The 112,941-nt window shown below is 40.6% G+C and overlaps 1 protein-coding gene across 9 annotated transcripts; it reads right to left on the bottom strand.

Annotated features, from left to right (window-relative positions):
* Positions 1-23,028: 23,028 nt before the first annotated feature.
* SLC38A1 (solute carrier family 38 member 1) lies at positions 23,029-91,984 on the bottom strand. Of its 9 annotated transcripts, none has more exons than XM_008521764.2 (17): positions 91,432-91,984; positions 79,639-79,752; positions 76,401-76,618; positions 63,492-63,567; positions 63,080-63,195; positions 44,429-44,502; positions 42,894-42,986; positions 42,482-42,563; positions 41,156-41,238; positions 39,675-39,733; positions 39,439-39,552; positions 35,832-35,911; positions 33,925-34,025; positions 31,865-31,983; positions 31,165-31,306; positions 30,969-31,066; positions 23,029-29,013 (listed from the first exon to the last, which is right to left on the bottom strand). In XM_008521764.2, the coding sequence occupies exons 3-17, from the start codon at positions 76,520-76,522 to the stop codon at positions 28,912-28,914; spliced, it is 1,461 nt and encodes a 486-aa protein (XP_008519986.1). In that variant the 5' UTR covers positions 76,523-76,618; positions 79,639-79,752; positions 91,432-91,984; the 3' UTR covers positions 23,029-28,911. The 9 variants fall into 9 exon arrangements, with proteins under 9 accessions (XP_008519986.1, XP_070475556.1, XP_008519984.1 ...); XM_070619455.1 differs by having other exon boundaries at positions 76,401-76,535; positions 91,432-91,930; XM_008521762.2 differs by having other exon boundaries at positions 91,121-91,880.
* Positions 91,985-112,941: the final 20,957 nt, after the last annotated feature.

Consider the following 112,941-nt stretch of genomic DNA (forward strand, 5'->3'; position numbering starts at 1 on the left):
TAACACTGCTTCCCTCTGCCTCTCTACTCACCCCGGTGAGACGTGCTTTTCCCCTTTTACTTGAAACCTGTGCTCTCACAGCACTTAAATTCTTGCTTGGCAGGAAGACTGCATGCGCACGTGGCTCCTCTTCCAGAACAAATGCCAATTTCCTTGGTGGCATGGATAAGGAATTGAGAATATTTGCCCCAAAAGCAGTGCTTCGTTTATAGAAACATAAATTCTTCCTTTCTTTATCATTTATTTCTGTTTTAATTGAAACATAACAAATGAAAATAGTAAGTATTTATATAGCACAAGAGTAAACACTGAAATATGTCTGTGTTCCTAAAACCTCCCTCCACTAAAATTTTTACTAGAAATTTTCAATTTATAGATAGGTATAATTGTATACTTTTTATTTCACATAAATAAGAATATTCTAAGTATCACTTCTGCACCTTTTTTCAATTCATATATATGAACCAAGTTCCTTCTGAATACAGATGGATCTAGCTCATTCTTTTTAATGATGTTACAATATCCCATGGCAGGGGTGGGCCATAATTTATTAAACAGTCCCCTGTGGATGGACACTTACATTATTTCCAACCTTTTGCTTTTACAATAATGGAATGAACATCCATGTACATTTGTCTTTAAGGATGTATGGGAGAATATATATAAGATAAAATTATAGCAGTAGAATTGCTGGTTCAAAGTGTATGTGCATCATAAATTTTGATAGATAATGCCAAATTGAACCATAGATTTTTTAAGATAATATTTTAGAAATTGCATAGCTGACTTTCAATAAATAATTATTGAATACTGAATGACTTTTGAAGAGAGGACAATTTAAACATGTGTAGACAGAAACAAAAACTCAAAAGTATGGGAAAAAAGGCTTCCAATTGATTTGATATTTACTACAAAATAAACTTGGATTAACATGAATAAAATGTAATGCAGGAGCCAAAGTCAAAGGCCACTGATGACCCTGCCATCATAGACTGGTTGAGAAGGAGCATTAGAGCGGTTAAAATTAAGGCATTGGAAACCAGACATCCTGTGCTGAAATCCATGGTATGCTTCTTCTTAGCTGTGTGACTTTTGGCAAATTTACTTAACTTCCCTGTGCCTCAGCTTCCTCATCTTTAAAAATGGGGGAAGCAATAGTACCTACTTCGTAGGATTGCAGTGAGAATGAATGAATACATATGAAACACTTAGAGCAGGGTTGTACCCTGTAAGCGCCCAGCAACTGTTAGCCACTAGGTTAAGTGTCATTGGAATGATAGTGATAAAGGAGGAAAGATTATCAAATGAGCTGACTGGTAACATATTCACAAATTAGAGAATTGCAATGCGAGTGAGATTAAGAATAGAGAGAAAAGCATGTTTATCTGTAGTCTTCATCTAACATAGCTGGGGAATCTTTGCCTTTGTTTTCCAGGAAACACAATCGCTCTTGGCTCCACTTCAGAGGATGCACATGGCCCAGTGCAGGATGAGACCGATTTTGGCAACTGAATGGAACACTAGAGTGTTCAGTTTTAAGGCTGATTTATGAAAAGACAATGGCAATAAAGCCATTGATTAAAACATTCTAATACAACAATACAAGAAAATGATTGTTTAGAGTATTGGACATGATTTTGTTGACTCTTGAATAAGCTGCTTTGTTCCATTCATGAGAATAGTAGAATTTTGACAAACATTATACCGTGTTGTCCATTCTTGAAGAACTTAAAGTTTGCATAATTTTATATACTGTTGACTAAAACTATTATGTAGAACTATATTTGACCCACGTGTGTATACTTACATATGCTATACTATTAATATGACTTGAATTTCCCTAATAATGACAATAATTCTGTACACTTGTACAGTGCTTAAAATTCTTTTACAAATTTTTCGGTTTCTGAGGACTGGTTTCAGTTGTTTTCATCGTGTGCCCTGATTAATCTCTACTCTTAAAAAAAGTAAGAAAATAGAACATCAAACTTATTTAACATCAAGTTAAAGAAAAAAATGTATTTTTCTATTGGGGGGAAATACATAGTCAGGATGGCATGTAAAATTAATCCCTGTTGAAATGTTAATTTTATAATAACATTAGCTATAAAAGAAATCATGTGAGAGGCTGATACCATTAAAATCAGTTGATATCTGTAGGACACAAACCACATGAATTCCTTGTCAAGGAATACAGCTATTTCTAGCTTGACAACAAAATGCTATTTTTGCATTCTTTTTACCTGTAAAACTTCTCAGGAAGAGAAAAATTACTTTTCTACCAGGTCAAACCAAACCAAACCAAACCTTGTAATATAATTCTTTCATTGCACAAGCTGTAGCATTCCAGATGGTGGTGCTGTTCTCACGAAGGAGAATGTTCTATGAATGTTTTATTTTTTTTAAGAGGTAAATTATTATAATTGCTCTTTTATTTGCAAGTTAAGCTGTTAAGACAACAATACAATATGGGTACAATTTCTATTAACTTTTAAAAAACTACTGTTTTCAATTTGGGATTATCTTAATCTATAGTGATTAATCAGCAATGTACTTAGCGAAAAGATAGCGGTCTATTTATTATTTATGATGGATTGTAATGTAAAAATGTGCACCACCATTCTTCGTATTTGAAAAGCAGACTGTCCAGAGAATGGCCTTATCTTTGCAAAACACAGTGCTGCAGTTTTGGAGATATAAAAGCCTGTAGAAAAGGTGTAAAATTCAAGACAAAAACGGTTGCTAAGGTGGTTTGAATGGCAGTGCTATTCAAATTCAGACGAGCAAGCAGGCCGATAAAGCCACACGATATATTACTGCCAACAGCCTTGCTTCTACCTCAGAGAAAGTTTTGTTGTTTGTTTTTTCAGTTTGGCCTCCTTGCTGTGAAAGTCATAAAGAGAGAAAAGTACATGTTGACATATTTTTATTTTCAAAAGTCACTTCCCAAAAGATGAAAATTTCTTTCTTTCTATAAAATTTACTATATAAAATGATGCCTGGATATCTGTCTGTAGCTCCCTCAATACTTGCGGGTGCTCGAGGGAAAAATAGCACCATATAGTTACTTAAATCCGACAGACGCCGAGATGTCTCTGGTGGAAGGTGTGCAGCAGGTCTGAGAATCTGGGCAGGCGACGGTCTCCGGCGCAGAAGTTGCTTCCCTGGCAGAAGCCCGTGTCACGATGATTGAGCGAATCTCTCACCGTATGAAAATCAGTCATCCCCAGGCAGGAAATTAGATACCCCGGGCACCTTCCCTCAGTCAAGATGTCCTGAAAGTTTTGGAACTATTTTCTTTTCTTAGAGGCATAGACGGCACAGTGGACTGAGACAGGAATCCAAAAACCTGGATTCTAGAATCTCCTCAGCTACTTTTGACCTTGGGCAAGGTGCCTCACTTGTCTAAGGAGTTCCCTATGAATAATTGAAAGACTTGGATTAGCATATAGATGACCTCTAAGGACACTCCCAAATCTGTAACTATGATTCTAAATCAAAGACATTAATAGAGATGTAAATATATATTAATTTGATATATTACTATAATTTTTATATATTTTATGTATTATAATTTAATTTAGTATAATTTTATAAATTATATTCTATATTAATTTTGTGTATCATATTAATTTTATATTAATTTAAAATATTATAAGGGCCGACCTGGTGATGTATCAGTTAAGTTTACACATTCTGCTTTGGCGGCCCAGGGTTCGCTGGTTCAGGTCCCGGGTGTGGACATGGCACCACTCATCAGGCCATGCTGCCGTAGGCGTCCCACATATAAAGTAGAGGAAGATGGGCACAGATGTTACCTCAGGGCCAGTCTCCCTCAGCAGAAAGAGGAGGATTGGTGGCAGATGTAAGCTTGGGGCTAATCTTCCTTAAAATATATATTTTTGTATATTATACATTTATATATAAAATATATTAATAATATGACTACATAATTATATATATTAAATATATGCATAAGCAAAATCGATGATCTCACATAACAGGCAGGGGCATAGGGTGATTACAGGGTTGCTTAATTTAGCAGTCAGTGACACTATTAAGGATGTAGATTTTTTTTCTGTCTTTCTGCTCTGTCATCTTCACTGCCTTTTGTCCTTAGGCTTGTGTCCTCATGGTTGCAAGATGACTGCTGTAGTCCTAGAAGAAGAGGAGCCATTTCCTTCTGTGGGTCTCTTGTTACTGGCAAGGCAAAGCTTCCCTTGCAGCACCCCTACCCCACCCAGCAGACCTGCTTTCATGCATCACGAGTTTTCAGCCAGAGTTATATGCCACATGCCCATGCCTAAAGCATGACTGTGTTAGACCAATAAAATTCACCTTCTGGAGTTAGAAAGGACCCAGATATACACAGCTCAATGAAATTGGGTTCTAGTAGCAAGAAAGAATGGAAAGAAGGAATGACATTTGGGTAGGCAACCAACAGGGCCAGCCACACTGCTAAACAGTGATTGCTTGATGTCACCGTGCCCATAGGCTAGGATCAGAAATATATTGCATGGGTACTAACATCCTGTACCCATAATAAATGTCATTAATCAATAATGGTGTGACTCTTTAATGAGTCACTCATTCAACATCAGATGGTCATTTTTTTTTGTAAGTAACGAATAATACAAATAACTCCCCTGCCCAATTATGTGGGCTTAAGTTGCCAACATGATGCTCCTTTTCTCCCAAATTCTTGAGAGTGTAATTCCTACAAAGATGATATTCTTCTACATAACTACAATACATCTATCAAAATCAGGAAATTAACAATGATACGTTCTACCACCCAATTCTCAGAAACTATTCAAGTTTACCTATTGTCCCAATAATGTTCTTTATAAGATCGAATCCAAGACTGTGTGTTGCATTTAATTGTGCCCTTCAGTCTGGAACAGTATTCCTCAGTCTTTCCTTGACTTTCATGCCCTTGACGCTTTTGAAGATTACAGGCCAGTCATTTTATAGACTCTCTCTCGACTCCCAATAAATATTTGTTGAATAACATTGAATTTTTGGGGTAAAGCATGATGGAAAACATTTAGCGAGCATCAAGTAAAAAAAAAACAGGAGTAGAAAAATCATTGTGGCAAAACACTAAGGAATTACCAGCCAGTTGGAGGGAATAAATACAGTTTTCCTACTGTAAATTAGAAAACCATAACTAAGGCATGATATTATAGAAATGAAGAAGAGAATAGGGTCCCCTTTTTACTTCCCTGGCTCACTGGTTTTGTCTCCTGGGAGGCTCCAAAGGCCATCCTGGCCCGAATTCTGACCAGCGAAAAGGAACCTATTTGCTAAGATGATGTAGCAGGAACCTTGTGAGAAAGCAGTGATGTCATCTCAAAGTTTTGATTATCAAATAAGGGCTCGGTCGACATGGTTAGAATGCACAGGAGGCGTGAGGAAAGCAAACTTCAAATGTGAAGAGAAAAGAAGTTCATCTGACATGTTGCAAATAAGGTAAGAACTCTGACAACATGAAATGCTTCCCGGAGTGTTCAATCTTGCATTTTATAGAAAGGTGTCAGACAGGTTGTACATCAGGGCCCATGAGCGGGGTGAGTTACGAGAGAAAGCATAAGTGGAATTGCAGAATCTAGTAGAAGAGGCTGCGAAGGGGCAGGCTCCTGGTTAGCAACAGAGTTCTATGGGGAAAGAAGGGAATAAATATCACACTTACCTCTCAGAGGCCAAGTAAAGTTCTGCTTTGGAATACAGAATGGTTAATTCATCGAATGAGATGTGTATACAGAAGGAAAACTGTCTTTGAAGAAGAATACATTACAGGACTGGTCTTCAGCAAAGAATCAGTAAAACTCGAGTTATGGAGTTATAACTGAGCTTGTTCCCAAATTCTAAGGTACTTTGACTTTTGTAGTGAGACACTGTACCAAAGAATCATGACCATGGGCCACTGCGTCACTTTCTTTCACAGCTTCCTAATCTTCCTAGCCAGAGCTGGAAGTAAGCAAATGCGCCACAGCTCAACTTCGCATTACCCACCCAACCCTAACTGGCCCCTTCCCAGACTCCCACGCTGTTTGTGTGACAACACGTAGAATATAAACTCTAGTGGGTCATAGATCTAAATGTGAAAGCTCAAACTATAAAACTCTTAAAGGAAACTGGGAGTAAATCTTCATGACTTTGGGTTAGGCAATGATTTCCTAGACACACCATGAAAGGCACAAGTGATAAAAGAGAAGATTGATAAATTAGACTTCAAAATTAAAAATGTTTGTGCTTCAAAGGACACCATCAAAACAAAAGGACAACCCACAAAAATGGGAGAAAATGTTTGTGACATATCTAAGACACCTGTGTGTAGAATATAAAAAGAACCTTCACAGCTCATTAGTTTTAAAAAAACAACCAAATTTAAAGATGAGTAAAGGACTTGAATAGACATTTTTCCAAAGAAGAGATATGAATGGCTAATAAGCACGTTAAAAGATCTTATCATTAGTCACTAGGGAAATACGAATCAAAACCACAATGAGATATCGTTTCAAATCCACTAACATGTCTATAATAAAAAAGATAGAAAATAACAGGCATCGGTAAGGATGGGGAGAAATTGGAACCCTCATACACTGCTGATGGGATTGTAAAAGGGGCAGCAACTTTGGGAAGCAGTTTGCCAGGTCCTCAAATGATTAAACAGTTATCATAAGAGTCAGCAATTCCATTCCTAGGTGTCTACCCAAAAGAAAAGAAAACACAGTCCACACAAAAACTCGTACACGAATGTTCATAGCAACGTTATTCATAATAGTCAAAAAGTGGAAACGATGCAAATGTCCATTCAATGGAATATTGTTTGGCCATAAAAGGAATGCGGTAATGCTACATCCTGTAAGACGGATGAACCTTAAAAACATAAACTTTCATTCATGCTAAGTGGAAGAAGCCGGTCACGGAAGACTACATATTGTATGATAACTACAGGAAATGTACAGAATAAGCAAAACCATAGAGACAGAAAGTAAATTAATGGTTGCCAAGCGCTGGAGGATGGGGGAGCAGGGAGTAGGGGTGGGAATTGACTGCTAATGGTTAAAAACTGTCTTTTGGGGGTGATGAAATGTTTCAAAATTAGATTACAGTGATGATTGAGCAACTCTGAAAATATACTAAAGCCAGTGAATTGTACAGGCTAAACAGGTCAACGTTGTAGCATATAAATTATATCTTAATAAAGGTGTTTTTAAAAGCATATATATGTATGCATATATAACCCATACACAAATAACCCATAGACATATACATATATGCTATATATGTCCACACATGCACACACACATGCGCACATACATGTAGGTGAACTCTAAAGTAGCCTGGGGTTCCTGTGACGATTCCCTGGCACTACAGCGTGCAGCATGATCTTAGGGTTTTCACATTCATAACATGTTGTGGGTTCCTATGAGAAGGGAATGTAAAATATACAAGACAGTAATTTGCCTTTTCAAGTCCCTGGTTTTGGGGCAGATGCTCTCGACAGACCTGGGTTCAATATTATCCTTTCCTGGAATAAAAGTTATAAGATCAAGGAGCCCTTCTTCCATCTAGGATGACTTAGACTGGAATAAAACTTCCAAAGCCCGTTTTCATTGTTCTCATTTCCCCAGGTAAGTTTATGAGAAATGTATAATCTTTGCTTCCTGAGCACAAACTTCTTTGTATATATTAGACTTGATTTTAACCATGAATCAAATCCTGTGCAATTTATTCTGGCCTGCCTGATTTATCCATTTCTAAGAGAAGAATGTTAGAGATTTCCACTGTAATTGTGAGTTTTTGATGTCTCTTCGCATGCCCACCAGTCCTTCCCTTACTTATTAATGCTGTAATGTTAGAGACATAAGGATTTATGATTACTCTACCTCTAAGTGAATTGCTCTTTCTGTCAGTATGAAATGTTCCTCTTTATTCTTCTCTGTACATTTCATCTTGAATTCTATTTTGCTTGATAGGAATGTTGTTCTGCTTGCTTTCTATTTCTTACCATCTACCTGGAAAATACTTTTTTCAGTTTATTTGTTTCCAATGCATCTCTTACAGATATCATACAGTTGAGGTCTCTTTCTTCATTTTATTTCATTTTGTTTTAGGTCAGCCTACTGGCCTAAAAATCTACTTTTTAATAAAGGAATTTAATACATTCATATTATTATAATTACGGATTATTGTACTTATTTCTGCCATATTATTTTATTTTTACTTTTTTGAAATAGTTTCATAATTATAGAATTATTGTAAGAGTAGTACAAAAGACTCCAATATATTTTTAGCCCACATTCACCAATGGTTAATATTTTGCCACATTCTTTATCATTCTTTGTCTCTCTCTCATTCTCTCTCTCTGATCTATTATATATATAATCTCTCTCTATACACACATACATATCATATGTATGTATTGTGCATCACATAGTTATATACGCATACAATTATTTTTCTATTTCTGAACCACTTGAGAGCACACTGCAAAGATCATATCCCTTTATTCTTATATTCTTCAGTGTGAATATTCTAAGAAAAAGAAAATTATCTTACATAACCACAGTAACATCATTAAAATCAGGATACTTAATGTTGTTGTGATACCATTATCTAATTAACAATTCATATTCAAATTTTTCCCAATAATATGCCTTACAGCAATTTTTTCCCCACCCCTGTGTCCAGTCCATCATTGTGCATTATGTTTAGTTGTCGTGTTCCTTTAGTTTCCTCTAATCTGGAACACTTCTGTAGCTTTCTTTTATTTTCATAATTTTGACATTTTTGAAGATTATAAGTCGGTTATTTTCTAGAATGTACCTCAATTTGTATTTTCTGTCATATTGTTGTGTAGGTTTTGTACTTTTCATTGTTTATTTTTTCCTCTTCCTGGTCTTTTATTCAATTGTTGAAGCTTTTTGTTTGTTTTGTTTTGTTTACATTTAGTTTCTCTAGCTGCTTGGAAGTTACACAATCTACTTCTACTTTCGTAATGGTTACTCTCATATGATTAATACACCTATTAAACATATTTTTCTATCCACTGTCTAGAATGATCCAGCATTTAGCTCCACCCTGAGACAAAACAAGCTTTTGCTTACTTTCGTTTACCGGCTCCCTCTGCTTCTGCTACCACTTTCTATGCTGAGATCATCTGGGATTTTTATTTTTGATTGTTTTTCTTTAATCCATCCCTCAGTAATTATTAAGATTTAACTATAATTTATTCTGGTTTCTTTACACCCCCCCTCATTTTTTTCTATCTTATGTCTTCTTTTTGGGTTTATTTTTAATTATTTGAAAGTACAAACTTTACTAATTTTTTTGGAGATGATTCATGGTTGATAAAATTTTTGAATCCTTACATTTCCAAAAAGAGTCTTTGCTTTCACACTTGAGTTACAGTTTGGCTAGGTCAAAATTTTAGGGCCAATTTTTTCCCTCAGAACTTCGAAGATATTGTTCCAATTTATCCTTGTTTTCAGCATTATTGATGGGGTCTGATGTTAATATGATCTTTGTTCTTATGTAGGTCATCTGCTTTTTACTCTCTAGAAGCCTTTAGAATGCCCTCTTTATTCTTTTTGTTCTGAAATTTCACAAGGATGGATCCAGATATAATTCTTTTTTCATTTCTCCTGCTTGGAAACTGGTGGAGACCAATACGAACATTTTCTTTTTCTGAGAAATTTAATTTCACTAATTCCTCCATTATTTCCTCTTTTACATCCTCTCTGTTCTCTCTTCGTGGAACCCCGACTAAACGGCTATGGGAGTCTCTGAGTCAACCCTTCACATCTCTTTAACTTTTCTTTTATATTCTCTTTGTCTTATCCCACTATGTTTTCAGAGAATGCCTCAGCTTGGTATTTCAAAATGCTGTTTCTATGTGTCCCTTCTACTATTTAGCTCCCAAATTGACCTATTTATTTTGAGTATCAAATTTTTATTTTCTACAATATTCTGTTAATGTTTTAGTTATAGTTATAGTATCCTTCATCTTTCCAGAGATATTTTTATACTTATTCTAAAACCTCATGAGCTCTTTTAATTATGATCCTTCAAGACGTTTTACTTGTTGAATTTTGGCTTTTGTTTTGAGGTGTTAGTTGCAGAGTCTTAGTTGCTCGGTGATCTTTCGAAAATTTGTAAGTTTGTTCTGTCAAACACTGCCTGTGTGGGAGGGGAGAGACGCTGGGGCTTCCGGTTGGTGCCGGCGCTTCCCCTTCCCCTAGTGTGCCTTATCCAACACTAGAGGGCGCTCGTCTTGCTTTCTTGCCTGGCTTCTCCAGCCCGGAGCACAGCTTCGCTGATCTAGCCTGTTGGTTCATTCTATTCCTGTTTTGTCCTTTTCTATTATCTCTCCAGATCTTTCAGAGCCTTCCTCGGCTTGCCCACTGTCCCCTTCCTGCTGTTGGCTGTAATTTCCTGAGAGAAGGGGAGAATTATACGGTGAGGTCTTTGCTACTCAGATTTGGTTGTTGTTTTACCATGTTTTAGAAACTCGGAATTACAAATCTTGAGGGGGAAAAAAAAGCAAGTATGTTTAACCAAAAAAGTTAAAATCTCTGCCTCAGAATATATGCTGCTAACTTTGTAGCCTCAAATGCTATTTAAAGCTTGGGAAACGAAGTTAGGAAAACTGATATTTGAGTTTCCATTCTGCCACTTTTTCTAAGTGCTGTGATCTGTTTCTGAACCTCAACTGCTTGATCCGTAAGTGGGGGATAGTAAGAGTGTGTTCTTACATACTTTGTCAGTGTCACAGAGCTACTCAAAAGTCGTTATTCCTCACACTAAATAATGCCTCCTCAGACCTTGAGGGTGGGGGGAGGAGTAGGAAGTAGGAGAACAGAAGAAAAGACTGAGGTTACCAAGATGGGGGAACAGGAGATTGCCACAGCTCTTGCCCCGGACTTCTGTTTTCTAATCACGGCTCTCAATTCCTTAGAATTCCTAAAACCAATCTTTTCTGTGTGTCTAATCTAGAATCACTGCTTTCCTTATGATATAAAACCTAGCCAAAAGAATCACTGTGAAGGTTCCCATTTAACCAGAGCGGATAATTGGTTATGGGGCATATCAGGTAGGGGATGGCTATTGATACTCAGTAGATAGGATTATAAAATTATATTAACTTTTCCCTGGAACTTCAGCAAAGTAACAGTTTTATACCCATCTTGTTGTCTGTGTAAAAGAACTTGGAGTTATCTAAAATCTGAATCTGAAAATACCTTCTATAAAGAGAAGACTTTGCATTTTTTCTTCTCAATGGTGAAAAACTGGATAGAACCATAAGCGCTTCCAAGGCTCTGAAATCCACATGGGCTGGAGCCCCAGGCAGAGTGCCCACCAGGACACTTCTCCTCAGAGGATTCTTATGCTCTTCCTCTCTTCAGGGAAGACAGTTTCTCAGCCATTTCAGCCCAAGATGTGCTCCAGTTACAGGTACTCACTTTGGGGCTTAATGTTCAGCGGTCCAATGAGCATGGATAATACTGCAATGCAATGGATAGAGAGAGAGATTTCGTCCCAATGCACTTTCACAGAGGTTATAACAGACGGCCTTAGCTACGATTGGAATTCTGTGTTTTACTTCTTGGTTAAAATAATTCTTTGCCAGAATATTTTCTTCACTAGCGTGAAACCATCTAGCTGAATCAAAATGGTGCTTCTGCCTAAGGATTTCTTATGTGGGTGATCATCATTTTTCAGAGGTGAGACTGTTTGTTTCCCTCCATTCTCATTCTTCAGGGATTATTCCGTCATACAGGATTCAGCACGATTTACCCAGCACCCATTCACTCTTTTTGGGTTTATAGAAAGGATCAGTTTGGTCCGAGGTTTCTCATAGTTTAAAATGGAGGCATCTAGTGATGGTCAGGATTTGGGGAGGAAGTAGATTTAATAGGCTGGGAGAAGGGTGAGAGACTGGACACCATCTGGAGTGATTTCCAGCTACATCAGCCAGATTGTTATTGACCAGAAGCTGGCAGCTTTTCTGTGGCCTGCACTAGACGAATATAGTGAGCTCAGCCAGGTCTCAGCTGACAGGCTCTCATATTTCTAGACACTCCAGCAGTGGGTCCCAGAATGTAGATTTCATGGACAAGGATAATTAAAAATAAAGGAATTATGAAGATACATAGAAGATGAAAAATCTTAGAATAAAGGTCAACTGTTTAAATTGAATAATTTCAAATATATGAAAAGACTCACTATCATGTCCTTAATTTTCTAATTTTCTTCCTGACCGATGAAAATCAAATCCTGGGTCAGCACTGGAACACACACATAAATGTCTGAGAACCAGTGCCCCTCATCCATGGATAGTCTGTAATTTTTCAGTCTGCCAATCCACTTCACATATTTAGAGAATACCTACTATGTCAGAATACAAGAGTGAACAACAGCCGTCCATTGTAACACACTTGTGTGCCCAATTATCCAGAACACTTCCCCAATGTCTTACTTGAGTTCACTATTCTTTCAAATAAAAGAAGTATTTGCATAATTATAATCACTCAAATAGCCATTTTTGGCTACTGTTTCAATCTCCAATCTGAATGACTCTAAGGGGAGTAAAAGGGTAATGTTTAAACATCAGAGTGTTTTCATGTTTGAGGGGATGATTTTAAACTCTGCTTGCTGAAAAAGCAAGAAAGATGAAGCATAAAGAAGAGCCTGTACACCTAGGTGAGACTGTGTCTTTGGTGTTATGTATATGTAACTAAGAAGCCAGAACTCAGATAAAGGAATTGCAGTCTTAATAGCACACTCCTGGAAAGCCAAAACTGCATTTCCTTTTTGTCCAATTAAGGAAAGTTTGACTGAAGGGCAGGAAGGTTTCGCTGTTCTGTCCTTATTGCTCAACGAGCTCGTTGAACAGGCTAAACGGGAGCAGAGTGGGCATTCAGGGGCGAGGGACTGCTTCATTCCGAGGATTACTAGGCAGCTGCCAAAGACAGTTAAAAAAAATAAAAGAAAACTGCTCAAAGCCTGATGCATGAAGCACCAGATCGACGTGTTGGGGCTCGCAGTTTTAGTTACAGCAAACTAATTACCATCCGCGTAATTTCTAGTTATGGATGAGGGACTATTTGCGCAGCATCCAGTACTTTTCATATTATCTCACCTTGGAATCTGCAAATTAATAGAGGTAATATATTATTATGGATAAAGATTGAATCTGGCGATGATCTCAGACGCTGAAGGGACCAGCTGTCCCATAGCACAGGGGATTTTTTCATGCTTCTCGGGGACTTAAACTTGAACTTAAACCTCCAGTAGTGTTAATTTCTACTGGTAAGCTTTTGCCCTACTGGCCTTGCTTATATGGTTCAGAGCCCACAAATCTGATGTCACAGCATGACGCTCCCTGTCCTCTGCCGGGAGTCTCTTCTGTGGGCGCGCTCTCCTGATGAGAATCTGCCCTGCTCTGACTCTCGACTGCGTCAGTCTCTGCCAATTACCCTTGCGAAAAGAACTCCTTTAAAGCGTGTGATGCATTTGGCTTTCATACAATGGTCTAGTCACAAACTCTCTGTGACAGCTCTACCTTGAACAGCCCCGTTGGGAATCCAGAAGAGCTAAGGTTACACTTGGATTCTCTTTAACTACAATATTCTTTTGGCTTTTATACTGGCCCCAAACCTGGTATAAACAGTGTTTTTGTAATTGCTGAGTAGAGTTTTCTCACTGGTTTCTGCTGTCCACTCAAAGGAAACATGGAATATGGGCCCACAGAGAAGATCTTCATAATGATAACAGATAACCTTTACTGCGGCCTGACTATGTGACAGATACTGTGTTAAGCAGTTTACAATGGGCTGTCCCATTTATTCCTTACAACCACTCTATGGAATGGCGACTATTATTCCCATTTTACAGCTGAGGAAACTGAGACAGAAAGATTAAGGAAACCTGCCCAAAGTCACTCAGCTTGTGTGTGGTGGAGACAGGATTCCAATCAAGGTCAGTCTGAGTCCAAAGCCATGTTCCTACCTTCTTACACTTTCTCCTAGACAAGCCATTTGTCCTTCAGCCATGTGGGGTATTCTGGGAGAGGAGATCAGCCATGACACACATGCACACACACAGAGTCTAGCTTTGCTCCCAGTCAGATGTGTGGTTAGTGCTTGTAGAGTTGACTGAGGGGGAGTCTCTACCTTGCTTGGGACACTGAATCTCTTCAAAAGACAGTACTTTCTTGAAGCCTCACCTGGTGGTGGGTGGTCTTGACGCACCATTTTGTTCAGGCCAGTTCTCCACAGATTCCTGGCCCCACCACTTGATTTAAGAGGGGTGGGGAGGACTTGGGAATTTACTTTTTTAAGAGACAGCCAACTTTATGATTCAGATAGTCCACAGACTATACTTTGAAAGGCACTGAAGCCATACAAGAAGGGACTAATATCTGTAGAGGCTAATATAGTATTTCCTGAGGGAGTGAAACTTTATAAAAGTGGGGCAGACAAGCCTGAACAGAGAATCTTTGGAATCCAGCTTTGGTCTGGAGCTTGCATATTGTTTCATTCCCTCTGGATTATATAAACTACAGTCAGGAAAAGGTGGGGAGCAACAACAATACTCCACACACACACTCCCCTATAATTTTGAGACTCCTTAATATCTTCTACAAATATGGTCTGAGATGCTTATATCGCCATTAGCAAAGGCTTTCTTTAGCCATGTCTGTGAATGAACCCGTGACCTTTCTTACTTTCGTCACATCTCGACCTTAGAACTCTCCAAACTCCAAGCAGCACTGACGAGGGACCTCTCAGCTGAGCCCCACACTGCTGCCAGACTGGGGCGGGGAACTGCTAGCCTTTGTTTTTGCTTTCCCTCCACCTGCCTCTGTCTCGGCTACACTCTCCTATCCAGCTCCGTGGAGGTAGATTCCATGTGTGAGTTCTCACTTGTTTCAGTTCCTGATCTCATTTTGTCTGAGATAAGAAGGGTGTGCAAAGATTTAGATTCCTACCTCAAGCCAGCAGGATTTAATATTTAAATCACATCCCATTCATTCAACAACGTGTGAGTGCCTACTCAAAATCTGAGCACCTACTATGTGTCAGGTATTGTTCTAAGCACTTGGGATACATGAGTAAACCCAACAGAAAGATCCCTGGCCTTGTAGAGCTTATATTCCAGTAGAGAAGACAGACAACAAACGATAACGGATTAAGGCAGTAAGTGCTATGAGGAAATGAAAAGGTAGAGTAGGGGATCTGTGTGTATGTGTGCCTTTGTGTGTGGGGGTCATGGTATTACATAGATGGCCAGGATAAGCCTTTTTAAGGAAATGAGAATTGTGCAAGGATGTAAGGGATGGGAGGGAGTTAGAGGAGATTTGTGGGAAGAGTATTCCAGCCAGAGTGATAAGCTAGGGCAAAGAGACTGTGGCAGGGATGTGCCTCGCATGCTCAAAGAATAGTCAGGAAGCCAGTGTAGCTGTAATAGATTGAACAAGATGGATAATAGAAGGAGATAAAATAAGAGGTAATGACAGGGAAAGTCAAGAATAACTTCAGCTTTTTTGTCTGAGCTACTAGAGGATTGGAGTTGAGATCAGCTGAGGGAGGGAGGTCCGTGGATGGAGCATGGGGCAGGTTTAGGGAATAGGAATGAAGGTCGGAGGTTTGACCATTGTAATGAACAACATGGAGGTAGCTGGTGATCCTGACAAAAGCAATTTCAGTGGAGTAATCGGGGTAAAAGCTGATTGGAGGGGGTTCAAATGGAATAAAGGGAAGGTAATTAGATAGAGTAAATATAGACAGTTCTTTCCAGTTATCTTGATACAAATAGAAAGGCAAAAAAGTGGGTCAGCAGCTCATAAAGAATTAAGAGAGGTGGTGCTATCATTGCTGTTTTTAAATGGGAGAAATATAGACAGGACCGTAAGACTAATAAGAATGATTCAATAGAAAGACAATTGATAGTGTGGGAGAGACAAAGGAAAATTGCTGGAGCCATGTCCTTGATAGGATGAAAGGGGTCGGGATCCAGTCCAGAAGTACAGTGACTGGCTTTGTAAAGAGTTCAGGGAGCTCATCTATGGCAACAGGTGAGAAAACTGAGCACATGGGAGATGATGCTGGTTGGTGGTCAGATGAGATGGTGTGAGTCTGGGGAAGTCCTCTTCTGATGCTTCAATTTTCTCAGTGAAGTGGGAAATAAAATAATCTGTTGAGAATGAAGATGAGTATGAGGTTTTGGGGTTAAAGAAGAGATGAGAAGCTATGAAAAGGTTGTCTGAGAGAGAGGGAGAGTGAGTGAACTTGAAATGTAAGGTATGACTGCTTATAGGCATTAGGGGCCCAGTTGTGCTTCTTGGTCATAAATTTAAAGTGCAACTTGTCAGGAGTTTGTGGTTTTTGTCCAGTCATATTTAGCTACACAGGTGCAGGTACAGAGTAGGCTGAGAATTGGATTTGACTCAGGGAGAACAGAGAAGGCACTCTAAAGAGGAGTTAATTGAAGAGAACTTAATGAAGGGACAATTTTCAAAGGTGTGGGCAACATTAAGGAAACCAACGAGGGTGGTGAGGCATCCCAGGGTTAGCAACAGCAGAGAGCCGTTACCACCCCCAAGGCTGAAAGGGCAAGAGGTAAGCGTCGTTATCAGAACCCTATGAGAGGTGTGGCTGCAGGAAGGGCCTGCCAATCCAGAGCTGCGGCCTTAGAGAAATTCAGCCACCGCTGAACTGTAGCCTGACAGGAGGGGAGCAGAGGGTTAATACCCCTACCTCTCTTTCTTCTGCCGCTGCCCGCTCTCCTGCTTGTGCCTCTCATTGGCTGAACCTAACTGGTAGCTAAAGGGGAAGGGAGCCTTGGTGCAGCATCTATACAGGGCAGCAACTAGCACACAGAGTGGACAAGGATGGAGAGTGGATCTGGAGGAGCAAACAGAAGAATATCCATCTGGACCGGAGTTGAGCCTTTGCCAAATAAGTAGACTGAAGTGAGAGAGGGGCAAGTGAGTCAAGCGAATACGCAAGGGAGTAATTATAATGGTTGCTTGTGGAATTCACACGGGTTAAGAGGAAAGAGAGGACATCAAGGGCATGAGGAATAGTGAGAATACAGAGGAATCACCATCTGGTGAGAGTGGAAGATAGCTGGCATTCAGGGAACAGAAGGAGTGAAGGAAGATAGGAGGTAAAGGTAGGAGGTAGTGGTCAAAAAGTAGGACTCATGGAATTGGTATTATGGAGGAGTTGCAGTTGTTGATAATGACAAGGTCTAGATATTATGATGCAAGTGAGTGGCATCTACTATTTAGTGTTATCAGATATGACAACTACCCAGTTGTCCTGTTGCTCTGCCTGCTTGCTGCCTCAGTTGGTGGCACTGGCTTTTGCCTCAGCCCTGGTTTCCAACAGTACCCTGTTTAGTACTATGGTCCCTTCTAGAAGTGGAGACTTGCCCTGCAGTCCGGTATGGTTGACTGTGCCCCACTGTCTTTGGGGAAGTTTCCTGGCTGATGCCTATGGTTGTCCTGACCCAGGACTCACTTCTGATTGCCCATTGCAGAGTTTCACCACTAGGGGGAACCTGGCCAATTTCCCCTTGGACTCTAACTTTGACAGACGGTGGTTCGTGACTGCAGCTGGTGTGACACTCCCTCTGGGCCTCCCTCACCACCCCCCGCCCCACTTCAGAGTTAGCCTTGGCTGACTGAATGGATTCCCTCAAGAGCCAGTCCTCAAGCAGAATCGCTCTACCTCCCCACCTGTCTAGACTGCTATGAGGCCATTATGCCTTGAGTGAGAGGACTGAATTAGAACACTACTGAGAGGAGGATCTATAAATGGACAAGGTAAAAGTGGCAGATACTGGTCATTTAACAGTCTTTTCATAAGTCATACTATGTCCAACTCCAGATCTTGCATATCCAGAGTTTCTTCTCATAAATATTTGTAAAATACCTTTTTAGTTCATAGCCAAAAACTGAGCACTATGTTAACCTTTCTAGCAAAGAAAAATCATATGAGTTATATATAAAGTACATGATATAAAGCAGAAATAGCTTTCCAAACGTACTGTAATTATTTAGAGCTAGAATAATAGTAAATTTTAAAAGAAAAAAGAACGTCAGTGATAATTTGACAATGCTGGGCATGTGGTGCTCCTGTTACCTGGTGTAATAAAATAAAGAATCTGGCATCTGCCAATAATGAGAAACGGAACTGGAGCAAAATATTCAGTTTATAATAGTGACAAAAACTAGAAAATTCTTAGAAATAAATTTTTAAAGGAAAGTATAGGACCTATGTGAAGCAGACTAAAATCTTCCTGAAAGATATAAAATAAGATCTACGTAAAGTGAGAGACATTTTCATTTTGGATGTGAGGAAGACTAATATAAGAAAAATGTCTCTTCTTCCCAAATAAATGAGATTAGTTATTGCATTCCAACCTGAATCCCAAAAAGCTTAAAAAAAAAAATAACAGGCAAAATTGCTTTAGAATTAAGATAGAGGATTAAATATCTAAAAGTGACCAATAATTTCTTTAAAAGAAGGATTGAGAGGGGCTTACCTTTCCAATTATTAAAGCAATATCAAATGATTGTGCCTATGGTTGATAATACTGTGTCACTCTTGTATAATGGAAATTTCAGGGTTTTTTCCCCAATGCTCATACAGGTCTAGATGGATGTAGGGCTGGCTTTATTTTAGAATACTAGAAATGTAAATTGCAGTTTGGTGGTTACACCCATGGATTCTGAAGTCAGACTGTCTGGATTCAAATTTATTGGCTCTGCAAGCTCAGACATCTTAATATCTTGATGCCTGGTTTTGCCTTTGTCTAGTGGAATAATAACAGAACCTTTCCATGGAGTTGCTGTGAGGATTAAATGACTTAATCAAAACAACAACAAAAACTTAGGATAGTAGGCATCCTACTGTACCCATGAAGTAATTTTTCTAACTTTTTTCCCGCTTAACAATAGATCTTGGATATCCCTCCAACGTCCCTATAGATTTAACTCACTCTGTGAATAGCTGCCTAGCATTCCCTGGTCTGGATAAACCAAGGATATAGTTTTTTGCAATCTTTCGCCTATTGATAGACATATGGAGTTTTACAGTTTACCAGTACACACAATGCTACGATAAATACCCATGACTGTACAGCCTTGGAAATTGGTGTATTATATTCCTCTAGGATAAAAACCCCAGAGGTGAGATTGCTGGGCAAAAAGATCTCTCTTATTTAAACAGAAATTACCAAATTACTTTCTAAACTATTAGTAATAAGCCAACATGCACAAATAATATATATTTGTCCCTTTTTTCTGCATCCTCACCAGAACTGGATGCCGTAACACTTTTAAAGTTTTGCCAAACGATGACCAAAAAATGGAATCTTGTTTTCATTTTATTTAAAATTTCTAAACAATTAATGAAATGGATCATTTTTTCATATATTTATTGGTAGTTTCCATTTCCTTTCTTATGAAATGCCTGTTAATATTCTTTATCCATTGTTCAATAGGATTGTATGTCTTTTCCTTATCAATTTATGTAAAAGGGACAAAGGAACACTTTGTTTATTACATGTGTCGGAAAATATTAAATTTTTCCCAGTCTATCGTGTTTGTTTTTGGACTTTGTGATGTCTCGCATCCTTTTGTTTTCTGCTTTTATGTAGTCAAGTATAGCTATTTTTACTTTATAGTTTTTGGTTTTCCTGTATTTCTAGTCTTTACAAAGAAATTCTCTTTGTACTGGATAATAAAAATATCCTTTTAAATTTCATATAGTGTGTTTATTTTATTTATAATCTTCAAGGTCTTCAATCCATCTGTAGTCTATTTGTGTGTGAGGTGGGGGCAGAACTTCCCATACGGATGGATGAATAATTAAGGCAGCACCGCTTATTACACAAACCACCCTTCATCCATTTTTTCTTAAGTTCTCAAGTATATTTTGATCTGTTTCTGGGTTTTCTGTTCTATCCTTCCTATCAATTTTTCTAGTCCTGTGCTAAAACTGTCTGAATTACAGTCCTTTTATTTTTTATTTGTATTGTTTGGTTTGCAAAATGTTTTCAATTTACTTAACATGTTTTCTTTTTTCTTTCAGCTTTATTGAGGTACAATTGAGAAATAAAACTATAAGATATTTAAAGTGTACACCATGATGATTTCATATACATATACAATGTGAAAGGACTCCTCCCATTAGTTAGTTAACATATCCATCATCCCACGTATTTATCTTTTTTTTTTTTTTTTGGTGAGAACATTTAACTTCTACTCTTAGCAAATTTCACTTGTGCAATAGTGGTACAGTATTATCAACTGTAAGCACAGTCATTTTATATTGTTTTAACAGTTGATACAGATAAAGAAGAGGTTCAAAGTCTGAGCTCTGGGCACTCAAACATGAAGAGGATGAGTTAAGAGAAACAAACGGCAAAAGAAACTGAGGAAGCAACCAGAGAGGCAGGATGAAAACCAAGAGGATGTGGTATGCTGGGAGAGTGTTAAGGAAAAGGGAGAGCAGCTGGTAGGTCTGCTGACAGGGCAAGGTCTGAGGTTTGACCATTGTCATTAACAACATGGAGGTCATTGGTGACCCTGATAAAAGCAACGTCAGTGGAGTAACGGGGTAAAACCTGATTGGAGGGGATTCAAGTGGAATAAAAGGAAAGCAATTGGAGATAGTAAATATAGACAATTCTTTCTAGGAATCTTGCTACAAATGGAAAGGAAAAGAAATGGGGCAGTAGCTAATGAGTTAACAGAGGTATTGTTCTCTGTAAGTTAACATTTACAATGTACTATTTACATATTACATATGTAATTATGTTACTACACAAAGGCCTTGAGCTAGCAAATAAAATGAGACTTTTAAAAAGTGCAATTCTGTGGCTCCAGTCATTTTTCAACACTGCATGGCTCTAGATTTGCAAAGTAAACCTGGGGAAGCAGATATAGTTAACACTTTCTGCACCTATGCAAATAATCAAGCCAAACCTAACGAGACCAGCTTTTTCTCATGACCAAGAATAATCTTTGAGATTCTTATGGTCACAAAGGGGGAAGTTGTTAGGAAAATTGGAAAGACTTTGAAAGGGGCAAAAAAGACAACTGGGTATACTTTGAATGAAATACTAGATGTCCCTTCTGGGTTATCTGATGCTATACGCATTTTGCCTTTTTTTTTTTCTTGGTCTTTGAGCTATTTTATAACCCTGTAAATTGCAGAAAACTAATGGAGACATGATTATTGCCCAGAGAAGCAATAAATTCTGCTGGTGGAGCTGCAATTTATTTCCCCCACGGAGAGGGCCACTTTTGCATCTGTTAGCAGATTCACGTCAGCATTCCTGATTGCTTATATATGTGTCTGTTCCTTGAATTCTTGGAATCATTTTTTTTAACATCTTACTGTTCCTTCGTTAATAATGAGCTAAATAAAAATTTTGAGACATGACTGCCTTCTGTCAGAGTCATAGTTTTACACTTGTAAAGAAAACATTTTTACCCATATGTTGTGTTTAAAGTCTTTAATATTTTTGAGCTCTCTTTAGATGGAAGGGGTCATATAGGGATCTAGCTTTATTTCCTTCAAAAAGCTAGTCATTTTTTCACCATTTATTGAGTAACCCTTTTCCCCTATGGATTTAATGGCCACCTTTCTGGTGTTATTTGGTCCATTTAAGTGTTCTCTATTATGATCTATTTATTTATTTCCACATCAATACAAATCTAAGTTCAATGGCTTTATAAGACATTTTGATAATTTGACAGGTTATTTTCATGTTGCACTGATCCTGCCAAAGAAGAGACTGTCCTGCTGATTTGGATTAGTCTAAAATTGAAACTAATGAAAGATAGAAAATGGGTATACAAAAAATTGGCCCATTTGTTTGGGCCCATCAACCCCTTCCAGACTATCCTAACCAGGAAGAACACATTATGAATCTAGAAGGGAAGTGAACAGGTCCCCTGAGTTGCAACGTTAGTCATAGATTATTCCATAGGGGAGGTGGAGAATAACCCAGACCTAGACGATTATGTGTAAATAGGGAAGAACAGAACAGCATTAGCAGACACTCATGAAGCGATAGTGGAAGAAGCCAGAACTATCTAAAGCACTGAAGGACCGGACCTTTGGATCTAGAACAAAACCTGCTGATGTTCACAACAGGCTTTTAGATGCACACACTTTAACAACTGCTTGGGTTTGAAAGTGATAATTACTCACACTCTTTGCCCCTGGGGTTTTGCTCAATTAAGAAATAGACACAGGAGGCACCGTTAAGGATAAAAATATCAGCTTTATTGCTAATGAAGCTAGATTGGAGCACATGGCTTGGACTCCTGTGACCCAAATTTCCACCTTGAAATCCACAGGTGCAACCCATATGGCCCTGCAGAAGGGGCTGTCACCCAGGAAGCTCAGGGAGGGTCAAGACCGGACTCACACCGAGTCACAGCATGAAGTTCTAGGCTGTTTGTCACTAACCCTGTCCGCAAGAAGAATTTGGCTATCAGACTCTGGCCACCTTGCTGGGATGATCAAACTCCTAAGATCATGCGGAGGAGCCTGTGATGGATAAAGAAAAGGCCAGGCTGCAGGAGCCGTCCTCTCAATAGTTGCTGGAGAAATGAAAGTGCTGACAGAATTTCCTTTTTTATGAGTGGCTGCAACGTGGGTAGAGGAAGCCCCGAGTGCCTCCTACAACACAGCACAGAAATTGATACTCATAAAGATGACCCTGAGTTTAAAGAGAAAATAGTATGTTCAACCTACTCTGATCATGACGAATGGAGAAATATGTAATATGTTTCAGACCAGATAGATTTCTATCAGAAGTATTTTTTACAGTTTTGGCACTTAAATATAAGCTTGCACAAACACAGAGTGTTCTAGAACACTGACCAACGTGTGCAAATCTGTCTCCAACAATCCTGAATAGTGTGTACAGTACTCAAATGCCCCCCTTTTTAGTATTGCATCCCAAAAGAATGAACACAAAATTCACAAATACTGAGTTCACATTTTTAATGTTTAAAAACTATGTTAACAGAGCAGTTAGAGAACAGGACGTCTTACATTTCTTTATTTACATTACATCCTGAAAAAAAACCCATTTGATTAACTATGAATAGCAAAGTTCGGTGACTTGTGACTCAGTTAAATCACCCATCTGAAATTCATGTACAAGGTTTTTACATGAATAAAACAGTGGTATGCTATACATACTGGACTCAGATGAAATCTAAAATACACGGGACTCTAGAGGGTGGATTACGTACCAAGATTTTCAAGATTCAAGTGTTTGGGGAAAAAATTACTTAAGACAGTCCATGTTGGCGTCAACACTGAAAATAAAAGGCAGACATGCAAGATTTTCAAAATCTTAAAATAATAGTTCTTCTTTTTCCTCTCAAATATGTGCTCATAGTTAATGTTCAGGTTTTTTCCCCCTTTCAAAGATCCCAAAGTTTGGGAAATGCAGCAATTCAATTTTGAAAAAACAAAAAATTCTCCTCCCCAACTTCTGTTTTCATAAATACTGTGAGCGGTCTCAGTGTTAACAATGAAAGAGCATTCTGAAGAAACAATTCATCATTTTGGATATATCTATTTCTATATGACAATAATTTGGGTCTAAATATTCCTTATTTGTAGCTCAGAGAACTATCTTGTAAATAATGGATCTTACTACCAGAATAAGAAATCAATGCAACTATATCTCAGACATTTCTCTTTCTAAACAATTAGGATTTTTAGGTTCCAAGTTTACATTGAGAACTATGTTACCTGGGAGAGAATGTAAATTTTTCAAATTCCCAAACAAAACCACTAATATCTATGAAAACATTTATTCTCAATATGCAGATACTAGAGATTTCTATTTCAGTGTGGATAAACAACTGCAAAAATATACAGCCTCCTATTTATTTACAATATATTTACATACAAATGAAGTATTTCCTACAATAAGCCTCAGCTGCATAGATTCTTCCTTTTAAAAACACAAATTCAAGGCTGTACAGATGGGCCCGGTTCCGCAGCCCTTCCTCCAAGAAAATCTTGAAGGAGAATGTCTGAGCTTTGTGAAATTTATGTTTTTCAGGAACTTTCTCTTTTAGATTTAGTGATATTTTTCCATTATTAGTCACCCCACCCCCAATTTGTACCTAAAAGCTTTATATCATTATGAATAATTCACTGTGTGTATTTTAGAGGAAGTATTTTCTGTTAAAGGACTCTCAGATTTGCCATTCCTCAGGAAAACCATTGATTAGCATTGCTAAATGATATAGTCTGTGTTTTGGAAGTGGCTAGAAGTTTCCTGTGGACTGGAATGGAGGAATTATGTTAATGTTTACACCCTTTGTAAGCCTCAAGCCATTTACACTGATAAACTAAGGGAAACTAATAGCTTTTACTCTAAGACATAAAATTAAATTTGATCATGCCACTGACCTCCTCCTCACCCCACCTAAAGAATGTGCCGCCCAGCACCGCATTCTGATCTACTGACATGGAACTGAGCGCGACATTCTTTTCAGAGCAGTTTGGAGCTCCTTAAGCGTGCAGACCTCTCCGTAGAGAATTCCCTTTAAAAGGAGAACAGGATTGATCACCAAACAATAACCACAAACATTCTGGAGAACTGACTCCTGACACGAATTCAGCATTTCCTGTAAGGTTGCATTTACAAAGGGTGTTTTCTTTTAATTCCCCTCAAAAAACAAACAAACACAAAACCTCACTGTCATTTCTTCAGTTTTAAAAAAAAAGTAACCTCATTGTGCCTGAGCCCACAGTTCCGCCCGAGTGCAGGCAGCCTTCGTGTACAATTGTGCAGCTGCACCAGCATCTCCAGCAGAGGCGCTCCTGCTGCGAGGCCCTTTCCTCCCCTGCCCGGTTCCTGGTTCCCATTTCCTGCCTCATGGGTCCTAGGAACCATCCTCTGAGGTAGGACTAGGGGGGAAAAGGAGAGACTAATTGGCTGAGAGTGGTTCTCAAACTTGATGTGCCATGATCAGCTGGAGGACTTGTTAAAACACAGTTGGCAGGGCCCCCACTCGAGACTTTCTGATTTTACTAGGTCTGGGGTGGGGTCTGAGAACTGGCCTTCCAACAAGTTCCCAAATGCTGCTGATCTGGGGACCACACTTTGAGAACCACTGGCTTACGGGCTTGAGACCAACACTAGAAAGAAGTCAGTGCTGGGGTAACTGAGGTGTCCTCTGAGATACTGAGGAATCCCACCGCAGTCCTTTGTCTACCCCAAGCCCCATGACCATCACCCATGTGCGCCTTTCTCAGCGGGGTCTGCAAATGTCAAAGAGGAAAGTGGGTAGAGAGCTTCGTTACCCCCATCTGATGACTGGGCAGGTAAACCAAGGTTTACTAGCACTAAACCCATTCAAAGTGCTGTGTGCTGGCTTCAAGGACTGGCATATGGGAGAAGCTGTGCAGCAACCTCCTCCTCTGTAGCAGTCAGGGAAGGAGATAAACTTATAGGAGCAAAAGGTCCTGCAAATAGAAGCAGGCAGGCCAAGCCTGAGATTTCCAGAGATAAGAAAGGGTACCAGCTGAGGCACGTCCCTGGTGGTTTATAACCCACAAGAGGCCCCCTCATCTCCCCTCACCTCCTTCTACCACCAGGTTCTCTGCTGGTCCTCAACTATTTCCTCCCCTCCTTTACTGGAGACCCTGCATCAGGCTACTCTGGTCACCTTTAACTGGTGGCCGCCCTACCCCCACCATCCAGCAGGTGGTGTGTGGCTGGGTGGGCAGTCCAGATTCCACAACAGGAGTGACATATTCTTGGCAACTCTAAACAAATATCCCCCAGAAACAATGTTATATTTCATGGTTAGGTTCTTTGCCAATCTTGTTATATTATCCTATTTCAGATAAACTATAGGTTTGATCATCTTTTCTAGCTGGTCTGGGGGCCTACCCACCATGTATAACCTGGTTTCTAAAGGAAAATACATTCCAGGTTGCCAACAACCAACTGACGGAATTTTGCAATACAACCTGCTTATAAATCGGGGACAGCCTGTGCTTCACAAGGCAAGATTTCTTTCCTAGACACACTTAACTGCCCCCATTTCCAAAAAGTAACACTGAAGAAATCAGGGATTTATGGTATTCTGTGTTATAGTAACTAGAGAACAGTTCTAAATCCCAAGTCTGAACTGGCACCGTTCACTAGTGCCGAGATCCTATTTACCAAAGGAAAACGTGCTGCTCCCAGTGGCTAAGGTCGAATAGTCTTTAATCTACTAATTTAGCAGAAAAACTTCTCTAGCACTTGACTGGTTTCCCTAACATCTGTGATACATGTACTTTTGGCTACCAGTTCACTATTCTGAACAAGAATAAGAGCAGTACACTTGACAGCTAATCCCACACAGATGACGTCATTAATCAGTGATACTCAACAAATTATGGTAGGGTCTGTTGTATTCAGTCAACAATAAACTTAGATAAACATACAAAGATCTTAAAAACCCGTGGTATCACAGACATCAACAACGATGTACCTCCTCCTCTAAATATATCTCAAATAATAAAAATTCCTTGCACTGATGTATAAAATCTAGAGATCCAAAAATATCACTACACATCCCAAGAGTTAACGACAATTTTCTAAATTGACTTTGTGAGTGTAAAGTGGATTGTTATAAATTAATGAGGAAAATAGAAAGTATCATAATATAGATTGCAAAATAAATTTTCACATTTTTTTTTTAACAAACGGTCATCCCACCACCTGACTCTTTCATTACGTGGTGCTCTAGACAAGCCCCTAAGGGCCAACCAACTTGTTCTGCTCAGTTTCTCTCCCTGCTCATCTAATATAGAAGACGCTGCTGAGAAGGATGGAGATGGCAGTGGATTCTCCTAGGTTAGGTCCTCACATATAGGTAGGTATTTATCTTTAAATCCCTGAACTCCGACCTAACGTGGATGCAATTCTGGAGCATTACATTAAAAGCTATGATGATCCTACCAAGAAATGCAGGAAACAACCTTTCCTTCTCCCCCAAGAGGATCATGACAAGATGCTCCATTGTCTACCTTTTCTATGGGACATTAGTCTGTAAAGGGGAGGGGACAGTTCCGTGTGACTCCCAGTGAGTGTGGAGGTCTTTGGGGGATTTGAATGGAGGAGGAACAGAACCCAGAGCTAAGTGCCTGGAAACTCTGCCAAGAGTCTGCGGTTAGATTCTGCTTATCTCTGGATAAGAAAGCTGTGCTCGGTGAACTTACGTGTTTGAGAAATTCAACCAGGATGCAGATGAAACAGAAGGCCTGTTTCAAGAGACCAGCTCACGAAGCACACACATTTCCTACTGTGGGATACGGACAATCCAAACACAGGCGATGGCCCAGCTTAGTGGGGAGACGGTTCTGGGTTTCTTTACTGTCCCCCATTCTTTTCTAAGCTACCTGGTCCCAAACTCTCTTCTTTTTCGGTCTCTGTGTGGTTTCCTTCCACCCCCTTTAGGAGAGGGGCTGCGAGGCAGCTCTGTCCTCCCATGTGGGTCACATCAGGTGGGCAACAATGACCCATGCCTGCGTTAGGGACGAGAAGAGGAAACAGCACAGCCACCAAAGTCCCTATCTGGGGGAAGAAAGGTACACAGCGATTTCATCACAAATCCTTCTCAAAGACCATCTCTGAGGTTCCTTTTCTTTTTCTTTTTTTCCCAAGACTCTGGATGGATTTTTAATGGAGAAGAAATAGGAATGAGGCTTATTTAACGTACAAAAATCTCGTATTTGTAATAACCTAAATTTATAGATATAAAACAAGTCTTTTAAAGACTCCCTTATAGTACCCAATATAAAACAGGAATTACTTATCTTAGATCATCCTTGGTTAGATACACATTATTCTCTGTGCAAAAAGCTGGTGGACATGAGTAAAAGCTACTGAGTTCATAATTTGATAAAATGTTTTTCCCCCTTCAACAACACAGGTGTAGGCCTGAAGGCTCTCTGAATCAGAGGAACACTGTCTTAGACATTTTTGCTGTACTCTTGCTTCTCCATTTATTACAAAGGTGTCATAGGTCTCCCCTGGTAGAAGTTGATTCAGATTAGAGTAACTTTGACACAAGTTGCCAAGAGGGAAACAAAATTTCACTTGCTAGATTACCCAAATGTGTAGTTTAGCATATTTACCAAGGTAAGAATCATTGCACCCCTTTCTCAGCTGAGAGCGCTCGCCAGAGAATGTCTCTGCGTGGAGCAGGATGTAGTATGAGCGAGGCCACTGGACGGCCGAAGCTCGGCTGCCAGGTGATGAGAGCTGCCTCAAATATTGGGCATACTCTGATCCAGCAATGACACACGCCCTGTGACTCTCATATGATTATCCCTGTGTGCTATGTTAACCAAAATAGGCAACTTATTTACGAAACCATTCTTTTTTCTATAAAGCAAAATAAATATATACAATTCAAGACTCTTTTCTCTTCTAAAAAGTACAGATAGTGTGAGCTGAACATCAGTAGGAAAATTATTTCCGAATCTGGATATATAATAAATAAACATGATTGACGACCATGTGTTCAAAGTTCTAAGAGACCATGAAGTCACGAAAAACAGAGTTAGGAGAGTGAAAAAGAACTGATTGTGAAAAACATTAGGAAATATGATTGCATGAAATTTGAAAAAAAAAAATCCATAATCCTTAAATGGATCCCAAATCTGAAGGACATGAACGATTATAGAAACAGGTCTCTGTTTTCCTACCAAAGTGTTATTCCATTGTGTATCTTTTAAATTTCTGTTTGCTTCTGTAAACTTGCAAAAGAAGTGATGAGGGGTTGCTGACGTGTGGTGACTTGACTGAGCAGCAGACCGGAATCCTTCCTTTTCTCGGCTGGTCTCAGTGGCCTTCGTCACTATTCGATGAGCAGGCCCAGTCGTAGATGACCAAGGGAATGCTGACCAGGGAAAACAACACCCCCAGACCCAAGAACAGGGCAGCCTGGAGCAACAGAAAGCATGGGTTACTTCCCATCTGCACCTGGGAAAAATAGCAATGCTTTCCCCCTCCTTTTGTGTGCCCTTGTATTTGGCGTTTGTTACAACCATTGCTGAACTGTGAGAATCTTTCTAAAATGGTGTGAATTTGATTTTCCAAGGATGGGAAAATAAGCAAGCTAGACAGAACTGTCCTCCACATTCTGTTCTTTGAATCCATGGTCACCTCAGTGCGAATCTGTTCTACAGCTGACTGGGTCTCCTTACAGCTTCTTTTGAACTAAGATCACAACTGGAAAAAATAATGGGCTTCGAAAACACGGAGGTCATTTCGTTACTCTTTACCAACTAACCTAGGTTATCGCTGGCAGGCAAACGTCTGTTTGAATAAGTGGAAAAAAGATACAGAAAAGCAAAGCAGGTTTGATCACGTGAAATAGGAAATGAGTATCCGAAACTAAGTTACTTCAAGGATTGATGAAGGCCACAGGGGATAGGTTACTAAATCCAGAATCTGGAGAACACAAGATGATAAATTGCTTGGCCTGGAGAATATCCAGTGAGAGCTTTGCAGGGAGAAGGATGAAGCATCATGAGAGCCAAGGGGGCTGGGCTGGAATCTGGAGGGGGAGACAGAGCTAGGGGAAGGAGACGAGGCCAATGGTGGGGTTGAGAGGGTTGCACACGGTCTGACCCTCATGGGTCTGGTCTAACTCCCAGTGGGTTTCCACATGGACAGGAGCCCTTGTCTAATGTTCTTGGGTAGCTCCTACTACCAGCTTTATTACGGGAGCAGGGTTGGAGAGGCCCAGAGAATTCATGGGCAACAGGTCTCCACCACTTTCAGCTTTAATCGTAGTATACTTTACTGCTGTGCCAGAGTGACTGCTCTTTCCTCTCTGTCCTTATGAAATCCCCCTGCTGGTAAAAGAGAAGGATTTGAGATTTATGGCTTCAGGGATAATCCTGTTGGGGAAGTAGATGCTCTACCAGCATCAATGCAGCTGCTTCTAAAGGCACAGGGATGATCCCTCCTGCCTACATCTCTCATCCCAGTCTATTGACTCAGGTGATGTGTGCGACTGGGGTGCTTACACTATCTGGGAGGGCAGGTGAGAAGCCTTCTTCGAGGCCAAACATAATGGTGCTCCAGAAGGTACTCATGTAGCAGCCACTTCACCCCTGCTTCCCTCACTGTCTCCAAGTGCACCACCTTCAAGATGCCCTTGAACTTCACCAGACCTGGAAACAAGAATCCCAATATAGAAAGATTTCTGAATCCAGGTCTGTTGCTCCAAAGCATTTCTGTCAAATCCTAAAAAGACTCTTTAAACTAACCTGGCCATTTTTTTTGTATGTGTGAGGAAGATCGGCCCTTAGCTAACATCTGTTGCCAATTTTCCTCTGCTTTATATGTGGGACGCTACCACAGCATGGCTTGATAAGCGGCGTGTAGGTCCGTGCACAGGATCCAAACCTGGGCCATCAAAGTGGAGGATGTGAACTTAACCACTACACCACCGGGCTGGCCCTAACTCAGTCATTTTAATTAAGGCATCGCATGTTCCCTGGGCTGTAGGAAGGAGTTACATGACTAGGAATCATACACAAACAGTGGATTGCATAAAATCTTTCAGTCCTTCTCCATTTCATATTTTGCTAAAGACATGGCATCACCCTATAGAGACACAAGATGAGAAACGTCTAGTCTCCCAGCTGGCTCCCTAACTCAGAGCAAAGGCTAAGGCACGATAAGAGCAAAATCTGAAAAGATATTTTGAGGGAATGGAGAAGATGCTGGTATGATATTTTAAATCTCCCAAATGGGAAAACTACAGGACTGCTGCCTACCTTCGAGGCCACTGAAAGTAGTATTAGATGGTGGAGACAGACAATTTATCGGGTAAATTTAAATGAAAAACTAATCAGAAAAATTGGAGTGGCTGGCAGGAGACATACCCAAATTCTTTGAGTTCCTTTATCTCCATCCTGGCTTGTGATTTTTAAATAAAGAGATGAAGGAAGAATGAAAATAAGCATATTAGCAGATGTAACTCCTGCAAAACAAGAAAAAACAAAAGGTTGAGGTTGTTGTGAAATTTTAGCTTTCTAAACAGCTGTTGTAGAAGATAAGTGTTAGGTGAGAAAGCCATACCTACGACTCCAAATATATCCTTCATGGAGGGTATGAAGATCACCAACAAGTTGATAATAACCAAGAGTAGGCAGGTCACCAAGACGTGACGACATAAATTAAACTTTGTTTTCTTAGCCAGTTCAAATAAAGAGGAACGAACCTGCAAGAAAAGAAAACAAAGATTTGGTAAGGGCCGACAGCATGCCAACATTCACATTTCCCAGCAGTGTGACGGATATATTGGTGCACAGAAATTTGTGAAATGTTTTGTAAAACCTACTGGAGTTATAGATAGCTTAACAGTTTGGGAGGCCGGGGGCTTAAGAGGGAAAGTATTTTTATTTATGGCTGGTAGTTTTCTTTTGTGGGAGGGATAATTTCTGTTTTTGTTTTATCTATGATTGAGTGTTCTCTTCTGGTCCTTCCACATTCTCCTGTCATGTATGATGGAGATTCAAACATTCTATTTACATTTCTCTGTAAAGAAGAGGAACCGGTAAATTAGCATTAAGACGCATTCCATCAGGAGGCTACCCTAACTCAGTGATCCCACTTTCTTCCTGAAGAGCCTTAACCGAGTCGTGGGTTCCTTCCCCGGTGCCGTTTCAATGATGCAGGAACGTTACCCGCAGTAGGCTTTCTCTGCAACGAGCTCCTGAGGCAGAAGGAAAGGGGAGCCCTCCGCTTTTCTCAGATTGCACTGAGGCCTTTTACTCACCGTGAAAAATAACACCGGCACGGTGAGGATGACAGCAACAATGACAGCCAGCCGCACTGTCAGGATGAGAATGTCATCTTTGCTCTGGTACTTGTGAAGGAGGTCTGACTGCACATTTTCTAAAATGAGGGAAAAGTAAGAGGGTGTTAAAAAGAGACAAAAGCACATCAGTGAACGACAGTTTTTCTGAACAACAGAGAATTTGTAAACGAAGGGGCAAGGAGAGCAATGTTTTGGGTGTTGAGTGTCTGTTAAAACAATTTGTAAAGCTGAAAAGAAAAATCTCCTGTGTGAGACATGCTCCACCTGTCCATATGTAACTTTAGCTAACAGGAATTTATAGCAATCGGTCCAAGAAGCTACACACAGTGCGGATGCTTAATTTATACTAAATTAAACCTAGGAGTAAGTTGGAATTAAAAATAACATACAGCTGAAGCACAAAGCCCTTCTTACTCTAGATTTTTCCCTACTTGGTGCCACTCATCAACACCACCAAACAGCCACAGCCTTGCTGGGTGGACTGCAGGCCACTCGGAGCCTCTTTCAAACTCTTCTAACTCAACTTCCAGTGGCTGAGCAGCAGAGGCACTAACGGAAGCTTGTCACCATCAGGAAATAATTCTTCTCTTCCAGGTATGTTTCTTACCATAAAAACATTTAGCTTATGTACGACTTTGAACTTCTTCTCAACTCCGAACTTCAGAAAGTGTTATTTCCAGAGATAACCAAAGCTAGCAAGGCAGCCACGGAGCATGAAAATGCTCAGTCCTTTGACAAGAGACCACTCTCTCCCTCCCCCGCTGTCTCTCCTTTCATGGGCTTCTCATGGTGCCAGTCGAAGGTGTCTAGGTGGGAATTCCAGCTCTAGTCTATGCCATAGATTGGTCTCAGTTTTGGAAGAAGGACCTTAGGTTATAATAAAATCTCATTCATTCTAATTTCCTTGATTCAAAATTCATAACCATTTAAAAATAGCTGAGCCTTTTTCTTTAACTTAAGAGTATAAAAGGGTTTGGTATTCTCTACGAAAAAAAAAATGGATTTGCAAAGAAAAATCAGAGCTTGAACAAGATAACAGTGAGACTGTCCAACTAACATTAAGCTTTCTCTCTTCTCTCCCTCCCCTCACCCATTCCCAGCCCTGCAACTCTGCAGAAACTTAGAAACACCACTTTTATGCAAAAATTAAATGTGGTATTTATGGATTCATTAGACAACGCTATCCTCCATTGCTTGTGAAATGGTAATAAAACAATTGTATAATCATGGGTAGCCTTTCTTTCCAGGCTGAATTAATAATCTAGAAATGTATTTAAATTTTGAGACATTTGTGTTTATGAAAAGAAATGCCCCAAAGAAATATTATTTAATGGAGAAGAATGTGAAATATATGTATTTAAATTTAAATTAGGTCCCCTATTATAATGATAATAAAGGATGCTAACTAAAGCTGCAGGATAATTTGAACAGGATAGGATGAAGAAGTAGTAAAAGAAAGTCAAGCATTCATACAGGGTCAATAAAAGTTACAAATGAGCCCTTGTTCTCTTTTTCAGATTTCATTTCTTTTAACTTTCTATGTCATTCCTTCAAATCTTTGCAAGGCTCCAAGTTCCGGTGAACAATTAAGGGTTTTATTTTTAATTAACACGGAGTGTCATGAGGGTGGCACTCTGGTTTTTCTCACTTTCAACATCTGTCTCTGTCTCTCTTCTATTAATGGAATCTGACCCAATTCGCAACAGCAATTAGGAAAGCCTTCTCTGATATAGTTTGAAACTTTCCTCAGTAAAGGTGGCATGCTTATAAAACGCAATTTCTTTTAAGGACAGTGTTAGGAGAAAAAGCGCAGTACATCGTTTCAGTAAGTATTCCATTGTGCAGTCTGCATGAATATGTAAAGGGAACCCTCACCATTTGCTTTAAGTAAAAGAGACCAGCAAAAAACAATAGATTTGTTGCTTTTTTTGGCTATCATGTTAAAAGTTATTTTGACATTGAGTTTTACTAATTTATTTACAAATACCTCTATTTATGTACTGACAGAAATGACTTACCATAGAATGTCAAGTAGCCAAAAATGGCTGTCAAGAAGTACATAACGAACATGGCGAAAAAGGAGATATTTGAAACCATCTGCATCTTTTTCTGTGATCGACTAAAAACAAAGATAAAGGAATTTGAAAAGTTAAAAACCACATGACTGAATTTAAGCATCAGTGTTAATGCTGCAGAATACTAACCACTTTCTATCAGGCTAGGGCAGCTCTGACCAGCTGAAATTACCCCTGCAGTTAGGCCAGTTTAGATAACTTCTTTTGTACTGATTGGTATTGTGAGAGAGAGGTCCGCGAACTAACAATTCTTTGAGTGTTCTTCCCCATTCTTTTGAAAGAATATGGAGTTCTCATCTGAAGGGCAGAGAGTATTTCTTAATATTTGTGTTTGATATTATCTCCACACTGAGCCTTCAAATTCTGTTCTCCCAGCCCCAGAGATCAAGGGGAGAGCTGGAACGTGACCTCAGATGTTCTGTAGCTAAAGCTGCTATTGAGGTGCCAGTTTTCCCGTTGCGGAGCCCCAGGGATGCACCCACAACTCTATACGTCTGCAGAGCAATAAGCACCCAAGAGATCATGGCTGCGATGGTGAGGGGCTCTATGTCTTAGGTCAGGTGTACTCTGGGAGTTTGGATGAACATTTAAGTTTCTTTAACTTACCCAAATAACTAATCTACCAGACTTGTACCCAATAACAGACCACAAATAGTCATAACATCTGGTTGTGTCATAACAGGGAGTATAGAAAACAAGAAAAATGAGAAGTACACACGTGAGGAAATTACAGACTAACGACTGGACTATTAAATTTAAAAGATGTCAAAGATATTTAAATACCCTAAGTATAGGATCATAAAGTAGGACTGATGTACACATAGGTAGATGTAGATATTTCAAAATTTACCCAGATATCAATTAAACATGAAAGAGAAAGAATCATGAATTCAATAGTAAATGACATCAATTTTATTTGTGTTTCAAAATAGAAATAGGTAGCTTTACTGTGTATCTTTTTGGAGCTTAAGACTATGCCATAATGACTATTTTTATATAGGAAGTCTGATAACAGGAGGCTAAAAAGAGAACCCATGAGGAAATTTATAAGCAGGCCTCTAGCTTTCTCCAGAACAGCAATCAAAAACAAATCCTTAGGGGGCCAGCCCGTGGCCGAGTGGTTACGTTCGCGCACTTTGCTTCGGCGGCCCAGGGTTTCACCGGTTCAAATCCCTGGCACGGACACGGCACCGCTCATCAGGCCATGCTGAGGTGGTGTCCCACATGCCACAGCTAGAAGGACCCACAACTAGAAATACACAACTATGTACCCGGGGTCTTTGGGGAGAAAAAGGAAAAATAAAATCTTTAAGAAAAAAAAAAACCACAACAAAACAAATCCTTAAAATCATCTTAATAGTTTAGAATGAACAACAATATTCTTCTGTCTAGCTTGTGGTTTTAAAATTGATTTCTTTCTGCCTGATTTACCAGCCTTTTCCACCTAAACCAATAGACACATCAGACACAATGTATTTAGCAGTTTATAGATGAATCTGAAGATGATTATTATCTATTTGCAAAATAAGAATAAGCAACATAAAGCAGCACAAATACTTGAACTCTCTTAAGTAATATAGTATTTGAAAAACCAAATTAACCAAAGAAGCCCCTATAGTTGGCCACTTTATATCTTTATGGCCAAAATATACTGCAGGTTTCTGATTTTCCTTGCTCCTTTTTTTTCTTAAAATACAGTCCTTTCTAAAGAATGGCAGAAAGTAAATCTTGAAGCTGGGTGATGAGTCTGCAAGGGCTCATTATACTCGTCCGTTTATTTTAATACAGTACTTGCCTGTTAATGAGGGGACGTGAAATGTTAAGGTAAAGAAATTAAACAAATCGCTTACTCTTTAAGCTCACTGTAAATTGGCAGGATTGACGGGTGGCAGACAAATGCAAATGCAATAGTTGGTAAAGCATACACGGTCTATTTGAAAGAAAAAAAAGAAACATTAAGAAAAGGCATTTTTCCCATAAAAATAAAACAGCTTCAGTATTTCTGAGCTGTCTTTTTGTCTGACAGCTCTTCAGATCCCCTGGATTATTTGCTTGTTAGGAGGGCTTTGATACCTAAAAGAGGAGCAGCTTTGCTAAGAGAGCTTATCTAGCTTGAGACATGAGGCACATGGCACAGAGAGGTTTTAGATCCGGCTCATCTGCAGCGTAGTTTACATACTTCAAGCACAGCGTCACCCCATATTTTTATGGTGCTAGCCGGTTACACAGCACTTTTCCTACATTATCTCACTGAGTCCACAGCAACCCTGAGCAGTAGACAGACCATTGCTCTTCTCCAGCCTCCCTCCAACAGGTTAGGTGACATGCCCAGGATTTCCACCTCTATTTTACTGCTCTTTGCTCTATATAGAGTGCATTAAATCAGGCCTAAAAGATGGCATCTAAAAAGAAAATTACTTCCACATTCACTACTTTGGCTGTATCCTTAGAGCTTAGAGAGAGAGAGATGGAGCGATCTATTTAGTTTTCTTAGATAAGACTTTTTAAAACCCTCAAACTCAATATAACTTCTTACACAAAAAGAAGCTGGCGGAGAAGGAAGGAAAAGTAACATTTCTCATGCTTTAATTCTGCTGCAATACCGTACCAGGCACATTCTAAAAAACCCTGTAAGGACACAGGGATGGTTCAACATCCACAAATCAATCAATGTGATATACCACATTAACAAAATGAGGAACAGAAACCACATGATCATCTCCATGGACACAGAGAAAGCATTTGACAAGATCCAACATTCATTTATGATAAAAACTCTCAATAAAATGGGTATAGAAGGAAAGTACCTCAACATAATAAAGGCCATACATGACAAACCCACAGCCAACATCATCCTCAGAGGGGAGAAACTGAAAGCCATCCCTCTGAGAACAGGAACAAGACACGGTGCGCACTCTCACCACTCTTATTCAACGTAGCACTGAAGGTTTTGGTCAGAGCAATTAGGCAAGAAAAGGAAATAAAAGGAATCCAAATAGGTAATGAAGAAGTGAAACTCTTGCTGTTTGCAGATGACGTGATTTTGTATATAGAAAACCCTAAGAAAGTCCATCGGAAAACTATTAGAAATAATCAACAATTACAGCAAAGTTGCAGGGTACAAAATCAACTTACAAAAATCAGTTGCATTTCTATACTCTAATAATGAACTAACAGAAAGAGAATTCAAGAACACAATCCCATTCACAATCACAGCAAAAAAAACAAAATATATTGGAACAAATTTAACCAATGAGGTGAAAGACCTATACAATGAAAACTATAAGACATTATTGAAAGAAATCAATGATGACATAAAGAAATGGAAAGATATTCCATGCACATGGATTAGAAGAAGAAACATAGTTAAAATATTCATACTTTCCAAAGCAATCTACAGATTCAACACAATCCCAATCAAAATCCCAATGACATTCTTCATGGAAATAGAACAAAGTATCCTAAAATTCATATGGGGCACAAAAGACTCCAAATAGCTACAGCAATCCTGAGAAAAAAGAACAAAGCTGGAGGCATCACAATCCCTGACTTCAAAATATGCTACAAAGCTATAGTAATCAAAACAGCATGGTACTGACACAAAAACAGGCACACAGATCAATGGAACAAAATGAAAGCCCAGAAATAAAACCACACATCTACAGACAGCTAATCTTCAACAAAGGAGCTAAGAACATATAATGGAGAAAGGAAAGTGTCTTCAACAAATGGTGTTGGGAAAACTGGACAGACACATGTAAAAGAATGAAAGTAGACTGTTATCTTATGCCATACACAAAAATAAACTCAAAATGGATCAAAGACTTGAAGGTAAGACCTGAAACCATAAAACTTCTAGAAGAAAATATAGGCAGTACACTCTTTGACATCAGTCCTAAAAGGATCTTTTTGAATACCATGTCTATGCGGACAAGGGAAACAAAAGAAAAAATAAACAAGTGGGACTTCATCAGACTAAAGAGCTTCTACAAGATAAGGGAAACCAGGATCAAAATGAAACAACAACCCACCAACTGGGAGAAAATATTTGCAAATCATATATCCGACAAGGAGTTATAATCTCCATAATATATAATGAACTCACACAACTCAAGAACAAAAAAATAAACCCAATCAAAAAATGGGCAGAAGATATGAACAGACGTTTCTCCAAAGATATACAGAAGGCCAAAAGGCACATGAAAAGATGTTCAACATAACTAATCAATAGGGAAATGCAAATCAAAACTACACTAAGATATCACCTTACATCTGTTCAAATGGCTATAATCACTAAGACAAAAAATAACAAATGTTGGAGAGGATGTGGAGGATTCCCACTGCTGGTAGGAATGCAAACTGGTGCAGACACTATGGAAAACAGTATGTAGATTTCTCAAAAAACTAAAAATAGAAATACCATATGACCCAGCTATCTAACTCGTGGGTATCTATCCAAAGAACTTGAAATCAACAATTTAACCTGACTTATGCACTCTATGTTCACTGCAGCATTATTCACAATAGTGAAGACATGGAAGCAACCCAAGTGCCCATCGACCGATGATTGAATAAACAAGATGTGGTATATATACACAATGGAATACTACTCAGCCATAAAAAGGGAAAAAATCGTCCCATTTGCAACACCATGGATGGACTTTGAGGGTACTATGTTAAGCAAAATAAGCCAGACAGAGAAAAACAAACACCATATGATTTCACTTATATGTGGGAGATAAACAAAACATGGACAAAGAGAACAGTTTAGTGGTTACCATGGGGAAGAGGGGTAGGGAGTGGGCACAGAGGGTGCACTGACACATCTATATGGTGACTGACAAATAATGTACAACTGAAATTTCACAATGTGTAAACTATCATTACCTCAATAAAAAAACAAAACAAAAAACCCTGTAAGATACAGAAGAGAATCCTCATTTTTATACATAGGGTTGGGTAACTTGCCTGAGGATTCAAATCGAAGCCTGACCAGTTCCATAGGCCACTCTGCCCCATACTATTAAAAACATCTCAATAGTAGGAAAATTCCTTGAGTGACAATTTGTGGTGGAATCTATAATTCAACTGTGCAAGCTGGGAAAGTCTGTCTATTCTTGTCTGTCACCACGAGGGGAGAAGCAGTGGGCTACGGACGGTATTAATCTGTTTTTAAAGATCTATAAGGAAGAGAAAAGCTGAGACAATTACCCAGAAAGAGATTTTCAAAGAGAATGCTTAAGGTTGTCCTCCATGTAAACTGGGTGAGAAGGAGCAGGAACTATAATATTTGTATATTTCTCAAAGGTCTCTAAATGGACCGTGGAATTTGGAAACTATGGTACTATGTTCTTTTGAGAACAAATACATTCAAAACAATTTAATTATACCAAGTATGAAAAATATAATGCCCTTACTAAAAATGCTTTTTTATATTTAAAGGATAAGGACACCGACCTTTGAATTGAAGGTAACATATTTTGGAGTACACATGTCAGCATTTGTTGAATTAGCGCTTGTTGAATTTAGCTCTGGAACAACGCAGGGCATTTGAAATTTCTTGTAGATAACCTGGTATTAAAAAATATAGGAGAAACAATATCGACTTTATCAAATAAAGCCACATAATGAATAATTATTACAAGGCATTGTACTATGGCAAAACCAAACCAGCCACTTCAATCAGCACTTACCACTATTAGGAAAAAAACCATACAGCTCAGGGAAAATCCACTAGTATAGCCAAGATACCCTAAAAAAAAAGGTAAAAAAATTATTTCATCCATCCATCGCCTTGTTTCTTTTAATGCAGTGTTTCAAGCATAGTTTGGGGTTCCAGTAATATACAACATCCATGCCAATGTGAAGATTTATTATTTGATAGTGTTACTTGATTCAGCAAAAATGGTGACTTTAAATAAAACATTATATTATATTTTGATTCCAGTTCTCTCTGATACACTAGAGAATGCAGATTCCCAGGATCCAGGGAAAAAGAGCCTCTTAAATTTGGCCATAGCTCTCTGTTGCTGTGCTCTGATGGATTCCTATAGTAAAATCCATTTACCCTTGATCCGCTCGATGGTTCTCTATCATGCACTTGTGTGCATACTGAATATCAGCTACGATATTTCTCTTCCCAGATGAGGGGCATGCACAGAGGAGATGAAGGGACTTCTGGGGATAAACTGAGCATCTGGGGATCTTTACCTCGCTCCCCTCAGAATGCCTGGCAGACCTCCAACTACCGTAACCTCCAGCAAGGCAGAGTTAAGTGGCCTCTGGGGGGGTTGCCCCATTCTCAGCCCTGGGGGAGACGAGCCCTTCTCTACTTCAGCTGAAAAGAGCTCCGTGTAATACAGAGAGAAGCCGAAACACAATCCAGAAAATTAAGTAGTTAAAAAAAAAATCTACTTATAGACCTTACAGAACAGCTACAGAGGCTTGATATTTTTTGTACAAAACAGAACAAAAAACTATGGTTAGCAACCATTTCGGGAAGAACCTTAATCTAAATGTCTGCCTTGAATTAGCCCAGAATTAAAGGAAATGCATCTCAGGGGCTTTGGACTGGACAGCAACTAGTCAGTGTGTGAAATTCCCAGAACATCAGGCACACTTGTCTCTGGATAGAAGCACACACACTAACATCTCAAAACCAAATGGATATGACTTAGTGATTATCCACCACTTCTGAATTCTCACTTCTCTGTCCCCCTTCAATGAGGCCAATAATTGAGATTGGTTAGACTTGTAATTTAAGAGTGATTCATAATACTTTTAGGTATGAATACAAGGCAACTTTCTGTCTTGATAGTAGATTTGAAAATTCTACTTGTTTAAATACTCAGGGTATTTAAGACCTTGTATGAGGAGAATTTGATTTTCTGGGCTTTTCTGAGAATAGTCTGTAAGTTGTTCTATTGGAAATAGCACTGTCTGTTACTGCCCCAGAACCTTCCTTGTCTCCTCCACAGCTCAGCAGAGGGACTGCTTAGGAAGTTACACACTGACCAGTGTTTTTATCCCATATTAAAGTCAAGCTTGATTAATACTTGTAATTTATCATTCACTTATCTTTATCTTACAAGTAGAAGCACAAGGCAAAATTATTCCTTTTTATTAGGTTTCTGATTCATCTGGGCCCTGTGATAAAAGCAAGATCTCGCCTTACCTAAGTTCTTCAAGAGACACAGAGGGAGAATTATGCCAAAGGTAACTACCACCACCAGGACACGGCCATCCACATACCAGGCTCTGAAAGGCATTTGAACGGTTAGGTAGTATTTTCTTAGAAAGTGACTTTTTTTCTCAAATGTAAAACTTCACAATATATTTTAATTAATTTTTTCCTATTATTCATTTTTACCATTAGTTTTTACCATTATTCAGGTTTTATCCCAACACTTCAACCCAAGCACGACTCCTTTTACTATTGTCTCTCTCCCATGGGAGGGAAGAAGGGCTAGTTAGGGTTTTTCCTCCCACACTGGCTGAATGTGGCATTCCTTTGAATTATTTACGTGGTCTCAAAGCTAAATGCACACATTGCATTCTGTCAGATTACAACTTATCTTATCAATTATTTAAAGAGAGAGTTCCTTTTTGTTTTGCTTGGCTAAAATCATTGGGAAACAAGTCACCACAGGTAGGCATGGCTTTCTCCCTGATCTCTTGTATTTGACCTTGAATCCTGAGGCTAGAACACTAGGAATTCTGGCTGCTACGATTCTCCGTTGAAAGAAAACAGAGAAACTAAGACTGACAAAAATTGTTAAACAAGAGGGAGGGAAAACACAATGAGTGTGCTGAATGTAGCTGCAGCATTTTCCAGAGTTCCCTACATCTTCGGTGAGGTTGGCTCATGTAAATTTTGCCCCCAAAATGCTATGTCCTTTCTTTAAGAAAGAAGATGGGGTCTTAACTTTTTTGCATGTTCCACTTCTGTGTTAAAAATATCCCATATCTTGGGGCTGGCCCCGTGGCGGAGTGGCTAAGTTTGTGCGCTCTGCTGCAGGCGGCCCAGTGTTTCGTTGGTTCGAATCCTGGGCGCAGACATGGCACTGCTCATCAAGCCGCGCTGAGGCAGCATCCCACATGCCACAACTAGAAGGACCCACATCAAAGAATATACAACTATGTGCCGGGGGGCTTTGGGGAGAAAAAGGAAAAAATAAAATCTAAAAAAAAAAAATCCCATATCTATCTGTCTATTCCACAGACACTAGATATAGATTTCAGGCTCCTGGGAAAATGCAGTATCTACTGTTTGCAGCATGACAGATGAATCTACCTTTTAAATGCTCACACTCAAATGGTTCTCCTTGCTTCTTTCATTTATACAACAGCCCCAAAGAAATCTATTGTTGAAACAACAAAGAACAAAACAGCCTAGGGAAAAGTTTGTTTCTGTGATTTTCGTAAAACCAAAACTTTGGCTAGCCCACATTTAAATGAAAAATATTTTAGTTATTGTACCAAAAAATAGTCTGTAACTTACGAAAATGTCTCTTCCTTTCCCATTAGAAACTTTATGGCGGAGGGTAGTTCATTTTTGACTATGAAGAGGTAACTGAGCATTGCTGGAGGAAAATGAGAGCATTTTTAGAAAGAGGATACCAAGGCTCGTGTTGCAAGCTATATAAAAGGTTACCAGTCTGTTCTTAGACTAACCTTCAAAAAGACACACAGACAGCGTTAGGTACTCTCGCAGTGTACTTTGTTTTCAATAAATGACTGCTGTCTCTGTTTTACTTTCCGTGTGCCATTTTAGCAGTGAGAATGATGACTGCTTGAATGATGCTAAAACCTCCCAACACCAGAATTATGGTGGCCTCACAAATACCAGAATTAGAAAAGCAACGATGTTTGCCCACTTTAAAATCACATGGGGAAAAGCGCGTTCTTTTTACCTCCAGTGTTCTGTAGAGAGGTCGCTCCAAAGATGACAAGCTTCCCTGTGGTGCCAAAGACCTGTTCTCCCAGCTTTTCATAAACCATGCAGCCTATTTACAAGTCATATTTGAGAACACAAGAAAGAAAGGGTTCTAAAAGTTAAAAAGAGCCAAGATTTCATCATTGTATTGACTATTTCCCAAGTTATTTTGTGTCTTTCTCAAAAATCACACAAACAGCCTTCTTTGCTTTGCAAGTGTTAAGGTATTTTCATTATAAAACAACCTCTTGACATTTTAAAATGTCAGACAGGACCACCATTTCTCCTTTTTTCAGGTTGACTGCAGAAGCATTACAATGAAACTGTTAGGTCATAGGCTTATTTCTCACTACCTCAAAGAGTCTTGCTGCTGTCCTGGGGGGAAATTCCCATTCTGATCTCATTCTCAGGCCTGGTGCATACCATTAAAATAAAGACTTAATTTAAAAACCAAAATTCTCATGGTTGGGATGAAAAGTTCCTTTTGAATTAATTACCTGAAGCTAACAAAGAATTATCTTAATGATATTCCATCAGTGCCTAATATGTCCTAACTATAATAACAAGCCTAGAAACACGTAATAGTCTCAACATCAGAATTCTGCTCATCAGTAAAATTTAGTTCAAATATATGCAACTCACAAAAGAGAGCCGTAGAAAAATCTGTCAAAAGAATAATTTGGCTAAGGCAAAATTCCAAAACGTTCAACTAGCCCATCTCAATAAATACTAAAATTCTAAACCATTCATTTAAAGAAGTGTTTATATTTCTGTATGACAGTTCAGTTCACATTTTCAAAAGGTTCACAGAAAGCAGTCTGGGTCAGGCTATAATTAAACCTTTGTTTAATCTCTCACAAGACTGGTGTTTAAATTAGACAATGGTTAGATCCTCAATTTATTACAAAATGTTCCAGAGAAGTAGACTCATCTATATACAGTAATAGTTGGCCAATGTGGTTTCAGCTAACGTAAAAGTCAAAGTATTACAAACATAATCCAGTGTCCCAGAAATAGAAAATAAACACTTCAGGTGTCACACTGCCCAGAGAACTGGGAGTCTTTTCATAGCACGCTCACTCCCACATTGCCTTGAGAGTCACATTTTCTCCTCAGAACATGCACAAAAGAGAAGAAAAGCTCTGTTTGCTTTCAAAACCTTGGAGGCTATAATATAAAAACATGGGATCCTTATTCTGAATTTATGAAGACCTAAGGAAAGACTGAAGCCTTTAAAACGAAGACATCTTAAACTAGAAAAACAGGCATAATAGAGGGTTCAGTTTAAATGACAATACTATTTGTTCCTTGTTCATGACAATTTAATTTCTATGTTGCTGTATCTATTTCTCTAGGTAAATATCATTACAGGTCTTCCAGGCACTGTAGGTCAGAGTACTCCTTTTCTTTAATAATTAAGTTACTGAACAGAAAGGGTGTCACTTGTTGCCAATATTCCCATGAAAATCATTCACCCTGGTTTTAACAAAATTAGACATATTATCAGCTTACCTGTTTCCTTGGAACAGACCAACAGGAGGTTTATTGAATAGATAGACAGCAGTGTTACTGAAGTCAAAAGGACCCTAAAGGAAAGAAAACGTCTTGTAATAACCAGAAAAAGCATACGCTGACCTTACATTTTAGAAGGGCAAAGGTTTATTTATACAGTTAACATCATTTATTGCTAGTATCCAAATTTTGGAATCTATTAGTCACACCCTCTTTAAAGTCCTCAATAAAAATATTCTACCAAATAAAGAGCTGCTCATTAGAATCTGAGTAACTCTAACAGTTCAAATCCTTTACGTAATTCAAAGCCGAAACAGCTCTCTGGGATCATTTCAGTTGAGATGACTTTCAAACAAGATTATGAAGGGAGCTTTTGTAGTCTACGGTGCACTTTCTGTTACATCCCGGTGAGAAAGTGTGAGAAGGCGGTGTGGGGATCGGGGGCGGGGGGGAGGGGTGAGTGGGGAGGCTAGGGAAAGGCATGCAGTGACCCTTAGGCCAGTGACCTTGTGACTTTGGGCAACTTGCTCAATTTCTCCCATCCCTAGATTCCTCACATTTGAGACACAAGCCAAATGATGTCTACAGTTCTTTTCATCTAATCACTTTACTGCTATTTTTGAAACTATACATTGGCCCACTGAAATAATTCACGGTTTTTGCACCTGGTTTCTCTTAAAAGAGTAAGCCCCTCTTTTAACAGATGGGAAAAGTTTGACAATCAAGCATAATGAAAAGACTTTTTTGAATGACGAACTCATGTTTTTGTTTCAGTACATCTGGCTCATTATCAAACCCTACTCAAGAAAAAGCACAGTTAAAATGGTGTGGGAGATTACATAGATTATTTCTGAATCATTTGGTTAAAACAGACATAATAATTGACAATAAAGCCCGTTTGTTAGAAAAGAAAAAATTCCAGTCCCCCAGATGAAACGACTCACTTCCTGACGTAGGGAAATAGATCCCTGGAACAATACATTACTACAATTGATTCCACGTTTGAGTCATTAAGGCAATTATTTTTCTAGCAAATCCTGTTGAGAGGTACCTGGCACATCATAAAATTCTTCCCAACCCCTTTCCCCATCCTGCACACCTGTTGTACCACTGCCCTTGGATCCAGCTCAGACGTCCCCTCCTCAGGTGCCCTCCCTTCCCCAGGTGGATAGACTGCTCCTTAGTTCTCTCATGTCTTACAGCATCTCATTTCTCCTATGTGCAGTGCAGCCACCAGGAGATAAATGGGAGTAAAGAATGGTCCACTGCAGAGCAGATGGACTGCCAGAGATTGGCCAGAAAACAAAAGAGGGATAGGGGGCTGGCCCCATGGCTGAGTGGTTAAGTTCTCGCGCTCCGCTGCAGGCGGCCCAGTGTTTCGTCGGTTCGAATCCTGGGCGGGGACATGGCACTGCTCATTGAACCATGCTGAGGGAGCGTCCCACATGCCACAACTAGAAGGACCCACAACTAAGAATATACAACTATGTACTGGGGGGCTTTGGGGAGAAAAAGGAAAACAATAAAATCTTTAAAAACAAAAAAATAAGAGGGGCAGAGCTCAGCAGAGGTAAAACAAACACTGAGAGAAAGAATAGAAAACCTAACACTTTGGGTGAAGGTCAAACTGACCAGCTAGTAAAGGGGAATTTAGGTTAAGATATGATTGTAAGGAAGTGCATTCAGATATATAGTGACTTAGCTAAGATCCTTGGGTAGGAGGGTGATTAAGAGGGTAAGTCCCTTATTATCTATTCTGGTTGAGGAACACGAGAAACTGAGAGCGAGCATTTGTTAACCAACCCAGTAGTTTTGAGATATGTAATGGAACATGATTTGAGATGCTCTGCCGGAGAATAAGATACAGCACACAATTGTGGTAGGATTTTTATCTTACAAGATAAAGAGTATTTATGTCAAAGAAGCAAGCTTTGAGTTTCACTCAGAGTTCTCATGTCTTGAGGGACACGGAATACTAAGTGGCAACTTCTACATGTGCCTGTGATAGGCCATCGAGGATTTCTGTGTGGCACAGAAGAGCCTGGGCTTCCCATTTGGGGATAGGATGGATGAAATTTTAGGATTAGCCATGTCCTGTTCTGGAGTGACCAGGTGCCCTGTTGAGTCGATTCTCCTGGGACTGACCTGGGGAGGAGAGCCCCTCTCCTGCAGTTATTACCTCTGGGCCCCTGGCTAATGAGTAAGATTATGACCTTGCAGGAACTATGTGCCTACCAGGAGGGATAATTACTAACATATACATAATGATTAACCGAAGGCCCTCAGCCCAGGAGAACTGGGTACTTATTAGCAAAAGAAACATTCTAAGGAGACATCTGTTCCCTCAGCTAGTAGCCCTGGGACCGTGGTTCTTGCACAGGGTTGCCTCTTCACACATTCTACTGGGTTGAACCTCTTTGTAGGTGATGCTCAGCTGGCCTGTGGCCCTTGGCAAGCGGTAAAGGATTTCTTCATAAACTCTCCATATCACCTCTTTTTCATTTCAAGTGGGAGAAAAATGTTGATAGGAAAGATTTTAGCGAGGAGTTCACTTCTCTTCTCCCTCACACTTAACAGCGGAATGAGGTCCTCCCACAGTGATGAAACCAACCCACCTGCTCCCACGTTTAAGAGATCTAACACTGCATCCCAGAAGGAAGGACCTGTTGCAAGAGTCTGATAGTCTTTGCCTTTAACGACCCAATCTCTGAAAACTCTCTCCTCCATCCCTCCCAAAATATAGATCTTCCCTTCAAAGACTGCAAGCTAATATAAAACAAGAAGCTTTTTCTACCAGGCCACTAAGGGGCAAATTCTGTATATCAAATTCTAAGAGTGCTTTAGGCTATAACAGAACCTAGCATTAATGAGATTAAAATTTAGAAAACTATACCTCCTTGTTTAGATTCTTAGAAAGAAGCAACAAGTTGTCTAATTGGCTAAAACAGATCCTAGAATAATTTCAGAGGATCCAGTCAGAGATGTCAGAGACCCAGAAAACATGACATCTAAAATAAAAGGGCAGGAGGAATGACTCGAGAGAACGTAATGACTTAATTTGACCATTTCTTCCATTTTGAAGATTTTGCCCCTATTTGTCCAATTAGGTATTTGTACATAATTGGGGTTTCCTGGAATAAAACATAAGTAGGTATTCCTGTGCTGAGAGGAAAACAAGTGATTCATTTTTTCATTTCATCTGGATATCATGTAAGCTTTCACATTGCTAACCATTGACCAAAAGTTTTAATGTGGTTGGGGCAAAAGCGGCTTGCTGAAAAAGGCATGTTTCAATGGGAACTAAACCTCAGCAATAGGCCATTAAGTTGTCAAGGTGTTGATATTTCAAACTTATGTTCAGCCTTGCACAGAAGGGGATCTAGAACATGTAACTGGACATGGGCCCTGGGGAAGCAGTGGCAGGAGAATGAGTCTTACGAAGAAGGCGGTCAGAAACTTTTGAGAACCCTCATGTCAGCAACACTTGAAAGACATGGTACAGAGACATCCTAGGAGATTTTGTGTCCCCTGAGAAGAAAGAGGCTTCTAGACTCCTGGGTTAGAAAGAAACCGTTAGAGACTAGCTTGTCTTGCTTTTCATGCGGGACAGGAACCCTCTATGCTCCACACCGACACACAGACATCCAGGTCTGCAAAGCGTTTTCTGACAGGGGACACACATGCAGCCCACCCTGTTTCTGGAAAGTGCTAGGCACTGGAACTGAGGCTGAGCTGAAACCGCTGCTGCTGTTTCTACCCTCGGTCCTCCTTTTACCCTCTGGACCTACTTGAATCTACTTGAAATCTAAACTCTCTTCCACCTAACAGTCCATCTGATGGTACTCATTTTAAGATTGCGTTCTTTGACTTAAACATCTCCATTCTTTCAGCTGTTCACCCTGCGATGGAGTGTTCAGGCTGTTTACCCCTCAGTCATGGTCCAGTTTCTCAACCATCCCTTTTAATGGCTGAGTGCCAAGTAAAGCACAATGTTATCACATTAGTTTTGGTCCAAACAATGCAAAGCATGGTAAGATTATTAATTTGAGTTGGACACCATGCTTCTTTTAAGGCAACCTATTTTGGTATCCATTTTTATGGCAGGCATGTCACAATTTTCATTCTTATTGAGCTTCTGGTGCGAACTCCTATTAGGCTAATCTTCCTGGTTCTCTCCCCGACTCCGCCCTTATTTCCACTACATTTTATCTTTCCAGTCTTGTGACAGGTTTTTAAATTGTTGATCCTTTTTACTTATGTATCAACTACCTCATCAAACTTCACATCTTGAGTCTGCCTTCATCCAAGTCACTGGGGTTAACTTTGAATAGAACAAGACCATCTGGAAAGTGGCCCATCATCCAGCCAACTGCTCAAGCCAGAAACCTGGAAGTCATCCTTCATCTCTCATCTACTCTCTCATCCCTCATATCTAATTCATTGGCAAGTAGCCTATCATTTCTACCTCTGAAATATATCCCAAATCCAAGGCTTTTTTTCCATCTCCACTGGTACCACTCTAACCAAGCCACCACCATCTTTAATTTCTGGGCAACTGTGATAATCCTCTTCCCAGTAGCCAGGGTAATCTTTTTATTTTATTGCTTTATTATGTTTTTCTATTACTAGACATAGGACAGGCCACAATGGTTTTGTTCACAGTCATGGCCTGTCCTGGTTACCTATTTACATACCATACCAAACACAGCACATGGCAGACTCTTAGCTAAGAAGAAGTGAATTTACAAATATTAGAACCTCCTATGTAAGTCAGGTGAGCCTATGCCAGATATCTTGCTAAAATCAAGATCCACTCTGCCTAAGACAGTCCTGTGACCTACTCGGTCACTCATCTCAAAAGATGAAGTTAGTTTGGCACGACTATTTAGGAAAACTCTGTTGGCCTCCACAGAGCAATATTTTCTGCTGTAATTGCACATAAACAAGCTATTTAATCCTTTGCTCTCAAATATTGCTTGAAATCGACTTTTTACCACTTTCAAAAGCTGGGATGAAATTTGCCCATTCTCTGGCAATACTCCTGTGCGCCAAGATTTCTTAAAAATTTCTGACAGTGGTCCTAGATATATTTACTCTATTTGCTGTAAGAAAATTTTGACTCACACCTTAAACAATGAACATCTAAACATCTATTTAAAAAACATCTATTTGTCATTGTTTTGAATCATATTGACAGGACTGTAACTCTTTGTTCCTCCATAATTTACCCAAAGATTATGTAGATAATGTTATAGTAAATTTCACTTTTAAAGTACTATATGCTAATAAAATGGAAAGCTGTGACAAAAATGGAAGGAAACATTTAAGATGATGGAAATGTTCTCCACCATGAGTGCAGTGGTGATTTCACAACTATATTTGGGTAAACTTATCAAATCCTATCCTTTAAATTGGGAAATTTTACTGTATAAAAATTATACCTCCAAAAAAACACACAACCCCACAGCACTTTAAGGTAGACGAGACTCTTAAAAACCTAGCTAGATAAGAAGAAATCATATGACATACTCCCAAACCAGCATCAGAGCCCTTACAGAGGTGGAGGTGAAGCAGAAGTCACCGCTGCGCATCCAGAAATAGCTCAGATGGGGGTGTTTGGGGCTGCCACGCAGGCGAATGCTTTCAACTCTTCCAGGACCCATTCCTCCCAAAGGACAGAGAACCCTTACCAACTGTCCCCAGGATGCCTCTCCCTTGCCAAAGTTTAAAACAGCCATTCTCAAACTTTACTGTGTATATACCAATCTCCTTAGGATCTTGTTAAAGATTCTAACTGAGTAGGTTTGGAGTGGGGCCTGTGCATTTCTAACAAGCTCCCAGGTAACGCTGATGCTGCTGGTCCATGGACCACACTTGGAGTAGCTAGGATTGAAAGCTTTGAGCTCTAGCCCTGTGGTGTAGACATCTCAGTGTTTCTGTTTCTCACAACTACTGAATAGCGCCACATCTCCTGCCACACTGTCTGCACAACGTCACACACCAACGTCACAGCGTGGTGACCCGTGACAGAGACCCCACAGCTGTCCAGGTGAGACTGCAACGAAGGGAAGCATTTACAGCTGAATCATTATCATCCCTGTGGGACGCTGACCGGCTCTCAGGGTGAAAGCGAGATCCTGTCTACTTCTTTTGGTCCACTTCCTCAGGGTATTAGGGCCTTCCTTACTTCACCAGGATATATATTTTAAAGTTATTTTCAACTCCACCTCCCGCCTCCACCCATGTCTCTTTCCTTCCAAAAGGGATCTGAGACTCACGACACCATGTAATTCTTCCTCTTCTAAACCCAGTTAAAAGTATAAAACTTTTACCATCCTCATGATTAGAATAGTCCGTATAGAAACTCCCTGTGCTGGAGGAAAAGTGGTCTTTATTACCAGGCCTGCTTTTATCTGTCATCACCTCGCACCAATCCACAGCCCCTCACTCCAAAATTCAGACATATATGCTGGTTGAGGGGAAATATTTACAAGAAAAGGTAAAACTCTAGTACAAGGGAATTGGACAAACTGCAGGAAACCTTGTTTTCTGGCCGCATCTTTTCCCAGCCCTTTCTCTCCATCTCTGGTCTCTCCCTCATTCTCTTCTACCTCTTACCTTTCTCCTACTTTTCCAAACCGTCTCCGCCTTCCTGCACTTTCCTCCTGTACTTTCTCATTCATCTTCTACCTCCACTGACTCTCCCTGCTCTTCCATTCCACTCCAACTCTTCCCGAGGAGACTATCTCTATGAAGTGAGTACAGATGTAAAAGCACTGCTGAAGAGAGTACAGCGCTGGCTGGGGATGGAGGAAGAAGGTCTGGGCAGCATGGGGAACCCAAGTGAGGATGAATTTAAAGTGTTATCCATCTGTATTTTAGAGAGCTCACATTCAGGGGTTTTCCAGGCTGGTGTGACAGAGAATTAGTGGAGAAAGGAAATTCAGGATGTGAGAAAGAGAGGGGTTTAAGTGAGAGACTGTGACGCCTAAGCTGGAGAGAGAAGGAAGCACGCAGCCCAGAGTTCTCAATACATTCAAGGACAGCTACAGTGTGAGCATCTGAAGAGGAGCCTGAAAGTAGAAGAGGCGGTGGTCCGGAGCAGGATGGATGTCTGGAGGGTAACTGCAGAGGCAGGCGGTGCAGCGTGGCTCCTGGCCCTGGGAAGCCATGCCGGAGAGACGTTTAAGTGGAGAGGAAAGGGGACACAGAGGAAGAATCACGTAGTTAAGGCAAACTCAAACGGAAGGAGATGTGCCTGGAAGCGAGGAGAGAGGGGACAAGGTGTTCCGAGTTCCTAATTCATGTGAAAATTTGAAATATTTTGAAAAAGTTCAGAATTCTTTTACATACAAATACATTTCCTAGAGCTTTAATTTACTTTAATGGAGAGCAATATAATTCACAAAACACTTTATTGATCATTACTAATGATAAATTTAGAGATATTCACTACATCAAGCCCACACTAAGCACTTTTTAAAATACTTCACTTACGGGTAGTATTATTTCTATCTAGTTTACAGATGAGGAAATTGAAGTTAAGGGGTTAAGTGTTTGGTCTAAGGCCACGCAAAACTAGCATCAGAGCCCGAAACCTTGGTAGTCTGACTCCAAAGGCCTTACCCACCATGCTATATTGTCTGCCAAAGCCAAATGTCCACAGAGGAATGACAGTGTAAAAAGTAACAGCTAAGCAGAAGACAAAAATCTTAGAATGAAATACATCCAAATGTTAACAGAGCTTGGTTTAAAGTGAGACTTGGGGTGATTTCTTTATACTTTATGCATTTTCAAAATGGTCTTTATTATCTTTTACAATAATAGTATTAAAATGAATAATATAAAGAAACTTTCAAATGACACTATTATTATTCCAAACCTTTTGGAGGGGGTTGTATTTGTTTAAGCCCCAAGTTCATTAACATAGTCCCTATTTCATTTAAGGAACTCACAAAATACTTACAGAAAGGAGCAGAAACATATAATAGTTCAGTCCTAAAGTGGACTTCTTAGTCACGAAATCCTGATTAAATTTCAACGTTCTGAGGATCAGAGGACCAGCGCACGAGCATCTGGTAGCGTGTGATTATTTGTAATATTTACAAATTGAACTAGAGAATGAAAGAGATGTTTTTTAAAGGCTGGGCAGAGAACAGGTGGCGATCAGCTATTTGTACAATTCCTTCCATTTCTTCCCTTATAGTTAAACTATATTCTTTGGTGCAAAGCTTCTCTTAAACTAGCTCCACCGTTGGTTAGGTATTTTGTTTTGTCTAGAAAAAGAAATATGCATCGCTGATGACCAAATCAACTAATATCTAACATAATCCTAAAAAGAAGGAAGTATTTAAAAGAGGTATGCATATAGAAATAGAATTTATCAGTTCACTTGATGCTTTGTGAGGCTAAACAAGTTAGGGGGTCTGAGCTTAAAGGAGGAAGTTGTACCAGTAGCAGAGAAAGCCATGTGCCACCACCACTTCCTGTTTTTGCCTCTAGTCGTTTCTAGATGCCTGTGGGTTTTGCGGGCGCTCCATCTGTAACTCTTGACATGTCCTCCTTCCTTTTCTTCCACTCCACAAGGATAACTGGTTTCTCTTCTCCTCAAACCTAGATCTTCACCTTTCAGAATGATGCCCCCTTTATCATACTCAAAATATGTTAACTCCCGAGTGACAGAAAAATTCCACATAGCCATTAGATAAAGGAATGTGCTGTTCTTGGTGGGTAGTTTGGGCTTCCATTCCAGCAGGAATGATGGATTTGGGGCTTCATTCATACTTTCCTACTCTGTTTCCATGGTAACAATGCACCATTAAGGAGAGATGGGAGAGTTAAGAGGAATACACCATGGGCTTGTTCTCCCTTCCCCCGTCCCACCACCAGCGTCATCCTGGGCAAGTTTCTCAGCCTCTGTGAATCTTAGTTTCTTTATCTATAAAATGGGGATGATAAATAGGGTTGTGATAAAGATCCCATAAAACAACGTATACTTTATAACTATCTTTTTTTTTTTTTTTTAACCCTTTACAAAAGAAAAAGCCATTCTCAGATAGCAAGCCATACAAAAAGGCTGCAGGTGGCTTTGGTGTGTAGGCTAGTTTACCGACCTCTGAAAGAGATGTAGGCCATGCACGCCACGTGCCTGAGGGAAGGTGAAGCCTGTGGCCACAGAACAAAGCAAAACTTGCCCACACAAGGGCAGTTTCCAATCTACTAAACTAACTAACACTCCATGAGTAATAAAAGTTCAAGCTAACCCTGAAAATCTAAATGTCTGGACTATTCTGACCGACTGCGCTGTAACCCACAAAAGTGAAGGGAAAAGGCATTCTGTGCATCATGGAGGTGAATAATACTGTTAAAACCTCAGGCAGTAGAGTTAAAATGCCTCTTGCAGGCTAAAAAACCCACACTGCTCCAAAATGGACGTCTCGCTGTTGTCCTTAGGTAGCACAGCAGCACCGGATGCAGATCGGCACAGATAGGACTGAGAACGGAGCACATGCTCCTGCGCATGCGTGCGCAAGCACGCTACCTCTCTGGGGCCAAGAGAACTGACTTCTTGGAACCCCATATCAGCCACATCTTAGATGACTTTGATTTAAGCATAACTGCTCAACTTTTAAAAACAATGGGTGAGACTCATCTCCTACGCTTGCCAACTCTGTTTACAAAATAGGCGTTCATTTTTAGCACGACAATAACCACTCTCCTATCTCCCTATTTCTGAAAAGCTTCTTAATCCAGTGAATTTCAATAGAGTTCAATGGCACTGCCGCTGTCCTTTTTACATGTATTTCAAATGCTGGCAAGCCTGAATGTGCCATTTCTCCCCTTCCAGTATTATTATTCCCAAACAAGAGACTCTGATGCCAATTTTTGCTGCCAGCTGAAGGACAATTTTCTCTTCAGATCATTTCTAAGGAACAGTGACTATAACTCAAAGAATTTTACAAACAAGTAACTGATTGACAAGACCGAAGATGAATGTGACTATACCCGTGGATCTCCTAGGATCATCCGGAAGAGCAGGGTTTCCTTATTGACTTCCTCTTAATCACCCAATTTTTATATCACAAGATCCAATTTGGTCTTTCTTTAGGATGCAAAGAGCTGACTGCTTAGGAGTGCACAGAGAACACAACTTAACATTTAGAAGGAATAACTTGATAAATATCACACAGACCATCTTTGTTACTGCTGAGAGCAAAATTATCATCTTGGGGGTGTGATTCAAACTTTTTGGAATATATGTAAAGTAATACAGCAATGACAGTTCAAGAACATGCAGAGTATTTGCAAAAGTACACTGCAATCTCATGCCAATTTAGTAGAATTTGCTGAAGATTTAGAGACTTCAGAGAGCTATGGTGAGGGAGTTATTTAATACAAACCTCCTGATAGAAAGAGAAGCCCATATTTGTGACCCAAGAGTAATGACCAAATGCCTATAATATATGACCAGGACTTAGGGCAATGTGTTGATGGCTCTCTAGTTCTAATTCCACTTCTGTCTACCCTTTATGCAGGCTCAGTTGTAAAACATTGAATTTAAAGAGAGAAAGGACCTCGTAGTCTGATCTTAGTTTGTAGAGAATCTTATTTTTTAGATTTACCCTTATTGGCATGACAGTTTACTGGTTTGTTTGTAAACACTGTAATTATAGACAATACAATGTTGCATCTTTTTGTTGGTTGGATAATGATACATGGTTCACAAAGGTAAATATTAGGGGAGAGAGAGAGAAGAATTCACCTACAATTGAAGCAAACAGTCCAACACAAAGGGAAGGGAATTGCTATACATTCACAACGACAATTACTGTCCCTTTGGCCAATAGCAATTTAACAACAAATGCCTTTTCAGCAATGCAATACTAACCCCGAACTGTTATTTCTTAACAGTCTCTGAACTATTCTGAGTTTTCAAATGGAGGCGCCTTCCCAGGAAAGTAACCAATGAGTGGTAAGTCCCATGGTAACCTTGTGATTATCATTACATCTCTGCAGCCTACTTAAAATTTCAGGGTGAACTAAACCTTTCCGTTGATTTTTTCCCCCGATAAGTTTGCAACAATTATGAGAGCCATTGTTTTGCCCTAAAGCCCAGTTTTTAGTTTTGCAAAATCTAAATCTTACATATTCATTCATTCATTTATTCATTTCAGTGAAACTTTATTGAGAATCAGCTATATGCGAGCCATATTCCAGATTGTGTTGGAGGGAGGAAAGACGATTTGAACAAGGAAAAATTAGACATTAGTCCTGCCCTTACAGGGCTCAGAGTTCAATAGGGAAGGTAAAATATAGCCTAAATAATGGAAGAAATTCTTGCTAATAGAAAGGTAAAGATTACTCTGAAAAGGGAAGGAAGAAGATCCTCCTTTCCACCTGGGAGAATCAGAGAAACATTTCTGGAGATGGCATCTGACCTGGGCCTTACGGGACTGTCAGGATTCAGAAGCACAGAGACGGACATGGGAGTGGGGTGGCGGAAAGGCTGAGGTGACAGGCAGCCACCGTGCAGGTGGCCTCTACAGAAAAGACGGAGGTTAGCGTGGCTGACGCAGAGCCCATCTGAAGGGAGAAGAGACTGAAAATACAGTTGGAACAGGTGACACAGCACTGATTGCTCATTCTAGCTCTCATGGCCTAAATATCTACCCTGAAAATATTTTTTCTCAAGTTTTCTGTAGGTAAGAAGCAAAGGAAAACGTCTTATGGCATTGGTTTTAAGTTCTCTAAAAAAACTGTTTATTCAACTAGTTTCTTCCCCTCAAAACACAGGGTAAAAGAGATCATTTAAAGAGTATAAACTTTCCACTCCCACTCCACCCCCAGGCCCCGTGTCACTCTCCAGACGTAACCAGAGTCGACAGTTTTCTTGTATACCCTTCCCAGAGAGACTGTGCAACCGTCTGCCTCCACACTGACTTCTGCCCAATATTCAATTTGCTTTTACTTAATAATATTCCTGGGAAATTTTTCCATACCAGTACATCTAAGTCTATTTTTCTCTTTTAAATAGTAGTGTAATATTCTGTTTTATGGAACTACTATGGTTAGTTAACCAATTCCCTAATAACGGACTTGGTATTATTTGACTTTGCTATTACTTGGTTTTTAACTCTTAATAACAACAAGTTTAGTTACATCCTTGAAAGGAATGAAATTCAAGGGTTCCGGAAGGCAGTGGGAGATCTTAAATCACACATGAGGCAAAATCAAGCACAGATATGACAAATATGAAGCAGTTCAGAAGGTTTACCGGATTTGCAACAGACTTTAAGCGTATATTTTACTTGTTGTGACCAGGAACTTGACCACCCCGATCCACCATTTGGTATACTTGATACTGCAAAACTGTTTTCATTGCAACAAAGGTGATGGTTCTTAGTGGAACAGTAGTAAAATAATTCAGGAATACTGACTGATTTTACAAGATGATTTTAAAGCTAAAGTATTAACTTGCAAGTATCCATTGATGAGAATATAATTTCTCTCATGATGGACATCAATAAGGTAAGCTTGGTTTCTGAAGAAAGCATCACTGAAGGGCAGTCTAGTGCTTCAGATCAGAGGGATTTCAGAGTCAAGCAAGCGTGGATGGAACCCTGGCTCCCTTCTTTCAAAGTCCTTATTAAGCCTCAGTTACTTCATCTGTAAAATGGGGCCAATACTTACTTCACAGTGTGGCAGGTGGGGATTAAATGAGATAACATGGCATATATAGTTACCGTTCAGTAAATGTTAACCATTATTTAGTGACTACCTAATTAACACTTTAACAAACACTTATGATATAGTGTTACTATGTACCAGGCACTACTGGCACTCTCTCCATCTCTCTCTTTCGCTCACAAACACACACACACTCACTCGTTATCTTCTCATAGCAGCCCCATGGGGTTAGTACTAATTAATAAATGTCTTCTTGCATGCCACTTTTCAGAGTGTGCTTTTAGATGCATTATCTCCTTTTATTCTCACAACCACTACCCAAGTGAGAGAAAAAATGGAAAACAAGACCCAAAAAAGTCTGGAATTACAATCAACCAAAATAAAATTTAAACTATTGTTTTATACAGATTGTAGTGTTTCACAATTATTTCAGATTGTTTACAAACTCAGTGTTTATAATTAACTATGATATCTCTTTGAACTCTCAGAAGTGTCATGAATTACCTTCTTTTTCATGGTTTTAAATGTAAGGGCTACATTATTAAAACAATAATACATAATAATAATACATGCTGAGAAGTTATGGAAAAATAGAAAGCATTTATTGCTTTATCAGATTCTGTATAGTATAATAAACATCTCAGTCACCTAGCACCATGAGGAGATGATATGTTCTAAAAAGATTAATTTTCTATAAAACGGATGCCTTTAATAGAAATCTTTAGAAAATGTAACTTTCCTGTTTTGGGCTGGGATGGGGGAGATGGTAATGTGAAATCAAAATCCAAACCAAACCCATCATTCTTCCATGCTAATACTTACTTTTAATCCCTGCTTTTGCTATGACTGCGTTATGGGGAAGCTGTGTAGAAAGATTAGGCGTAGGAGTAGTAGGAAGCTACAGTGGGGGCAGATTTCTTCAGCACCCATTGCCCTTTCCTCAGATCCCTGCTTTTAGGAAAACTCAATTCAATAGGTGCATTTGGCCCTAGGCACTTGTGCCTCAGCACATCCCGGAATTGCTGCCTCAGGAGACAGCCCCATTTTGTTCCCAACAGAGAACATACACCTTCAGAAGAATTGTAAACTGAGATTCCCCACTCCTGTACCTCCCGTTCCTCAGATGGAATTATAAGGCCTCAGAATTCAGGAAAACACAAACCCTAACAGCACTCTTACAATAGGGCAGAATTCACTGACTCTAACTGAATCAGATGCATGTTAAAGAGGGATGACAGCCATTATGGTGAGGTCAAAAAAATGAGCCCCAAACTTATCCAAGAAAAAGAGATTACCCCAGCAAGTTTCCAGATGACCCCAGCGAAGAGTTCTGCACCCAGCCTCAGTGAGACACGGAGGAGCCTTCCCAGCTGCTTTTCTAAAGAAGCCTGGACAGGCTTGGACTCTCTCTCTGTGTTGGCCAATTTGAGTCTGGACCAGGGCCCTGTACCAGATGAAATATCTCGATCCTGCCAACTGCTTCTTGGCTTTGAGCAGCTGTAGGAGCAGCTGGTTTTGCAACACACAGAGTGAGCCCTTGTTTGGAGGTAGGAGAGTTCTACATTTTTGCAAAACTTACAAGTTTGGGTCTTTACCCAACTACCTTCATGAGGATTAACCTGAAGATTTAGTGTGTTGTGCTTGCTATTCGCACATCTGACAAATAACCAAAGGATCTATAATAGTTTTATCCAGAGGAAATCTACTAGCAACTATAAAAGTCAAGTTTATCCAATTCTTTGCTTCAGTCAGAAACTGAAGGGTCATGAGATAAGAGATCAATTATCCCCAAACCAGCAGAATCAAAAATCAACCAAATTCCAGGAATGGTAGATTGAATACAAGAATTTACTCCTGCTCCCTCCTGATATCCCGGTAAAGGGATTTTTTTTTCCTAAGGCATAAAACTGCTAAGATAGTAAAAGCACATGAGAGGAGATGACAATAATGAAATTTCAGAAGCTGGAAAGTAGACAGAGCTGAATCTTAAATTGGCAGTGGAGAAAGCCAAGAGCAATTTACACCACAGAATTCCCAAAAGGCCCTGGTGGCATTACTGGAAGTAGAACAATGGAAGGGATGCGCTAAAATAAAGAGGATCTGTTGAACTTCTTTCAAGAAATAGCTAGACTCCCCAGACCGGCACCTGCTCTGTAAAGGAGTGATTGCTCCTCTCCCATCCTCACAAAAGATCCATATCTGAAGATACTTTCTTTGGAAAGTATAAAATATTTCTCTGGGTGAGGGATTCAGCACAACTTATGGCGGAGGGGGTGCTGTAATGAACTCTGGGACCAGGTAAACACGTGCATGCTGAGAAACTCACCCCAGCCCTTTTCCCCACTTGGTTCCCAGAACGATGGCAGCAATGCCCAGACCCTGCAGGCAGGGGACTGGAAGATCTTCTCTGGGTGATCTGAACAGCCAAAATGAAAGTGACACTGCTGGTTCCCCAAATAATAGGCTGTCGACAGCACCTCAAGTGAAGCTATTACCAACAAGTCCCGCTCATGTGTACGAGGCTCAGGATAGCCTTGTTTCCCATCCCCACCCCCCCCCCCCATTCTTGAATATAGCAGAGGAAGAAGGACCACCTGACATCTGAGGGAAGATTCTGAAATGAAAGATGGAGTCTAAAGCAAACAAAAAAGTCAACTTGCACCACGGGGATACCATCAGCAGAATTCAGATTGTGGGAAACTCTACAGGATGAATGGCCCAGTTTCTTCAACAAATAAATTGCATGGAAAAAAAGGAGAGAGAGAAATGAGGGACCTATAGATTAAAAGAGACTTGAAACACCTATTAACTAACTGCACTATATGGACCTCATTTGAGTACTGATTTGAACAATGTAGTTGTTTTAAAAAGATGAAATAATCAGAGCAATTTAAATATTTTTTGGATATTTGATGATATTAAGGAGCTGTTGTTAATTTTTTTGTATGACATATTATGGTTATGTTTTAATAGTCCTTATATGTTGGAGAAATAGACTGAAATACTTATGGATGAAATGATATAATAACTCGGATTTGCTTCAAGACCCTATGGGTAAGGAGGATGGCTAAATAAGCATGGTCATGGGATGAAGGGAACACGGGAATCTTTTATATCGTTTTCTCTACTTTATGTTTGAAATTTTCTATAACAGAGAAGATCTATCATTGGAATCCTCAGAGAAGATAATGAAATCATAAAACAGAAACAAAATAATATAAAAAAGAAACAAAGAATTTTTAAAAGTTCCTATAAATAAAAAATAACAGACATAAAACATTAAGTAAAGAGTTGGGAAAAAATTGAGGACATATCACAGAAAGTAAACCGAAAAATTATAGAAATGAAAATAAAGAAAAGAATAAAAAATCAGAGGACTAGTCCAGAAGGTCCAAAATCTGGGTAACAGTTCCAGAAAGAGAGAAAAGAGAAAGAGGAGAAAGGAATTCATTAATACAATAATCTAAGAAAATGTCCCCAAACTGAAGACCATGAATTTCTAAAAGAAAAGGATGCACCAATTGCCTGACACAATGGATGAAAACAGGTCTACATCAAGACATATCCTTGTAAAACTGCAGAACATTGGGAACAAAAATATTTGACAAGTTTCCAGAAAAAACAAAAAAACAAAAGACAAAAACTCTGGCTATAGATAAAAGATCAGGAATCAGAAGCATGCAAGACTTGATAACAGAAAAAACTAGAAAGCAATGGAACAATACCTTCAAAATTCTCAAGGAAATTATTGCCAACAGAGTTCCATAGCTAGCCAAACTGCCAACCAAAGATGAAGGTAGAATAAAAACATTTTTCAGACATGAAGGCCTCAAAAACTTCTTCCTTTTTTCTTTTGCTGAGGAAAATTTGCCCTGAGCTAACATCTGTGCCAATCTTCCTCTATTTTGTATGTGGGTCGCCACCACAGCTTGGCTGCTGACAAGTGGTGTAGGTCTGCATTTGGGAATGGAACCTGGGCTGCTGAAGTGGAGCATACTGAACTTAACCACTAGACCCTGGGGCCAGACCCTCAAAAAATTCATTTTTATTCATCCTTTATCAGCAACAAAAGCAAAGAAATAAATCCAGAAAGAAGAAGAAGAAATGGAACACAGGAAACAAGAGACCTAGCAGAGAAGAGAGGTGAAGGGAATTCCCAGAATGGTGAGAAAAGGTTCCAAAGTAAAAGTCTCCTCTCTATGCCTCAGTTCCCTTATTGTGAAACAGGAACTAGTGATAGTACCTATCTAAGAGACTTGTAAGGATTCAGCATAAGACATTTAGGGTAGAACCTGGCACAAAGTAACCGCTACAAGAGTTGTCGTCGTCATCAACATCATCACAGAACTCAGTCTATACTATGTTAACATATAACTACTTGATATATTACAATAACTAAAAAAAAAGAAATCAATGTAAAACACATTTCTGAAGTGAATATATTTCCAAATTTGGAATGACTGAAAATAGTCACAGAACCATAGGGTTTTGGAGGTTGGCAGGGTTCTGAGGTTTTTCTAGTGCAATTTCCCTGTTTTAAAGGGTAGAAAATTGAAGCTCAGAGCTTCTAAGTAACTTGCTTAAGACCACCTAGCTATTTAGAAGAGTTGGAACTAGGAGTCAGGTGTCTCATGTCATCGCACTGAAAATCCGAAGAGCCGTGACACAAGCTACATCTGCGGTATCCTCAGAGGGTCAGCTTCACACAGACAAAACAAAATTACCATAGAAATATTTTGTCCAACTCTGTCATTCTACCCTAAAACCCGGTACTTGGCTCAAGATATACATAAGCAGAAAGGCCACATAGAAAGATGCAGCCAGGGCAATGAAGAGAGAAGGATACAGCTGGGCTTACTGAGTTCCATGGACAATAAGGAAGAAAATGTATTGAATTCACAATTTGACACAAAGTTGTTTTAATTCTAGGAAGGACACCTCTAGGGGTTTACACACAAAAGTAAGAATATTAATCGTGCTATGGACCAATATGGCGCAGCATGGATGGGCATTTCTGATCCCTGAGTAATGCAATGGGTAGCAATGCACCTCCATTACAGTTTTCGAAGTCTTTTTAAAGGAATATACACAATTTGTAGGATTAGCAGCCATTTCAGTCACTACTTCCAAGGAAATGATGCTCCCATCAAAATGATCTGGCAGTCAGGACGACTGAGCAAGGCCAATGAAGAGTGTGAGGGTAGTCAGGGGCAAGAAGGCAAGATCCTGGAAGAAGAGGATTTCCTCCTTGCCTCATCAGGCAAAGCACCACTGATATTCCCTTTGAAGTTTGAGAGGGCAATCAGGCTGGGTGAGAATTTTCCTAGCATAAATTCCATGATCTGTCTTGATCTTGTTTCCACTAAAAATAAGTCTTCTGTACATCTGTAGAAAGTCCCACTCAACAGTTTGAGATGAACTTATTTCAAAAGAAAATTGCCCATTTTCTTTTCACTGAATCTCAGAGGAAAAGTGCATGCTAATTTCTCATCTTTAAAACACTGCAAACTTCTATGCTTCTTGAATATTTATTTAAAACAAATTTGTAGTTACCTTTGGATATAGAACATGTTCCATAGCAATCCAAATACCAAAGTGATGACTTGTTGGATTAAACACCTCTTAATATTTTGACCATTTAGCAGACATTTAAAGTGACAGGTAAAGAGTACAAAAATACAAAAAACACTATTCTCAAATGTTTTCATCTCTTTTACAAATGCTTATTCTGGTATTTTTGACTAACAAAAAGATTTTCTCCTTCCACTTTCTTATAAACGTTAGGTGCATCTTGGAACATCATTCAAACAGAGTAAAAGTACATACTGTAACTTAGCCAAGTTAGTAAAAACATCATAAGAAATAAAAACTATTTAGGAATATTTTCCATTTCTTCTGTATACAAACAGAAACATACAGAAAATACAGTTTTAAAATGGAAAGTACTGCAGTGTCAATACTCACAGAAAAAGCAGGATGCCAGTGTTCGCCAGGGCAAAGGCGAGTCCCAAAATCCCACTGCCCATGATGGCGTTGCTTAGGTTAAAAACAGACATGCCTAAGGAGGTTGTTCCTGGAATCTGAACAGAGACACAAACATTCACTCTAAGCAAACAGTCGCCAAGAAAGTTCATCCTGCCAAAGCCTTTAAAGCACTATTAGGAACCAACAGAGGAATGAAATTCAAGAAACCCTTCCTTAGCAGTCTAGTTATTTTTTTTTTCAATGGATTTCAGGAGAAAACACATAGGGTCTGAGGAACATCCTGGTGAATACAGATAGCTATGCTTATGGTACTATGCTACATGCATTAAGAACATCTGTCCCAATTTACATGATGAAAAAAACAAGCATATTTTATTATAATGACACTTACATATTCATCACATTTCTTTTTTTCCAAATGGCTGTTAGTGAGACTTCTTCTGCTTTCACGGTCAGAAATAAACTTGCTGTAAAGACATGTATAATAATTAAACTTCATGATAATGATTTGAAGCTTAGCATTAGGACTAAATGATTTATTTCTAACCAAAACATCACACATGAAAAATTATCAGTCGGTTACCTAAGAGTTTACAGCCCTATTCAACTGTCCTTGGTTTCTGTTTTGTCTTGGTTTTTTTTTTTCCCAGTATTAGTTGTCTGCATTCTTGTTTTACCAAATAAACTGTAAGTGCTTAAGGGTGGAGACTTTGCCTCATTCGTTTTTGTATCCCTCACTTACTTAGAATAAAACAATGCAAACAGTAGATGCTCATCTTGAGATGAAATGAAAGACAGCTGTGTGTCAAAAAGAGCTATACATTCCAAATCATTTTAATACTAATACATCAAAATACTATATGCACCGTAAGTTAACTTTTATATAGATTTTTCTCTAACTGCAAATCAGATAATGTCAAGAATTCCTTTGGAGCTCATATTCCTGTAGTACAAAGTTATTAAATAGGAATTCCCTCTCCCCTGCAAAAAAGAAAGCAACTCTTTCCCCATCAAACATTCCCTCATCCCTGCTAGATGCAAGTCACTAGAGCATGAGATGAGGGAGACACGGGGGTGTGTAATAAGAGACACAGACCCTAGGCTGTAGGAGTTCAGATTAGGAAATTAAGGTTGGGGGAGGGAGGGCATCTAGTTCATAGTTAGGGGCACAGTTAGGGCTTTAAGAAAGCATGGGATTTAGAATTTGAGTTGGAATCCTCACTAGCTCTGAGGGCCTGGACATGTTACCTCAGTTTCCTCGTCTGTGAAATGGGAGTAACACTATTACATTATCACATAGCCTTATTGGGAGAACTAAATGAGAGAGCTGGGGTAGAACTTCAGTACAGCTCCGGGCTCAGAGTCAGAGCAATAGATGTGACTCGTTCCTCTCCATGGGGGAAGTGGGACTTGAGTGGGGATGGGAAAGATTCAGACAGGCCGAGTGGAGTAAACTATATACAAATATAGAGAAGTAGGAATTCAGAAGGCTCTAAGAATCATCAAATATATTCAGGATTAGTATCAGAACTGTACGGCTGAAATTGCTAATTTTTAAAAAATTCCCCATTAAAAAAAAAACAAGAGCTATCGTCAAAGAAAAGTCCATTCACAGGCAAACTGCTGCATGTATTAGTGTGATACGTTAGGGATGCTTTTTGGCTCTTCTGGAAATTTAATTATTGGGTCTTAGGAAGAACTAATCACAGTGAACTTTTAAAAATTATGTTATTGAGGTCATATTGGCTTATAACACTGTGTAAATTTCAGGTGCACATTATCGCATATCAGTTTCTGTATAGATTGCATCATGTTCCCCCCAATGGTCTAGTTTTTATCCGTCACCAGACATATGTGCCCCTTCCTCCCTTTTGCCCTCCCCTGAACCCTTCCCCTCCGGTAACCACTAATCTGTTCTCCTTATCTATGTGTTTGTTTATGTTCTACATATGAGTGAAATCATACAGTGTTTGTCTTTCTCTGTCTGCTTTATGTTGCTTAGCATAATACCCTCAAGGTCCATGCATGTTGTTGCAAATGGGACGATTTTGTCTTTTTATGGCTGAGTAGTATTCTATTGTGTGTGTGTGTGTGTGTGTGTGTGTGTGTGTGTATACCACATCTTCTTTATTCATTCATCAGTTGAGGGGCACTTGGATTGCTTCCATGTCTTCACTATTGTGAATAATGCTGCAATGAACACAGGGGAGCATAAATCTCTTTGAATTGTTGATTTCATGTTCTTTGGATAAATACCCAGTAGTAGGATAGCTGGATCATATGTTATTTCTATTCTTGGTTTTTTGAGAAGTCTCCATAGTGGCTGTACCAGTTTGCATTCCTCCCAGCAGTGTGTGAGGGTTCGCTTTTCTCCACATGCTCTCCAACATCTGTTAATTCTTTTCTTGTTAATTATAGCATTCTGACAGGCACAAGGTGAAAGCTCATTGTCGTTTTGATTGCATTTCCCTGAAGATTAGTGATGTTGAACATCTTTTCATGTGCCTGTTTGCCATCTGTATATCTTCTTTGGAAAAATGTCTGTTCATATCCTCTGCCCATCTTTTGATTGGGTTGTTTTTTGTTATTGAGTTGTATGAGTTCTTTATATTTTTTGGAAATTAACCCCTGGTCAGATATATGATTTGCAAATATTTTCTCTCAGTTGGTGGGTTGTCTTGTTGTTTCATTCATGGTTTCCTTTGCCTTGCAGAAGCTTTTAGTCTGATGTAGTCCCAACCGTTTATTTTTTCTTTTGTTTGCCTTGCCTGAGTAGACATGGAATTTGAAAAGATACCGCTAAGACTGACGTCAGAGTGTACTGCCTATATTTTCTTCCAGGAGTTTTATGGTTTCAGGTCTTACACTCAAGTCTTTAATCCATTTTGAGCTAATTTTTGTGTATGGTGTAAGATAATGGTCTACTTTCATTGTTTTGCATGTGGCTGTCCAGTTTTCCCAACACCATTTATTAAAGAGACTTTCTGTTCCCATAGTATGTTCTCGGCTCCTTTGTCAAAGACTAGCTGTCCATAGATGTGTGGTTGTATTTTTGGCTTTCAATTCTGTTCCATTGATGTGTTTCTGTTTTTCTGCCGCTAGTATGCTGTTTTGACTACTACAGCTTTGTAGCATATTTTGAAGTCAGGGATTGTGATACTTCCGTGTTTGTTCTTTTTTCTCAGGATTGCTTTGGCTATTCAGGGTCTTTTGTTGTTCCTTATAAATTTTAGCCTTCTTTGTTCTATTTCTGTGAAGAATGTCATTGGGATTGGGATTGGGATTGCATTGAATCTGTAGATTGACTTAGGTCATATGGACATTGTAACTATATTTATTCTTTTAATCCATGAGCATGGAATAACTTTCCATTCCTTTATGTCTTCTTCAATTTCTTTCAATAATTTCGTATAGTTTTCAGTGTATAGGTCTTTCACCTCCTTGGTTAAATTTATCCCTAGATGTTTTATCCTTTTTGTTGTGATTGTAAATGGCATTATATTCTTGACTTCTCTTTCTGCTAGAAATGCAACTGATTTTTGTACATTGACTTTACACCCCACAACTTTGCTGTAGTTGTTGATTATTTCTAAATAGTTTTCTGGTGGATTCTTTAAGATTTTCTACATACAGAATCATGTCATCCAAAAACAGTGAGAGTTTTACTTCTTCCTTTCCAATTTGGATCCCTTCTATTTCTTTTTCTTGTCTAATTGCTCTGGCCAAAATCTCCAGTACTATGTTGAATAAGAGTGGTGAGAATGGTCACACTTGTCCTGTTCCTGTTCTCAGAGGGATGGCTTTCAGTTTTTCCCCATTGAGTATAATGTTGGCTGTGGGTTTTTCATATATGTCTTTTATTATTTTGAGGTATTTTCCTTCTATATCCATTTCATTGAGGGTTTTTATCATAAACGGATGTTGGATCTTGTCAAATACTTTCTTTGCATCTAATAAAATGATCATGTGATTTTTATTCCTCATTTTGTTAATGTGGTGTGTCACATTGATTGATTTGTGGATACTGAACCATCCCTGCATCCCTGGAATAAATCCCATTTGATCATGGTGTAGGATCCTTTTAATGTATTGTTGTATTCAATTTGCTAATATTTTGTTGAGGATTTTTGCATCCATGTTCATCAGTAATACTGGCCTGTAATTTTCCTTTTTGGTGTTATCCTTGTCTGGTTTTGGTATCAGGGTAATGTTGGCATCCTACAATGAGTTAGGTAGCATCCTGTCTTCTTCAATATTTTGGAATAGTTTGAGAAGGATAGGTATTAAATCTTCTTTGAGTGTTTGGTAGAATTCACCAGAGAAGTCATCTGGTCCTGGAGTTTTGTTTTTTGGAAAGTTTTTGATTGCTGTTTCAGTCTCTTGTGATTGGTCTATTCAGATTCTCTATTTCTTCTTGATCCAGTTTTGGGAGGTTGTATGATTCCAAGGATTTATCTATTTCTTCTAGCTTATCCAATTTGTTGGCATATAGCTTCTCATAGTATCCTCTTATAATTCTTTGTATTTCTGTGGCATCTGGTGGTTTTCTGTGACGGTTTCTCAATTTCCTCTTTATTTATGATTTATGACTCTATTCTGATTTTTTGTATTGTGGTTGCTACGAGGTTTGTATAAAAGATCTCATAGACGAGACTGTCCATTTTCTGATAGCCTCATATCTCCATTAACCTAAGCAGGTTCCATCTATTTTCTCTTCCCCTTCTGTGTTTTTGTTGTCACAGGTTATTCTTTTTTGTGTTGTGAATTTGTGACTAAATTGAAGTGGTTACAGTTACTTTTGATACTTTCTTTCTCTTTATCTTTTATGTTATAATTAAGTGTTTGCTAACCTATTCCGATAGCTGCAATTTTCTGATCTTGTCTATATTTCTCCTTGTTCAAAGCACTGTAAATCTTTGCCTTTTAGTTTCAGGTAGGAGGGTTCCCTTAATCATTTCTTGTAAGGCAGGTCTAGTGGAGATAAAGTCCCTCAGCTTTTGTCTATCTGGGAAAGCTTTTATTTTCCTGTTATATATGAAGGATAATTTCACTGGATAGAGGATTCTTGGCTGATAGTTTTTGTCTTTCAGTATTTTGAATTTATCATTCCACTCTCTCCTAGCCAGTAAAGTCTCTGTTGAGAAATCTGCTGAAAGCCTGATGGGGGTTCTTTTGTAGGTTATTTTCTTCTCTCTTGCTGCCCTTAGGATGTTTTCTTTGTCATTGGCTCTTGACAGGTTTAATATTATATGCCTTGCAGAAGGTCTTGTTGCATTGACGTAATTAGGATTTCTACTGGCATCATGTACTTGTGTGTCCAGTTTCTTCCTCAGGTTTGTGAAGTTCTCAGCCATTATTTCTTTGAACAAGCTCTCTGTTCCTTTCCCTCTTTGGGATACCTATACTCCTTATGTTACTTTTCCTAATTGAGTTGGATAATTCTCAAAGAATTTCTTCATTTTTTAAAAATGTTAGTTCTCTCTCCTCTTCTACCTGAATCATTTCTAGATTTCTCTCTTCCTTATGGTCTGCTTTATTTTTAATGCTTCCTACTTTTTTCCCCCATCTCTTTAACTGTATTCTTCATCTCCAGAATTTGTTGGGGTATTTTTTAGAGCTTCAATCTCTTTGGTAAAATATTCCTTCTGTTCATTAATTTTATTCCTGAGCTCACTGAACTATCTTTTGGGGTTTTTTGTAACTGGTTGAGCAGCTTTAAGATAGCCGTTTCGCATTCTCTGTCAGAGTGTAGTCTTCTGTGACTTCAGGTCCAGTTTCTGGAGTTGCTAATTTCTTTCCGTTCTGCAGCATCACAGCAGTTCCTCATGGTGTTTGATGAAGTCATCCTCTGCTGGCGCATTTGTGGTAGTAATCACCTTTTCTTATTTGGGTACAGCTTTGGTTCCTTTGCTTCTGGTCACCTGGGTCTGGTGTTCCTTCACTGCCTCTCCCTGGGTTCAGATCCTGTTGTCCTGTGCACCACCTGTGCTGCTGTTCTCAGGTTGTCTAGGGGTGCTGGGTGCACTACTCCCAGGGATGCTGGGTTCACAGGTGTCACTGTCACTGGCAGGACCCTGGGGGACCTGGGGACTTGTATACAGCCCCTGCTGCTAGTGTAGCTGGTGTTGGGGCTGCTGCCACTGCAGGCTGGATCACCAGATCTGTGGTGGTTCTTGTTGCTTCCAGCCACACAGATTCCCATTGGGACCGTTGTGGGGCGGGGCGGGGGGTGCAGGGGCTGTTTTTTCTGCTCCTGCCCTGTGGGCTTGTAGTTGAGCCCGCTCTGTGTTTACATGGGCACTGCAGCAGCCCTTGTGCAGGCCACCTTCTCTGAGGCCAGCTGCTGCACTCAGTGGGTGAGGCTGCTGGGGGTGGGGGTGGGGATGGCACTGGCCACCTTTCCTCGGCTGAGCCACTGCAACTGTGCACAGAGCGTTTGTGTGGGTAGGGCACCTCCACAGGCTGGGGCTCTGCACTCCAAAAACATTCCGTGGGCAGGGCTGCCCCTGCCTCCACTCACAGTGGCACTGGCAGCTGAGCGAAGATCCTGTCCTGGGTTGCTGCCTGGCGGGGAGAGGGGAAGGGGCTGCTCCCCTAGGTCCACTGCTTCCTGGGGGTCCAGTACACCCACCTTCAGATGTATAGCTGCCAGCATCCTGTGGTGCTAGGTAGGGAATCCTCTGCTGGTTAATGGATGTTCATTTAGTTGGAACTTGGGGAGACAGAAAGGGACCAACTCACTCTGCCATGACGCTGATGTCCTACAGTGCGTTTTTCACTAAGAAATGTAAAGCCAGTTGAACTGGACTGTTTTAAAGAGGCATATATCTTTAAACTACATTATATTTTCATGTGCTTTTTTGAATGATCCTATATTTCACAATAAAACATTTTTTAGTGAAAGATACATATCATCAATGTTAGTTTTATTTATCTACCCTTTTCATCTTTAATCCAACGACTTCTCCCTGGCATTACTTCTCCATTGTCCATTTGCATTATTTCACCAGGATAAAGCAGACAGGCAATAGACGTACTACAGACTTCCTCGGAGACCATCACCTGGTATAAGCAGCACAATCTGCGGGTGATTCCCTCCAGCATCTGCCTCTGCCTAGGACTTTCCAGTTACTGAGAGATATCAACAGGAAGTAGAAGAAAACTCCCGTCTCCTGAAATGCAGCTGCTGATGCTCCAGCAGAGGAGAGCCTAGACCAACTAATGCCAAAATAGGAACGTCAGGCGGTGCAAAATTGAGATGAGATAAGGAATCCAGAGAAGGAACAACCATTATTAGGTGGGATTAGCCAGAGGAAACTTAAAGGCAGAGACCTAAGAAAAGAGTATTGAGGTTCTTAGCAAGAGAATGACATAATGAAAGAAGTATCTTTGGAGACCAACCTGGCAATTGTATAGCGTTGCTACTAATGATTAGTTTGACCCTCTTTTGCCCTTAACGTTTTAAATCTTTCCACAGAATTGAGGTTTACAGATCTGGCTGGAGAGGGGCAAGGGAAAGCTGCCTTCCTTTTCATACAGGCAGCCCAAAGAAATCTGGGTGTGTGACTTTCCAAAATGAAACGGACTCATATTTAGTGTTGGTGTTAAAGAAAAGACTGTATTTAATCAGGCTAATTTTAATACCCAACTCAAGTCTACCAAATCTTTATTCAGATGGTCCCCCATTTGCCTTTCTTGTGGAGGGACTTGTTTTCCAAAGAGAATTTCCATTACTTTTAAATTGAGAGAAAAGTCTGAATGTTTTCAAACAAACCAAACAAAACACCAATAAACCGCCTGCTATGGCAGATCTAAGTTCCCTGCCTGGCAAGACTCCCCGGAATTGGTAGCAGAGGACTGGCGGGTAGAGAAGAAAGAGATGCAGGCACTGTGACACAAGGGGCATTCAGTAGGGTCGAACACTGTGCAACGGAAGGGGATGAAGAATAAGGCCCCTGCGTGACTGCCAGCTCTCTCCCGAAGAACTTCTGCAGGATGAGAAGAATGAAACTGACTTACAGAGCTGCTGTGATGAGTAACCATTGAAAAATACAATAGGAAACATTGTGTGTCAAGTGCCTCCCTGATTCTGCCTTCCGGTCTACTTCTTCTGGCCTGCTTTCTGCAGCAAGACATAGAAGGTTTTCCAAAAAAATCGTCACTGCTTTTCCTGAAAAAGTTTCAAGTACAAATTGCTCACCCTGCAATTCTAGGTACTGCTTCATTTGATTTTTGCCTCAATGTCCTAATCGCAGCTCCCCTGCTCCTAAAAATGATCTTCCCAAGAGGGAGTGAGGAATGAGACATGACCAATACATTCCGAGAACAGAGACTGAAAAACAAGTAGTAGGAATCCATTCTCCCCTCAGGAGACCCTCCCTCCTCTCAGCCCAAGCCTTCCTGCCGGTTCAAAGCCCTCATCTTCCATGAGTCTTATACTCTGATTTGAACCGAGTTTTCTGACTCTGACCTATTTACTGTTTTTCTGTGGCACAGATTGTGCCACTAGGCTCCTCCAGCATCCTGAGGCGTTGCATAGTGCTCGCGGTCCCTCAGCTCCTTCTTATATGGACCTGTTCATACATTAGCAACTCAGAGGAACCCTCCAGAAACCTCATCTGCATCTTCTATTTAGGAATTCGGGAGTAGCTCAGGCTGCAGGGAAGTCTAGCTCAGTAAGAATGAAGCACTTAGAGCAAGCCTCTTTATTCTCTTTATGGTGTTTCAACTTTTTCTTCTCTTTAGTCTTTAAATCTTCGCTTTGTACTTCTGTAAACTTTTTTTTAAACAAAATAAAACCAACCTTTTTTGTAATGGAAAAGTCCATTCGAAATAACTAGGTCAAGCAGCTTATCACAAGTTTCTGTTATCTCACCATTTAAAAAATGCAATTGTGTGTTAAAAAACACTGACCTGTGGCAAAGAAATTGAATTAAAACTTCTCTTTATTGACTTAAAAATGGGCTATGGGAGAAGGTGCCTTTGACATGGGATCTCAGGATGACAAAAGTATTATTACAACAGAGTTTTCACTGGGTCAGCCTGTACTCACAAAGCAGAATTTGATCAACCAATTGTTCTGCAAACAGATCGAGACAAAACAAAAACCTACAGTGGCTGTGGCAGTGACCTTCAATAGACAAAGCCTGAAAAAGGATGTAGGCGTTGCATTGAGGTACTGTGAAGGGAGGCGAGCAATATAGGGCAGTGATTTAAAACCAAAAATAAATCAACAACAACAACAACAATCCAATTACGGCTGGGTTGTACAATGGGAAGATAATCTTCCTATTTTAATCTCTACCAATCAGGTTCTCACTAGATTATAATGTTTCATCTAAGGATTCATAACACAAAAGAGATGAGTGGTTGAACTTAAATGACCTTTCCTAGTTCTTTCCCTGAAATTCTAAAGTTCTATAAAAAAGGAAAAGAGAACAGGAGGAAAGAAGCAAGTAACAGAGATTGGAAAATGTGAAAGAATTAAAGAAACAGCAGGCATTTTAAGAGAAGTCTGAGAGGGACACAGAGCCTTACTTGGTGGATAAACTCTCTTGAAAATAGAACAAAACAGACTTTAATTGTAACAGGAGCAATTCAAGCAAGGAAAGAATTTTCTGACATAAAAACTGAATATAGGAGGAAGTTATGGAATCTTCTATCCTAAGGTGTGGAAAAGACATTAGAAGAAGAGAGAGAGAACTTTTCAAGAGTGCTCCCAAGTGATACAAATTTAGTATATGAACTCTGAAAGAGACACAGGGACCAAAAATAAATAAATAAATAAAAGCTGATGCAGGGTGTAGTGAAAAGAGTTGCCCCAAATTCTTTTAAGAAAAATCTCATTTTTCCTAGATGCTTCCTGGGTCATAACAACAATAGAGATGAGAGCATAGAGCTGAGAACTCTATAGGCGAGATGCAACATAGAGATGAGAACAACAGTAGATAAAGATTAAAATATGTGAATATTTGCCTGGATACAGCTAGAATAATATACTAACATTTCAACAACTTGAAGGTAATAATAACCAGCAATCATCCAAAGCCTAAAGCAATATTATTATTCCTGGGGGTGGAGAAGTGCTTGGCAAAGAAAGAGGGTTGCACTTTTATTGATATACACTTTTTTCATACTAAAAGGCTTACCATTACTAGACACTGTGCCAAGTACTTGACATGGATTTTCTCATCTATTTTCACAATAATTACATGTGGTTGGTATTATTATTAGCTCCATTTTACAGAAATTAAGTAACTTGACCAAAGTTGCATTACTAATAACTATGCTGTTGAGCCAGGATTTGAACCTAAGCTGGCTGATTGCACAGCCTGAGTTTTTAACCTACAAAGAGTATTGCATCTAATATTCCCCAACAATCCCAAGAGATAAGGTATTATTATTATTCCTGTCTTACAGGGATGGAATTTAGGCTCAAAGCACAAGATCACACAAGATCTACTGATACAGCCAGGATTCAATACAAGTCTAAATGAAAACGTGCACTTAACTGCTCTCTCTGTGTCTGTCTGTCTGTCTCTCTCATTTAAAAAATACTTTGTAATGTCCACAGTCTATCAGGCACTATTATCATATCACTACAGGGTACAAGAAATAAAGATGATTAAGGTGGTTCCTTCTCTCAAGAAGCACACATCTAGAGGAAGAGTCTAGAGAGTACTACTCAAAGTGTGGTCCATGGACCAGCAGTACGGGCATCACCTGGGAGCTTTCTAGAAATTAGAATCTCAGGCCCCAACCCAGACAGAGTCAATCAAAATCTGCATTTTAACAACATTTCCAGGTGTTTCATATGCACATGAAAATGTCAGCAGTCCTCACCTAGTGGACATTTTGAAAGGTTTTGTTGTTCCAGGTATGGATTTCTCTGACTACAACCCCAAAATTAGGGTATGAAATAAAACAATTGAGCTGCAATAAGGACAGGGGTCCTAATGCCCAAATGGCTGTACTCTATTTTCAACTGAACTTAAAAAAATGATTCTTATAGTATCATAATGGGGAGTTTCCAGGCAAAGCTATCTGCTAGATGCCAGATAATGAGAGATGAATATTTATTTTCAACATTTACTCTAGTTCTCTAAAAAGAGGCACTGTTTCCTACAAGTTCACTGTTTTGGGAGCTGGTTCTCTTAGATTCATCTGGTTAGGTCTACCTTCCTCCCATCACTGTGAAAAAGCTGAAGAGCGAGAGGGACTCAGGTGAAACTATTGCAGGAATCATGGTAGGGGTCTTTTTTGATTTTTGCCTGAGGCTAAAAAGCTGAGACTTCATCCTGTAATATGTTGTTTTTAATTTTAATCGTTCTAGAGCCAAAAATGAAGCAAGATTCATGAACTGTGTCAGTGAAGGAGGGGAGACAAAATAAATAAATGCATCACACTGCATGGGCAACAGTGGAACCCAATTCTGCAAAACAAGTGGTCCACACCCAAGAGCTCTCCCGCTGCACCAGTCCTTGCCTTAGTCACAGTCCACAGGGAAGTGAGCTCACCTGGGCAAGGTGCCCAAGTCAGGGGCAAGAATGGGTGCTTCCACCTACTGCAAGTGGTAATCCCCTCAAAAACTTAAGACTTTCAGTAGGCAAAACTTTTTAAGATCAACTTCAGATTCTAAACAGAATATTATAAATCACTCTTATTTTAAGGTCCTCAAGCTTTGCATTGCTTTGGGAATGAAGCTTCATTATAAAACTAAAATGTCCTATTTGTGAAATGGTTAGAACCCCATCTATGGTTAAGTGCAGGCCAGCAGTGACTGCAGAACACTCCAGAAGTACAGAGCATGAACTGGCACTTGTAGAGTTTAATACAACTAATAAAGACTATCTTTTCTGTGAATGCCCGAGCACTATAACCAAAGGCAGCAGGATAGAGAAGGGCAGGAATTCAGACAGACCTGTGTATGCCCTTGGGAAAGTTATTTTATTTTTCTGAGTTTCGGTTTCTCTATTTGTAAACGAAATTTTTAAATTTTCCTTATTTGCGAAAGAATATTTTGCATGATGTTATAAGGATAAACAGCAATATACATAGAAACACCTGGCACTCAAGAAACCATAGTTACTATAAATAATTAGTCAGAAAGAGGAAAGAAGCAAACTTGAGTCCAACAATACGAAATATCACAACACAGTAAATAACACTTGGATGATAATGAGGAAGTGTCTGGGTTGGAGACTTGACCTCAAAGAACATTTAAGTAAGAGAAAAAGGAGGCGAGGCAGAGCTGAAACTTCTGAGTATATATAAATACGGCAGCTAAGTCCTCTGCTGGACTTTCAATTATCAGAATGTAGAGCAGATTATCAGAAATGATTTCCTCAGAGACGCTTGGTTAGTTGATGTAAAGTTTTCATCCTCCTCCATCCCAAGTTCCTTTTGAGCCCCCGCCCCAAAGCGCAGCATCGTTGGTATCTAATAAGTAGTCCTGTGTACTCCCCTCTCTTCTCCTAGCCTTTAGGAGGCCTCATGCTTCAGACGAGCAGCATCACTAACTCCCAGCTAGAGGGCTTCCTGCCAAGGGCTCCACATAAGCTGCTACAAAATCAGTAGGTCAGAGGATGCCCCAAATCATTAAAAAAAAAAAGAGAGAGAGAGAGAGACATTTGGTCCTACTCTACACAGAACCCAAGAGTTGGAAGGACTTGTTGGAAGGAGGTCACAGTTTATTCAAGAGCTTCCAGATCAGTGCTCTTCCCACCTACGTCTCTACCTCCTCTCATTCATGCTATCTCTTCTTTTCTATCTGTTTCATGTACTGTTTCTCTACTACAGTTTCTCATAGAGCCATCTGAGCTCAACTATTATTGTTATTATTTAAAATCCATGTTACAAATTATGCTTGTAATGATGTATTTGTAGTTTTAATACAGGAACATTGGCAAACGCGACTTTGACCATTTTTTGCTTAAAATGTGGGCGAGGTCAGATGACTGTAGTACACACTCAGACACGAGATGCAGTGAAATTCCAACACTCCGTCTAATTCATAAGTACAGAGCTTTTGAAAAGTTAGGGCTGGTTGGGGTCCAATGTATTCACACATTTTTATTAGATTCAATTGAAAGATTTGAAAAGATGAATAAATTACTTTCCTATTTGCTTCATCTGCTATTGCAGACTATGCCCAACAGATGTCACATAAGAAATTCAAATTACATCTTCAAATGGAGCATAACCTTAGTAATGAATAATTCAAGAAAATAACTGAAAACCAGAATAATATTTTAGAGACATTTCTTTCATTGGATGGAAGTGTTAGTGGAAAAATACTCACCTATTTATTTGACCATTTTCTACTTCAGTGAAATCATTGGAATCATTGCTAATGTTATCGTCTTCGGGCACCGTCATGTTTTGCAACTCGGTTAATTCGAGTCCACTTTTGAAATGCATCATGTTTAGAAAGTACCTGTAGTCAAAAAATTAGCCCAAATTCTCCTGTTCTGAGTGTATTTACAAGTGGATAGCAGCAAAAATATCAGCTTGACACTCCTGAAATACAATACCATGAAAAATAAACATATGAATATCACCATTGATGAAAAATAAACTATTACAAGTAAACAAATAGTTAATTTACTGATACGCCAACTTTTACATTTTGCTACTGGATGCATTAAAACAATCTTTGTACATCAAGTTATAGAGGCTGTAAATGTTTATGCCTTTCATAAATCTCTCTCCATTTCTAACTATAAAATGAGTCACGTCACATAATCTTTATGCTCATGTCAGCTGCAGGCAATATAGACACCCTTTTATGAAACAGTGTGCTTAAAATGAAAGCGATTCAGTTATTTTAATGCATCAGACCACAGGGTGCACAGATAGCTGGGTACAGACTGCACAGACACAAAAGCACCTCTGATTTAGCAATCCCAGTTTAATAAAAATGGAAATCCTCATTAAATGGCATCATGAGGGATCAACTACCCAACCTAAAGGTCAAGCAGCAGAGGACCAATCTGTCTTTTGAAATTTAGCAAACAGTTTATCCATCAACTGAAAGCGATTAAATCAGTCTCTCCAATGAAATCACCCCATGTCAGGGTATTAGGAAATTAAAAACTCATACCCAGGGGATTTAGGTTAATCCACCTGAAACTATATTTCCTCATCAGAAACGAAAGACTTGCAGAGTTCACGTTTTCCTCCACGTGGAGAACTGTGATTTAAATGCTGAGGGGTCACCAATAGCATGTAAGGGGGAAAAAGGTTTCAGACACACACATCACCAATCAAAAAGCAGGTGGCAACAGAGGTAAACGCAACTTCAAAAGCAAGCCCTGTGTACGTACGGGAGCCTCACTGGGACAATCTCAGTGAGGTGATGGGGACCACGGAATGAAGCTGAATGGCAATGAGATTTTTTTTTACCTCCAATGGTAAACCCCCTTGGATGACGTTTGATATTTTGTCTGATCCTGAATTCCAGAAGACGACTGTAACCTAGTTAAGGTCAAAACTCCAATGTGCCCATTTAAACATTCTAATTTACGCCAAGAAGCATTTTGCTAATTGATAATATCTTCAGGGCCCATAGAAAGTACCCTAGAATGATACTTTTTCAGGAATTTTCTCTTCTCTTCTTCCCTACACTAGGCCATGCGTTATTCCTTTTTATTCACAGTCTCCTATCTAGAATGGAACTTCCCTGGTTCCAGGATCCTTTACAGCTTCCACAACATAAATACTATGTAACACCTCGGCTTCCGGGCCTCATCTTCCTGTGGGGCAGGGCTTCTCCTGGAAAGCAGGAAGCAGGACAGGAAGATTTAAGCTCCATGACCTCCTGGTCTGAGGCCAACCTGGCAGCTCGTGGCTGAGTCTTCTAGCCAGAGTAATAGCGCCAGAGCAATCTCTAATTGCTTTCAGTGCCTTCACACAGCAGCAATGTTTACAACCTGTCTTCACTTTGCAAAAGTTGAAGTGCATTAAAGGGGCTGAACCCCACTCTCACGCCTTGGCCCCCTCTGATGAAAGCTGCACAAATAGGTAATTTCTAGAAGTCTTGCCACACTGGCTCTCTCCTGTGTGACGCCCTCAGGGGCTACTGAAGTGATACTACAGGACTGGTAGAAAGTTGATTCAGTGGATGAAGTTCCCAGTCTGGGTTCAGAGTCCTTTTCTCTCCACAAACTGATAGGAAATAGGGACTAGATAACAATTTTCTGACACAAGGCAAGGTTGACTAACAATAAATCTGAAGTCTACTGTTTGAATTGAAAGTTTCATATCAATATATGTGTGTCTGTGTATACAAATAACACACATGTATATAAACATAAATATATATAACTAATTTTAAAAATGGACAAAAAGAGAAAAGAACAAAAAGAAAAGAGAAAGTCCTCGCTGCTAAAATTATGTCAGTATTAGGCAAATACCAGTACTAAGTCAATCACATAGAATAAACTTTTCTTCCTTTGGTTTGAAGAGAAATTTATTGTTTCACAGTTCTGGAGGCTAGAAGTCCACGGTCAAGGTGTCGCCAGTTTAATTCCTTCTGAGGCTCCTCTCCTTGGCCTGCAGATAGCTGCCCTCTTGCTGTGTCTTCACAGCGTTTTTCCTCCGTCTGTGTAGTGTCTGTGTCCTAATCTACTCTTCTGTTTTTTGGAATAAATTTGTATTGTTGTGAAATAACCTATCTGAAATCTGACTTGTTATTGAAAATGCAAACTCAGAAAATGGAGAAAACTAGCAAAGTTAGTGACACCTGTCACTTAGGTTAAGCCCACACTTAGAAAACACTATCCATTCAACGGATCCTATATCTATTGAGTGCGAGGTGATGAAGGGATTTAAAAAGTTTGGAAAATGTCAGATTCAGGGATCTGAGGCAGCTTCATAGAAAAGTCACATTTGAACTGGCTCTTGCAAAAGAAATTTTTTTTTTCTGATTCTAAAACTAAATACATGCTCACTGTAGAATCCTTAGAACAGACGTTGTAAAAGAAATCTCACCACTGAAAAATGGCCACCATTAGATTTTTTCTTTTTTTGAGGAAGATTAGTCCTGAGCTAACTACTGTCAATCCTCCTCTTTTTGCTGAAGAAGACTGGCCCTGAGCTAACATCCGTGACCATCTTCCTCCATTTTATATGTGGGACGCCTGCCACAGCATGGCTTGCCAAGCAGTGCCATGTCCGCACCCGGGATCCGAACCGGCGAACCCCGCACTGCCAAGAAGCGGAACGTGCGAACTTCACTGCTGCACCACCGGGCCGACCCCAACCACCATTAGATTTTGATGTATTTCCTCCTTTATTCTTCCTTTTCTTTTCCTTTCTCCCTCTTTAGCTCCCTCTCTCTTTTTTATTTGACACTGAGATTTTAGACTGTTTTTAACCTACTTTTCTCCTGTAGCATTACATTGTAAGCATTTTGAAGAAAGAAGTGTTTTTAAAAACATATTAGTTCCTTATCAATAAATAATATAGGTTTTTGTAGAAAAGTCAGACAATAGAAGTTTGCAAATGAAGGATGAAACAAGTAAGAAGAAAAAAGTTACCTGTTCTCTCAGCAGTCAGAGATGACCACTGTATATATATTGGAGTATGAACTTCCAGGATTTTCTATGCACATAGATACAGCGCCTGGCATACAGTAGACACTCAATAAATATCTGTTAAATGAAAAACGTGAGTACAAATAAAAAATATGTACACATGTACAAAAATGGAAATCATACCATAGATTTTTTAAAACATATTTTTTTCACTTAAGATCTGGGCTCCTATCCTGAGTTATGTCAGTAAACGCGGGTCTACACCATTACCGCAAATGCTTGCTTAACTGCTTGTCTGTGCCATAAACTGACATCTAACCCATTACTACGGGACAGTCACACTGCTTGGTGGACAGGAGACTGACAGGCGGAGATGGGGCCTGAGCTGACACTTGTCATTGACATGGTCAATGGCTCAAGGGCAGAAGTGCAGGTTGAGTTCAAGAAGCAAAGAATTACAGTTTCACTGAAAGATGGAAGCAATTATCAGACTCTGCAATTAATTAAAAGGCCGAATGGGGTGATGGTGTGAAGATCTTGATGTTAACCCAACCATAATTACTATCTCCCAACATTTATAATAGGCTACAAATTTGTTTACTCAACACAGAACATTTCTGAGCCTTTACCGCAATCTTGTGAGGTACTCTTAAGCAAGCATTAGTATCTTCATATTCATATGGGTACATTCTACTAACAGTATCAATGTCAAATACATAAACTTATTCTCTACTCTGCATGAGGTTAAGTACCAAAGGAGAGGATACACAAAGAAACTGCAAACTTTACATTGCTCAGAGCTTATTTCAGAAAGCAAGACCCACCCACTTAAAGTGACAGTATACCATAAAACATTAGCATGATGGAGACCAAATTACATGGCAGATCAAAGAACAAGTCCAGAGAGATTTCAGAGACATACATACATATGTACATACAGGAAAGAAGGAAGGAAGGAAGGAAAGTGCAAAGGAACAAAGGAAGAAAGGAAGGAAGGAGGGAGGAAGGGAGGAAGGAAGGGAGGAAAATACATGAGGCCTGGAGAAATCAGGTAAGATTTTACAAAGAGAGAGGATTTGTACTATGTCTAAAAAAGGTAGGATTTAGGCTGAGGGATAGGGAAGGGCTTACTTGTATTGGGACCAGCGCAAGCAAAGACATGGAGGGTACATATGCATACAACTGCCTTATATGACCATTCGGATGGACCTAGCTAGAGGGAGCAAGGGATGTGTTTTTCAGTAATAGGAGGTTTTAAGGGTTTGGTAAAAGATGATTAAAAGATTGTAGAGGGAAAACTAAACCAAAGAATATGTTGTGACTGAATCATTGTTCAAAATTACTTTTTGAGATAAATAAGCAAAAATACAATTTCAATTGCTAATATACTTTGTGGTGGATTGGCCCGCTCAGTGTTTGTTCCCACTTCTTTCTAGTCCAGTTCTGTAGAGAATGGAAAGTGGAAAACTACATTTCCCACATTCCTTTGCAGCTAGGGTTTTAGATATGATTTAGGTTCCACCAATCAGAGAGCAAGGTAGTGGGGGCCCGGCATCCATTTTGCTAGCAGGTGCAGCAAATAGCCCTGGAACCAACAGTTGTGGCTATGGATTCCTAATCATCAGATTTGGCACAAGTGATGCGTTTTTGGCTCATGCAGTTGAGACAATGAGAAACAAGTTTCCTGATGGAGGCACAAGTAGCAGTTCCCTTAGCAGGCCAGTGGAGTGGTGGTGTTCTGGTAATTATTCCCAGAGGCCCAGCCTAGAGCCCACTCTGCCTTCTCTTCTAACAATTCTACAGGCACTTAATTCCCTGTATTAAATCCCTTTTGCTTAACATACATAGAAAGATCTGTTATATGAAACTAACCCCTGACCGATGTTCTTAGTTTTATTTTTTCTCCCTTTTAAATTTTTATTATGAGAACTTTTTTTTAATGTTTTTGGTGAGGAAGATTGGCCCTGAGCTAACATCTGTTGCCAATCTTCCTCTTTTTTTTTTCTCCCCAAATCCCCAGCACATGGTTGTATATCCTAGTTGGAAATCATTCTAATTCTTCTATGTGGGATGCCACCACAGTATCAAGCGGTGCTCAGTACCCGCCCCAGGATCTGAACCCGCTAACCCCCAGGCTCTGAAGTGGAGCGTGCAAACTTAACCACTCAGCCACAGGGCCAGCCCCCATGAGAACTTTTAAACTATATAAAAGTGGACAGAACAGAATAATAAACCACCATGTACCAACTTTAACAATTATCAATTCAGGCCACTCTTGTTAAAGTTTTACCCCGCCCCCCCCCCCCCACACACACACAACATAGAATTATTTTAAAGCATATCTCAGATATCTGATCATCTGTAAATATTTCAGCACACATCTTTAAAAGTAAGAACTCTTTTTAAAAACAATACCACCATTTTACTATCAAACCAAAACAATAAGAGGAGTTCCTTAATATCTCTAAATATCCAGTCACATACACTTAATTTTAAAATTGTTATGAATCACTATTTGGTTTTTTTATTCTGAAGAACTAATAAGATCACACTGTCCTAGCTCAGCTCCTGAGAATCAACTGTGATAGCTAGGTTTTCAGAAAGCGTTAGGCCTAAGGCCAACGATGGTCCCATTCTTCCTGTGGTCTCTTTCCATGACTGACTGAGCCTGTTTACCGGCTTGGGGTCCTTGGATCACGAGGGTCTTAGATAGTAATAATATGCATCTATGAGCTGCTTTTCTGTATTTCAAAAGGCCTCAAACAGTCTTAAACAGGTTAATTAAAAAGTCAGGTATCCTTGCTTTTGACTAGATTGCATTAACTTGATGTGATAATCCTAGATTCTTACTGGAAATTTTATGCATCTTTGAGCAACAAAAATGGGAAATGAATTAATATATTAAAGGTGTAGTCAAAACTCATTAAACAGTATACTTAAGATCCGGGCATTGCATAGCATATAAATTATACTTCAACTAAAAATAAAAGCTTAAAATTGATACTCAAAATCTTTGAAAACCTGAGGTCCTTGGGAGGTGGGGAATAATAAAATGGCCTTTTGGTAACTTTGGTAAGGCTGGGAGCCAGGGAGCAATCTCAGAAGAAAAGATGTTTTGCCTCTTCCTACTCAAGACTCATGACGGAACCTGTGCTAGTGGTCTCTGTTCTGCCCGCACCCTGTACAGCCACTTACGCTCTGCTGGCTTCCCCGACCTCTGTGAGTCATCACGCTCAGCTCCATATCTTGAAAGCGACCTTGTCTAGGACCTTGAACTACCACCTCCCTCCTCTCTTTACTGCCAACAGCCTGAACAACTCGCTTCTGTCCTCATCAATCCCCTGAAACCCAGCCCGACTGGCAAATTCTGGCTCCACCACATAGGAGCTCTGTGATCCCAGTACAAGTAGGTTAACCTCTCTTTGCCTCAGTTTCCTCATCTGTAAAATGGAGATAAAGTAATAAATACCCACCTTACACAGTCGTTATAAAGAGTCCATGAATGAGACCATGTGCAGCACTTACAATAGTGCCCGACCTGGTTCTAGCTATTGTGACTGTCATTGCTACTATTGCCACCACTCACTTTCTAATCAAGGCTAGTGGCCGTTTCTCAGTCCACGTTCTCTTTAACTCCTTCCAGAGCAGGGAGCACTGTTTCCTGACCTCTCCCAACTTGCTCCTCACAGCATCCTCTGACGGGCTGCCTCTGTGCCTCCTTTGCCAGATCCCTTCCCCTTCCCCCCCTTGGGGTAGGGGCAGCTCTTCGGCCTAACCTCTTCCCTCCACACACTCCAAATTCCTTCCTTTTTAAGATTTCAAGCCTGTAGATGCCTTCAACCCACGAGGGCATCTTTCAGATCTTTTTTCCCAGGCCTTTTCATTTTATAAAGTTCCTTTGCATTATGAAATAGGATCTCCCTCATAAATACTACTTGATAATGATCAAGTCACTTAACATGTCACATGTTTCTTTGTCTGTAAAATGAGAAGGCTGGAGAGAGAGAGATGATCTCTCAGGTTCCTTCCTGCTCAGAAAAATTTCCACAAATTCTTTTTCGACTCCAGCAGCCCACTGGACCCCTCCACGTGGCTGTTTGCCATTACCTCCAACTCCACGTGCCTAACTGAACACATCACCTGACCTCACACATCAGCTTTTCTATTTCTGTTAAAGATAATGTTCATTCTCTTCATCACTCGGACTTGCATCCTGGGTATCACTTTAATACTACCTCCTATCTAATCAGTCACCAAGAGCTATCGACATTCCTTCATAATGTTCCTTCCTTCCACAACCCTAACTTTGTCACTTTCGCTCTCCTTCATGCTATCTACAGATCCCTACCCCCTCCCATCTACAGACACGGATTGTTCCTGAAAACACGCACCCTGCTCATTCCTCTCCCCTCCTTGCCAGTCATGACTCTTCCTAATGTCTACAGGATGCAGTCCAATCTCTGGCACCTCGAATTCAAAGCCCAGATTGCTCATAACTATCTCTTTAATTTTCTCTCCCATGACATTCCTTCTGAACCTTCCATTCCTGCAATGGATCTACTCTTACGCAGTTTTCTGCTTTTTAACACCATTCCCTTGGCCTTGAACACACTTCCCCCACCTTCCCATCCAGCCTGTGCCTACCGCAGTATGACATTTCTTTCAAAATCCAGCTTGCTTGCTTGTAAACTTTTTTTTAATTTCAAACCAACTACTCTGTGATGTCTTTCTCCAATGACCAACTCATTGTTGATTACTTACTTGTGATAAATTCTTACAGCACTTTTGTATAGATTACTCACTGGCTTATAGCAAGAGCTCTCATATATTTTAATAATTGTTTTATGTAATTATCCGTCTCGCTAACTACAACTTCAACTCCCTGAGGGGAGAGACCATAGACCTCATAGCTCCCTAGCACATGGCGAGAGGATATATGTGTTAACAATGATGATGACTAAACTCAAAAAGAAAGCTATGATCATCTGTCTGCAGACAATCTATCAGTGAGCCTCACAAACACAATTTCCCCAGGAAAACAACACCAAAGAGGAAGATAAAGGAAGCAAGTATACAGGCCTACCGCATAGTTTTCATTGTCTGCCACTTAATTTCTTTTACATTTGACCTGGGCATGTGGGAATTATGAAAACACATTTAAAACTGTAAAGTATTGCATAAATAGAAAGTATTTATCATTAAGATCCTGGCCGCGATGCCTGGAATGTTTAAGAATTCTCGGCATGATTTCTAAAAGTCCAGAGAAAGAGTTGTACTGAAGCAGTGGTTCTCAACTGGGGACAATTTTGGCCCCCAACCCCAGGGGACATTTGGCGATGTCTGGAGACATTTTTGGTTGTCACAAGTGAGAGGGTGCTGCAGGTTTCCAGTGCAGAGAGGTCAGGGATGCCACTCAACCTCACACAATGCACAGGATGTGTGTCCACAACAAGGAGCTATCCGGCCCCCAAAGTCAGTAGTGCCGAAGGTGAGAAGCCTCATCTTAGAGGAAGCCCCCCAGGGATGAGGACTGACCCTTTCTGTGTGGGGCTGGGAGACGAGCTGCTCACTTCCTCGGACAGATTGCCCCATGTCCTCTCTTGTTCACAGTGTTCCGATACCTGTTCCTATGCTCCATAATTCCTCTTCTGTTCAGTTCCCAGATGATCTTTTAAATGTCTGTTATCAATATGCCAAGCCTAGGATGTCTGGGAATGAACCTATCCGTATACAGATGTTTTGAAACTACTCTGATTTCTCTAAGACAGAAAATACTGATAAACTCCAGAAGTTAATGAAGTCAACCTGTAACTCTGCATATAGGAGGACGCAATGCATACTACACTAAGAACAACAGTAACAACAACATCTGATGCTTCATTTAATTAGAACAGTGAGTGTATCTGAGCAGTATGAATAACCAAATTAAAAATCTTTCTCATCAACTGAAAATTCAGAGAGTTAGGTATTTACTAAAAACTTATGGAGATGAAAACAGCCTGGACTATTTCAGCCTTTGAGAAAATTTTTTTTCTTTGTACATGCATGTTTTTGCTCTTATGATATTTCTGATCAAGGATTGCCATTGAACTAAAAACAATAGATGGGAATGTCTTCGTTTTTAAGCCCTAGTTAAGCTATGACAGCTAACTGCTAACAAAATACTCTAGGAAAAACAAATATGAATTGTAAAGCACTACAAAGTGGTGCATGAAAAGAAGATCATTTATTTTTTAAAAATTTAAATATGCCTTTATTTGAAAAGAGAAAAACATAATAAAACACGGTATAATCCAATACCAAATCATGGTATAGTCTTTGAACAAATTTTTCCTTCTCTCTGGGCCTCTGTCTTCTCACTTTAAAACAGGAAGGTCAGATTAACTGACGCTCTCCCACAGAGCTCTCCCAGGTCTAAAATCCTCTGAATGTATGATTCTATAGACTGTTTCTTAATGGATCTCTTTCGGAGATAAGAAGATGGGCTTGTGGACAAATCTTTTGAGTAGGTGACTTAAACTAGTGGTCCTCAATTCTGACTAGACAAAGGAATCACCTCGGAGCTTTAAAAAAATAATGGTGATAACTCCCCTCCCCCCAACAGACACCAGTTTCTGATTTCATTGGCCTAGGATGGAATCCAAGCATATTTTGAATGCTCTCCAGGGGATTCTAATGTGCGGCCAGCGGTAAGATCTACAGATTTAGACAAGGGTTAAGACCGGTGCAGCCAGGACCCAGGCAGGTAAGATACAGGAGCAAGGCAGATTGGGCATAAAGAGCTGGAGAACACGTGTCCCATCTATCTCAGTAGGAATAAGCCAGATCTTTTGATTTTTGTTTCAAGAAATGCTGGAATTTTAAGTAAAATTCTGATATTTAAATGTTGACAATTAATTTCAAACAATTTTAAAAGCAAGTGTAGGTCACGCAATATATACCCGTAGGCTTCATTTGGTTCTATAGCCACCAGTCTGCAACATGAACAAAACCAGTTCAATAAATCCAACTCGACTTTTTCTCTCTACTCTGTCCTATCCTTGTCCCACTCAGAGCCCCCTCCTCCCATACCTGGGGCCACAGCCTGTCCCTTTCCTTTTCCTTTCCATTGTCTCTTTCTGTTCCAATCTTCTTCGTCACTCCTAAGAGATGGAAAGTGAGATCCGCACATTAAATCTTTATGCGGCCCTGCTGTATCTCTGGGCAGTCTTCTACGTCTGGGAAAACTCAGGTTAGAAATTGTAACCTGAGGCTGTGACTCCATGATGTCAACAACCGGTTGGTTTAGTCGAATCAGAAGAAAAGTCACTCAAGCTCACAATTTTGCGTAACTAGGACTTTATCAAACAACATATGGAGGTCTTGATTTGATTTCTGATTTTGTTGTGTTTGCATATTAGAATTATCCCTCGTGTTATTTTTTTGAAAAAATTCCCATATCTGGGCTCTACCCAAGGCCAACTAAATCTGACTCTCTGGACATGGAGTCTCGGCACTGGTAGCTTGTAAAAGACCCCAGGTGAGTCTAATGTGAAGCCAGAGTTGAGAATCACTAATCTAAACCTACTGATTAGCAGTGAGTTTAACTCCAGATGCTTATCATCTGGAATAGTTCTTTTAACTTGTTCAAGGATTTTCTTAGCTCTGTTCTCATTGTATCTTCACAACTCTGTGAGTTCAGCAGCTCAGACACTATGCTTAGCATGGGACAGATGAGAAAATGAGGCATGAAGATGTTAAATGAGTTTCTCAAGCGCACCCAGCTAATTATTGACAAAGACATTGTAACTTCACTTGAGGCAGAGTTCTGGGGCTTGCAAAGTTTCCCCAAACCATGGTGCCTTCCCAGTCACTGAACTCCTTTACTGTTAGTTAATAAGTCTAACGTACAGGTGGTCTCTAGAAAACCAAGGAATATAATGAGATCATATTTCAGAAATAAGTATAACCATGTTTTTAGAAGACTCAATTTCAGGGTAGTGTTCCAAGGTGTCATTTTCTGAAGTCTACGATGCAATTTTGAATGTGCTGACATGATTCCCCTACCCCAACCCTTCCTTTCAGAGCTGCATATTCTCCCAGAGCCTGAAAAGATTCAGAGAGTTTCCATTAAGATATTATTTTCAGAAAAGTATTTTTAAATGCTTACATATTTACAGAATATCAGAGGTAAGGGGAGCTTTACTGATCCTACTTTCCTCACCCTCTCTGATAGAGGAGAAACCTGAAGTCTCTTTAATTCAATATATGTGGAGTGCAACACCATGCCAAGCACTTTGCATCCATTATCTTAATGAAATCCTCAGGATAACTCAATAAGATGAGTACCACTACCACGACCATCATCATCATTCCCATCATCATTTCCATTTAACAATTAAAAAAACCCCTGAGGTTTAGCAATGCTAAACAACTTGTCAAAGGTCCCGTCCCACCACCCCCTCTCCCCCCACTCCCTCCCCCCTCCCGCTGGTAAATTGAGACCTGGGATTTACATTTGATTTGAAGCCTATGGCATTATTCTCCACTTTCCATCATCAGGAGTGACAATAGTGCAAACAGTGAAAGATAAATCATTATGAAAATGCCAAGAGGTGATCAGCAAACACTAATTTGAAGAGGTAGAGAAGTGATGTTTGGGCCAGGCCTTCACAAATATATAGGATTTCAGTAGACATTCCAGTCTGCAATCAACACCAATATTGAAGCAGAAAAGTGACAGGGAGGGCATAGGGTGAACTGGGAGAAAGAGAGGATAAGAGGAGAGGGTAAGAGGCGAGGAGACAGACTGTGGAGGGCCCTGAGTGTCTGGCTGAGGAGTTTTAGACTTTAATGAAGGCAATGGGAACACACTAAAGGTACTTAAAAGCAAGGTCATGGAAAAATGTGAACTGCGTTCTGGAAAAACAGATCTCATGCAAGTGTCAATATTGAACTTGGGGAGCAGACCTTGGTATGGAGGAGACCAACCAGAAAGCCTACATGCCTCACTAACCGGCTTCTTCACTCTTAACCACGTGTCGCGCTTGCATCTTCCTCCCCTGAGCGCTGGTTTCCTCAGGACACCTCCATGTCTGTTTCATGATTCTTGTATCTCAATGCACTACTTGAATTGCCATGTCTAGGTCAGGTGACAGGGACCTGAACTTGGGCAGTGGGAGTGAAGATGAGAAGGCAACTTTGAGGAGCATTTGCAAAGGCCTGGTAACTGCTCAGGAGTGGAGGGAGAGGGTAAGAGAGAAAAAGGAGCAGAGTAGGAAAAAACCCTACTGTTTCAACTTAGGAGAAGGGGCACAAATAACGAGACATAGACAGGAAAGGATGGCAACAATAGCATAAAGAGGTGAACAATGTGGCTTGGCCAAGATCTCAATCTGACGGGCGTTTATCAAGCAGCGGCTCTGTGTTGGGCATTAGGGGAACAATAACCAGTAAGACTGGGTTTTGCCCTCAAGTCTTATCCCCCAGAAGGAGGAAAAGACAAGACTAGCAATAGCCAAATGCCTATTCTCCTAGCCTCAGGACAAATGTCACCCCCTCACACAGGCCTGCCCAGAGGGTCATCTCTCTCAAGCACCCTCCCCATGGCAAAATTCTGTTTTATTTCTTCACTGCACTAACAGATACCTCAAATTCAACTGAACGTGCAGGTACTCTTTTCCCCAGGAGAATGGAAGTGTCACAGAAGCACGAACTTTATTTTGTTGGCTGCCTGCCACACATCAAGCTCTCAGTAGGAAACACTTACTGAATACGTTGAAAAAAAAAAATAACTGAATAAACCTCATCAAGGTTAAGACTTCAAACCAGGCGGATTTCCGGATGCCTGAGGCGACATACTGAGAACTAAAGTGACTCTGAAGGGTAAAGCCATTTTGAGGGGGCCCACACGGGATCAGTGGCCACCCTTGGCCGTCTTGCATGGATTTCTGGAGTACCCACCGAGCGTGAGATGTTTAAGAACGAGGCCAGCCGGCCACCTAGCTCAGGTTTTATTTCCGTTGTCCTTCTGACGTCAGAAGCACGAGTTGCCGCACAGTTTCTTCTATCAAGGTGACAAATTACAGCCTTGCTAGGCCCTGCAGCCTACAAACCATAGATTGACTCTCTCCTCCCCCTTATATTAAAAAATTTAAAACCCCCTGCAGAGATGTCAAATCCGCTTCCAAACGCAAATAAATACCGTTTCCTAGCGCTGGGGTCTTTTTCGCTCTTCCTCCATCCATCCCCCTGGACTCGTCTGAGAAAGTACCTGATCCCGGCGGCAATGAGGGTTGCACTGGAGAAACAGTGCTATAAACACCGGCTCCGCGCCGCAGAGCGAGACACAAAGGACTTTCGATTCTAGCACCACCTTCCCGGGCCGAAGACAGCCTGTGAGAGGCACCCCGAAACGACGTGACGCTGTGACCGCGAAATTCTTTTTGCCGCCATATGCACTCGCACCTTCTCTGACTACAGTTTAGCCCAAACCCCGGGGCTGTGGTTCCGCAGGGAACAGCGCCCAGGTAGTCTTATAACCTGTGGGGTCCCAGTGGGTGCTGAGGAGCCCGACGCTCGGGAAGGCGGATTATGGAAGGGGGGTCGCGCCCCGGGGTGCACACTACGACGAAGGAGCTCTTGCCTCCCGGTACCGACGCGGCGAGTTGAAAGGCCTTTTGTGGCGACGTTTAGGGAAGCAAGCGAGGTGCCCGGGGTGGGAGGAGGGGGTGGGAGCGGAGGCGAAGGCAGTCCGCGCCCGGGCCCCGCGCGAGCGATGGCCTTTTGTTCGCCAGCTCCAGCGGATCCCGACTCTCAGTGTGCCCTTCTCTCTTTCTCCCCTTCTTCATTTTGGAAAGAACCTCTTCAGGCCGAGAAGGGGCACTGAGTCACAGCCAGCATCCTTTAGTAACCTCCCCCTGCATCGTCCTACTCTTCGTCGTTACTGAGAGAGGGGCCGAGCTCCAGGAAGGGGAAGAAACCGTGCTTCAGTTTACTGGCGCTCGGTGCCTCCCTTCCCCAGCCGGCGGCCAGTCCCCGAGACACCCTAGGGGACATCACATGCCCTCCTCTGGGCTCTGCAGACACACGGAATTACCCCCAAATGTCCGGGATTCAAACACACCTCGGGTATGCAGTCGCGTCCTCACCTCGGCTGCGCTCTCCCTCCAGGCCGGCGTGGTCCCTGCCCCTCGTATAGTTTAACATATCTGGTGCCACACTCTGCCACTATGAAAACTGACCCAAAAAGTAAGCCACAGCCCACGCAAAGGTGAAATCAGGGGCCCCTGCGCCTCCTTACGCTGCCGCGTGCGTTGGAAAGAACAAGAGACCGGACTTTTCCTTTCCTAAAACCAAAATGCATCCGGCACAGCCGCGCGCTCCTTCCTTCCTTTCGAGCCCGCATGGACGACTTCTACGCTGGCGCCTCCTCTCACATCTAAAACATCCCTTTCCTCCCCGCCGCCACTCCCTCGGCTCTCCGTGGGCACGAAAATCACCTTACCTCGAGCAATAAAGGGAAAAGTCAGGGTGTTCGCCCTTCTGGGATTTTCCCCTGGCCGAGCGATGCCCTTTGTGTCAAGGTCTGGCTGCCTCGGCCGGGAAGAGGTGGCCTCCGTCAGCAAGGGCTGGGCGGGGAAGCTTGGCTTGGCGTGGCGGATTTCCCAGCAAGGTGAAGGGCGGAGGATCGCGGCGACCTTCAAGCGGAGCGGCGTGGCAACCCCAGCCCGCGCGCTCCTTTTCGGGCCGATTGCATCAGCATCTGCCCCCACCACTAACCCCCACCCACACTCTGCTCGCCAGCCTCCCACTTACATCCACACGCTTGGGCGCTGAGGGTCTCGAATCGTAGTCATTCTCCTACTCGCGGGCGCGTCGCCCTTGCGCATCCATGGCTCGTGATGGTTTATCGGGGAAAGTCAGGCCATTCCTCCGCGTCCGCGCGCCGTCGCCTCCCCTCCCGCGCCGGCTCTTTAATCGCAGCTGTGTGTCACTGAGCCGTACCCATCACATGGTGTCTGCTGGCGGCCGCGCCTTGCAGCCTCTCTCTCGCCGCTCGCTGAGGATGTAGCGGCCGTGGCCGGCGGAGATTGAGCATCGGGAAGGGGTGAGGGAGGGGTTGCGGGGAGCGCGTGTGCCTGGCGCACTGGCGGTGGCACCGGCAGCGAAGGCTGTGCGCAGCCTGGACACCTGCCCCACGCCCTCCTGGGGCCCAGCAGCGAGCTCAGAACTCAACTGCGGCGGCAGCTGGAGACTGGGAGCCCGTGGGGATGGAGGTGGGGGCGGCTACGAGGGTGCAAGCGGAGGAAAAGAGGGTTGTGCACTGGGGTGGGGGGCATTTTGGGGTACGGCGGACCCGGCAGGGGCCGGGGGAGCGAGGGGAGTTGCATTGTGGGAAGGGCGCAGCGTGAGAATGGCCGCGGGAGTGGCTGGTCCACGCGCAGCCCTGCGAGCCGCTGGCAGCGCCTGGAGCTGCGGGCCGCGATGGAGCGATGCCTTGGCTCCGGGAATGGCATCGAGACGGCCTGGGCTGGCGGGGAGGGGGCCGAAGCAGCCGGAGGAGCGCGGCGCGGTCCCCTTTGGAAAGCCTTTGTCCCTCACCCGCAGTGGGAGGCGCCTCCCCTCTTCCGGATCCAGCACCCCCAGCCTTCGCCGGCCCTCCCCGAGATCTGTGCTGTGGAGCTCTGTTTTGGGGACTGGGTGTGACGCGACCCGAAGGATTTGCTGAGCTCGGAGCGCGCCCGTCTAGGCGCGGAGAGGCCGGAGCCCGCTGTCGTCCCCCTGGAGCCCCCCGTATTCCACCCCCGGGTTAACTGACCAGGGCGCTCCAAATCCTGCGGGCAGGAGGAGCGAGGGAGCAGGATGGAGGGCACTGGGGCAGCTGGGCCCTTTCCCTTCCTTTTGCTTACTCTTTGTTTCTGGCATAGCCCCTTTAACTGAGTGGGCACTTCCTTGCAGGGGAGTTGTGATCCCTTAAAATGGCGACAGGAAATCCCACCTGCGCGTCACCCAATTAGACTGTCGTTAGAGCGCGAATTTGCCGGGTGGAAACTCGAGCTTTTTACTGACAGGAATGCTTCAGTCTCCGTGTTCCATCAAAACAGGAAAAGGAAGGTGAATCATCATTGAACAATTAATCTACCTGGAGCGTTTCAGGCGGGCAGACTGAGTAGTCACTGTAATGGAGTGGCTGTCGCTTTTCTATCACCGCTGGAAAAGCGAGAGAACAACCAAATGTCGGACTCCTCAGAACTGACTAATATCCTAATTCCCGTCGAATGGCGGTAAATGGTCTTCATTAGTTCAACAGTGGCTTCCTGAGAACCCTGTTTAGAAGGCACGCTCGTGAATAAACCTGAGAAACCGAGAAGTCAGTGCAAGCAGACGGGGACACAACGATGGGCAGCCTCGCGGGACAGACCTGCTTTCAAATTCCACTCCCGAGGCTTATTGCTTCCCCCACCTGCTTAACTTTTATCCTAGTCCTGTCTTCCTAATTCCTAAAAAAGAGGGTCAATAGTACCCACATCATAGTGATATTCTAAGGTCATGGAAAGGTTGATTCTTTTCCCCATCCTTCCTAGAAGCAGCCAATTGAGTATGAAATTACTAATTTTAAGTAGTGTACACCTTGGCCAGCACAAATAATTCTTATGAATAAGGTAAGAAATCCGAATAGGCAAAGTAGATAAACTGTGAGCAGAGCTCTATAAGCCGGGTGAAAGGGTTACCTTATTAACCACGATGTGTACCCACCAGTGTTTGTTTGGAGAGCATCTGATCTCAAGCTTTTCTTTTGATTACAGTTTTAACCTCCTTGCTAGTTTCAATGCACCAAAAAGACTGCAGTCACCTAGCATTTTTTGGATTGGATTCAATGGTGATGAATTGAGCTCCTACTCCTTGCCAGCTGCTGTGCTAAGCATTTTATATGTAAATATGATCTCATTTAGTCCTTTCAATCACTGAATTAGGTATTATCTTCTTTGTATAAACAAGAAAGCGGGTTCCAAAAGGCTGAGTTGGCCATGTTCATTTAAGACAGTAGGGGGTGAGATGGGAAGGGAGGGCGGGATTCCTGCCCAAGTCTACATTCAAAGTCCAACTCAGTCTTAACCATGATGCTACAACCGTTTGCAACGAGACACTCTTGGACCTGTAGTTTCACTGCTCATCTGGAGTTTGGTCAACATCCTGCAACTGGAGTGCAAATATCAGCATGGAGGCTGGAATGATGGACTGTTGCTATGTGGACAATTGGGGGAAGGAGAGGGAGGTAGTGTTCGGGCCGAGTGCCCCGTAACTTCAGGGGGAGGTTTTCCCCAGCACTGCTGTTGGTGAAGCTCCCTTGCAGAGGTCCTTTCAGTGGCTCAGCCCTCAAACCCAATTGCTCTGGTCTCAAATGGGGGCAAAGGGTGTCACAATGACGGTTCCCCTGTTCACTGTGTGCTTACTGAGAGACAAGCAACAGGCTAAGCACCTTAAAGATAGCCTCTCCTCTAATCCTCACAACATTCCTGGGAGGGGTGGACCAACCTAATCCCTGATTCAGAGGGTAGGAAATTGATCCCAGTCCACCCAGCTCTAATGGGCACATCTAGGTCTTGAACCCAGAGCTGACTCCCAAGCTGGTTCTCTATGCCTGGCTCTAAAATGTTCCCTCATGCTAGAAGAATGCTCTTTAGAGGGCCAGGGGCTGGGATGGGTCCCAGGCCGCTTTGCCTTCAGATGGAACCGAGGCAGAACATTGCCAGATGGCCAAACCACAGAATGGGTCCAAACCAAAAAGGTCCAAGATGGCGATGGGGTGCCAGCCACAAAAGGAAATGTGTGCAAAAGGTGCCATGTGCAAGAACGGAAGATCCACGCATGCCCCAAATGCCCCACCCTGAGCAACGGCGCTGAGACTGTTCTACCTTCACATCCCATAAGAACGCTGCTCACCTTCCCTGAGGAGAAGGTGTTTTGGAGCAAGAGCTCTTCCTCCTCCATTCATTGATCAATAAATAACGTTTCTGCTCTGCTATTTCAGGAAAAAAAGAAAAATCAGCTGATCCCTCCTCTTAAATCCTCCTAAAAGTACTGCCCGACTCAGCCTCAGGTCCCCGAGATGGGAACCACTGCCCTGTCCCCAGAGACGCCAGGGAGTCAATTTGCTCTGTAATAGGTCTGTGAGCACCAGGGGCTCCTGTTGATAGTATCTAATGTTGATACTATCTAATGTTCTCTGCGGCCCTTCCCAATTGAGTAGATTTCCCAAAATGGTGCTAAGGTGGTCAAGACACATTAACAGGTTTTATTGAGGGCTGCCCTATGGAACTGAGAAAATAAAAATTCTGTATCTGCTCTGAAAATGAGGCCGGAGAAGGAATCTGTACTGTAAAAGCAGAATTGAATCGCCTCAGGTCACGGGGGAGTTTTCTGGTGGCCCCATCGGCCCTTTCTGCATGGTTCCAGGACGGAGGGGCAGTTCTGGGAAGAAAGATCAATCCACCCCAAAGAGGATTCGGCCTGAACTTAAGCCACATCTGCTCTCATCCCAGCTTCAGCTCAGCTTCACCGGGTTGCACTCGCCCCCGTCTGGGTTGCCCAATAGGACAGCTGGAAAGGGTCACACCAGCTGTGCCCTTCCAGAGAAAGCCTGCGTTCCTCCATGGGTTTGCAAAGCTTTCCAAACACATCTGGTCTGATCCTAGCAGACTTCTTGTGTATGGATTTTGAGTAATAGGACCCCAACTGTCTTCTAATATATATATAGCTTTTCTTTGTAATCTGTCAAGGACTGTTACAGGGCAGTCTGAATTTTGACAATGATGAAAAATAGAAAAGTCAACTGGTAAGGTTATTTCAGAATAAGTGTCCAGAACATTTCCTACTTGTAACAGAAGTAGCACAGCCATCTATGAACAAATCTGACCTCGTTAGAAAATAAGTTATTCGTGCAATCAGCCTTCTATTCCTATTTATAGGGTCTACCCTCAAACAATAGATGGTCTTTAAAACTATTGGTTTGTCTTTACTGATGTAATCACATTTCTTTTCCTGACTGACCCCTTTTTACCATCTTTGATGTTCCTGGAATCTTATCCATAGATGACAGTGTTTTGACACTAGGAGTTAGTTAAGCAGCCACAGCAAAAAGTAAATGTGCAACTGAAGGAGTCCCCAGTTGTCTTGGCCATCCTTCTGCAGAGACATGGCACTGTGCATCCTACACCCCCTTGGTAGCACTGTGACAGGGCCTACAGTCGCCTCTTCCAGCTTTGTGATGAACATTCTTCCTTGCCAGGTTTGTAATTTGCTCTGGCAGGAGGTCAACAACCCCCACTGACTCTAAACTGAATTGAAATTAAAATCCCAGAGCGGACCTCAAAGAATGTCCATTGTCTCTGATTTGGGCCCAGTTCAGGTTTGTAGAGTCACTTATTTTTCGTCTGTTAGGGGAGTGGGAGCGGGTTTCATTAGGGATTCTGACTGTGAGGCAGTTCCGTCTCATTCATTCAAGGTAAACTCAAGAACCAGGGCCAGTGATCCATCCTGAGAGTTTCATATCGAATTTACCTGACATTTATGCATCATTCTCCAGGTCAACGGTGACTGCATCTTCCTATTTTGTTGCCAAATGGAGTAATAATAACCATCTGATGATCAAATGACTCAGTGTCTACAGAGTACTTACCACAATGCTTGGTACATAAGAAATGCTCAGTAAAGTGTACCTGTTATTATTTTGCACACTTTGCAGAAATAAGCACAGGGCAATGAATTTTCAAAGCTCCAGTTTATAGGCACAAAGTATTCTGTTGTGTTCACCCCATACCGACACAGCGTTAAGCCCACACCTCTACTCCCATTCCTCCTTGTGTGGGAATGGGGAGACAGACGGTATTAGAGAATAGTTAGTCCTATTCCATTTCAACTCCTAACCTTACCTCTAAGGTGAGAAAGGGAAGTTTAGGATCTACATAAGAATGTGTTAATTAAAAAGTAGAAGTGTTCCAAAATCAAGCATGGCATCTGCACTTACTAATGGTGCCAGTGTAAATTGGTACAACTTTTTGTTCAGTAGTGAATTTAGTAGTTAAGGGTATGGACTCTGGGGCCAGACTTCCTGAGTTCTAATCCTGGCTCCATAGCCTATTAGCTCTGTGACCTTGGACAAGTTACTTAACTTTTCTGTGCCTCAGTTTCTTCATCTTTAAAACACGAATAAACAATAACACCTACCTATTAGGTTATGAGAAATATGTATGTTAATATGTGTAAACACTTAAAATAGTCCACAACATATTTTAAGTATTTAATAAATAATAATTATTACTGTAAAACAATTTGTCAATAAATAGGAGGAACTTAGATCCCATTGGTGTCACTTCTGGGAATGTGCACCGTGAAAATAATGCACAAAGATGTTCATGAATAGCACAGAAGGTAAAGTCATAGGCTTTGGAATCAGCAAGTAAAGGTCAAAAGCATGTTTAGCAGTATTCATTCAAAGCAAGGATAAAAAATTCATAAATGACAGGTCCAAATTAAATACTCGGCGCCTAGGCTTAGGGAGAACTATACACTCTCCGTAAGTCTTAGAGATCCTCGGGAAACAGGGCACAGGGCTGACTGCTCCTTAGTCCTGATCCAGTGTGGTCATTCTTACTTTCTTATCAGTTTGGGTGTCCAAAGGCAATATAGCAGAGAACGGATCTTCATTCAACAGCAAGAGAAACCAAAGCGATAGCGAGGAAGTGATGAGCGCATCAAGGAAAGTGAGGAGACAGACAAGAAAATGAGGAAATGAACGACAAGCTCAGAAGGCAGGAATATCTGGAAGAAGTCACAAATGCGCAGCATGAGCCATCTCAGGCCAGGACCAGGGCTGGGTCATCTTAGGATGTTGGAAGTGCTCATGGGGTGCTATTTGATGCTAAAATCTTGCTGGGCAGAAATATGCTTTTTTTCTTTTCTGATAAAAAGGTAGCTTTGAGGAGGAGGGGCTTTTTTCATTTTTACTTGTTTTTTTATTGCTGGCAGTAGTTAAGGGGAAGAATCCTATCCATTACTTGAGTAGAGTAACACACTTTACTAAAACAAGTTTCCATTATAAATAATTGTTCTTAAAATAAGAAATACTCAGTAATTTTCAGTGTGCTTGATTTTGAAGGACTGTTTATTCAGTTATATTTTAGGTATCTGGTGCTATTTCAAAATCACAAATGGGGTGATTTTAACAAGATTTAAAACTGATAATCTTCCATTGATATGCATTTATAGCTACCTACACACATGCATATATATGTGCTTCCAAAATAAAATGCTCAAAGTTTTTGATTCAAATATAGTATGTCCAAAATTGAACTCACTGTTTTTCCCCCCAACCCAAACCGTCTTCTCCCATAGACCCCATCTTGGGAAATAACCCCACTGTGGACCAATTGTTCAAGCTAGAAGCAGGGGAGTATCTTAGCTTTCTCCTTCACATCAAATTAATTCATTCTTTGAATGAACATTTACTATTAAGTGCCAGGCGTTCTTTAGTCTTCCATGGAGCTTGGAGTTAGAGCGAGAGACCAATATTCCTCAAATGATCTCACCAGCAAATGTGTAAATTACGGATGGAGGTAAGTGATTTGAGGAAAAGGACCTCAGAGCATGACTCTTGGAGTTTAGCAGATGAACATGCACTGGTCTGGGAATCAGAGAAGGCTTCCCTGAGAACCTGAGCCTTGTTTGGATTCTAGCCTCCTTGCTAAGGGTTTTAATAAGGAGGAGGTGATGGACATCAACCAATGTGCATTTTCAAAGGAATAATCACCAGTCCTGTCACTCCACCTCCTAAACATTTCTGGCTTTTGTTCCTTTCCCTCCATCTTCGTGACCATAACTAGCATGAGCCTCCATTAACTCATTCCTGAGAAAGTTTTCTCCAAAGGACGTTGATAATTACCTCATCATTAAAAATATCTTGATGATACTTATGCAACATAATATGTACATGTATGTATTCGTCAATAATACATATATGTATTGCTGTCCTATTTATTAGGTACATTAAAAACATTCACAAAAAAATCTAAAAATTAAATAGTAAGATTTTATAGTTTACATTTACTTGTTAGTATTTTATTCTATTACCAAAATAAATTCCTAATTATTTAAATATTAACATTTTAGTTAGATAAATTAGGTTCAATACATTTTATTTTTAAAATCTTAGTTTAACACCCTGTGATACAGCCATTCACAAATCTGGTTCCAAATTTGAGTTATTTTGACTCTTGAGGTTGATGGCTGTCATAGCTGGAAAAGAGACCTCACAGAGACACTGGATCCAGTGGAGGCAGTGTTGGCTGCACTTACCAATCAAGCCATTCACTTCTTAATCCCACCTGCTAATTTACAAAGATCTATTTTTTTTATTGTTAGTCTATAAATATACACTTAGATGAAGGTCATCATTAATGATTATAGAAGTGAACCCACAAACCCTACCTGATAACTTGATAACTTGAGTTTGTTTTGGCCAACTCCTTATCACATTTGATTAGATGGTCATTGCTTTACCTTGCAATGTGGCTGACCAAAGGGCTCTTACTAGGAGTAAAAGTGTCAGCTCTATTTTTTCTTATTTCATTATGCTTGTATTATTATTAATTTTTTCTTTTTTCTTTTTTTGCTAAGGAAGATTCACCCTGAGCTAACATCTTTGCCAATCTCCCTCTACCTTTTTTGTATGCAGATCGCTGCCACACCATGGCCACTGATGAGTGGTGTAGGTCTGCACTTGGGAACCGAACCTGGGTTGCCCAAGCGGAGCATGCTGAACTTAACCACTTTGCCATGGGGCCAGCCACTGGGTTATTATTTTTAATCTGAAGTTTCTTTAGAGGAACCTTTTAAGTCTATTTGTCCATTTTTGGAGGACAAGTTAAGCTAGATAAAACAGAAAATATAATTTATAAATTCACTCAAGCACACAGAAATGCTGAAAGGGGACACATCAACAAGGGCACTATTGTCACCCTTGTGCTCCTTCCTCAAGATACCTTGAGAACTGCAAGTGACAGGAGGGCATCTAATGTGTATGCTGAGGGAGGGCTATCGTCAACCCATTCAACCCATTAATCTACACGGGAGTTCCAGTAGTTTCTCCCTGCAGTCCATTTTGTCCCGCCACCTCGCCTTCCATGGGAGCCTCCTCACTGGCCTCGCTCTGTCCACTCTTGGCCACCTTGTCTCCCCACTGCAGTTTCGAAGTCACTTCCTCCGGGTGGCCATTTCTGAAACCCAAACTAGCTTGTATGCTTCCCTACATTGAAATTATTTATTCAGACACTGTCTTCCCTGCTGGACTGCAAGCTTATAAAGGCACGTGGCATGTTTTTAACTCTTTCCAAGCATCAGACATAATAGAAGCTCAGTAAATATTTGTCCAATTAATGAATGTGTGAATGAGTAAATAGAATATCTTTACAGTTAAGTAGCTCTAATTCTTTCATATTTAATTTAAATTTCAGGCTCTTAAAAGGACAAGGAATGTAAAAATGTATGTAAAATATTTACCAAATGTTCATTTAGCTAAGTTTTTAAAGTTTCGGAGCCTGTGTACACAAATCAGTTGAATAGCCACTTTTGGCATCGTGTGACGAATAAATTACACTTTTAAAACATCAAGGGTAAATGCCTATTGAGTGTCATTTTCAAAAGGAAAAAGCAAACCTCAGCCTGTGTTTAAAAAGTAGTGTATTGCGGTTAACAGGGTTCTTGTTTATGCAAATTACCTGGAAGATTCAGCACCCGGACACCTTAAAATTACCCTTCATTAATAGCAAGTATATGGTTTTTACTTCCAGAATGATCTGGATAAGTGTCAGCATTCTCCAAGTCACATTCCCTGTATGAAATTAACATTTTTAAATGGAATCTAATTAAATTTTGTGCTTTAAAAAAAGTTACAAGTTAATTTGTTCTGTTGTTCCTCCTCGCTCTCCTTATAACAATTAGTATTTAGACATAATCTTATAGTTAAGATATGAACCAGTTAGCAATATCAATTTAGTAATGAATTCAATAGCTCTTTCTCTGTATTCAATGCTGTTAGTTTGATCAAAAAAGAAATTCACTGATCTTTCCTTTTCAGTTTTGAAAAGGAACGGAATGATAGAAAACTCTCTTACTGCTTGGCATTTGTCCATTCATTCATTTGTTTAATGAAAGTTTTCAAAGTTAGTTCTATTTTGCAGTGTTAGTTATCTGATTCTCTCATCTCCTTTGGACACTTGCTCCTGCATTTTTTTTTTTACTATTGTATTTTCATCTTCTTCTCTACTGAGTGTATTCAGACCTCTCCCATTGTTAAAAAGAAAGAAAGAAAGGGAGGAGGAGACAAGGAGGGGGAAGGGAGAGAGGGAGAAAGAAAGGGAGGAAATTTCCCTTGATTTGACATTTCTCTCTAGCTATAGCTCTCATCTTTCTTCCACTTAGGAGCCAAGCTTCTCCAAAAAATAGTTTACAATATCTTTCCAATTCGTTACCTCCCATTCACTCTTTAAATATACACACACACAATTGCAAAATTAATTTATTATCACTGTAGAAAAGTTTGAAAATGCAGTCAAATGTAAAGAAGAAAACCAAAATCATCCGTAAGTTTACAGACTATAGATAACCACTACTCACATTTTAGTTCATTTGGTATATGTGCATACCTTTTTTACAATCAGAATCATGTCCAGTTTTGTATTTTTATATGACATCAAATTTTGGTCATTTTACTATATTATTAACAATACCAGAGAAAGGAAATTCTCTTCAATAAATGGTGTCGGGAAAACTGGACAACCACATGCAAAAGAATGAAAGTAGACCATTATCTTTTGCCATACACAAAAACTAACTCAAAATAAATTAAAGACTTGAATGTAAGACCTGAAACTATAAAACTCCTAGAAGAAAATATAGGCAGTACAGTCTTTGACATTGGTCTTAGCAGTATCTTTTCAAATTCCATGTCTACTCAGGCAAGGGAAACAAAAGAAAAAATAAACAAATCGGACTACATCAGTCTAAAAAGCTTCCACAAGGCAAAGGAAACCATAAACAAAACGAAAAGACAACCCACCAACTAGGAGAAAATATGTGCAAATCATATATCCTACAAGGGGTTAATTTCCAAAATATATAAAGAACTCACACAACTCAATAACAAAAAAAACAAACAACCCAATCAAACAATGGGCAGAGGATATGAACAGACATTTCTCCAAAGAAGATATACAGATGGTCAACAGGCACATGAAAAGATGTTCAACGTCACCAATTATTAGGGAAATGCAAATCAAAACTATGCTGAGATAGCACCTCACACCTGTTAGAATGGCTATAATTACCAAGACAAAAATAACAAATGTTGGAGAGGATGTGGAGAAAAGAGAACCTTCATACACTGCTAGTGGGAATGCAAACTGGTGTGGCCACTATGGAAAACAGTATAGAGATTTCTCAAAAAATTATCTCAAAAAAAATCCAGCTATCCCACTACTGGGTATTTATCCAAAGAACTTCAAATCAACAACCCAAAGAGATTTATGCTCCCCTATGTTCATTGCAGCATTTTTCACAATAGCTAAGATGTGGAAGCAACCCAAGTGCCCATCAACTGATAAATGGATAAAGAAGATGTGGTATATATATGCAATGGAATACTACTCAGCCATAAAAAAGACAAAATTGTCCCATTTCCTACAACGTGGATGGACCTTGAGGGTATGCTGTTAAGTGAAATATGCCAGACAGAGAAAGACAAATACTGCATGATTCACTTATATGTGGAAGATAAACAAATACGTGGATGAAGGGAACAGATTAGTGGTTACCAGAGGGGAAGGGGGCTGGCGCATGGGGGAAAGGGATAAAGGGTCACTCATGTATGGTGATGGATAAAAATTAGGCTACTGGTGGCAAGCACAATGCAGTCTATACTGAAAATGATAAATAATAATGTACATCTCAAACTACACAGTGTTATAAACCATTATGATCTCAATAAAATAATTGAAAAAAATTCCTCAAAAACATAAATTTTGATGCTACAAAATATTCCATTGTATGGTTTTGCAATCATTCCCATTAATTTCAGATTTTCACTTTTTAATACATGTATATAATACTTTTGCCCCATCTCTGATTATTTCCATAGGACAAATCTCTAGAAGTAGAATTCCAGGGTTAAATTAAAGCAGCATTTTAAATCACTTGATACAAATTTAAAGTCACTTTCTAGAAAGAGAGTATGCATTAAAATATGAATAGTGTGTGAAGGTGCTTATGGCATTGAATCTTCAGCATTCTTGACTATTATAATTTTGCTAATTTTCATTTATTTAGTTAGTGTAGAAGAGTTTCTGGGTTTAATTTGCATTTCTTTTGTTACTGGTTTTATTGAACTTCTAAAATGTGCTTCTTAGACCTTTTATTTCTTCTATGAAATGTTTATCATGTGCTTTATTCATTTTTCTCCTAATATTTTAGTGTTTTTAAATCCATTTGTTTAAGCTTTTTATATTTTAAAAGTCATAATTGTAGCTACATTTTTTCAGTTTTGTTTGCCTTTTATTTTTTTATATGCGAAAGTTTAAAATTTTAATGTCAATGAACTGTTGAGTTTTTTTCTTAGACCTACAAATTCATTTCTCATATAGAGATAAGATAATATTTACCAGAATTTGGCCTTAGTTCTCATGACTAAGATTTTCTCTCTCATTTAATTCTTTAATCCCTCTAGTGAGAGTTAAGAATCTAAACTGATTTGTTCCAAATCACTAACCAATGATTCTGGCACCAGTTGTGAAAATTCCTTCTCTTCTCCTCTCGGTTGTAGTGACTCCTTCGTCAGATATTATTACTTTTTAAAACATATATATATATACACATAATAAGGCTCCACTCCTGATCTAACTATTCTGTCTACTGACCTGTCTATTCTTTGATTACCTACATCTATCTATTAGACCTTTGTTGTATGTTTTAATATCAACTAGGGCACAAGCCTTTTCATGTTTTTCTTAGCTATTCTTATCTGTTTATTATTCCAGATGAATTTTAGGATAACTACCAAGTCAATAAAACAAAAACAGTAGAATTGGACTTCTGTTCCACCTAAAAATCAATTTAAATATACACATAAAACATTTACAACAAAAACACATAAAATACCTAAAAATTTTCTTAAAAAGAAACATGTAGGCTCCTTCTACATTTTTTAAAATATGAAATTTTGCTAATATACAAATAAAGATCTGAATACACTGAGAAATATACCATGATCCTGAATAGCCTGAAGACAGAAATTTTTCCTAAATTAATCTATAAAAAAGTAACTGTGTAAATAAAATCTTATCTTTTAAAATGAAAAATGGGTTGTCTTAACCATACACAGCTAAGATATCACTTTTAGGTAAATTACATTTCTACGCATAAATAGGAACTCCTTATGTACTTAATTTTAAACCATCCACGATATATTTGCTGACGTTCTATAAGTAAAGATAACGCACAAAATTTGTGTTTGCTCTATGGAGTCAAAAAGAATCTTGGTCTAAGTTACCAAAAATGTTTGAAAATTAGGCAATTCAATATCTTTCATAGGCTGGGTTCCTTGGGAGGCAGTCCGAGACTGAGATTAAAGAGCAGAAAGTTTGTTGGTGAATGCTCTTGAGCGCCACACTTGAGGAAGGGAAGGAAAGGAAGCAACAGGAGGCAGGAGAGAGAAGTGGGGCTATGACAGTCTCAACAAAGCCTCAGCCAGGCCCCAGGGGTTCCAAGGCTGTGGTGGTCCTTCAGAGCTGTCTTGAGCTAGGGTGACGGCCAGATAATTTTACTCCCATGTTAACCACTCATGGATGCAGGCTACCACGGGAAGGGAGTGTGACCTTGAGCTTTCTTCAGCTAAGATACTTCCATAAGAGGGCAGATAAATGAGGGCTTCCCCCAGTGGCAGTCCTAAAGGAGGACATGGGCAGTGTCCCACAGTGTCCTCTATAGCATAAACTTAAAGCAGTCCTTATAATTTCCACATCGTGTATCCTATATCCATGCATACTCAATAAATATTTCTAACAGTACAAAATAATTCTTTCCTTTTTTAAAGATTGGCACCTGAGGGGCCAGCCTGGTGGTGCAGTGGTTAAGTTCTCACGTTCCGCTTCGGCGGCCTGGGGTTCACCGGTTCGGATCCCGGTTCGGATCCCGGTGCGGACATGGCGCCACTTGGCAAGCCATGCTGTGGTAGGCATCCCACATATAAAGTAGAGGAAGATGCACGGATGTTAGCTCAGGGCCAGTCTTCCTCAGCAAAAAGAGGAGGGTTGCCAGCAGATGTTAGCTCAGGGCTAATCTTCCTCAAAAAAAAAAAAAAGATTGGCACCTGAGCTAACATCTGTTGCCAATCTTCTTCTTCTTTTGCTTCTTCCCCCCTAAACTCCCCAGTACATAGTTGTATATTCTAGTTATGGGTCCTTCTAGTTGTGGCATGTGGGACGCTGCCTCAGCATGGCCTGATGAGCAATGCCATGTCTGCACCCAGGATCTGAACCAGCGAAACCTCGGCCGCCAAAGCGGGAGCACGTGAACTTAACCACTTGGCCAGGGGGCCAGACCCACCATTCCCTTGTTTAGTGAAGCAGCAGAACAAAAAGAAGGCGGGAGGAAGAGCAAGGGATCAAGGTCCACCACACATTCTTGAACAGGGGACAGTTGTTTGTTGATGGTAATCTGTCCGTATTTTAAAAAATAGCTCACTTTCCTCACCTGTTGGAAGCAGGGCGGGGGAGGATGGAGGGGAGACCCCATCTGTGTGCCTGCTGAGGAAGACTGCAGGGCAAGGGACAGAAGGATGGTGACCGGACACCTGTCTGTGCCCATCTCCAGGTCATGTGTTTACCTGTTGCCTGTTTCACCCTCACAACAACCTGTCGGATGGATACTATCACCCTCAGTTTCCAGAGGGAGCTTTGAAGGGCAGAGAGGGGATGTAACTTAGTCAAGATTTCCTAGACAGCAGCTAAGCTAGAATTCAAACAGATCCTTCTGCCCTCCGTGCTTGCATTTCTTTCTATTATATGCTGTAAAAATGAGGGATAGAACAGAACAAGACAATTAGAAATCATCTTCCCATTCTAGAATCTTCTTTAGCATTCAGTTTTATCATTCACTGGTTTAATAAGCATTTATTGAGTGATTACCAGGCACTTTACAATTTATTGGGATTAAAAAGAATGAGTAAGGGCTGGCCCAGGGGTCGGGTGGTTAAGGTTCCTCGTGCTCCGTTTTGGCAGCCTGGGTTTCGTGGGTTTGGATCCCGGGTGCAGACCTACCCCATTCACCAGCCACTCTGTGGAAGTGTCACACATACAAAAAAATGGAGGAGGATTAGCACAGATGTCAGCTCAGCACTAATCCTTCTCAAGCAGAAAAAGAGGAGGATTGGCAGCAGCTGTTAGCTAGGGTGAATCTTCTTCAGCAAAAAAAAAAAAAAGAAGAAGGAGAAGAAGAAGAATGACTAAAATACAATTTGGGTCATGAATATCTACTGAGCTTATCAGTCCTATTAATTATTAGGGTGTTTGCTATTTTGTTCCTATATCAGTGTCAAAGTAACTGAAATAATTATCCAATTAATTTCTTTGATGGCTTGCCCGAGTTACCTAAATGCATGACAAAATGGCATTTGAAAGACATTAAAAACCTAGGGTATGCCCGTGGGTGGATTTTTGGAGATGAAAGGAGAATATGCTGGCATGGACGGGGACCCATTTTTCTAATGGAAGCAAAGTAAAAGAATGTAATGTAAGGAGAGTAAAAATGCCAGGCGAGAGGGGCATTCCTGAGTTGTTTGTCGACTTTACTGAAGAACCTAAAATAGTAAGTTAGACACTCTTCATTCTTTCTTTTGGTACGGGATCCTGGGTACAAGCATGGGCTTTGCCACTAAATATACCCAAGTTCTAGTCTTGTCCATGTGCAAGATGCATGTGTGGGCAAGTGACATCCTCCTTAACCTTGAGCAGCTTCACTGGTAAAACAAGGATAATAATAGAACCTATCTCGTGGGATTGTTGAGTGGATTACATGAGATACAAGCTGACACAGAGGCTGACACTAGAGCTTACTACTTGTTAGCTCTTGTTAAGAATTAGTATTCTTCAGGGCTGGCCCTGTGGCCGAGTGGTTAAGTTCACGTGCTCTGGTTTGGCAGCCTGGTGTTTGCTGGTTTGAATCCCGGGCGTGGACGTACACACTGCTCATCAGGCCTTGCTGTGGCAGCATCCCACATAGAAGAAGCAGAACGCCCTACAACTAGGATATACAACTATGTACTGGAGGTTTATGGAGAAGAAAGAAGAGGAAGATTGGTAACGTAAGATAGCTCAGTGCCAATCTTCCTCACCGAAAAAAAAAAAAGAATTAGTATCCTTTACTTGAACACTTGTTTAACTCTTTTTACCTTCAATATGGGAGACAGTAGATGCTGGTGGTTAAGAAAATGGTCTCTGGAACCAGACAACCTGAGTTCAAACCCAGGCTCTGCCTTGGGCAAATCACTTAATCATATTGTCCCTTGATTTCCTTGTCTGCAAAGCGGAGGTTAGAAGAGTTCTTACTCGAAGTGGTGTCATGAAGATTAAGCCTCTAGAGCAGCACCATATAGGACGAGCTGTGTGAATATTGACTGTCATCATCATCCTCATCGCCAGCAGCAGCAGCACTGCTTGGATTGCTAGACACTGCCCCTCTAGATCAGGTGATATTGGAAAACACACAAGCCCTCAGATACACATGAACATACTGACATGTACACAACACACACACACACACCCCAGCTACAAATAGTCCAAGCTGCTACAGTCACTTCTCCAGGGGGACCAGCAATGCACTTACGCCCCTGTGGAATTTTCCTGGGAAAGGGAGCTGCCTTCTGTAACACAATTTAAGGGCAAGATAAGACGAAAAGAATGAGCAGCCTGTGGCATAGCCAGCCCGGGACAAAGGGTAACACTGGTGGCCTCCTCACCTCCCTTATCAGCCTCCTTTCCTTCTTTGTGTCGCTGACTCCCGCCCTCCACTGCTCTCCCGGGGCCTCTCCTGTGTCCAGTCCCTGGTGTCAGTGAATTTCTGCCTTGAGCCCTCGCTAAAGTATGAACTCTAATTAGGGTATTTGCTGATAACTTCAGGTGTGAAATCTCCCAGGGGGCCTTTTCATTTTTACAGGAGGAGGGGCAGTGCCTCTTTGTTGCTTCCCCCCCCTCCAGACCTCCCCTTCTCCTTGCCGTCTGCCTGCGTCATGGGAAGAGCAGCACAGATGGAGCCCTGGGACTTTTCCTTCCGATTCCACCTGCTGCTCCTCTGGAGGCGCTGGGGTATACGTGCAGGGTTGGCGGGGACACAACCAACAGCAGCTGTTCTGCTCCCTTACCAGATTATGAGTCAAAGCAGGGGCTCCTATTTTGGGTTTAGAAAAGGTTCTCATGAGTATCTAGTCAGTCTCTTTGACTTCTCTCCTACAAGAAACTCACGCTATTAGTTGGAGAAAACAAGGGAGCCAGAGGGTGCATTAAAAAGAGGAAAGAGAAAGAGGTTTACGTGAGGGCTTTGACAAGGTCCCTGAAGGGACTAGACCTGTCTCGGATGTGCCAGTGCAATGCAGGTGTCAGCTAAGAGTGCCCAGATAGACCTTGAATGCATCATGGAAACAGCATTCCAAGCTGCGATGCTGGGATTTCCTCCGTAACATCCCGGATAGAGGTCTTCTAGCTTCTTGGAACTATTTATTTTGTTTTCAGGTTGCTCTGCTTATCCTTTCTCCATCCTTCCCCTCCTCACCCTCCCCCTCCCTCGGCCACACGACAGGCACTGCAGACCCTTGAGAGCAGCTTCTCAGGCGTTCTCTCGGTAGCCACCGCCATCACCCCAGGCCAACGCCGGCTCCATCGGTCTTGTCTTCTCTTCCTCAGCACAGTACTCGGTCATTCCCTATATGTGTGTCGACAGTATGTCCTGCACTTTGAAATGTCAGATGTGTGGTCTGTGCTCACTTTGGCCATCTGTCGTGGGATCATATGTCCCAGATTTTGTTTGGAGATGTCACTCTGGACCTATAGGCCACTCCTCCAAATTCTCTAACTCTGACCCCTGGTCTTGTTCTCTTCTTGCCCCTTCAACCCATTACAACTTCCTAGATACTTTGCACAGGTACTTGTAAAATTTGCTGACCTCTAAAGAACTCTAAATATTGTTCTAAAGTATTGGTGGGCATGGAACACGGGGGTGACCAGAATGTGTTAGGAGACAGTACAACTAATCTTAGGGGTGGAGGTGTGTAAGAAGGAGTGCAGAGTTAGGGTCCAAAGTTAACATAAAAGAGGAAAAGTGCATCCAGTCGAATTTACATCTGAAATCCTTTAAAACTTTGGTTCTTTCTTTTCCTTGACAAATATTTGTCTTCTGTAGATTATTTTTGTTTCTCTATCTCTTTATTAGTTAATATTTTTCTACGGCCCGCAATTAATTCTTCAATGTCTTCCTTGAGAATATCTACTCAACCTGTTGGTACTCAAGAACCAACACCGCTGGCATCAGCTGGGAGCCTGTTAGAAGCGCAGACTCTCAGGCCCCACCTTGGACCTATGGAATCAGCATCTGCGCTTTGCCCAGATCCCTCAGTGACTCCCAGGCACACTGTAGTCTGAGAAGGACTGGACTAAGCCTCCCAGCCACGTGCAAATACACTAGGCTTAAAAATCTTTAAATGGTGATGTTTTGTTGCAAATTTGCACCATTGTACACCAATCATTTTATCCTTGACTGTATGCATTGATTTTTTTTTTAGAAAGGGGAATATAGGTAAATTCAGGGACATTCAAGATGAGGGTGATGTACTCTAACAAGGACAAGGATAGAGTACTTCACTATACTTCTAGGAGAAGTTGGAGGTTTAAATCTTCGTCACGTGATAAAAATGGTGATGAGGAAAGGAAGGGACATGAGCAGAATCCAAAGTAACCTCAGGACTGGAGCTGGAAAGGCAGGGGATAGCCTTGGAATGGCCATATTGGGTTGCAGTGAGAAAGAGTCAACAGGCACTAACCCAATACCCATGGTTGGAAAGCTGAAGCAACGTGGGGCAGGTAATAGAATAGCACGTGGACATTGAGCAAAGAAATCATGTGACTAAAGAGGATATTGAATTTTTTAAAGAAGTTGTAAAAGATGGACTGGAACTTTTCCGAGCCTCAGTTTTCCCATCTGTAAAGTGGAGGGTAATTTCTAGTATGCGGATTGTTGTAAGGAATAAAAATAAATCGCGTACAGGGCTCCGGCCAAGGTTGGCACATAGGAAGCACTCAACTGGCACAGAGGTAGCTGTAATTATTCTTTTGTGGGCTTGGAGAGACTGAAAGCAGAGAGAACATCTAGGATGCACTTCCAGTGGTAATAATAATAGCAACAGTGATAGTGTGCGGGGCACTATTCTAAAAGTGCTTTACAGAAAGTAAGACATCCACTCCTCATAACGGTTCTATGAGGTAGGTACTGCTATCTCCATTTGTCAGACTGGAACTGAGAGACAGAGAGGGTAAGTGACTTCCATAAGTTGCCATAGACAGGATTCAAATGCAGTGTGACTTCAGATCTGGCACTCTGGACCACCAGGCTATTCCACCGCAAGTGTTCCAGGGAAGACAAGGAGAGATGTGGTGGGAAGAATAGAAAAGAAAAAGAGGGACCAGCCCAGTGGCGCAGCAGTTAAGTTTGCACATTCCACTTCGGTGGCCCGGGCTTCACAGGTTCGGATCCTGGGTGTGGACGTCCGCACCACTAGTCAAGCCATGCTGTGGCAGGTGTCCCACATATAATGTAGAGGAAGATGGGCACGGATGTTAGCCCAGGACCAGTCTTCCTCAGCAAAAGAGGAGGATTGGCGGCAGATGTTAGCTCAGGGCTAATCTTCCTCAAAAAAAAAAGAAAGAAAAAGAAAAAGAGGGGCACAACCCAGCCAGCAGTGAGAAAGAGAGGGCAGTGTGTGAGCAAACAGCCCCGGGGGAATATGCAAAGTCCGCAATAACTCCGAGCTGGTGAGCAGAGCCAGAAGGAAAACGGCACTGATGCCAGAGATGGAGGCTTGTTTTGGTTTTGGCTTTCCATCCTCAAAATGGCTAAGGTTTGGTCAAAATCTCTTGGATCATTTTGGAGCTATAAAAATTATTTTTGAAAAATAGGGTTGCTTTTGCTTTTTGAACAAAGAACGTTCAGAACCGGTCATTCACCTGAAGCCTGTGTGTTCAGTGATTAGTTTTGTACATAGGTGAGCATTTCTCTCAAGTAGCACATATTTAAAGAGCATAAGTGGCTTTTTTTTACACCCCATTGAATTTACACTGGTTTTACCTTCCTGTACAGATGGCCTGGTTTTCCTCTTCCCGTGCTTAATTCTCACTGAAGCCAGAGAGTGTTGAATGCCCAGGAGGATTCCGCAGAGTTAGGGAATACAGGAAGAGGAGTCAGATGGTGCTAATATTATAACAAGACTGCAGGGAACACTTCTTAAAGTTAGGATATTACACATAAAGTGTTAAAAACATATTTTTGCAGCATAGTTAATAAAATGGGAAGATGCAAGAAACATTAACAGAAAATAAAGTAGGAAACTAATAGCATATGCAGGATGATTTAAAATTAAAAGGTGAAATTTAAAAGTGTATATAAATGTACGTTATATATATTATCATATATATTTTTAAAGGCCAGGACTTTATAAAAAATATTAATAGTGGTTATTTCTGGGCAAAAGGACTTAGGGTGATTTTATTTTCTTTTTAAAATTCATTTTCATGTTTTGTACACTGTGTGTGTATTAATTTTATAATCAGAAAAATCCCATACCTTTAAAAAGAAAAGCAACATTTAGAGTTTCTCTTTCCTGCTAGGTGTTTAAATCTGAATTAAAGGTGCAGTTTCTGCTGAGATTTTTTCCTTGGGGGCAGGATTAGTCCCCAAGATTTCTTCAGTTGTCGTGTTATTGGTTTGTTTCTCGAGCCTTAAGTGCGGGGAAGAAGCGAGGCGCCTCGTCTTTCACCAGCTGTTAATTGTTTAGCAGCGCTAAGTAGAATCGCTTTTCCTATTAAGTGGAAAAGTCAGCCTAGAGGGATGGCGGGTGGGGGCGAGGTGAAGGAAAACCCTTCCGAAGAGCCTTCCTCTTGAGCATTTTTCAGCGATGACTACTCCAGGGACACAGCCAGCTGCAGCCTACAGCTGTGTTTCCAGCTGCGCCTGGTGGGGCTGGAGGTTGCAAGTGTCAAGCCCTCTTTGCTTGGGCATGTACACTAGCCAGTAAATACGGAAGAGCTGTGGGTACCCGAATGTCTAGGGACGGGGCTTTCTGGACAACTTCCGGAAAGTTGAAGGTCTACGTTTCAGATGTCAGAAAGATGACGTGAACTAATACACATGAAAAGTGAAACTTGCAAAGCGCTATGTGGATGTGTTTGGTGAGATTACAATTACTTCTCTTCTTCAGCTCTGCAACTCTAAAGCTTGATCACCATTACTTTCACAAATGGAATAGACAATTTTTATCGCTTAGCATATTTTAAAATTCTGAAAACAACATTGCAATGACCGTGAAGAATGCTTTAGAACAAGAGAAAAAATGACCCATGATTCAAGAACCCAATTATTTCCATTTTGGGTGCTTTAAAGTGTTTATGCTTATATTATAAGAAAAATTAAACTATCTTGCAGGGAAAAAATATCATCCTCCTAAAATTGCGCCACCCTAACACAACTGCCATCTATTCTGTGTATTCCCTTCCAAGTGTTTTTCTAGAGGCAATATCTTAAATTGTAAACAATTTAAATCTTAAATTGTAATGGATATAATTCATATTCTGGTCTCCTCTTGCTTTTCTGTTTAATATCATATGAAGTAGGGGACAGTTTAGGGTAATGGTTGAAAAACTCCACGCTCTGGAGTCAGGTCAGAGCTTCTTTAATTCTCATCCTACCAAGCGGAAAAGGCAAGTGAGCCTGGAGAGGGGCGGCTTGAAAGAAGAACCTTCAAAAGAGCCGTAAGTGGGGGTAACACCCACATCACAGAATTATTGTGAGACAGAAATGAAGTAATATCCGCAACACGGCTAATATATCCTCTGGGACATAGTAAGCTTTCCATAGATGGTTAGTGAACCCTATATATGTTCTTACATAGACTTTATAAAAATTATTTTAATATCAATATAAGATTCCATCAGACAAATGTCCTATAATATCTTTATT

This window comes from Equus przewalskii, chromosome 5 (assembly GCF_037783145.1).
Source record: "Equus przewalskii isolate Varuska chromosome 5, EquPr2, whole genome shotgun sequence".
NCBI lineage: Eukaryota > Metazoa > Chordata > Mammalia > Perissodactyla > Equidae > Equus > Equus przewalskii.

Bases quoted from the DNA above. Each gene is read 5' to 3' on its own strand.
- SLC38A1 (XM_008521764.2), bottom strand. From the start codon at position 76,522: ATGATGCATTTCAAAAGTGGACTCGAATTAACCGAGTTGCAAAACATG. The intron at 35,912-39,438 runs GTCGGTGTCCTT...TCTTTCAAATAG, and splicing joins ATGTTACCTTCAATTCAAAG to ACCGTGTATGCTTTACCAAC. The intron at 31,067-31,164 runs GTATGGCTTTCT...CTTGTTTTGCAG, and splicing joins GGATATATTTGGAGTCGTAG to GAGTTACATCTGCTAATATG.